We start from the raw sequence: 144,179 nt of genomic DNA on the forward strand, positions 1-144,179 counted from the left end.
AATGAATTTGCTGCTATAATGGCTACTGGAAAGCTGCAGGCAAGCAAGGCAGCTGCACTTGCTACCAGGAGAGTGATGGAAAGATATGGGATGTTGAATGTTGCCACGCCACATAGCTAGGAATTGTCACTGGGATTTTTGGCTATAAGCCTGAGTTACCTTTCAGATCTCTTCTCAAATTCCCCTTCCTTGCCCTTTCTGGTGGATGGAATAGCATTTGAAGTCTAATGGCTTACCAATGATCTCTCATTGTTGTAATTTTACCAAAATTGGAGAATTTATAACAAAATTGTTGCCCTTGTGTGTTCTCAAACTAGGTTGAGAACAGGACCAATCTATATAGATTGTAGTTTTATACTTGATTATTGTTAATATAATTTTAGGTGATTGTAAATTCCCTCAAAAGTTTCCATCTTGCATCCAGGCTCTATGAAACGAAACATTATCTAGATTTCCACATTCTGACCCTGTATCAATCAATGGAAACATGCTTTGTACCAGGACTTGGAGGGTCAGGCTATTCGAAGGCAAGCCATAACCAAAATATAATATATCTTTCTGGTACAAGAAATGCATTATATATATCTGGGGGATGCATCTACATGCTACTTGCGTATGTTGGCATATCCCACACTAGACCAATGCAATGGGTGCATGGGATAGAGTGCCTCACGATTCGTATACAAAGAGGCCCATGTTGTCAACCATCGAACTAGGTCTTCATCACCCACCCACACCCCAATTCTTTTGAACCCTTTTGTCAGCACTTGTTGCAAACCAATAAAAAATCCACTTGTAAATAAATACTTATCTTGTCCTTAAATTTAGAAACCCTGGCTTTACAAGCTAGGTGGTGAATCACCGAAGCCAAAAGACTATCCTGTTTAACCAAATTTACAGAACCAAAGGTTGTAATAAACTTAGATAAATCCATCAATAGAGCAAATAAAATAACTCCCAAGGCCAACAGGTACTATGTTACTAGTCCAACCATTCCACTAGAGATCTTTATAGTTAGTCCAAACTTCTACATCCATACATCTCATTTCTAGTGCAATTGACAATCCTTGTTGCGTCCCCCTTACGTATTTTTATCTGCTCCATACATCTCATTTCTAGGGTCATTTCCACCTCTTCAATCAGAGGAACTTGGAGAAATGGACCTGCCCAGGAAATGGAACAGATAAAGGTCCTCCCCCTTACTTCTGCTTTTTAAGCACATCTTGAAATGCCAAAATCCAGGACTATCAAACAAACTCATTGTCAATTAGTGAAGGAGAAAAGTTCATTGTGGGGGACACAACAGCCATGCCAGACATAGTGGGGTGAAATGACCACCCAACCTCCCAGATGTAAGGGTATTTATGTAATATCCCTTCATATGTTCTAATATAATCCTACTTGTATTAATACTCAGGCTATGAGGGGCAATCTAGTAATTAGCCCATCTAACCTAAAACCTAGTTTCCTATAAATACTAGCTGGAGGCAGCAGTCTGGGTATTCCAAACTAGATACTCAGGGTGTAATGCTTTAAGCAACCTTGTACTTAAACCCTAAACCCTAACAATCTTAAAGCATTAGAATTTTTCGTTTCTCTACGATCAAGATCGGCTTTGGATTTTTTGATTCATAATTTGTTTTTTGAGAGATCGACTTTGTTGATCGTGGGTTCTGCAGAGTTCTGGTTTAGTGATCAACGTTGGTGGTTTTGTTGATTAACAGAGAAAAAAGAGGTACACGACTTTGGTTTTGTCTTCTCTCGTGCGTGAGGGCCACGGTTCTAGTTTTGGAAAAACTACAGAAATATTTTTCTGTGTCAAATAGTTTTTCCAAAAGGTTTCGATTAAATTAATCAAGCATTGATTGATGGACAACATTGATTGTCCATAAAGCAACAAAGGACAAACTTTGCCTTGATTATGTATTTTGATCAAAGTTTGATTTGATTTAAAAAAAAAAAAGGGGAAAACCAAGGGAGCTTGCTGGATTCGGTTTTGTCAGAGAACCTTTTACTAAAGGTTATTTTCTTTTGGTGGTTTGATTACAAATGGTCAAAGCATTGATTTTTCTTTTGTCTTGTCAAATCAAAGAAAGTGGGTTGATTGATTGTCTATTAAAAAAATAAATAAAATAGAAAAGACAGAAGAAGAAGCTTGGCATAAACGATTTTTTTTTTTCGGTCACTACCTACGGGCTGCGACCAGTGCCAGCCGTCACCGAACAACAGTCAGCAACCCGTGCCTTCCAGCACTAGGGTGCACACCACGACTGTCGACGTCGCTGCATCGTCGCCATCCTTTCTTTCATCGTCTAAATCCAGGGTTCTCCATCTCAGGCGTGACTGATCCTTGAGCATTTACTTTTTATTTGAATTTTTCCTTGGGCATATAAACAAATCACTTAACAATGGCAAAACATGCTGTTCCAATTGAGATGATCAAATTGGAAAGTTTTAGTGGCTCTGAGTTCAGTTCTTGGAAAAGGAGGACTCAATTTGGATTGAAATACCTCGATATTTTCTACACTGTAGTAAATATTTTTTTCTGATTGCACAGACCTAACTGAAGCCCAATGGATAAGTGATGAAGACTTTTGAAAAGACTACCTATTGAACTGCCTATCAGATAGGCTGGCAGAGACCTATAGTAAATATGAGACTGCAAAAGAGATTTGGAAAAACTTAGAAGCCCAATTCAAAAAGGAGGAGGACCTATCAAAGACTCACTTGGTTGACAAGTTTATGGATTTCAAGTTTAAAAAAGACAAGGAAATACTTCCTCAAGTAATAGACTTTGAGAATTTGAGAAGAAAACTGAACCAAAAAAATATCCCTGTTGTTGATGCATTCTTAGTGGGTGCAATTATTGTTAAGTTATCCTCTGCCTGGCATTCCTTTAAAATTGAGATGCATAGGAAGAAAACACAAGTGGGGTTGGATGATCTCAAACGGTTCATTAGAATCGAAGATGAGAACAGAGCCAGGAATAACTTGGAGATGGTGAAACAACAACAGACATCTACCAATTTAGTTTCACAACCCAAGAAAAATCCTAGGCAGTCCAAGCCACCTAAGAAAGAACCCCAACAGTTGGAGGCCAAAAAGACTAACTTTAAAAGGAATGACAAGTGCCGCAGCTGTGGAAAGTGGGATCACTATACATCTAAGCGTAGGGGTCCTAAGAAAGGGAACACTGACATACCACAGAAGGAAGTTCACATGTTGGTGGACAAGACTGAGTCTACTAACTTTGTTGCCATGGTTGGCAAGGGTAAGGGGTTGGCCAGTACATCTTTAGATTGGTGGTTAGACTCTGGAGGGACTTGTCATGTTTGCAATAGCAAGAACCTGCTCACTGATGTTGTTCAAGTAGCAGAGACTGTCACTGTTGTAAATGGAGACGTCGTGGAAGTGCTTCAACAAGGGACAGCGAACCTGGTTCTTTCATCAAGTTAAATATTAACTTTGAAAAATGTTAAAATCTTTCCTGATTTTGAAAAGAATTTAATTTCAATTAGAATTTTGCTTGATGCTGGCATGTCTATTACTTTTAGTAGTAGTAGAGTAACACTATCTGTTAACTCTTTTTATTTTGGATGTGCTTAAAATTTGAATGGTATGTTTAGGTTGAGTTTAGCTAATGAGACAATAAACCAGGTTAATCATATTTCACTTGATCTCAAAATACTACACTGTAGGTTAGGATATGTGAACTATAGAAAAATGCTCAAACTAGCTAAAACTCATAATTTACCATTAGATACTTCAATCAGATTTAATAGATGTGAAGTGTGTGTTCAAACCAAAATAACTAGAAAACCTTTCAAACCGGTTTCTAGGAGCACTCAACTTCTTGAACTTATACATTCTGATTTGTGACTTTAAAAACTACACAACTAGAGGAGGTCGGAAGTATTTGATAACTTTTATAGATGATTTTTCTAGAGATTGTCATTTATACCTGTTAAAATATAAAGATGAAGCATTTTAAAATTTTAAAATTTTCAAGAATAGGATAGAAAATCAGTTGAATTTGGAAATTAAAAGATTTAGAAGTGATAGGGGAGGATACTACAAATTGACAGAGTTCAAGGAATTCTGTGCCTCTGTGGGCATAATCCTTGAAACTACTGCTCCTTAATCACCTCAATCATAGCTGAAAGAAAGAACAAGACATTAACAGAGATGTTAAACTCCATGTTATTGACAGTAGGCATGCCCTCTTGCTACTGGGGAGAAGCAGTGTTGACTGCAAATCACATTCTAAATAGACTACCACATTCAAAACTGACTTCTACACCTTATGAACTATGCCATAACCATTCATGTAGATATGACACTCTTAAGATTTGGGGTTGTATAGCTTATGTTAGGATACAAGACCCTAGGAGACCTAAGGTGGGAACTAGAACAAATACTTGTGTATACCTAGGTTGTGCAGAAGATAGTGCTGCAGACCAATTTTTGGATCTATCCACCAATGTGGTGATAGAATCTTTTTTAAAGATAAATTCCTCAGAGATAAAGGCCTGACCTTGCCTGATCTGACTGAAATAGTTATAGAATCACCTTTGGAGTCTGAACCAATTGTTTCTGACACTACTCCCACAATGCTCCCTGAATCAGAATCTAAAAGAGTATCTACTAAAGATAGAGTATCCAAGAATTTTGGTGAGGATTTTGTGACCTACCATCTAGAGACTGATCCATCCACCTATAAGGAAGCGATGAGATCTAGGGACTCACTACTATGGAAAGAAGCCATTGATGAGGAAATGAGCTCTTTAATGCAGAATGAGACCTGACACCTTGTTGATCTGCCTAGAGGGACCACGACAATAGGGTGTAAGTGGGTGTTGAAGAAGAAACTTAATTCGGATGGGTCTATAGACAAGTATAAAGCACGGATAGTAGCTAAGGGCTATACCCAGGTGAGAGGGATAGATTATTTTGACATCTATTCCCCGGTTTGCCATTTGGCAACTTTAAGGATTCTTCTTGCCATAGCATCTATTGAGTACTATGTTGTGCATCAAATTGATGTAAAAACGACTTTCCTAAATGGAGACCTAATAGAAGTAATCTACATGAACCAACCTGAAGGGTTTGTCATGGAAGGTTCTGAAAAAAGAGTTTGCAAATTAAAAATCTCTCTATAGTCTTAAACAAGCACCTATATTGTGGCATGAGAAGTTTAAAAAGACAGTAAAGAGCCTTGGTTTTCAAACCAACTACTTGGATAAGTGCCTTTATTTTTTGTCTGAGTCAAACAAGGTTGCGATTATCTGCTTGTATGTAGACGACATGTTGATTCTAGGTTCTGATCTCTCTGTAGTGAGTGACATTAAAGAAACCTTGTCCAAAGAATTTGACATGAAAGATCTTGGTGTGGTAGACACCATTCTTGGAATGAGAGTAAGCTTCAGTGAGCAAGGGACACCCTTAGTCAGTCTCATTACATTGAGATGCTACTTTCTAGTTGGGGATACAGTGATTGTAAACCGATTGAGACACCCTATGACTATAACAAACGGTTGAAACCTAACACATGTGACACTGTGAATCAGTTAGAATATTCTAAACTGATTGGTAGTCCCATGTATGCAATGAGTTGCACTAGACCAGACATAGCCTGTACGGTAGGCATACTGAGTCGTTTCACTAGTAATCTTGAAAAAGAGCATTGGGATGCCCTAACGAGGCTGATGAGATACCTTAAGGGTACTCTTGGTTATATTCTATGTTATACATGATATCCTCCAACTTTGGAAGGATATTCTGATGCATCTTGGTGTTCAGATTTAGGAGACAGCAGATCCACCAGTGGTTATGTATTTACACTAGAAGGAGCAACTGTAGCATGAAAATCCAAAAGACAGACTGGTATTGCTCTGTCATCTATGAAATCGAAACTTTATGCTATAACTTCTGCAGGAGATGAAGTAGAGTGGATAAATGATCTAATCATGGATATTCCATTGAGGAGTTTCAAGTTAAACTCTATATCTATATTCTGTGATAATCAAGCAACAAAGACGATAGTGAATAACTCACTCTTTAATGGTAAGAGGAGATACATCAGGCTGAAACAGGCCATGCGGAATTATCGAACAGAAAAAAGGGATTATCACTTTGATTGATGTGAGATCGAAGGATAATACGGCAGATGCCCTTATAAAGGGATTGAACAACGATCTAACATTCAAAACTACGGGGGAGATGGGGTTAAAGACCATTTAGTCATGTCTTAACCTAACCCAGTATTATTTTGAATTATTAGAATCTCATATAGTCTTAGTAAGCATTCGGGACAGTTTACATGTTTCAGATAACTTAGTTAAGTAACTAAATATGGGGGTTTGTGAAACCATTCCAAATTTAATGGTGTAACAAATTTTCATGTGAAGTTTTCTTATTTTATTATTCCACAAAATAATATGAAAAATGTCTGATATGTTTCAATGATATTGTGCTAGTCTTTATGTCATTCCAAATTTGATGACATGTTTTTCATAGTATGGTGCACCATTCCAAATTTAATGACCCAACATAAATCTATGACTGATATGACGAACACGGTATTTCAAATGGAAACATGGTATGGTCCTTAGGATAGAGACAATATAGGATCGAGTTCTTGAAAAGAAACTTGATGATGATGCTTATTATTTTTTGATATACCTTCAGCCATATATGAAATGTACTAAGTTCTTATTGTTGAACTAGATACTATTGTGTAAATGATTGAATTCATATTATCTTATGAAATTCATATTTGACAAATTATAGAGAATGACGAAGATGGAAAAGAACGATTGAATCTGGATCTCGATGAGGATCACTTACTTGATGAGTAAAGTGACATGGATTGCAAGGACTGTTCCTTTTGACTACTTCTTTTGGTTTAGCCACTTGCATGTGGAACTTTGGATTTATTGTTGAGTTTGTTTTGACCTAAAACCCTAGTTTTATTTCTTGAAGTTTACTTATTACTTACTTATTTTTTGGATTATTAATATTCAACTTATTCAATGTATATTGATTCAATTACTGATTGAACAATGGTTTCTATATATGTGAGGTGGATATATGTAGAACATAAGAGGAGATTGTAAGGGTATTTATGTAATATCCCTTCATATGTTCTAATATAATTTTACTTGTATTAATACTCAGGCTGTGAGAGGCAATCTAGTAATTAACCCATCTGACTTAAAACCTAATTTCCTATAAAAACTAGTTAGAGGCAGCAGTCTGGGTATTCCAAACTAGATACTCAGAATGTAATATAATAAACAACCTTGTGCTTAAACCCTAAAAAGAAGTTCAATCGATTGGATTAATTTATTATGTGGTACCGAAGTAAACTGTACTTATTTGGTTCTTTTGTTGGACATCTGCCTACAAGTTCCGCTGCCATGCATACTTGTAATACAGACATGTTTTGTTCTTCACCAGCAAGATACGGACACAGAAGCATTGGCGATGCGTAGCCTTGAATTGGGGCGACTCGATCACGCCGATCGAACCCGACCAGTTGACACCCCCACTCCACTTTATATTTTCTAGGGAGTAGAAGACACGCTTTTCATTTCCATCGCTCCATGCGCTCCATTGGGATTCCACAGCTCAATTTCACATCCAACATCATCTGCAAACATATCAAAATTGGAAAAGAGTTCGGAGAATTTTATCGTGGCAGAGGGATGAAACTTTTCGATTCTCACTGTCATCTTCAGGATCCAAGAATATATCACCTGGCTCCCCAAATCATTCGAACTGCTTTCGACTCTGGCGTACTTCACTTCGCTGTCAATGGAGTCTCTGAGGTAACCAAAAAAAAAAACGTTTCTTTGTGGTCATTTCATGCGAAAAAAAGGAGGCTTTTCTTCTTGAAGAGGTAGGATTTCTGCTCCAACTAATCCTTTTTCTCCCTCCTTTCGTTTCTATTATTTTTATTGGTAGAAAGACTGGTCTGTGGTCAAGCAGATGGACGAGCAGTATCACTGCATAGTTCCGTGCTTCGGTCTCCATCCTTGGTGGGTGCGTTATATCACTGTTAACATTTATTTGTTTATTATTGGTAAAGAACCTTGCTTATCTGATCATGACACCTTATCAAAGGAAAATGAACAAAAAGGTAGCTTATGTGAATGTTATTATGTCCGTATGCTAAGGTATGTTGCGGATAGGAGCCCTAATTGGTTGAATTCATTGCGGAATTTCTTTGAGATTACACCCTGGGCCGCAGTTGGTGAGGTCAGTTAATTGTTAGCTTTTCCATTCAATTTTGCATATATTCCACTATTGCAAATGCTTGTTCTGCATTCCAGCTTTTGTCATGTACTGTATTCGATCGTTTTTATTATAATTTTGCTCATGCCCTTTAATCATAGGGCACATTATGAGTTTCTGATATTGATGAGACTGTATTAGATGGTTTTGAAAAATTCTAATCCTTGTTCAATGGATCATGTCAAAGGAATTAGAAAGAGGAAAGTTAGGTTTCATTGGAGAAATAAGTAAGGTCGGAATTTAGTGAAACTTGAGGATAATGCAATAAAGAAGATGAAACTGAAAGAATCTGATTTACTCTGACACCAAGGAGGATGAGTGGGATGGGACGACATAATTTCCTCAGGGAAAATTTGTTCTTGATCGTCTTTCTTCTTTTGCCTTCCGTAGCCTCTGAATCCCCTATCATATAGCTTATGAAATAATAAAAATATAGCTAATAGTGGAATTTTTTTTTGAAGCTCAGACTCACTATACCCTCAGTAACTGCCAAGTTTACAGTTCCACTTTGCAGGCATACTGTCCACACCATCACCTAACCATATCTAAAATTTGAGGTCATTTTAACATGTCCATGTGTTACTATTGAAATTTGAAAAATCCAGTACTTCCAAGAGGGTACATGGACATACATGAGAGGATATACCTAAATTTGGGGTGTATGATTGAATTTGGGTTTGAAATTTGACATGTGGCCATCCACACCATTACCTAGATATCCAACACTTAGAATTGCTGTTTGATCCAAACTTTACTTCAGTCGTTGAGTTTGAATAGGTTTACTTTTTGGTACAAGTCTTTAAATATTCATATAAACCATCATAATATTCAGATTAAAATTGAATGCAAAATTAGGATTTGAGTTACCTTCATGGTTGTGGGGTCGTGTGTCAGTATCAGACTATCAGGTGGGTCGACCATCAGTTCTATCTTCTTCTTCCCTACTCTTTCTTCTATCTCCTTCAATCTCAGGTACAGTCTCACTCTCCTATTTTAGTCTTCTTCCTGCTGGATAAATATTTGGTTCTTTTAATTTTTTTCTACTGCTATTGAGCTATCAGTGCAGTGGGTGATTTGTTCAATCTCTCTCTCTCTCCATTCGCTTTCAAACTTGTGAAGTCTGACCACTGATATCCCTAGGCGACCCAAACTGCAAATCCACAGCCTGTTTATCAATTGGTAGCGAGAGTTTCTAACTGAAATCTATTCTGTTCTCTTTTCTATCGCTTGGGTTTAGTTAGGGAAATTCTATTGATCTTTGGGCCTCTGGTTCGATCGATGGTTGCGTGGGGTTTTGAGGGTTGTGAGATGGGAATCTCACACTGAAATTTCAGTTTGATCTGTGTTGGTTTGAAAGAGAGAGAGAGAGAGAGCTCCATCGTCTGAAACATAGCCAGTTATCGCTGGTTTACAGTTCAAGTCATGAAACTTATTGTGTATAGACCAGACCAAATTGTGATCGAAGGTAACTCTTAAGGTGTAAGGATAACCCTCCAAATCTGGGCTGATTCCAATCAGCAGTTGTAGTGATATGACTCCTTCACGTTGCAGCAGCAGTAACCTTCAGAACAGACCAGCAGATAGCACAGATCAAAGGGGTTTCAGTAGGTTGTTGATCTGAAGTCAGATCTGACCCAAACTCAGGTCGAATGGGCCTCTTTGGTATATGATGTGATTCCAGAACTTGCAGCAATAAAAGTCACTCAGTTGCAGAGGAATCCAGACTTGAACCAGCAGCAGGAATTAGAAACTAACCCAGCCGCAAGGTGTAAATAGTGCTACAAATCAGTAACCAAACTCCAGCAGGCGTGCAGATATTTGGTGGACTCCAAAAGAGACTAGTAGATTCAGTAATGGAGCTCAATTACTTAGTTGAAGGTGAAGGAAACAAAATAGAAAGCAAGGAGGAAGGAGATCAAGTAGAAGAATGGGGGTTGGGGATAGATGGCTATCTCAGCCTGGTTATCTCACCCTTCTCAGACTCTCTCAGGACAATGCATTGCAAAACAGCAACATGACTTCATTCATTAAATCGTTTGGAGGCCTTAAAGGGCTATTATATTATATAGACTCAAGGATTGAGCCCAAAATAGAAACAATGAACATAGAAAGTTTTCTAGAAGAGCTGAGACTCGAGTTACAAGTAATTGAACTTTGCTAAGAAACAAAATTAGAAGGTAAATAAAATAGAAACTCTAACTCAGCTAAGCAACTAAAATAGAAACACACAAATTTAGCTAAGACTAATAAGAACTGAATAACAAAAAAGGAAACAAAATCTTCTAGAAGCATTTTCATACAAGACAGTATGGTCGCGACACTGTTCATGTGAACAGTACCACATGAACAGTAATTTTTTTCCTGAATTTTTATTTTGGTCCCTCTCTCTTCTTCATGCTTCGATCTACATAAAAAATTGCCATTGACCCATTATTTTGAGTTTCTTTCATTCTGGTGGGCCAATAGAGACTTATAATTAGAGTTTTGGAACCCATGGTCGCATCATAGTGACTATTTTCAAACAAAAAAATATTATTTTAATGGAGTCTGAGATGGTTTAATGGATAGTTGCAGGAAAACCAGACAACACAACAGGTTACATAATTGGCATATCCGCATATAGACTGATGTTTTAACTGACAAGAAAAGACAGAATTCAAGAGAACTAAACTAATAAAACTCAGTTATGAAACTTGGGAGCCAACCGATAAGTAACTAATCAGATGCGAAGGTTTCAAGCTTGCTGAAAATTGTCACGAAAACTCGTTACTGCCAGTAAGAGGAGAAAATTAAATAGGAAGAAGAGAATAAAGGGGAAGATCTGACCTGAGATGGAGTAAGATTTGAAGAATTACCAGAGAAAGGTGTATCAGCCAAACCAGCAAAGATGGACTCAAATGAGAGCTACAAGCAACCGTAAAAAAAATTTATTCATTCCAAATCTCAATCTCAATGGAATACTCAGAGAAAAAAATACATTGTTTCGGCGAAATTTCGAGGTTTCGGTTGTCTCGACCTCTCGACCAGGTTGAGACACCGAAACGAGACAAGTTTTTGAACAATGTTTAGAAGTCCGTCAATGGGGATTAGGGGATTCAAAACCTCAATGTTTCTGCATAATTTCATGAAAAACCCATATGTATTACCTGTTTTCTAACTTATGTCTGGTTTTGTTAATTGGATGTTTGTGCACTTGGTTCCATGAGAGCTTTGTCATTTTGAAGCTTTTGACTGCTTCTACTGCTGCTTGGTTTTATTGTTAAATTTATAAGTTGCATGTCATCAAAACCTGTTTGGATGCCCGTCCTGGAAATGAATATCAAAAACCTAATGTATACTATGTCTTCAACTTGCGTTTACCTTGTTCTCCGGGCAGTTTCATAATTTCTATTTAATTAAAATATACTCCTCTTATTGCCAAAAAATTAGTTTTTACCATCTTCATACTGGATTATTCTGAAAAGACAGTCTGCAGCTTAAAGTTTTCCAGTGTTACCATATTTATTCTGTCCATGACGTATGGGCTTACATCTACTTGCATCTGGGAAATTTCAGATTGGTTTGGACAAAGGTTCGCGTGGAAAGGAAATAAATTTTATTGAGCAGGTCTTTTCTACTAATCCAATTCTTCATAATCTCTTATTCATTTGCCGTGTGTGATTTATTATTGCAGTTAGCAAGGTTCTAAATCTTGGTTTTGAGGCTGAAACCACGAAACCGAGATATGGTACTTTCTCTAGGCCAACCTGAAACATTGGTTTCGAGGCCCAAAAATTGTTTTTTTGCCCTGATTTTTACTGTGCTGTCTATTTTTGACATTTTGAACCCAATCCATGCATTAGTTTCGCAAGAAAAACACTCAAAATCGTACTTTAGGTTTTGACCCAAGTTTGATAGTGTATACTATTCTTGGAAATGGTATCGAACCAGAATCATCCCTTATTTATGCCAAATATCATTTAAATAAATGAAATTATAAAAAACAAATATCCCCCATTTGAATCCAATAAAAATAATTAGAATTTCAAATTCCAAGAGGATAAAAAGTCAACCCATAGTTCAAGAACAAAAACTGGATTTTCAGTTTTGCCGCTCTTTTGATTTCTAGTTATGTTTTATCATATTAAGATTTATGGAATTTTTAGATTTGAGAAAAACCTTAGCATTTGAAAGTTGAAAATTTCACCTACCGCCGAAAATCCAGTTTTTGTTCTTGAATTGGGGGGGTTGACTTTTTATCCTCTTGGAATTTGAATTTCTAACTATTTTTATTAGATTCAAATGGGGGGGGGGGAGTGTTTCCGTGTTTGCTTATTTATTTATGAATAATATCTTAAGTATTACTTAAATGATTTTTTGCATAAATAAGGTGGTTCAATCAGGTTCAGGTCGAAACTCTTGGGTTTCGTCAAGTTTCGATGGGGATAGGTGAAATTGTATAGGTGGTTCAGGTCGAAACTTGCATTATTGAAATATGACCGAAATATGTCGAAACCAGGTACAAAATGGAATCACATTAAGGTTTCATCTTGGTTTCTTGCGAAACCAAGATATCTCAATTTCTTGCGAAACCAAGATATCTCAATTTCTTGCGAAACCAAGATATCTCAGTTTCTTGTGAAACCAAGAAATCTTAGTTTCGGCCGAGATTTAAAACCTTGGTTGGTGATGCACTTTATTAGGAGCGATCAAACTTTAGAGTATCGGTATCAGAAATGTAATTTTAAGAGATGTATCGTATCATATCATATCGGAGAGATGCAAGATACACTAAAGATACATGCGAAATACAGTTTAGGATACATGCGAAATACAGTTTTGAAGCTTAAAACACTATAAATATGTAAAATATATCATGTATAAAGAGGAGAAAAAAGTATGATGAGACAAGTGCATTCAATTGATTGATAAAGGATGAAGTTTCTTAATGCAAAAAAAATGTCATTTTCAGTTTGGGGAAGATTTAGGGTTTAGATACACCTCATTGCAAAAAAGAACACCTAGTTTGATGCAATCATTCAGGTTGTTTTTTAGTAACCTAGTGTTCCATTGTAAAAAACACTAAAAATCAATATTTGAGCAAAAAATTCAAAGTTTTGATAGAAAATTGTTCTTGTGCAAATCTGGTTTTGATCCTTAATTGCAGGTTGTTTAATTACCAAATGATGATAAAATCAACACTACTAGAGTGCTTTTTCCAGTAGAAACAAGGAATCAAGTTGATTTTTCCAAAACAAAATTGATTACTTTACAAGAGCTCTTGGTAAGTGTTTTGAGTCATTGATCGAGTAATATAGTGTATAAGAGATGTATCAAGTGTATGGATAAGTATCACGTATCGACCCTATATAGTTGATACTTTTTTAGCTATTGTATCGGTGTCATATCGTATTGGTACCTTAAAAATAAGATACGTATCGGGGGATACGTTAAGTCGTTAAGATACTTAAAACCTTGGATATGACATACCGCCTGCTATGCCTTGTAGGAATACTAGTCCCTGAACCCCCTCCACCTAAAATATATATAAAATTTTAGTAATTAGAACTTCTTATGTTTAGAGTCTTTGTGTGTTCAGGTTCAAGTTTTCCGCCAACAACTGGAGCTTGCCAAAGGGCTGCAGAGACCTGTTTCTGTACATTGTGTTCGTGCCTTTGGTGACCTCCTTGAAATACTGCAGTATGACTTTTCACTTTATCTGTTTTATTATAACTCCTGTCGTGTTAAAATTTTATGCTAATGTGAAGATTATTAAAAGTAATGCAGCGTATGTTGATGAACTTATTTTGAGTCTCCTTAAGCATCCTACGAAGCTTCTGATCACTCCAAAGAATTAGAGCTGTGGGCCAACTCATAGCCAAAAATGTGTGGTCCAATTGTGGGCTTCTATTTCCAACCTTGAGCTTTTATTTTAGTATGTTTCTCGTTTCTTTGTTGTTTGGTAGGAGGGTTAATATGGTCTTTTGCTAATTTGAGGCCATGTGACTTTTAAGCTTATTTGTAAATTCCGTTCGTCCTGGTGGCCAAAATGAAACACCTGATTCGGTGAAGTATTTCATTCTGTTTATTTGTTGTTTTCAGCGGTTTCCACTAGTTTTGGCCATTTCAGTCTGATTTGGTGATTTCGACAAAACCGATTCTCACCTTAAATTTGGAATATTTTGTTAAAAATAAATTCTCAGGTTTACCCCATTCATGACAAATGAGAGATCAGGGCATCATTCTTGTTAAGACATTTTGTCTCATTCTCTTGAGTTCCGATGAACAAGAAAATTGCTACTTCTGTGAGGACCTGCTCTATCTCTGAGATCTGAACATCTGTTATAGGCTTCAAGCACAATCAGCTAAGAAGAAGACAGCGTTCTAACTCCTGGTTCAGCTCCTCTGTTCCAGCCTTCCAAGTAAGTATTTTACAGAGAATCTCTCTCTCTCTCAATATTTCTTATTTGAGCTTAATAATATCAGAAATTAACTACCAGTATCCATACAAGAGGGAGAGAGAAGGAGAGAAGAGCTATTGAGGAAGAAGAGATGACTGCTGAGAAGACTAGCAATCGGTAGTCTCAGCAGTCTCCCCACGAATTGTATTTATAACCAAAAACAGTAGCTACAGCTTAGGAAAGTATCCTAGATAGGATACAATACTACAAAGGATAAAATCCTAGCTAAGATAAGAGAAGGTAGATAAGTCTAACTAGGAAACAATAAAACAAATCTAGCCACTAATACTTATCCACGATAGGGACACTCCCCCTATCGTGGTAGACACACACTTGTACCCTACGGATACAACTTGCACTCTTAAACATGAATTTTTATGTTTGATCTGCTGACCTTTTCCTATTTTAATGATTTGATCCTATCTTGCAGGTCATTTTGGTTCTCATTGAAATTCCTGTTCAAGGTCAATGATGCAATGCTGACCACGAACGAGTGGGCAGTGAGATCCAGTGGGAGATCAGCTTGAGACAGGATTGCAGTAAAAAGGACAAATCAGATTTGAGAGAATTCAAATATCCAAAGATCAAAGAGTCTGATTTGGCTAATAAATAGGTCGAAGGTCATTAATAGGGCAGAACAATTGATCAAAATTTGATTTGGATCTGATGGTTAGATCTAAAATTATGATCTAATCCTGCTAAGAGTGGGATTCTAGTAACAGAATCTTAAAACAGTAAATCGATAGCATATGCTAGAAGAATTAGTTCTGTAGCCACAGATGATCAGAATTGCAACAAGACTCATTAGTAACAATAGAATACCAATCTGAAATTAGATTCCAGACTTCAATTCAAACAGAGAGAATTAAGAAATCAAATTGGAATTAGGATTTCGGATTCCATGAAATCAGTAGAATGGTCTGATTTTGAAAGCAGAAATTAATTAAGATTTAAAATTGAGATCTGAAACAGAATTCGAAAATCAGATTGAAGACTGAGGAGAAATTCAGAATTCCTAATCGAAGAAGGTTTCTTAGAAAACGGTGAAAATATTGGGTTTTGATGACTGATTCTGAAAACAGAGTTCAATAATGATGTACTGCGTACTGCGTTAAAATCTGAAGTTATAGAACAAGAAATACAGCCAACAGGTCAATGATTAATTAATAGATTAGGAAAGTGTGTGCATGATAGAGAGAATATGATCTGACCTGAAAACTGAGAAGAAACAATAAGAAGAAAGAGAAAAGATAGAAAAGGATATGATCAGGAATCATCAGCTGGTCTGCAAGGCTGGCATCATCACCAGTACCCTAACCTTGGAATAACCACCAAGGGTTTCTGAAATCATCACCAGGAAGCCTATTGAATCACTACAATAGGGAGCTTACTGAATCACCACAGAACCAAAGGCAAAAGCCAACTTATGTTCATCAACTTCGTGTTCAGGGCTGAAACCCCGTAAACCTTGTAAAAGACTAAAAACCAAACTCAAACTAAGGTTAAAAATCCTCCAACCAATAGCTTACCTTGGAGGTGTCCTTAACTGACTAAGATACTATAAATTAACAAAGAAAACAATTTGAAACAAGTCTGGACTCATAGAGACCTAATCTAGCCCAACTGAAAACACTTTAATAATAATTAAAAAGAAAAAAATATTATACTCGGAGTGTTGTATGATCAATGTATTCCTTTAAAACTAAGGAAAATTTTATAGGGACAATCATACGACCGGCTGTGATGTATGGTGCAAAATGTTGGGCAGTTGAGAAACATCATGTAGATAAACTCAGTTTAGCAGAGATGAGGATGTTGAGATGGATGTGTGGCAAAACTACGAAGGATAAAGTAATGAATGGTCATATTAGAGCCGATTTGGGAGTAGCTTTGATGCATGATAAGTTACGAGAAAGTCGTTTGAGGTGGCGTGGCCATGTTCTGCGGAGGCCTTTGGATGCTCCAGTACGGAGGAATGATTTGATTCAGATTGAAGGAACTAAAAGATCCAGGGGGACCTAAAATGATCCTAGGAGAAGTGGTGGAGAAAGACATGCATAACTTAGACCTTGTATCAAGTATGACCTTGAATGGAGCTGATTGGAGGGCATGGATCCATGTAGCCGACCTCATTTAGTTGGGATAAAGCTGAGTCGTCGTTGTATGTACTGCCAATACAAAGAAGCTAGGCTATGGAAACTCCGAACCTTAGATGTGGTAGTAGGTGGAGGCCAATCAAGTATGCTCTTGACCTTCTTCCACTACTTTGGATGGCACTACAAACCCAAGAAATATTGCCTTACACTGCATAAATTTGCATTTCTTTAGGTTGACGTAAAGCTTCTTAGCTCTGAGTATTCTTGTAACCTGTCTAAGATGGTCTATGTGCTCCTCAGCATTCTTGCTGTAAATAAGAATGTTGTGAAACACAAGAAATTGACCAATAAAGGTCTTTAGTATCAATACATATCCTAGTATCATTGCCAAGCCCTCCTTTCTTTAAGCCAAAAACCAATAATGGAACCAATCTAGAATGAAATGCAACTTAGGAGTGATTAAACTTGTAAAAAACTCCTTGAAAGCGTATCAAAAGGGAGATCAAGCATCAAACCTGCGGCTCTTAGCAACATGTTCTAGTGATTAAATAAAAATATTTATTACTTATTTATAGTGTATAATGCTTAAAACCACTAGTTTTGCATGTATGCATATTACGCATATCTAATGTCTCTTAGTGTCCCTCCCATGCGTCTCCGAGACGTCTCTTAAAATCACCTTTCTGATATGCAGCCCATTACCAGTGGCAGTATTTCAAACCTTGCTACTGAGGCCTGTTCAATGCCCTTAAACATTGTCTGAATTAAATTCTCCCAGATTGAAGTGTCTCAGAACACTTGGCTGACATCCTCTCTTTTTGTGACAAGATCTGCAGGACCCTTCCCTGCTGGTGTGATTCTCCACTCCTATCTTGGGTCAGCTGAGATGGTTCCTGAATTGGCAAAGCTTGGTGCTTATTTTTCCTTTTCCGGGTATCTTATGTCAATGAAACCACAGAAGGCAAAGAGAATGCTAAAGTCGGTTAGTTAATCTATCCCATTATCAGTGTGAATAATGCATTATGTCACTTGTCCATGTTTTTTCCTACTTTAATAGGAAGACATTCTTATGAGTTTTTTGATTTTGCAGGTACCTACTGAAAGGATTTTATTAGAGTCAGATGCTCCTGATGCACTGCCAAAATCAAATTTGGATTCTCTCTTTTGGGTTCACAGGGATGGCTCTGGTCCGCTTGAGTTGTTGGGTGGTGGAAATTTAGCTTCAGGTGTTGGTGACCCCTCTCATGATTTGCCTCATGCTTCAAGGGATGCATCAGCACTGCCAAAGGAAACACTTAATCACCCAGCTAACATTCACAGCGTGCGTATTCTGTTTTTCTCTTCAATTGGTGCAATTTTTTTTTCCACGAGCTTCACTTCATTCAAAAGTTGATAAGTTTATTGAAGAAGCAAGGAGAAGAGATTATACACACAGTTCCTTGCAAGGTCAAAATAAGGACACAGCCATCTGTCCTACAAAGCTAAAAACCATACAGCCTAGTCTTGACACCCCAAAAAGGAGACACCTCGTACCTGTCCACAAACAACAGCACCTGACAACTTGAGCAAAACAGTCTTGGCAACCGAAGAGCCTGACAAGTCTACCATACCCAACACCAGACGAAGAGAACCAGCCTCACAAGCAACAGACCTACATCAACTGCAAACTCCCCCATACATAATACTGAAAAACTAAACAACTTGGGATTAAGGGCTTTTCTTCTGGGGCATGTTCCTTTCCCCAAATCCTTGGTTTCAAGAGAATAGTCTCTGCCATAATGGTGTTGTACATTGTTGCACCAATTGTAGAACCAATAGTTCTATTTCTCTGCAATATTTCCCAAACCATTTAAAGTATTGCTTATGAATATTCATCCCAAGGAAAAAGTGTAAACAATCCAAAATTCTCCCGCTCTATCGAGGTGTTGACCAGTCATCAGTTGTTGGACCTGACCTTCTCCCACTTCATTATGTTGGATTCCACCATCTTCAACTCTTCTTGTTATCTGATATGTCAGGGTGGTTCGACAAAGTCCAAAGCCTTTAGCCAATTACCAGATGTTAAGACTGTTAAATCTTGGATATTTAAACTACTGCCCAGTTCTTTAAAGGGAACGATAGCCTCATCTCCAGCTTGTATTTTCTTGTCCAAGTCGAAGTAATTGTGATGTCCACATCTCTGTGCTCATTGTATCCAAAGAATTATGAGCACAAAACCAATATTTTGGTTCTTCTTACATTCACAATAGATAGGAAGGTGAAGTTTTCTGTGTTGCTATATGCAACATGTTGATAACACCTGATGGCAGTGATAATTGTAATACATAACTTGCATATTCCATCCAATATGTACAGAAATAATCTCTTATTAAGAAAGTTTTATGAAAATTTGGAGGATCCACACAAAAAATGGAGCAGAAGCAACTGGCTATTACTATTTTTTTTTGCTGATGCCGTATCATCTAGCAGATTGTTCTTAGAAATAATAACACAGCAACTACTTTTTCAGGTACTAAGTTACGTGGCATCCTTGCTTGAGATAGAAGAAGAAGAACTTGCCAAAATAAGCTACAGGAATGCAGTAGGGTTGTTTTCTTATGATGGTTCAAAATTGCTTGGAAAAGGTTAGTTTGTTTTATCTTGTGTGTACTGTGAGGGAAAAATAGGAAAATCTGTACCCGCGGGACTTTTATATGATGTTCGTGCTTTTCATTTCATTGTAAGGTATGTGTGCAGCATGCTAAGAATGTAGGCTTAATCTCCTTGAATGTATTCTTTGTACCTGTTCTCAACTAATCAGCATCATCAGAGAAAGATTCTATACTGTGCACATACTGGCTGAGGGAGATGTAGGTAATGTTTTGGATTGGTCATGCATAGAACTTCAAACTTAAATTCAATCATTTACCCATGCAAGTAAAGACAAATTTACCCATACATATGGTACATGCACCTCAATCATGTTTTTTTAATTTTTTAACTTTTTCGGTTGCTACTTGGCAAAGAATGTTTTGATTGAAACTTGGCATGTTTGGGGTTTATCTGTCAACAAAATTTCAGCCCATACTTTTGTAATGCGGCAAAGGTGTTTGTTAAGGAAAAAGAACTCTAATAAATAATGAATTTAAATATAAGTTTTTGCATCAATGAATTTAAATATAAATTTTCTCTACGATGTCCATTATATTCTAGTCCTCTCCACTTTTCATTTGGGGATTCCATTGTCACACCCTTGCATTAAAAAGCAAGTGGATTGACTGAAATGGCTCTAAAGGATAAAGGATAGAGGAAAAGGAATCTTTGAACCCGTTTGATAACCTTACGAGAAACAGTTTCTGGTGTTTTTCAGTTTTGAGAAACGAAAAAACATTTAAAAATCGTTTGATAACGAAGTGTTTTTTGTGACTGTTTTTGGAAACATAAATCAAAATTTATGTTCCCTGGAAGACTTTTGACAGTTTGTCGTTTCCTAGTTGAAAATTGGAAAAATCTGCCCGATAAAAACTCCTATATTTGTTCAGTATGCTCTTTTGTAAAATTGGAAAAGTGTGCTAAACATATCTTTTTGTTAATTAAAAAAAAAAAAAGGGTTTTACTTGTTTCCAAGAACAGGTTTACCAAGCGGGTCAAAAATGGTTTCTCAGCATAGAAAATGAAAAAACTATTTTGCTGTTTCTCAGCACATAACCAGAACATAAACACCCGTAAGGTTATCAAGCGGGCACTTCACTCCTGGGGAGAAACAGGCCCTTCCTTCTGTACCTATTGGCATTTCCATTTGCGAACCACCATGGGAGGTCCTCGAGAGGAATTTGGATTCCAATGAGGATACCCATAGTTAGAAAAAATGGGAATAACAAAAAAGGGAAACAGACAATGGGTTGCAAGCGGTAAAAAATTACAAACAGAAAGTCAAACAAAATAGTAAAAAAAACAACAAAATGGTAGAAAATGGAAAACATACAGTACGGGTTTTAAACATGTATAATTTAAAAAAATGGAAAAAAAAAAACAACAATGCTATTCTCATATAATTTGAGGAATTTTTATTTGATATAGTTGCTTCTATTATTCAAAACAACTGGAACATCCAAAATCAATCCATATATATTTCACAATCCATTATAAGTTTCAAGACATGTCATCTAATATCATTCAAAACATATCATGCAATATCGATTCCCAATTCATACACCATAATGTTGAAAGTCTTGTTGAGCAATGTGGCTTGGTTATTGTGTTGCTCATTGTTGTCAACACAGCCAATACACTCATAGAGTGATGCATGTTCAGTTGGAGTTGAGAGTCATCGCTTTAGAAACCCTTTTCCGTAGCTGCATACGTTTATAGATTAATTTTAGGGTCCATATTTTGACCTCGAGTTGAATGTGATATCATGAGAAATGTGGTCCTTTGAGTCATCCTTACGTCGGTGAAAGAATCAGGTCAATTGTAGTTTGGGAGAGAAATATATTGTCATTATTCAACAAGTCCACGGTCTTAAACAATGCCAAAAAATGGAAACATGTTTTAAATGTTTATCAAACAGGAATGTTTGCTGTTTATTACTTCAAAACATACGGCAAAACATATTTAAAACGGTAAAAAACAGGAACACATTTTTATGCTAACTAAGAGGACACCTTCTCAGCTTCTCAGAATAGGATGGGGGCTCCAGTGTCGAGGGTTCATTGCTAAGGGATACTAGAAACCATGCACTGTAAAGTATTACTTGGGAAAAAAGTTCTTTTTGCCATATTTCTTGCAATGAAAAACCCTTACCCCCATCTCTCTCTTGTTCTCCACCGGTTACTAGTTCCGTCTCTCTATTTGATTCTACCCATTTACCTACCATAAATCATCCCATCATTGTTTCCAATGCTAGTTTCAACAATGTCTCGGAGGAGGCGGGTAGCATTTGTAGTTATTTATAAAATTCAATTTATATTTATTGATATAGACTACGATATGACAGGAAATGTGAAATTGAGGCACAAGCAAGGGGAGTTCTTCAAGGAACAATGCTATTGAGTAGCAAATCCATAAAAGCATAAACTGAAGTCATAATTTTTGACTGAAATGCTCCCAAAGACTGATGAGTGGAAGCAGCCATTGTTTTATTAAACATTTTAATTAATTTGTAATTAAGCAGCAATCAAGACAAGTTGTAAGCAAAGTTCACTGCCTCCGGGTAGAGAAGTTGAAGCTGGTAGCGTTAAAATACCCTATGGATATTATTTTTTATTTCTTTTCTTAATTGAGTTTAAGAAAATACCTGCACCGAGACAGTCCAACGCAAAAAGACTGGAGCTGCCCTTGGTCCTTTCCGCCTTTCCAGGGGAAAAACGCGAGTCTTTTTGCACTAGGCTGTGTTGGGTGCAGGTACACGCCCAGGCACAGTTAGCATTCTTTCTCATTTTAATTTATTTTTATTTTTATTTAAAAAAATGTCTTCTTCCGCTCCAGCAACAAGCTTTTCAGTGCTTCCATGTGATTCATACGTAAAACCATTCTAGTGACTGTTCCGATAAATGCTTTTAAGTTGTTTCTTTCTTAAAATATTACCGTTTCCCTTTTTAGCCAATAACAACACACACCTAGGATATCATATGCAATGGCAAAGATATGATTCCTCTTCCATATTTACCGTTATCTTCTTGGAAGGAAAAGTGAATTGGAGGGAAGGTGGAAGAACGGAGAAAAGCACAAACCCCAATGAAATTGAAAATGAAAGTATAGTTTCTTAATATATCAGTTGGTCAAAATTGATTATCCCTTCACTCAAAGATGAATCCATTTGATTGAAGAGCCATGGAGGGGGTACCCATGAGAAAAACACAGAAACTCAGAGGGTCACCTCTAGAATGGACAATAGCCTGTAGTCAATGTGAACGCCCACCCTTGCAAACTTTAATGCTAACCAACAAATGTCGAAGCACCAAATCTATATCTATATCAGAATGAAAAGCTTATCCTCCAAAGCAATTTTGGGACACTTTTACATTATGCTCTGAACAGCTGAAGCATCTATTTCAAGTCAGCAATCTTCGTGTTCTAGATCATAGGTCCCATGATGACAAAGTTGGGTTACTCTGGTTGTTCGCTGTAAATATGTAAGTCAAAGCTGATAAAGGGGGCAAGTCAGATTAGGTATTGACATGAGAGATTTTGCAGAAGCTTTTGCTGCTGGGAAAATAAGCACCTTTGTCTAATGACTTTTAGGCAAGTCCATCGGTTAAAGAAAATGGTGAATGATCCATCATGCTTTGATCTTTCAGTTGTCCTCGTCCTCGTCTTCGTCTTCGTCTTCTTCAGGTGCCTCTTTCAGCCACTGCAACAAAGTTCAGCCCACGAATCAAGTAAAAACTATCAAGGGAAAGTAAAAGGAACATGCCACAACTTCTACACAATGAACAAAGTAATGACGCAATAAGAACTTGATGAAGCTATTTGTCATGTATATGCAAAGGTAGAAAGAGGGAACGAACATCTCTTATTTGATATGAATACCATAATCCAAATAGTTGAGACATACAACCTCACAAAACTAAATAGTTGATTTCATCAAGAAACAAGGAAAAGGGGACCAGAAAATCTATTACTAGTTTTTGGCAGTCCACAGGAGCTAAAAGGCTAAACATTTGTGGCGAGTCCTTCATGACTGGAACCAAGGATGTGGATTGACTTGGATGTGAGAGGTTCCATGCTATAACAAAAAACAGACAGTATCTTTTCTATTGCAAGGATCATGGAGGTGATCTGGGGAAGGAAGAGGATGATCCAGAAAAAAAGACATGCTACATGGTTCTAATCAAGATGAGTAAAACCATGAACAAGGACCATTATTGGAGATTCTATTCCTGCAGCTGCTGGCCTGCTGCTAGAAAAGAACCACTGAACCAGAGAACTGGTGATGCCAAGGAAAGTTCAAAATCAACTTGAAGAAGTGCACTTGTATGAATACTATTTTGGGATTTTCAATATCTTGATGAGATGTGGAGGCTAATCCAGGAAAGGTCCAAGCCATACTTGATTCGTCAGTACCCACTAACCTCTGTGAATAATGTTCACTCACTTTTGGCGTGAGATTATTAGAAACTTCTGAATTATATGATGGCTCTAATTACCAGGTAACATATAAAAGGGCAATTTGGTTGGACAGGCAGCAAACAAGGTCTGAAGCTATTAAACTAAGATGATTGAGATACTAATTCCTTGAACCGCCCCCGACTCCAAATAGAGCCTAGAATTCCAGAGAACCAAGGATCTTCACAAAAATTGAAGTTTCAGAATGAGAATTTAGACTTAACCAATAACGCCTTCTAAAGTACATAAAAATTTAGAATTTTTAGGCAATATCCAAATTAACAGAAGTCACATGGTTCAATAACTGACTCATAACCCTCTTCAGAAGTGATGAAAGCAGATACAGAAAAATAGAAGGCAAATTACTAAGATTTTCAAAATTTTGTCATACTATGATATCCAGAATTAAACCCTAGTAAATCACAACCGAAAGGGCCATTGGAGTTTGAATCATTATCCGTAGGAGAAACAACCCTCAAAATACCAAACCATTTAGACAAGTATGATATATCTTGATAGTCAGTGAATAATAGACCAGGTGCTGTCTTAGACCATTAGGTCAGAATATCAACTTAAAACCTAAACAATAACAAATAAGATGTCAACACTAAACCTCCAAACGGTTATGATACTATGAAGTCTGAACAGCAAAAGAAAATGAACGATCAGATTCTCTCCAAGTTTAACAAACACTACCACCAGATTATTTTGTAATACCATGAAGGCATGAAGGCATGAACGACATACTAAAACTCCTAGACATCAGCCAATGAATCAAAGATCAGTTTGGCTGCTCAACAGGCCCATATTTGAAATATATTCCTGCAATAAGAAAACAAAAACAACTCAGCCTTATCCCAACTAAATGGGGTCGGCTACATGGATCCTTGCCCTCCAATCAGCTCTACTCAACGTCATACTTGTTACAAGGCCTATGCTATGCATGTCTTTCCTCACCACTTCTCCTAATGACATTTTAGGTCTGGCCCTGGCTCTTTTAGTTCCTTCAATCTGAATCAAACCACTCTTCCATACTGGAGCATCCACAGGCCTCCATTGAACATAGCCATGCCACCTCAAACGACTTCCTCGTAGCTTATCATGTATCGGAGCTACTCCCAAATCAGCTCTAATGCGATCATTCCTTACTTTATCCTTCTTAATTTTGCCACTCATCAATCTCAACATCCTCATCTCCACTACATTGAGTTTATCTAAATGATGCTTCTTAACTGTCCAACATTCCGCATCATACATTATAGCCGGTCATATAACTGTCCCATTAAGTTTTAAAGGAATACGCTGATCACACAATACTCCGGACACACCTCTCCACTTCATCCATTCAATTTTAATACTTTGTGAAACATCATTCTCTATATCATCTTTATTTATGATTGAGCCCAACAACCTCAGCCTTATCCCAACTTAATGGGTAAAACTGAGGTCTAGACAAAAAAAAAAGGGGGAATGAAGAGATGAAAAAAGAGGGTTGGGAAATGAGAAGAGAAGTGAAAATGGACAATGACAATTGAACAATTGAAAAATGGGAAATAAAAGAAAAGTAAAAGATAAAAGTGACAGATACCTAAAATAACCACTTCGCCGAATTTCCCTCTCATCAATTTTCACCATCTCATTGTCCGCCCTAGTGTAACCCAAGTTACACACCATATACTCTGTCTTCGTCCTACTTATTTTAAAACTTTTTGATTCCAAGGTTGATCTCCTTAATTCCAACTTGGCGTTAATCCCTGCTTTTGTCTCATCGACCAAAGCAATATCATCAACAAAAAACATACACCAAAGAACCTCATCTAGAATGTCTCTAGTTAAGTCATCCATGATAAGTGCAAACAAATACGGGCTTAAAAACATACACCAAAGAACCTCATCTAGAATGTCTCTAGTTAAGTCATCCATGATAAGTGCAAACAAATAAGGGCTTAAAGCTGATCTTTGATGTAACCCAATTGTAATTGGGAATTCACTACCTTACCCCCTCCCCCCCCCCACCCCCCACCCCCACCCCCACCCCAATTCTTACCTGCACCATTATACATTTCTTTAATTATGTCCACATATTTACTTCAAATACTTCTCTTCTCTAGTACTTACCAGATTAACTCTCTAGGGACTGTGTCATAAGCTTATTCTAGGTCAATAAAGACCATATGGAGATCCTTCTTGCAATCTCTAAATCTTTCCATAAGTCTCCTAATTCGGTAAATAGCTTCTGTTGTGGATCTTCTGGCATAAAACCAAATTGGTTCTCTGTAATAGTAGTTTCTTATCTCAGGTGGGTTTCAATAACCCTTTCCCATAAGTTTTATGCTTCTATAGTTAATGTAGCTCCGAATCTCACATTTATTCTTGTAAATCGAAACCACGATGCTTCTCCTCCATTCATCTGGCATTTTCCTTGTGCTCATAATCTTATTAAACAACTTGGATAGCCAAGATAAATCACAGATTCCTAAGCTCTTCCACACTTCTATTGGGATCTCATCTGGGCCTTGTGTCTTGCCTACTTTCATCCTCCTTAAAGCTTTTCTGACTTCAGAAACCCTAATTCTTTGTATATATCTACGAAATATGCCAAGCTCAAACAGCTCCAAAACTCATTCTTTACTCAAATCACCTCCAATTGATGGGGGTGTATTACATATATAAAGGCCTTCTAAAACTCCTAAATTGACCCATAAAGGACTCTTAAATCACTTTAACACACTAAATAAAGTAAACAGACCGAAAAATAAACTATATTTAACTATTAAGTATCCTTATCTAACCCAGATACTTGAGTACTAATCCCATTGCACCGGAACTGCATTATTCCCTTGGTTCAAGAAAATTCATCCTCACGTTTTAAAGTATGGTACAAACAGGAAAGCTTGGAAGAATGTCTCATGCTCCACACCGCTATAAAGAACCAGGTTCAGAAGATGAAGCATTTGTTAGAAGTCATGTCATAGGGGTATTTTAGGAACTAGTCCCATTACTAGTTGCCTTATTATGTAATTATGTTTTTCTTCTTTATTTCCCTTATACCTCCCTAGGGAGGTGGATGTAATTTTCTATTTGTTATGATTGAATTAATATAGGTGTATGGAGAAGCCTCTCCAACACAATCGATTACAACCCAAATATTCTCTTCTCTCTCTTCTCTTGCTATCTTCTTCCTCCTCCAACTTCTTCCTTCTCTCTTCTTACCTCCTAAACCTAAAATCTAACTTGGTATCAGAGCAGGCTCAAGGTTTGAGAGTCGTGTTCAGTCCCTGTTTTCATTCTTTCTCTTCTCTTTGAAATCTTTTGTGTCTAAGGATTCCAAAGAGGAGATTCTTGTGTACAGCTTTGCTTAAAGAGTATGGAATAGGCTCATTCTAGCTTCTTTTGATGATCGAAGAATATACCTGAGCTGTTTTTGAAGCTCTCTTGAAGGTTTAGATCTCACACAGCTGCTGCTACAAGTTCCGCCAGGTTTAGGTTTAGGTTGCAGCTGCTGCTATTCTCGGATTGCTTTTGTGTCTTGGTCAGGCTCATTTGCATCGCCCTAGGACACCTATGAGGATGGCTATGATCTTCCTTGCTGATTGAAGAAGCCATATGAGCAGATTTGCTTCTTGTGTGGGATCCTCTGTTCTGCCCAGGTAAACCCGAGAGTGTTTACCCTTTTTTCTTGCTTTGAGCTATAGTTTGATGCTCTCTTGGTTAAGGGATGCGTATGCACAGCCTTTGTGAGACCTTTCCTCTTGTTTGGAGTTGATACTACTCCTTGCAAGCTTAGTGGTACTATAAGGGACTGATTGCTGGACTGATGTTGGAATGCACTAGAAGTGCTTGATTTAAGTCCTCTTAGAGATTTGCCGCTAGGACTGTTTCGGCAGTGTGCTATCCTAGGCTGCTTATTGGACTTTTTTCTTGTTTGGGTTGAGTGTGTACTCCCCACTTGTCTTTGGTGTTCTTGTTTATTGTCAAATCCCTTCCATCATGCTTGATTTGGATACATCTGTGCTTGGTACTGCTGATTCACACCCCCTCATTGTTGTCCCTCGGTTGGCTTATGAGAGTACTCACCAACAGATTTCTTTTGTGAAGCTTGATGGTACTAATTACCTAGATTGGTCACATTCTGTGAGACTTTCTCTTAGGAGTAAGGGAAAACTTGGATATATCACAGGTGCTATCAAGGCTCCCACAGCTGGTTCACCTACTTTTGATAAATGGGAGACTGAAAATTCTACAGTTATGACATGGTTGATCTTCTCCATGAAGCCCGAGATTGGGAGAAGATTTATAAGGAAGGAAACAGCCAAAGCTATTTGGGATAGTGTCTCTGTGGCCTTTGACAAAGTAGGTGATACTGCCAAGGTCTATCAGCTCCATAAAAAAATTCACTCATTGAAACAAGGTGACAGCACTATTTCTGAGTACTATAGTGCGTTCCTTAATCTTGTGGAGGAGTATGATTACTACAGGGACCTTCATTTGACCAACCCAGAGGATGAAGCAAAAGTGTATCTGACTCTTGAAAAGGAGCGTGTCTTCTCTTTACTTGGTGGTCTGAACCCTAACTATGAGCCAGTTAGACTCCAGCTGTTAGGCCGGTCTCCCCTTCCCTCTCAGTGAAATCTGTAGTTACTTACAGAGTGACGAGACCAGGCGGCTTACTATGGCACCACCACCAGCATCATCTGAGAGGTCAACCCTCAATTCTAGTTCTGTTCGAGACACCCGTGGAGGTGGTAGAGGCCCAGGGCCTAACCGTGAGGAAGCCAGTACTGTGGAGACAGTTGGTGCCAGTGGAGTTGGGCGAGACAGATTTAAATGTGATCATTGTGGACGCACTGGACACACTAAGGATAGGTGTTGGTCTCTCCATGGTCGTCCTCTTGGTATGCGTGGTCATGGTGGCCGTAGAGGGGGAGCTCGAGCTCATTTCGCGGCGACGACTGATGCGGATGCCCCACAGGATGACTCCACCTTCATGGATGCAGTGGTTCGCAGGGTTGTGTCACAGTTGAGCACATCTTCTACATCTAGTATGGCTGGATCCTCATCATCCTCAGCTTTGCGAGTCTCCGCCTCGGCTTCTATCGCCGCCCGATCTTGGGTCGGTGACTCGGGTGCCACAGACCACATGACTGGTACGTCTCATTATTATGATTCCTATACCATTTGCTCTGGTAAGGACAAGGTTAGGGTAGCTCATGGCTCCCTTTCCTCCATATCTGGTAAGGGTAATATCCCAGTAACATCATCCATTTTCCTCTCTTCTGTTCTTCATGTCCCTAACCTTACACTGAATCTTTTATCTGTGAGTCATCTGACTAAATCTCTCAACTGTTGTGTCACATTTTTTCCTTCTCACTATCTTTTTCAGGATTTGGTGACGAAGAGGATTATTGGTAGTGGACGTGAGGAGCAAGACCTCTACTTTTTTGATCCGTTTTTTGTCCACAGCTCATTCCTATGTGTGTGGACGTAATGATAGTAGTTCTGTGGATTCTGTTATGTAATGGCATCGTCGTCTTGGCCATCCATCTTTTGTTGTAATGAGGAAACAATTGCCTCACTTATTTTCTTCTATTGCCTCTTCTCATGTTTTTCAATGTGAACCATGTATGTTTGCCAAACATTGTCGGTCTTCATATCCTTATCATGGTAATAGAACTGTTGCTCCTTTTCATATTGTGCATACTGATGATTGGGGTCCTTCCCCTACTACTTCTTTATTTGGCTTTCGTTACTGTGTCATTTGTTGATGATTTTTCCCGCACCACATGGACTGTACTTTTGAAGCATAAGAGTGATGTTTGTGATGCCTTTCAGAATTTTTACCAAATGATCCTTACTCAATTTGAGACCCGCATCAAAATTGTGCAATCTGATAGAGGGGGAGAATACATGTTTGGTGGCCTTCAAACCTTCTTTACTACTCATGGCATTATCCATTAGCTAGCGTGTGTTGACACGCCCCAACAAAATGGGGTTAATGAGAGGAAAAATCGCCATCTACTGGAGGTCACCCGTAGTCTATTGTTTGGCATGCATGTCCCCAAGACCTTCTGATCCGTAGCTCTTCTCACTGCCTCCTTTCTAATCAATCGTATGCCTACCAAGCTTAATTTCAAATCTCCCATGGACATCTTATCTCCCAAGGCCTCTGCTTTTTCTCTTCCTCCTAGAGTCTTTGGCTGTGTTTGTTATGTGCATGTTAACAAATCTGCCCGTACTAAACTTGACCCCAAAGCTCTTAAGTGTCTTTTCCTTGGGTACTCTTCTACTACCAAGGGGTACAAGTGTTATCATCCTTCTTCCCGCCGATGTATCATTTCCAAGGATGTTACCTTTCTTGAGTCAGTCCCTTTCTTTGTCCCTTCTCAGCATCCTCTTCAGGGGGAGAATTGTGGGAGTGAACAGGCTACTAATGAATTCTTTCTTTCTCCTCTACCTACCTCTCCTTTTATGCTTGACATTGGGAAACACAGGACTGTAGATGTGGTTGAGGTTGATGACCAACCACCAAGGGGGAATACAGATTTGATTGTTGAAAGTGGTTCTGGTAAGGAGAAGGATTACCCTATTACATGACTTCTAACAGCATTCATAGTGTGTACTCGTCATGAAATAAGTGGAGAATAACAAACTCAATAGGTAACACATCCTTCGTTGCAGTAGAGTCTTCTATTACTTTACTCACAACCTCATATTCTTTGCAAGGGGATGGAATAGTTAGGTTTGTATCCATGTCAGGAACAACAATCTTCTTATCTCCTTTTGTCGTTGTTGATCTACTTCAATTATAGTATGGACAACAAGTTATCCTCTCGTGTTGACTCTTTCGATTTTTCTTGTGGCTAGACTATTGGTGTCGCTTCAACCGACTTTTAAGAGATATCATGTTGCAATCTTTTCAAGATAATAGTTTGTTGAAGATGAGAGGACTTTAATGGACGAGAGTTCATTTTGAAGACAGTCTTCTGTTCTTCCATCCATGATTGACCAACTACGATGATATGTTTGGAAGAAGGAAATACATGACAGCACCATTAAAGTATGAAGAAATTAATAATTCAATGAAAAGATCACCATTAGATTCAAGGATGATATCATGCTTCTTAGACAACATCTCTACCATAGACTGCAAAACGAAATTCTCACTTCGTCCATCACCGATAAACAGAGAAGATGTTTTTCCATTGGACAAGCGAACTCTAGTCATGAACATAGAGGCATCCATGGTTAGGTTAGGATCTGATACCAACTTAATGCAGCCAACCAACATAGATTCCAGATTGAGAATCAAATATCAATTCAGCTTGGTCCACAAGTCCAAATCCGAAATATTTTCTATATAAATCAATGCTGAAAGGGCTTGCTTGTTTGTTGATTTCAGCAGCATGCAATACGGAAGAAAGAGAGAATAAAGAAAACAACAGAGAATAGAAAAAATCAGGTTTGGGATACCAATCCCGTATGCCAAGCTCAACAGCTTCAAATCTATTAAATAAAAAAACTCATATCCTTTACTCAAATCATATCCAATCAAAGGAGGTGTAGTACATAAATAAAGACCTTCTAAAATTCCTAAATTGACTCATAAAAGGATTCAAAATCACTCTAATATACTAAATAGAGTGAATACTGAAAATAGTACTATATCTTACTATTAATTATTCTAGTCTATTAACCCAAATAATTAACTACTAATCCTGTGTATCCACTGTGGATCTACATTTGGGCTTGATAATTGAGCCAATTACAAATAAAAACACTTAAACAAAAACCCATAACCAAATACTGTCAAAACAAGCCCTAATGTAGCATTGTAACTGCATTACACAACCACCAGATTATTTTGTTATATCATGAACAACAATACTAAAATGTAGTTCCCTTTGATTTACATGAAGTTTATGCAGGCTCGGTTGTCTGACTTGTTTCACCTAATAAAAACAAAATTTATTTGAAGTTCTACACCAGATTATTTGTAATATCATGAACGACAATACTAAAATGTAGTTCCCTTTGATCTACATGAAGTTTATGCAGGCTCGGTTGTCTGACTTGTTTCACCTAATTAAAAAAAAATTATTTGAAGTTCTACACCAGATCATTTTGTAATATCATGAACGACAATACTAAAATTTAGTTCCCTTCGATCTACATGAAGTTTATACAGGCTCGGTTGTCCGATTTGTTTCACCTAATAAAAAAAAAAAAAATCATTTGAAGTTCCATACCCCAAGACTATCATAGTACTCATTTTCCTATTCATTCCTTACAAGCAAACATAGTTGTCACGGCGCTAGGCAATCCAAGGTGTTCGAGGTCCTCCCTAAGCGCTTAGGCGGCCTAAATCGCGTTCCAGTAGTATTTTTTTAATATATCAGTTATATGTGTGAAATATTCAAAACATACATTTGGTTAATATGTTTTTGGAATTGGAAATTTTCAGGTATACCTAGTCTCACATTTGGTTTATATTGTTCTCAGAAAGAATGATATCAATAACCTGCTCTTGATTTAGAGAAATGTTCTTGTTCTCTAAGAAATTTAATTGATCATATGATTTTATTTTTATGAGACTTTTTGTATTAGGTAGAGCACAAAACCAGCTTTCCAACAAATCTAGGATTGCTTAAATCTGATTTATATTGAAGGAGTTATGTTCCAGTCAAACCTTATTTGGAGTGCGTGAATGCTGTCAAAATCGCTTTGAATGAAAATATTGTTTTAGATATCAAAACAAATGAATATTTTACCGCACTTTCGGTTTTTAGCAATGTTTTAACATATTAAGATTTATGGCATTTTTAGATTTGAGAAAAACCCCAGCATTAGAAAGTTGAAAATTTCACCAACCGCCAAAAATCCAGTTTTTGTTCTTGAACTGGGTGGTTAATTTTTTATCCTTTTGGAATTTGTTTTTTTAAATATTTTTATTGGATTTAAATATGGGGTATTTTCTTATTTATGAATGATATCTCAAGAAAATGAAATAAATATAAAAACATTTACTTTGGCGATGCCTTGACAACTATGCAAGCAAATATTATCAAGAGTTCTACAAACTAGATAGGCGCTATTAGGTATCTTATACTTAACCAACATTTTTTATATCTTCGGAACCTTAGAAACATACGGCAACAAAAATGCAACAACCCAGTGTTCAATTAGTCCAACACATAAATCTGTACCTGGATCAGAAAAGGGGGGGGGGGGGGGGGAATCCCATTGCTTTAAGCTGCAAAATGGTACAAAAAGAGGAAAAAGAAAACTCGACATGTAATAAAATGTTACAACAAACTATCACCCATTTTACCTGAATGAATGCTTCTGACTGCTTAACAAAAATTTTATCAGACTCGTCGGCCCCTTCTTTCTCAGATGCCCACGAAAGAATAGCTTCTTCTTGTAAAATGTCTTTCTCATAGAGGAGATGCAATATCTATATTTTTTTTTATTTTTAAGAAAGAGGATAACAAAAAATAAAGTAAGGAACATCAACATAATCAAATAAGAGGAGGCAAGCAAAACAAACTTCATCATTAATTGGAGAATTCATTGCCTACATACATCTCAATAAAATATAGAAGAACAATTATGTAGTTTTTACTTCATTATATTTGAATTAAATACAACATACTTCTTCGATCAATAACCTAATAATGGCTATTTTTAACAGTCATATTTGATGTAGGTCTGATGTTAGATCAATTGTATGCATCAAAACTTTTTGAATATGAAAGATCTTTTAACCAATCCGCAGCAGTGATAAAAATTCAAAGTTCTTGAAGGGATTGGCCTTGACTAGTACGCATATTTGATAAGGCAATAGAACTAAGGTTTAAGTGATTCTTAAAAAAAAATTAAATACATTTGAAAATTGATCTTCAATTAGTCATTCCCGCAAGGTTCAACTATACGGAGTTGGACTAGGATCTGCCTCCACCAATTCCAATCCATGGGTAGGAATTCTGGAATCGGACGGAAACAGTCGAACCCTAGAAATTAGAACTTAGAACTGGGAAGGATCAAATATTTCCCAAAATCTATGATTATTTGGACTTATTGATTCAATAAACTTGGAGATGTTGCTACAAGAGGTAAGTCTGATTTTCTGTCATTTTACTGACCAAAAGAAGGAAACTAATGTAGCTAAAGGAATACAATGGGCCTGAGTTGTTTTTGGACCAGTTCTTGGGCCAAACAAGATCCAAACTCAGATCATATGGTTTAATTTTTTAGTCCAACTAAGCAGCCAAGTCCTGGGGATTTGTTAGAAGACTATTGACCAATAAATTCCTGAATTTCAGGAGAGAAAATGTTAAACCAAGGCAGTTTGTGTGGGAGATCTTGTGGGGCCCAGTTGTTAGCAGCCACCATATCATGTGGATCAGATTTCTATATTTTAGGATCTTATTTTGTCACATTTTTAGTAATATATTTTAGTTAAGATATTGTAATCATAGATCAGAATCGTCTTGGTCGAAATCTCAAATATTTTGAGTATTTTGGTTGAGTCGAAACGAAACACAAGTTCAAATTGAAAAAAATGCAATATTTCAAAAGTTTCAGTGAAATTTCGGGCATCTTGTTTCGGAATATTCGGTTATTTCGGCATTTTACACCCACAAATGGCCATGCAAAACTCATAGAAAAAATACCATATTTCGACAAAATTTTGGTATTTCGGAACTTTCGGTCAGACAGAAACACTGAAACGAAACGAGATTTTAAACCTTGATTGTAATCAGGTAGGACTCTTTCTATAAAGTCCACCTGTTATTTAGTAGTTTCTATTTTATGATCTTAGGCAAGTATCCTTCCCTTTATCACTTGCTGTACAAGTCCCTTTTATTCCATGTATGGGACATCTTTATTTGTTTCCCTGTCTATTTTATTCCTACAGCACAGTATAAAGTTCTAAGGAGCCATAGAGCACACCCACGATTTGAGATGATCAATGAAGCTGTGGTTTTAATGCCATGTTGCTGTGTAATGCAGTTGAATGAAGTGAGATGCCTTAGCTTAGTGAGAGACTGACCAAAGCCATAGGTGAGAGGCCTTGGTCATATTCCCCCCCTCTTCTTCTCTACCATCTTCTCTTTTGTTTCTAATTTTATTTCAATGCAACTGAGACCCACTGTGAGGTACCAAGACCTACTGTGAAGGTGTTCACGATGCTGTTAGTCTTATTGCATGTCCTCTCAATCATCCTTGACATATTGAAGATTGAATGGAAAATAGGAAATATTGTATCCCGCTGACACTTCTGTTCTGGGTTTTCTTAGCAGCAATTTTCAATGGTGATTTCCAGTACGTCCAACCAGTAGATTGAGTCCAACATTTGGTATATTATTCCCCTACTCCTAAGCTACCTTCGACTATAATTTCTTGGCCATCCAGGGGTTGCAACAGCTTGAGGAATTAAGTTTCTATTCTGAACTTAATGCAAAATCGAACTCAAACCAGGGAAGAACCAGCGGGAGATTAATTTTAGCCAGGATCAACACAACAAAGAACAAATTAAATGACTAAAACTCTCTTTTTTTTAATTGTTGTTTTCAATTACATATGAACGGAGAACATAAAGGAAAAGAAGAAAGGAGAAGAAGATAAAGAAGAGAAAGGGGGGGGGGGGGGTGGTAGGGGAATGGTTCTCTCATCCACAGCTATCCCAGCTCTTGAAACATGGAATTTCTCCCATAACCGATGGCAAGCTTGACCACAAATTCTATTATCCAACTCTGATCCTTCCTTACAATAGGGGGCTTGTTAATAGCTTAGGCAAGCTTACAAAATAGAAGGTAGAAAATAGAAACTTCCTAAAATAAAAACTAACTGAAAACAGAAAGTAGGAAATAGAAACTACTAAACCTAGCAACTAGTGACAATGACAACTTATTGAAAATAGAAACTACTAAGGCTTTATATATCAGCCTTCTAAAACAAAAGGAAAGACACTAAAATAGAAACTAAATAAATTAGAAGTCTTCTAGAAGTCTTCAAACTTGCATTCACTCTCCACCAGCTTGTCCATATCTGCCCCCAAATCACTTTCATGTGAATAGTAACTCAGGTTCTTTTCATGTGAACAATAACTTCTTTTTTTTTTTTTTTTTTTAAATTTCTGTCCTGGTCTCTTATCTTCTTCATGCTTCTCTTTGGGCTGGGGCTGCCTTAGGTGATGCTCCATCGAACCAACAAAAACTTGCCACATCAACAGACCAGGCTGCCTCTCACAGCAGTCGAATCCCACAACTTTTCTGGGCAGGTTTTGGGACTTGTTCCTATGGGTACATATGGACTTGTGATCTACATCAGAACTCCTACTTTCTAATTTTGAATCTCTTTCGTATCTTGTGATCCAGCCGTTAGAATTGGCTGAATCTTTGAAGTGTTAGTCATTCCCAAGTCCCCTACCCCCGACTGGAAGGGTTTCCCCATCTGATTTGGTAAAGTTTCTCTTTTTGGTTCATTGTGTTTTCTCTGTTCTGCCGGCAGTAGAGATCACTCTGCTGTTTTGTTTTCTATGGCTGGGTGTCAAGGACAGTAATGTGTACCAGACCTGTGGCTATCCTAAGTATCAAAAGACCTTGTTATTAACTTGCTGTTGGGTTTGCTACCTACCTTTTTGTTGCTGGAAATAAGTGTCATAATCTACTGTTTTCAGTATTTGGGTAAGTTTTGTCTTGCTTTTCTGGCCTTCCATTGCGGTTATTGTTGTGAAATTGTTTGTTCTGTGATTTCTTTTCCCTTTAAAGGGTATCTCTATAACGTGAGATTCCTATCACGAAGATTGAATTGGTGAAGGCCTGAGACATGGCAGGTGTGTGCAGGAAGCAATCGCAGGTGCACAGGCTAACAAGTGAAAGAAGAGGAGAAGATGGTTATTAGAAACTAGAAACTCCCTCACAGAAGAAAAAATCTCCAAAACACCACCGTTCTTATTTCTATCTGAGGGGAGCAATCTTCAAAACGTACTGATGTTCAAGTTTTTCTGTTCAATGGTATCTAACGGTTGTGATATATTGGATGGGTTGATCATTTTCATCCTAGGGTTCAGAATACGTACTCAGAGCACTCGGCAGCAAGGGAAGGGTTAGTACACATGAATGTAAAGCAAAATAATATACAAAATAACGATAGTACATTGCATGGGAGATGAACTCTAGATATGCAACCAATCCTATTGTGGGTAGGTTATCAGTTGGTTGTTAGTAAATGGCCAAAAATGAAGATAAAAAAAGAATAATGGGTGATTCAAAAGAGGGTTGCAGGAATCGGGATCAAGCTCGGCCGATTCCAACTCGAATCAAAAGATTCACACTATCTGATTCCGATTCTTCTAACCATGATTCCCAGAGTAAGAGTAAATTCATACCGATATATGGTTCCTTGGGTTCATGTGACTTGGGGATAAAACAGAAGTAGGATTTATGAAACTGATAAGATGAAATTAGTAATTTAGAAGTATCAATACAGATTTTAAGTTCAAGAGATAGACCTACGTGAATGAAAAGGTAATTCAAGAATGACGGAATTTTTTAATGAATAAAATTTCAATAAAGCATAATAAATATGGCAACAGAATTACAAGCCTCTAAAGAAAGAAATCAAGGAATCAACTAAGATACAAGCTTGAATCAAAACATACATAAAGAGGCTACAACTTATAATGAATATTCAAGAATCTAGAGAATTAGGTTTATAATTAGAGATTTAAAGTGTGGAAATAATAGAAAGGGTAATCAACTTCTGTAATCTGCAATAAAAACCCAGGATTGCACCAATTATGAACCAAGGAAATAATAGAGAAGAAAACTGTTGAAGAGAACACATAGAACACCCTGACATATAACTAAAAGTTTAGGGGAGACTTTATTCAATTTTGACCGACAGCTAAACACACAACTATTATTAATCTACTTCCTTTCAACCAGAGAATCGGGTTTCTGTTATCACTCTTCCACAGGAGCTCACAAATGGGAACAGATTATACATCATGTATATGCAACCCCTCTCTTACAACTTGATTTAGGGGGAAAGGAAAAATATATATAGAAATAGAAATCACTATAAAATTATTGTTCAGCACATTATAGAAGAAAACTCACACATTATCAAGTATATAGTAATCATTAAGATTTTTGTCAAAGAAATTTTATTTTTAACCCATCAACCCTCTCATTAGGGTGGAATCACTTGGGTCATCATTTTCAAAAACAAAATACATGCCTGTGCAAATAATGGAGAGAATTCTTTCGCATATTCCCCGCACATCTCTTCAAATTTCATTATTATTTCAATCTGCAGCATTCAAACAAACGAGTAATCAGAAGCTCTAAATATGAAAAACTCCCATTCAATTTAAAATCCAATACAAACCTATCACTAGGAAATAGAGTACAGATAGTAGCTGGGCTCAAGAGACCTTTCCTACAAATCATATGTCACAGGAACAGAACTAATCCTTCAATATTTAATATTTTCAAATGGTCTGCTCTTCCTTAGGGTAATAGCAGCCTTTAATGCAGCTCAAAGACCAATAGAACCACCTAGACCTAAAATTTTGTTTTAGGTGACTCTACCACATCTTTATGGATTCCACATGATTTGAAACCCCATGTCTCCCTAGATAAGATAAATTAGATCAGACTAATTCCACCCACTTAAGGCCACGTTTTGGTAGAAGTGAAGGAAAATAAAATTTTCAGTGGTAAAGTGAAGTGAAATAAAAATGAGAAAAAATCATAAGAGAAAAGTTCAAGTAATGTGTTTGGTTGGGAGCAGAGTAGATGCAAAGTATTATGTCAACATGAGGGGCTCCCAACATGAAGATGGTAGGAGGTGAAATTTTTTCAGCAATATATTGATGGAAAAGTGAAACAAAATTTAATTATCATATTAAGTATGTTTTTGAGTTAAACAATTATTCTTGGCAATGGTAAAAAAAAAAAATCCCATTTCTTCTTGGTAACGATTAAAAAAAACTCTATTTTGTCATTGTTTTAGGTTTGGTTACTCCTAACCAAACAAGACCATAGTTCAACCCCCCAACTGCTACCATATTACAAGGTTAAAGGTTAACTGTTAACCTATGGTCCCCAAAACTCATCTGATTTAGATGGCTTCCAATGGAAATGCCAAGATACATGACCAAGATTCTTTTTTTTTTTGCAGGATTAGGTATGGCAAAACGATAGGTCAAACCCAAGACTTACCTCCCTGCCAAACTGGGTTAGAGTTTAGTATGACTCAGGTTAGGTTCAGATTCAGTGATGCAGATTCATCACCGAAATGGACTTATTTCTTTAGAAATAAGTCTAGGGTTGGGTTATATGTATGTTGGGCCTTTGATCCCATGGGTTTTCTATGTAATAGGCCACTTTTATGGGCCTAAAATATGGGTAATTAGGTTGCATACGGGATTAGCTGTTTTAATTCCTTAGTTTTGATTTTTATGTAATTAGAGGTCATGTGATCACTTAAGTGATCATGTGACAACTTAAGTGGTCATGTGATATAAGTTGGGCTGGATTAGGATTCTATAAGTCCAGCCAGGTTTTGAGTCTATTTCTTTTAGTATTTTAGTTTCCTAGTCAGTTTAAGTTACCTAATAGGTCAAGGATTGGATTAGGTCTTTCCTTTTTAGAGTATAAGTCTATTTTTGAGTATTTTATATAAGGTTGTAAAGGGGCAAAGCCTTGAACACGAATTTGATTAATGAAAAAAGCTTTTGCTTGTTGGCTGCCATTGTTGCTGCTCATTGTGAGTGTGCATCCTTGTGGTTCTATCAAGGTGGAAAGGGATTGGTGGAATACAATCGACTCCTTGCGCCGTGACGGTCGAGAGGATCCCAATTCAAAGGTGGTTCTATCCTTCACTTCTGTCTAAGCTGCTGCTAGTAGATTTCTGCTGCAACTTGTTCATTAATTTCTTCTTCTAATCCTCTACTCCCTTCCCCAATTGACTCCCTTTATTTTTGCTTGAATTCCATTAAATCCTAGTTTTCAACTTAGATCCTAAAACCTCAAACCCAAACCCTAACCCTAAAATTCTGAAATTTAAATTTTGATTCAAAACTTATTAAAATCTGTTTTAATAGCTTCCCCTAAGCCTGCCTATTAAAATCAGATATACATTACCCCATTCCCCCATACCTAACCCTAGAATTTAACCTAAAAACCCTAATTCTGCCCAATCAAACCAGCAGCCCGTTTTAGATCCTATTGCTTGGCCTCTAGTGGGATTTTTCTCCTCTCTAGAGCTACATTATTCAGCATGCTAAAAATACCAGGCCCCATCTCTGTTCAGTTGTCAAGTCCACAAGAGAATTGGATACTTGATGGGGCAAAGCAGGATTGGTTGGTTGACCAACAACTAAGGGGGAAGGTTTTGTATTTGATTACCCCCCTCCCTCAGGGGAACCTAACTGAACCAACTCATTGCCATCACCAACCAAGATCACTATCTACAGTATATTGCATTACCTTGCTAGACAATTTTTATTGAGTGTTACTGCTATTGGTTGCTCAAGGATATTAGAAAAGAGAGCTCCAACTTTTTCTTTTTTGGGGTTTCTGTGAAAGACTTGTATTTATTCAAGAGAAAAAATTTATGAGCACGAAGGAATGGGGTGAGGGGACCCCAATTCAAGAAACGTAGGATACAAGTCTTCGAGTAGACTAGTACTCCTTAAAAAATTACAATATCCCAATTTGTCCTCAGAATGGTTCAAGTTACAATCCTTGAAGGTCCAAGAATTTGCATGTCCAAAAAGCTGATAAAAAACTCTTTTAATAATCCCCTGAAAATTCTTGAGAAATGAAAGAATTTACTTAATTTAGTGATGAAAGAGGTAGAGAATATGTTGAGGAGGAAACACAATTTTCCATACTAGGCCCCATACTAGATCTTCTACACACAAAATAATCTGTGAAATCAGAAGTAGTTGAATCTTATGGGCTGGCAAAAGTCAATATTGTAAGGTCCTCTAGTCCCTAGCTATTCAAGGAGGGCTGCTCAAGGTTTGAGATTTCAAATGGTAGTTCATTTCGACTCCTGTGGAAATTGAAATATTTCGTCGAAATGCGGAAAATCTGTCAAAATGGTCAAAATTACCAAATTTTGGGATATGAAAGGAAATAAGGGGAAATAGGTGAAAAAATAAGAATTTTGAAAATGAAACTTTAGGGGATGCTTACAAGCTTAAATACGCATGTACGAAGATTAAATGTCGAAAAAAAAAAAAGGGAACACTCAAAGCGGTAGTTTGGTTTTGCACCCTATTTTGCTTGTGTAAGCATTCAAGCATTGCATTAAAAAAAATGAACCAAAGATGATCAGATTAAGGGACATACCTCTTTCTTGAAGTTTCAATTCATTTACCTCTTTGCAATTTTGTTGTGGGAGCTTAGATGGGTTTAGGAGAAGTTTGAATCCCCAAATATTTGAACAAATTTGAAGCGTTCCAGAAATTTCGACTCATATTGCCACTTTCAGTCGTATCCAATCATTTCGATTTGATATTTGCTGTTTTATATGAAGGAATGTGACTGTCCAATTATTTTGACCAAAATTTTGACATTCGATCATTTTGTTTCACCCATTTCGATGAAATATTGTATTCATTGTATATCATATGTGATTTTGTTTCGAGGGCCATTGAAACAGAAATATTTTGCCAAATTTCAATCATTTCGATTGAAATTTTGAACATGGGACGGCTGACAGAATTATGGGCCAAAATATCTTTACCCTGATAGCTTAAGCCCAACAATTTCCAGCCCCAAAAGAAAATTTTCACTTTGGCATGAACAATGACAGCCTGGAGGAGTTTGCATCCCACCCTACACCTAAGGGGTAAGTTGATAGGGTATCCACAAAATAGGGAACATTTTTTTCTTCCTCACACAGCAGCAGCATGCATTTCTTCATAAGCAAAAAGCTATCAAGATATGTGTACAAAGGAGGAATTAAATAGTCTAAAGGACTGAACTTTTGAACAGATGATTGGCTTTCCTTCTAAACAGAGCTCCAAACTGGGAAGTAATTGAAAAAAAACAAAGACCCTGTGTTATTGAAAACGACACTCAATGACAATATCAGTCTGCTTTAATTCTGGACAAAAACAACAGGTTAAAATGCCGAGGAAAAGATCCAATCACTCAAGCCCCTTACTAGAACAACAAGGCCAGAGACAACAACAAGAGCAAATTATACCCAACATTTTGTTGTTTAGTTCTTTCTGCATGGCCCAGCATAACAAAGCAACTAAAATAAAGAAATAGAATGCTCCAATAAGCAGAAAAAGTAATAGGGATAAGTATCTATTCAATTAGTTTGAAACATCCTCTCACACCTAGGTGAAATAAGAAATGGTAAAACAAAGGCACAAACCTCCTCATCTATGCTCTGCAGATAATGCTTCAAAAGACCATGCCATTTGGTAATTGCACTTGCAGCACTTTTAAATAATTCACCTGAGAGGTAGATTAAAAACAAAGTTACAGCACAGAACTTACGTTTAATGGAAAAGAGTGCTCATATGGATATGTATAAATGCACAATAAAGTGGTATAGAGAATTTATTTTTTCTTTTGTTTCTTAAAAGTTATCACATAGTGGAGTCATTTAAAACAGATCACTCGTTGTACATTAGTTTAAAATTGCTGAAGACCTAAACCATAGTGTCTGTAACATAGGTTGAGACTTGTTAAACAATTCTAAAGTAAAAGCGTCAAGTAAAGGAAAGAGTTGAAGATGAGCTTCAACTCCTGTATATCATCATATTAATGATAAGCTCAGTTCAGTGTTAATGAACAAAGATTGTTCTTCAACACTTTTTTTCAAGCTGGAAGTAAAATCAACAGCTAAAGAAGTGATCTAAAAGTAACATTCATATCCATCCTTAATTAAGCCGAAATTACCAAAATATTTTAGTTAGCAAAAAAATGGAAACCAAAAGACTATTGAAATCTATGAGAGAAATTTAACGAAATTTCAAAATTTCACCGAAATATTTCCATTTCATGATGAGAAAACTAGATGGAAGTTCTAAAACTAGCTATATCATTCATCTGCTTTTAGCATAATTACATCATATGTGCCAAAATTAAAATGATAGTGCCATGTTTACCTGCACATTTGTTTGTCATTATCAATTTAATGTAGTCCTAAGTAGGTAGAAGACCCACTAGGAACCAGTTGTTAGGGAAGTGCACATGGCCCTATACACTCCAAATCATCTCTATGATGACATAGGTATTTTGATGATAACAAATAAGACCATTCTTGGACTAATGCTTATGTTCTAAGTGTTTTAGAGTTAAAGCATAGCACCAAGTGCGGGGGAGCGTATACGAATATACAAGAGCGTACACAAGAAGAATTGTGCTCAAAGTTTGTTTTAGACTTGGAAGCTAAAAACATGTCTCGAAGATTGAAGATTTGAAGACCTTTGTATATATACATTTGTAAATTTTTGAGTCACAATTGATGTAATGCACACACCACGCATGCATCATTTTAGAATGACCTTAGGTGGCTATTTGACCCCTTACGTATGTGACTAATTGGGTTTAAAACCCCCAAACCAAACCCTAATGGACATGGACCATTATTTACACTGAAATTGCCCAATCCGGCATACCGTATTATTAGGAATCTCAGGAAAACAGGTCACAGTAGCTTGGTTAAGCAAGCTGGATGAGGATCCAGCATACCGGATCCTGAGTACCTGCAGTTTGCCCTAATCCGGCATACCGGATTCCCATCCAGCATACCGGATCATTACTGGACTGTTATAAATTGACCGTTACTCCTGTGTTTTAAATGGAAATTAGGTAATCCGGCATACCGGATTTCCATCCAGCATACCGGATTATATATGGCTTGTGGAATCCGTTTCTAATCTAGATTCCAAATTAATTCAAGCCACTTAGCCTATAAATACCCACTTGTTCTTTGCTCTAAATACAACATTGAATCATAATTAAGAGCCTCCAAGAACAAGTCACTCCCAAGTGAGATTACAAACAATCAATTCAAGGAAGATCAATCTCACCTTGCTCCCTTCATTCTCATTAGCATTCAAGCTTCACTGTTTGAAAGGTAGCACAGTTTTCACTAAGGTTTGAGGTAATTCTAGACCCCTTAGTGTTTATTTTCACTTTGCATAAGTTGTCTGAGTCTTCTTGCTCGGAATCAAGAGAAGGTAGAGTCCTCTTGCTCATTAACTCAAGAGTAGCTTTTGAGTCCTCTTGTTCGTTTCTCAAGAGTAGTTGTACGAGTCCTCTTGCTTTTACTCAAGATTCTAATAGTGAAATTCTCTCTAAGTTGAGAGGAGTGGACGTAGGCACGTGTTGGCCGAACCACTATAAATCTTTTGTGTCTCTCTCTTGTTTATTGCTTGTCTTTACACTGGTAGCTTGGTGATTTATTTTTAATTTCCGCATAAGTTTTTAATTTTCCAACCTTCACCTCTGTTCACCCCCCCTCTAGGTGAATTCACACCAGTACTACAGGATCTGTTATGAACAGGCAGTTTGATTGGTGTAAAATATGGAATTAGGTCAAAATTAGGGTTTGGGTTTGAAGGGTTGGTTATGCTAGGAAGGTGTAGGGGAGTCTATCAGTATTGGTCCAGCGATGGTTTGATGGGCGGAAGAGTGAAAACTTAAATGGCAGCAAGTTAGGATTTCGGGTTTTTAAAAAGAGTGAAGTGATGGAATCTAGGGTTTAGAGAGGGAATTAGGACAAGGGCTTCAGGTCGAGTTCTCCAGGTGTAGAAAGGGTCACTCGGCCAAGGTGGGAAGGTCTGATGATGGCTGGAAGTCGCTGGACTGTAATTTAGGGTTTTGGGTTTTAATGAGAATTTGAAGTGATTCTGATGGTGGGTTAAGTCTGTGAGTGATTTAGGTTATGGAAATCCAAAGAAAACAGAAGGGGGAAATTAGAGTTGGGTTGTAGAGTTTAGAAGAAGTATGGGGATGGGGATGCTGTCACACTTACTTGCAGTAGCAGGGAGTAATCGACAGCAGCTTGTAATGGCAGTAGCTTGAATAAAAATTGGATCTTGGAATTTGAACTTGAAACTCGAACTTGAAGAGAACCACTCGGACTTCACACTGTAGCATAGTTGTCACGATGTAGGCGACCCAAGGCCCTGGAGAGGGTAAAAAATTCAAGGCGGCCTCAAGAAGGCGACCAAGGCGCCCAAGTCGACCAAGGCGCCTGGACGCCTATGCACTGCAGAGTGTTGACTGGATCAGACTCCAATCCCAACAATGAACCACCCGGGATTCACACCGCAAGGTGTCGATTGGATCAAACACCAATCCCACCAACTTTGATCACACACAAAGGAAACCTTCAGTAGAAGAACAATGGAGCAGTTTGCAAGAGAGAAATTTCATAAATAGTGAGGTAAAAAGGAGCCCCACGGTTTGCCTTTATTTATAATGGCCAAAGGCATAAATTCCAATGCAGCCTCGGAATAGGAAATGCCTAATCCTTGGTTGAGTCTAAATACAAAACACTCCCTCTCTAAAATTCGTGTAGAGGTCTGGACCCTAAAATAAAACTCAAGTTAAGAAGATCCTATCTTAAAAGAATATTCTAAAATCACTTAAATTGGACCAGTGGTTCAACCGGTTCAATTTATAACACTAAAACATTAAAATATACTAAGTATAGGGCTAATCTCGTATGCAACTTATGTACCCCAAATTTAGGCCCATAAAAGTGGCCTATTACATAGAAAATTCATAGGATCAAAGGCCCAATATGTCTATAACCCAACCCTAGACTTATTTCTAGGTAAATAAGCCCAATTTGGTGATAAACCTGCATCACAATTTATCTACATTTCTTAATGTAAAACTGACAAGAGATGTGGTGAACAACAAAAAAGTGCTCTACCAAATGAAAACTAATAAAGCAAACTCAACAAATGTAAAAAGAAATAAATACTTAGAGAAGACTTACTATTGCTGGCATGAGGAGTTTCTGCAGCCAACTTCATCACAGAGTAAAATATTGCCCCCGCACAATGAGTGGATGACATATTGTATGACAACCTGAACTCATAAAAAAGTAAAATCAATGATAGAAGGCATATACTAGCATTATAGCAATCAGAAAAAATTTGCTAATCTTTAAAATTGTAAAGGTAAATACAAAATTTCCCTAAATAAGTATATATTAAGACATTGATAGCAAGAAAAGAAGAAACCTGAAAATACACTTACTAGCTAGTGTGAGCCAAAAAAAAAGGGGGGAGGGGGCTAAAATAGGACATTTGCTACCTCAATAAAAAAAGGCGTACCAAGTGCACGAGGCTCCCGCCACTGCAGGGTCTAGGGAGGGTCATAAAGTACGCAGCTTTACCCTCGCTTTGCGGAGAAGCTGTTTCCTGACTCAATCCCATGCCGACTAGGTCGCAATGGAGCAACCTTACCATTACGCCGAGGTGGCCTTACCCCCCCTCTTTGCGGCAAGGTTCGAAATCTCAGTTTCAAGGCTGGTTTCTGCCACTCCAATTTATTTCAACTCCTCATCTACCTATTGCTTAAGAACGACTAACCCTGCATTTGGCCCATTTCTGTCCTAATCTCCCTACAACAACAACAACTCAGCCTTATCCAAACTAAATGGGGTTGGCTACATGGATCCTTGCCCTCAATCAGCTTTATTCACAGTCATAATTGATACGAGGACTAAGCTATGCATGTCTTTCCTCACCACTTCTCCTAAGGTCATTTTAGGTCTGCCTCTACCTCTTTTAGTCCCTTCAATCTGAATCAAATCACTCCTCCATACTAGAGTATCCAAAGGCCCTCCATTGAACATGGCCATGCCACCTCAAACGATTTTCTCATAGCTTATCATGTATCGGAGCTACTTCCAAATCAGCTCTAATGTGATCATTCCTTACTTTATCCTTCCAAGTTTTGACACTCATCCATCTCAACATCCTCATCTCTGCTACACTGATCGGATGACTGACCTATAAACTTTTCCTTTAAGTTTTAAAGGTATACGCCAATCATACAATACTCCGGATGCACCTCTCCACTTCATCCATCCTATTTTAATTCTTTGTGAAACTTATCCTCTATATCACCTTCTTTATTTATGATTGAACCCAGACACCAAAAATAATCACTTTGTGGAATCTCCCCTCTCATCAATTTTCACCACCTCCTTATCCGTCCTATTGTAACTAAAGTTACACAACATATACTCAATTTTCGTTCTACTTATCTTTTAACCTGTTGACTTCAATGTTGATCTTCATAATTCCAACTTGGCATTAATCCCAACATTTATCTCATCTACCAAAACAAATCATCAGCAAAAAGCATACACCAAGGCACCATGATGTAACCCAACTATAATTGGGGATTCACTACCTTGTACCCCGACAGTTCTTACACTAATCACCACACCATTATACATACCTTTAACTATATCCACATATGTACTTGAAATACTTCTCTTTTCTAACACTTTCCAAATTAAGTCTGGGGACTCCGTCATAAGCTTTTTCTAAGTCAATAAAAAATCATATGGAGATCCTTCTTGCATTCTCTAAATCTTTTCCATGAGTCTACCAAGTAATTAAATAGCTTATGCTGTTGATCTTTCTAGCATAAAATAAAATTGGTTATCCGTAAAAATAGTTTCATGCCTCAGGCAAGTGTACTCCAATAATTTCATAATATGACTCTTTAGTTATTACAGCTTTGAATATCACATTATCACCTTTATTTTAATAAATTGGAACCACAATGCTTCTTCTCCATTCACCCGACATTTCCTGGTGCTCAAAATCTTAATAAACAACTTGGTTAGCCAAGATAAATCACAGACATAGTTCGAGAACTCGCGAGATCTTACCGAGTTTCTCGGTATTTCGAAAATCCGAGACGAGATGGGGGTCGTCACAAAAGTACAATATCTCGCCGAGATCTCGGTTTGACATAGGAAAATGCCCATCTAGGTCCTTTATATGAGTGCCAGATCTCTGCGTCCGAGATCTCCGATCTCGGCATCCGAGATCTCGATTTGACATAGGAAAATGCCCATGTAGCCATGTAGGTCATTTATATGAGTGCTAGATCTGGAGATCTTGCTGGAAATTCTTGGTATACAGACACCTATCTATGCCAGGAACCAAGACAGACACTTATTTATGCCTAATATCATTTAAGTAAATGTTTTTTGTATTTCATTTACTTAAGATATTATTCATAAATAAGCAAATACCCCCTATTTGAATCCAATAAAAATAGTTAAAAAATCAAATTCCAAAAGGAAAAAAAGTCAACCCCCCAGTTCAAGAACAAAAACTGGATTTTCGGCGGTAGGTGCAATTTTCAACAAGTCCAAGATTACTTAAATCTGATTTATATTGAAGGAGTTATGTACCGGTCAAACTTAATTCGGTGTGCACGAATGCTGTCAAAATCGCTCTGAATGAAAATATATTTTTGGATATCAAAACAAATGAATATTTTACCGCATTTTTGGTTTTTAGCAATGTTTTACCATATTAAGATTTATGGAATTTTTTGATTTGAGAAAAACCCCAGCATTAGAAAGTTGAAAATTGCACCTACCGCCGAAAATCCAGTTTTTGTTCTTGAACTTGGGGGTTGACTTTTTTTCCTTTTGGAATTTTATTTTTTAACTATTTTTATTAGATTCAAATAGGGGGGTATTTGCTTATTTATGAATAATATCTTAAGTAAATGAAATACAAATACAAAAGCATTTACTTAAGTGATATTGCCTTAGTGCCTATGTTACAGGGATTCTGCCATCTTTGGTCATCTGGGAGCTGTAGAAGGAAAGGAACACTAGGAGACATGGGGAGAAGAAGAGGACAGCTAGCAGCATTATAGAATGTATTAAAACCTGGGTGAGGGAGCTTCACTACCCGCCCAAGGTAGGCACTCAAGGTTCTGCCAGAGATGGCCTCCTTTTACAGTGTCTTGGCTTGATGCCACCTGTCCCCAGGCGGAAGCGACCCATTCCGATGTATTGGTGCCCTCCGTTTTTCTCAGTTAAGCTGAATGTGGATGGCGCTTGTCACGAAAACCCAGGCCTGGGAGGTGGGGGAGGGATCATCAAGAACCGACAAGGGGAGGTTCTAACTGCTTTCTCTAACTTTTATGGCCATTGCACTAATTCCATGGCAGAGTTGAGGGCGTTAAGGGACGGGTTAAAGGTGTGCCTGGAGATGGGTCTTTCGGATGTGGTGGTCAATTGTGATTCTGAGGCTACTGTCAAAGTAGTTAATTTGAAGAAGTGAAGTTTGTGGAGAGGATGGTACCTTTTCAAGGAGGTTCAAGACTTAAAGGTTGAAACAAGGGCCTGTGTTTCCTTTGCCTTTCGGGAAAGCAATGGAGCGGCGGACTGGTTGGCCAATCATTCTTGTGATACTGAGGCTTCGACCAGGTTTCAGCCTGGTTACATCCCTTTGGGGCCGCTGAAAGCCATTCTTCGTGAAGACAAGGCTGGATTGCCAGTTCTACGGAGTTAAAGGTCTTCTTCCTTTCTCATGTAGGGGGAGGGTTAGACTTTTCGAGTGGTGAGTACTCTTATTGTCGTGGGCTGGGGTAAGGCGGGATGTCCCCCCCTGTATTCTTTATTATTTTATTTGTTTTAATAAAAGCTTAGGGGCCAGCCCGGGTCCCAGGTAATATTCGGCTTAAAAAAAAAAGTGTGTTTGTCCTGTGTCTGTCCTAATTTCTAGCATAAGTAAGTGTCTATCCTGTTTTCCCACTAGCTGAAACTCCTATTTGGACTTTGTTTTTGCAAAATCTGATAGTGCCATTGTGTTTAAATGGCCTAAAATAGGCTGAATACCAAGTTTCAGACCCAAACTAGGTCTAAAACCCACCGAGATGAGGCTTCGAGTCGAGAAAAAAAAAAGTGCACCAACGCGGCGAGATCTCGCCAAGATCTCGACTCGACTCGGTTTTTCAAGGGTCCGAGTTGGCACCGAGACCAGAGTTTTTGAACCTTGATCACAGATTCCTAAATCCTAAGCTCTTCCATACTTATATTGAGACTCCCCATCTGAACCTGGTGCCTTACCTACTTTCATCCTCATTAAAGCTTCTTGTACTTCAGGCACCCTTATTTTTCGTATATATCTTTAACATGTGGTGTCTGGATGGGTAATGCAACCTTCCAAGACAATATTACTCGAAATGTCTTCATTTAGTGAGTTGTAAAAATAGATTTTCCATCTCTCCTTAATGTCCTCATCCCTTGTTAGAACTTTATCATCTTTACTTTTAATGGTCGAAATCTCCTCTCTTCCTTTCCCTTATTTTGGCACTTCTGACAATATTACTCGAAATGTCTTCACTTGATGCTTATCGCATGGCTAAACTTTTCTTCAAAGAAATAGTGTGCATTCATGGGCTGCCAAGCATTATTGTTTCCGCCAGAGATGTGAAGTTTATGAGCTACTTTTGGAAGACATTGTGGTTGAAGACCAATACCAAGCTGCTATTCTCTACTGCTTTCCACTCACAGACTAATGGGAAGACAAAAATGGAGAACAAAAGTTTAGGGAATTTGTTGAGATGTTTAATCAGAGATGAGAAGACATGGCCATCTATTCTAGACATTGCTGAGTTTGCCTACAACAATTCTATGAACAGAACAACAGGACGTACTCCCTTCGAGATCTTGCTGGGAACTAAGCCAAGGTGCCCTCTTGACCTTGTCCCTCTACCTCCTCAAGCTAGGGTTAGTGTTGAAGCAGATGAATTCTTGCGCCACATCATAGAGTTGCATGCTGATGTTAGAAGAAGAATTGCTCTCAACAATGACATTTACAAGGCCAATGTTGATCGCCATCGACGGTATGTTGAGTTCAAGCCTGGAGACATGGTCATGGTCAGAGTTAATCCAGAGAGACACCAACCGGGTGTCAACAACAAGATTCACCCAAAGAAGATAGGCCCATACAAGGTGTTGAAACGTATTGGACCTAATGCTTATGTGCTTGAGCTGCCTACTGATATGGGCATAAGCAACGTCTTCAATGTGGCTGACTTACATCTTTACATGAGACATCACTCAGATGATTGTGACTCCGAACACATGCTGAGGCTGCCCCAACTCAAACCGCCCACTGAAGACATCATTGAAGAAGTGTTGGACAACATGCATAAGACCACTCGACATGGCAGCGGTTATCATGCTTGCCTTGGCCCCCCACACCAGGACATCACATGGATTCATGCAGATGACTTCAAGAAGCTCGACCCTGAGTTGTATGATCATTATATATCTTTCATCCATTCATCAGAGGCAAATGCTTTCAAGCCGAGGAGCGCTGATGTAGGGTGAATGCTTTAAATCGTTATACTTAGTTTTTTTTACGGGTTTTTATGTTTTTAAATTGAACCGGCCCAACCTGGTTGAACTAGTGGTTCAACTTAAGTCACCCCTTTTTATTTTAAGTAAATTTTTTTGTCCACTTCACATTCCCACGATTTAGAGAGGGATGCGGACTAGTTAAGTCGGCTAGGGGTAATTTAAACTCCTAGGCTGAATAGGTGTAAGGCCCTATGGCCATTATTTAAGCAATAGAAATCGTGGAGCTCTTCATACTCCACTTTTGAAAATTAGAACTGCTCTTACAAGCTGCTGCTTCTCTTCCACTGTGAAGGTGTGCTTTGTGTTTGATCAACGCTGGTGAGATTGGTGTGTGATCCAATCGACACCTTGTCGTGTGAAGCCCGTGTGGTTCATTTAAGGTCTCTTTCATGTTTTCTGTTCAAGCTACTGTTGCTGCCGATTGTTCTATGCTATTGCAAGTAAGTGTGACAGCAACCCCATCCCCATTAATGATCTCATGATCTTCTCCAAGGCGGCCCATTCCTCCATCTCTGCAATCATGGATTCGCTCCATCTCTTTGAGTCCCTCTCTGGCCTCCGTGTCAATCTCCTTAAATCCAAAATCTTCCTCTCGGGTATCTCGGACTCTTCTAAAGAATCCCTCCGCCTCTTAACTGGTTTCTCCATCGGCTCCCTTTCTGTCACCTACCTTGGCCTTCCCCTCATCCCTGCCAGGCTTTTGAGCCATCATTGCACCCCCATGCTTGACAACATTCGCAAGCGTCTCCAGCTTTGGAAAGGCAAGCTTCTTTCTTATGCTGGTAGACTTGAATGTATTTGTTCGGTCCTTCAAGCTACTTACATCATTTGGACTGGCATCTTCTGCATTCCTAAGTCTACCATCAAGGCCATTGAACGCATCTTCTGTGCTTTCCTTTGGAAGGGTAGCGACACTCCCAGATTTCTCCACCCAGTTAGCTGGAATTCTATGTGTCTCCCCAAATCTGAAGGTGGCCTTGGCATCCGCCGCATCCGTGACTCTAACACGGCGGGCATCCTTAAGCTTCTCTGGAGAATCTCTTCCCACCAGGATTCTATCTGGGTTTCTTGGGTCCATTCCCATCTCCTTAAATCTGACTCCATCTGGACTGTCCCCACTCATGCTGACTCCTTCTGGATTTGGCGCAAGATCCTCTCCCTCCGCCCTCTGGCTCTCCGTGGTATCTCCTCCTCCATTGCTGTTGGCAATTCCACCTCTCTCTGGCTTGACCCTTGGCACCCTTTAGGCATCCACTACAATCTTCTTGGTCCTAGAGCCATTTACTCCTCTGGCCTCCCCAAGGCCGCCCCGGTCTCCTCCCTCATCTCATCTGGCTCTTGGACCCCCCACCCCTCCCTCGACCCAGATATTCTCTCCCAAATCTGGCCAACCCTTCCCCCACTAATGCCAAACCCCTCCCCCCGCACTGATAAGATCATCTGGCTTCCCTCCCCCTCCGGTAAATTCTCCTCATCTTCTGCTTGGAATTTCTCCAAAGACCCTAGTCCCTTGGTTCCCTGGCACAACCTAGTCTGGTTCAAGGGCCACATTCCCCACCACAGCCTTATTGTTTGGAGAGCCCTCCGACTTTGCCTGCCTACCGAAGCCTTCCTTATCCACCGCACCATCCCAGCCTCCCCCTCTTGTAACCTTTGTTGGACCGGCCGTGAAGATATCCCTCATCTCTTCTTTGCCTGCCCCTTTACCTCCTTCATTTGGAAAAAAGCATTAGCCTCCATTTGGCCGCGTAGCAGAAGGATCAGAAGATTTGACCGCAAATGGCTTTGGCTTCTCCAAACCTTCTCTGGGAACTCCACTTGTGACACTATTGGAAAGCTGGTCTTCAGCGCCGCTGTTCACCATATCTGGATGGAAAGGAATCTCAGGAGATGGACTTCCAACTCTAGATCTTTTGATGTGATTTGGAAAGCCATCTCCTTCGATGTGTCCTCCAAGCTTAGCTATATCCGACAGAGGCCCTCCTCGGACAGCCCTAGAAATAGGCACATTTTGACTAGTTGGGGCCTTGATATTGCCCTTTTGCGGTCCTCCTCTGCGTAGGCTGGAGGATCGCCCCCCCTCCCCCTTTTTCCTTCTATCTTTCTTTCTCCCCTCCCCCCCATTTTTCTCCCTCTTGTACATTGGTTCCCGGGTTCTTTCTTTCCTGCCCCCCCCTTGGGGCTCGGTAATATAATTATTTACCAAAAATAAACCCCATCCCCATACTTCTTCTAACCTTCCACAGCCCAACCCTAACATTCCCCCCTCTAGTTTTTTACTTTTCTCTTCACTCTAAGTTCTGTCCAGACCCCTTCCTCCATAAAAAATTCACCAAATTTAAACAACAGCACCCCCAGCCTAGTCCTTACACACATCCACACCTCTGCCCCCTTTCATTCATCTAAACCTGATGGAGAATACAGGAGGGATTCTTGCAGGATCGATTCTGGAGGACAACCAGATTAAGATCAGGTTTTGTAGGACCAAAGAGAGATAGAAGGGTTGCAAGCTAGGGAAGATGAAACGTCACCAAGCCACGGTTTGCATTTAAGGTGGTTTGATGGAAGGTTGAAGATAATGGAGATGATGGTGCGATGAAGTTGAAATTAAGAGAAACAAGATTAACCGAAAATAAAAGATAGTTTTGGCAGCTAGAGATCCACTAGAGCCCACCTTAGGACTCCACCTAGGTCCACCAAAAGAGATCCACTTTTGGATGTATTTGCTGAGATCCACAGCCGCTTGAGACCCACAAGTAAAATTCTCAAAGAGAGTTGTTTTTTTTTTCAATTCATGGTTGATAAGAAAGGTCCCACAATTTTACTTATATAGCCAAGACTTGGAGGCTAATGCCTTCTGGAACTTACAAAAAAATATTAAAGAAACCTTTGGAATTCCAAGACAAGGAAATTTCCAACAAGTCAAAATGATAAAAACTAAACAAAACATTAAAGACTAACACTAGACTCTAGACTAATACTTAGGAAAATGAGAAGACTTAACTAACAACCTAAGAATAAGAAAAGACTCATAATTATGCCTTAGAATACAAAAAGTCAAAACACTAGAAACTAGGAAAATTAAAGAGACATTCTACTGGCTTCCTAGCAAGGCCACTAGGTGCACAGCACCAGAAATTGTAGGGCCAGAATTGCGCTGATCAGCCAAGGCCGAAAATGATGGGCTTGGCTTGGAAGTCTTGGACTTGGGCTTGGGCCTAATGCCCTGCATCAAAACCCTAGATTCCCTCATTCCCCCATTAAACCCCAAAACCCAACTTTCTGTCCAGATATTTCAAACCATCAAAACCTATTCAGACCTTGGCCGAGTGCTCCTCTCCTCCCTTGGAAAACTTGATCCAAAGCTCCCTACCAAATTCCACAATTAAACCCTAAAATCCTTCATTTTTCACTTTTCAAAAACCCTATACCCTAACCTGCTGCCATTCTAGTTTATACACTTCCGCTCATAAAACCATCTCAGGACCTTCACTGATAGACTCCCCTACACCTGCTTAGCATTACCAACACCTCAAACCCTAACCCTAATTTTGGCCTAAAACCATTTTCTACCCCAATCAGATTTACTGGTTCATAGCAGATCCCGTTGAACTGGCTCCTAGTTGGTCTCCAACCAACCTAGGACTACATTAGTAGTCATCTCGTTCCACATTGTATTACTGTCTCCATCAAAGTTCCACCTTCCTTGTTTGACAAATTTATTAGTAAACGATTTCAAGTTTTCTCCTTTTAAGCTCCACCTCCTTATCCTAGGGTAAATAATTAGTAATCTCACCTTTCTTATGATTCGGCATTATGAGACACATATCCATGACGACTAATCTATGTTGTATGGTTAGGCTCTCCCTTGATGTAACCTTACAATCTTTACATAACAGCCTATCGGTCCTTCTAGTTAAAAAGAAACCTATGGGGCTTCTATGATAACCACTTTTGAAGGTAACTAAATGATCCTCTCTCTTTTCGAAGTATGTGTTTACTATAGATAGATCATAAGCCATAGAAAAATCTAAACTGAAGTCCCCTCCTTATTCCTCTCTCCAAAACCATATCCTCCAGGTACTCTTTCAAAGCCTCTACAATCACTTTCAACATGTCCCCCCATAATAATCTTTCCTCCTTGACTAAAACCTTGAACTAATCCATCCATGTGTTCCCAAAATGGTATCTTAATATTTTCATCCAATCCTACTATGGATGCGTAAGCGCAAATTATATCGACAACCTCTTTCTCCAACACAAGCTTGATGGATATAATCCTATCACCATATCTTTTAACATCTACAACGTCATTTTTTACATCTTTATCCACTACTATGCCCACTCCATTTCTACTACTTTTATCACCTGTACACCCAAGTTTATAGTCATCGAACTCCTTAGCTGTTTTTTACTCTTCCACCTAGTCTCTTGAATACAAGCTATGTTAATCCTTCATCTTGCAAATCCATATATTTCTAGAAATAAAATTTACATAAACAGGGTACATAGAGCACAGACTCAGGCCGAAAACAAATGTAGGGTCACATGGTCAACAGGCAATACATATCATAATACTTCAGAGATTTTCACATCCAGGAGACCATAAGAACTTATTCATAAATGTTAATCCTCTGATACACAATAGCCAATAAATATTGTACTGAACCAACTAATAGAAGGGTTAAAAAAAATGCAGAACTTACCGAAGCGAATTCACTTCTAGGATAACATGGTCCTGTTCCACTCCTTCATGAACAGCCCTAAGAAAAGTGGCTTCAACCTGCAAATTATGAAATTCAAAATTGAGGTTAGGTAGATAACATAAGGAATGCCTATCGGTATTTTATTCCCACATAAATCACCTCTTTCTCAAAGTAGGCAGAATCGTCTTTAAAATCTTCATTATCATCATCTTCAGAAATAGTACCATCAGAATCACATATTAGCTCTCCAGAAGGTGGAAGATTACTGCCATCTTGAATAGATAAATCTAGTTCTTCATGAGTAGCACGTGCCAACTCTGAAAGCTTATCGGCAGGAATGGGCGCAATTGAATGCCTCCATTCTTCTTCATGGCCTCCCTCACAAAGTGACCAAATATAACCAGCTCCTGAAATCCCAACCTGAGAAATAATACTTTAAAAGTGCATGACCAATTGAATGGAAAGAATAAGACTCCTAATCTATTCCTAGCCTAAGGAAATAAAAGATGAAAGTTCAATGGTTTGCTGACTCAAGCCAACAGTAATAGTCAAGTTTTGCACATTAGATTGCAAAAACAGACAAAAATTGAATAAGTAAAAACAACATGCATCTTAAGGGCCTCCAGAAGGATCGGCATTGCAATGCAATATCCTTCTGAAATGCAAACCATTTACTACATCCTGATGTAGATCACAATTCCATATGTACCCGCAGGAACAAGCCCCAAAACCAGCCCAGCAAGGTTGTGGATTCGACTGCTGTGAGAGGTAGCATGGTCTGATGATGTGGCAAGTTTTTTGTTGGTTTGATGGAGTGTCACCTAAAGCAGCCCAAACTACTTCCAAAAAAAAAAGGTTACTTTTCACATGAACAATACCCGAACTACTGTTCACGTGAACAGTGTTATGGGTCCATAAGCCTTGAATCGAGAAGGAAGTCCAAGCAAATGATTAAGATTCATTGGGCCCCACTGAAGATAGTAAGACAAAACAGATTTTATTGCTGCCTAATAGTTTCTATTTTAGTGTCCTTCCTTTTGTTTTAGAAGGCTGATATATGAAGCCTTAGTAGTTTCTAATTCTAGTTAATTTCTATTTTCAATTAGTTGCCATTGTCACTAGTAGCTAGGTTTAGTAGTTTCTATTTCCTACTTTCTATTTTTAGTTAGTTTCTATTTTAGGAAGTTTCTATTTTCTACCTTATATTTTGTAAGCTTGCCTAAGCTATTAATAGGCCCCCTATTGTAAGGAAGGATCAGATTTGGAGAAAAGATTTTTCAGGCCCTGTTGACATCGGTTATGGGAGAAATTCCATGTTTCAACAGCTGGGATAGCTGTGGGTGAGAGACCCAGGCTGAGAGAGCCATTCCCCTACCCCCTACTCTTCTATATCCCTTTCTTCTTCTTATCCTTTTATGTTCTTCATATGTAACAGAAAAGTAGCAATTATAAAAAAGAGTTGCAGTTTTTAATTTGTTCTTTTCATTGTATCGATCCTGGCTGCAATCAATCTCCCGCTGGTTTCCCTGCTTCGAGGTCGACTTCTGCATTACATCTAATAGGCCCTTCAGAAGGAACCCACCAAGGTTCCATACATCTAACAGTACTTTAAAGCTTTTTCCTGACCATGGTTCAAGATTTCGGTAGAAACCACCAAAATCTTGTGAAATATTTCGGTTTCAAAGATCGAAACGAATTGGTATGTAGGCAGAAAAAGCTGTTGGGGACCACATCAACGCATCTACAGAGAGACTCAGTTCGATCATGCTGCACAGAATGCCAACAATAGTGCATGTGTCCCCTCCCATTCAGGCTACTCGAGAGGCCCACGTCTCCGATTCAGACTAGATATGGAGGATGACTCAGCAGGATTACCATTTCGGTTGAAATTTCAGTTCCGTTCAAAATTTTCAAATTGTTTCTGCGAAACGATAGCTTCACGTATAATAAATGCAAGGTTTCGACCAAAATGGGTCAAAATTTCAATCCATTTCATGAAGTTCGACAATTTTGACCGTGAGGGAAATGGCTAGAGAAACCTAGCATTCAAGGTTTTTTGGCTAAATCAGCTCCATTTTTGGTAGAAAAAGGTGTTTGGGACTACATCAACGCATCTACAGAGAGACTCAGTTTGATCATGCTGCACAGAATGCCAACAATAGTGCTTGTGTCCTCTCTCATTCAGGCTACTCGAGAGTCCCACTCCTCCGATTCAGACTAGATGCGGAGGATGATAAATGGAGATAAAATGTTACAAGCGAGCTTGTTTGGCACACTTGGAGGCTTAAGCATGGAGGAGTAATGTAGTCCTAGGAACCAAACCAGGATCTGTTATCCAAAGGGTGACTCAATTTAGGGTTTAAAACTATGAAAAGGCTAATTTAGGTTTAGGGTTTTATGGGATTTAGGGTATGGAAGTTAGGGTTAATGTTAGGTTTTTAATTTACTAAGATCAGTGATCTAATAAACTGAAATTAGCAAACCAGTAAGGTGTGGACAGAATCGGCAGCAAGTAATGGGGAAATAAAGGGAAAACTAGGGTTAGGGTTAAGAAGAGGAGTTAATTTGCTGATTCTAGTGAAGTATTAAGTTGAATTCAGCAAACCAAACAAGTTAGGACAGAATCGGCAGCAAGGTTTTCGAAAAAAAGGATAAAACTAGGGTTAGGGTATAGAAGGGGAAAATAGGGTTAATGGGGTTTGGCTGGGCAGAATTGGCCCATCTTTGAATAGAGTTACCTATTGGGGCTGTTGATCACTCGGCCAAAGTTTGGGAGAATTCCCACGGTTGGAAGTGGCTAAACTGAATGGAGATCTTCAAAACAGAAGGAAGGAGATCTAGGGTTGTGAAATAAACATACTGGTTGATGAAGAATGCCTTGATATCAGATTGTTTGATAGTAGAATGACAATGGAGATGTAACGAAGAACCAAAGGATCCACACCGGGGATTCCCACTGCAAGGTGTCAATTGGATCAAACATTGATTCCTTCAAACGATCCACCCGGGCTTCCCACCGCAAGATGTCAATCGGATCAAACACCGATTTCTTCAGCCTTGATCAAACACAAGACAAATCTTCAATGAAGAATAAGAGAAGAGCAGCAAAAAGCTTTCCATTAATCAAAATTCGTCTCCAATGCTTGCCCCCCTTACAACCTTATATAAAAGACTTAAAAATAGACTCTTGCATTAAAAAGGAAAGGCCTAACCCAATCCTTAACCTATTAGGTAACCTAAACTGACTAGGAAACTGAAATATTGAAGGAAATAGACTCCATAGTTGTCACGTCGTCATGGTGATCCAAGTCGGTGGAGAGGTGTCTAATCGATATATCGACATGTCGCCTGCCATGGCGATCATCTCGACCATGTTTTTATTTTTTATTTTCTCTATTTTTATTGTCATTTAGTATATACCCTATAACATAAAAAATCGACAGGAAAGTGTACTACTAATCTACTATGGTTTAATTCATGAAAGTGTAACATGAAAAAATTACCAATACCCCTCCCCCTCTCTGTCTCTCGACACTCTCCCTCTGTCTCTGTGTGTGTGTGTGTGTGTGGCTGTGTGCAAGAGAAGAAGAAAGAAAGAAAAAAAAAAAAAAACTGCTGTTGGTGACTTGGTGTTGCTTTAGTGCTTTACGAAACAAAAAAATACAACAGTCGTGCGTATTTGGCTGTGTCACTGCCACATGAAAAAACCCCCTCTGTGACTGAATATTATCTATAAAACAAAAAAAGGAGAAGAGGAGTCGCCGGAAGTGAAGAAGACGAAGAAGTGAGAAGAAGAACTGAAAAAGCAATGGGAGGAGAAGAAGAACTGAAGGAGTGAGAAACCCTCTCTGTCTCTCGCAGTCTCGTTGGAGTCACGACTGTGCGTGAATGAGTGAGAAGAAGAACTAAAGAAGAAGAAGAACTGAAGGAGAGAGTTGCCGGAGGACTGGGAGGAGAAGAAGAAGAAAAAGAAGAAGAACCACCAAATAAAATAAAAAAAACAATTACAGTAATTACTTACCAGCTTGAAGAGGTTGCCAGAGCCGGGAGCACTCGCTGGAGCCGAGGAAGGAGGCCAACAGCCGTTCGAAGTAGTGAAGAACTGCGTCTCTCTATCTCACGACTCTCTCCTTTGTTCTCTTGTTCGATTTCTATTTCTCCCAAGAGACGAGAGTTAGGGTATAATAATGGGGAACAGAATAGGAGAGAGAACGAGGTTGGTGACATGGAAGAAGAAGATAAGACAATCCTAGAGAGAGAGGGGAGATCTGAGAAGAAATCAGAGGGGGGGGAAGAAGAAACAGTGAGAAGAAGAAGGGGGGGTGTGCACACGCACAAACTCATGTTTTTTTTTCAATTCATTCTTGCATATCTCTAATGATGAAGAATTACATCATATATAAAGAGAAATAGAAGACACCCAAAATTAAAGACTCCGAATTACTTACTAAAACTAGGCTAACTAAAAACCCAATAAAACTCAAATTGGAAATTTCCCTGTGTCTAATAACTACCTTAAAATAAAAGATTACATAATAATTTCCCAAATAAAATAAACTTCCTAAAATCCGACTAGATCCAAACACTCATACTGGACCCGATTCAACTGGGTTTGGGTCGGTCCAATGCAGTACACCAGTTGGGTTGGCCCGGTCCAAGATTGTCCTGCATCATATAGTGTATTGTTTTAAGTTTTTTTTTTTAAACTTTTTTTTTATGTTAATGTGTATTGCAGGTGTAACTTTTTAAGTTACACCTCCAATCCACATTAAGATAAAAGCATTATCTTTTAAAAGGTTAAAAAGTTAATAATCATTAAAAACTTAAGTTTTATACACTAGAACATGAATATCGGCCGATATGGCCATATATCATGGTATGGCGTCCATGTCGGAGCCATGGCGACACCATGGAGGCCATATCGGTCGATATTCTTACATATCCTATGTCATTGGTCGATATGCCCATTATTCCAGCGATATGACGCCATGACAACTATGATAAACTCAAAACATGGCCGGACTTATAGAGTCCTAATTCAGCGCAACTTACATTGCTTAAAAGCAAATAAAATAAAACTACTAAAATCACTTAAATTGAACCACTAGTTGGACCAGCTTGGACCCGGTTCAATTTAAAAATAGAAGACTTCAAAATAAAACCAAGTATGGGAACTAAACCCATAGTTTAGGCCCATAAAAGTGGCCTATTACATTGAAAACCCATGGGATCAAAGGCCAAACATGTATATAACCCAACCCTAGACTAATTCCCATTAAAATAAGCCTCTTTTGGGGATGTATCTGCATCAAGGAGAGTAGTGGATACGGTGGGCATGGACAGACAAGACGGTGGCGTGACCAACTGTCTCTTCCACAGCGAGCTCTAGTGCAAAGTATGGTGTGTAGACCACTATACCTCATCATCATTCCCCAATCCCCGCTGTGTATGACTGTATGAGGGTCAGCCACAGGGTGGGTCGTCTTTTATGATAACATCTTTTCATACCCAGCCCCCAAGTAACCATATCAGCCGGTCCACCAAGCAAATACAATGGGTCCACATTTGCATCATCTTCTCGACCCGGTGATCTATATCCTATGTTGGATTACCTAAAGTATGTTGATGATGACACATGCCAGGCTATTGTGTTCAACTTAGAGTGTTTCTTCAGGCATACCATGACATGGTCATCTTTTGTGATACAATCGAAGGAACGGTTTCACCAATGGAAGCAATCATCTAGAGGTTTTGAGGTTCCTCAGAACCCTATGCAGTACGGACAGAGTTGTAGGAATGGTTTCGTAGGGTGAATAGTTCGAGAACTCGCAAGATCTCGCTCAAGATCTCGGTTTTTCAGGAAGTCGAGACGAGTTGTTATACGATTTCTCAAAGTGCAATTTCTCGGTTGATATCAAGACATCTCGACCCAATCTCCTTTATATGAGTGCCAGATCTCGAGTTCTGGGCGAGATCTCGGTGGGAAATCTTGGTATACTTGGAAATCTTGGTATGCAGACACCTATCTGTTGGTATACATACACTTATTTATGCAAGCAATCAGGATAGAAACTTATTTATGCCTAATATCATTTAAGTAAATGCTTTTGTATTTGTATTTCATTTACTTAAGATATTATTCACAAATAAGCAAAGACACCCCTATTTGAATCCAATAAAAATAGTTAAAAAATAAAATTCCAAAAGGAAAAAAAATCAACCCCCCAGTACAAGAACAAAAACTAGATTTTTGACGGTAGGTGCAATTTTCAACTTTTTAATGCTGGGGGTTTTTCTCAAATCTAAAAATTCCATAAATCTTAATATGGTAAAACATTGCTAAAACCAAAAGTGCGATAAAATATTCATTTGTTTTGATGTCCAAAAAAATATTTTCATTCAGAGCGATTTTGACAACATTCGCGCACACCAAATTAAGTTTGACTAGTGCATAACTTCTTCAATATAAATCAGATTTAAGCAATCTTGGACTTGTTGGAAAGCTTAAAGTGTGTTTGTCTTGTGTCTATCCTGGTTTCTAGCATAAGTAAGTGTATGTTCTGCTTTCCCTCTAAGTGAAACTCCTATTTGGAATTTGTTTTTGCAAAATCTGATAGTGCCATTGTGTTTAAATGGCCTAAAATAGGCTGAATACCAAGTTTCAAACCCAAACTAGGTCTAAAACCCACCGAGTTGAGGCTTCAAGTCGAAGAAAAAAAATATACCAACTCGGTGAGATCTCGACTCGACTCAGTTTTTCCAAGGGTCGAGTTGGTACCGAGTTCCGAGTTTTAGTACGTTGGTAGGGTCGGGGTGTCAATAGTTGTACTTGACTACTTGTAAGTGAACTATTAAATGGTTTTTCTTCATTCGTAATACATATTTTAGTTGTTGTAATTGAATTTTGTATGTTCTAGTACTAAATTATATGTAGAATATGCTAAATTAGAAAAAAGTATACAGCAGGGTCTGTGTACACTAGCAACCTAGGTTCCTAACCAACCTACCATTTTGGGTGTGTTTTTCACAATATAAATGTCCCAAAATGTTTAGAGATGCTTAATTAGAGTTTCCCTAAAGTTTCAGGCCAAAATATGGCCATTTGACCACCGAAATGGTCGAATGAATTGTGCAGCCAAAAGGGGACTGAAATCTGACCAAAACGTGAAATATTTTAGATCTTGAACTATCCTCCAGACTCCCTGATCACAGCATCAGTTTCTGATGGTAAAACAAAGATTAAAAAAAAATCTGCTACCCAGACAAGAGAATAATATTGAGGGGTATTTCCACATCCTAGATAGCCATCTTCCAATTAGATCTGGCTCTGTTCCAGACAGGGAAACGGAGTTGCTATGAAAACAGTGACCCAAAAGCAAGTCTACCCACCTTAGCCCCCTAAAATCAACTCATTGAATATACAAAGGGTGAATAGCTACTGGACAATATCATGACAGCTATACACACTAGAATCATGCCCTTGAGTAATGCAGAACTTTAAAATGTTATATGTTTAAGGTATCCTTTTCCTTCTAAAAAGAAAACGGAAAATTTCTATGCGAAACTTTGCAATTTGGCCTCATACCCCTTCGGTATGAAGATCATTGGACCAATATTTTCAGGCATAGGGAAATTAGGACAGAGCTGCAATAACTATGTAGGCATAAAACTAATGTGTCATACTATGAAATTATGAGAGAGGGTTATTGAAACCAACCTGAGAAAATAAACTACTATTACGGAGAAGCAATTTGGTTTTATGCCAAGAAAATCCACAATAGAAGCTATGTACTTACTCAGGACACTCATGGAATGATTTAGAGATTGCAAAAAGGATCTCCATATGGTCTTTATTGACCTAGAAAAAGCTTATGACAGAATCCCTAGAGAGTTAATCTGGCAAGTACCAGAGAAGAGAAGTGTTTCAAGTAAAAATGTGGACATAATTAAAGATATGTATGATGGCATGGTCAGTTGTGTATGAACTGTGGGGGGTCAAGGAAGTGAATTCCCAATTACGATTGGGTTACATCAAGGATCAGCTTTAAGCCCTTATTTGTTTTCGCTTATAATGGATGATTTAATCATAAACATTCATGATGAGGTTCCTTGGTGTATTCTTTTTGTTGATGTTATCGTTTTGGTGGATGAGACAAAAGCATGGATTAACGCCAAGTTGGAGTTATGGAGATCCACCTTGGAATCAGAAGGTTTTAAGATAAGTTTGAACGAAAACGGAGTATATGAAGTGTAATTTTAGTTACACTAGGACGGATAATGAGGTGGTGAAAATTGATGGGAGGGAGATTCCGCAAAGTGATTATTTTAGGTATCTAGGCTCAATCATAAATAACGAAGGTGATATAGAAGATGATTTTTCACAAAGAATTAAAATAGGATGGATGAAGTGGAGAGATGTGTCTGCAGTGTTATGTGATCGACGTATTCCTTTAAAAGTTAAAGGAAAATTTTATAGGACAATCATACGACCAACTATGATGCATGGTTCCAAATGTTGGGCAGTTGATAAGCATCATGTAGATAAACTCGGTGTATTAGAGATCATAGTTCAAAATCTCGCGAAATCTCGATCGAGATTTCGAAATTTCGGATTTTTCGAGCTACTTGAAACGAAATGCTACTTCGAATCGAAAAAATACAATATCTCGAGCGAAATTCTCGAAATTTCGTGATATCTCGAGAGATTTCAAATTTTTCGTCAAACCCCTTTACATAAAAGACCACATTTCGTCAATCTCGGTCGAAACGAGACTTAAAAACAGCTCTGGTTTTTTGGTTTTTGCTTGGTTTTTGCTCATTTCTTCTCCATTCTTCCACTTCCCATTTGAATCCTTGCCGCATCTACGCCAGAACCACTTGGAGAACACTAGATTCAAACTTCTTAGCACATCTGTGAAGCCTTTCCACTATTCCAGGTAAAACCATATTCTCAAAATTGGTTTTTTTTAGGGAAATGCATGATCAATGTGTTTGTTTGTGATGAAATAAATATATGTTAGACACCGGAAGCCGATCTACAACTTCACGGTGTCGAAAACACCATTTTGGGTGACTATTCTTGCAATTAGAACATTTAAATGTGTTTATATAGCCTAAAATAGGGTTTCCATGAAGTTTCAGGCCTCAACTTGGCCTAAAACCCACCGAAATGACCTACCGAAACATACCAGAAAAATACAATATTTCGACCGAAATATCGGAAATTTCGAATATTTCGGATATTTCGGTCAGCCCGAAATACCAAAACGAAACGAGTTCTCAAACAATGGTAGAGATGAGAATGTTGAGATGGATGTGTGGAAAAACTAGGAAGGATAAAATAAGGAATGATCATATTAGAGCTGATTTGGGAGTAGCTCCAATACATGATAAGAAATGAGAAAGTCATTTGAGGTGGCATGGCCATGTTCTACAAAGGCCTTTTAATGGTCCAGTATGGAGGACCGATTTGATTCAGATTGAAGGGACTCAAAGAGCCAGGGGCAGACCTAAAATAAACCTAGGAGAAGTGGTGAGGAAAGACATGCATATTTTAGGCTTTCTATCAACTATGACTACGAAAAAAAGCTTATTGGAGGGCAAGGATCCATGTAGCCAACCCATTTAGTTGGGATAAGGCTGAGTTGTTGTTGTAAGGAGATTAAGACAGAAATGTGCCAAATGCAGGAGGAGCAGTTCTGAAACAATAGGAAGACAAGGAATTGAAATAAATTGGAGTGGCAGAACTTGCAGAAAAAAGCTTCTCTAGAAGCATTTGCTGCCTGAGTGTGGATGTCTGTCTTTCATGCTTTTTTCCATATTTCTTAGCTGTTTTTTTTTTTTTGTTTTTGTAGGCAGTAGGCCGAGGGAAGTAGTGATACTGATTAATCACATAAATAGGCTTATTTAGGTCCCCTCCAACACCTTGGTTGCACCTTGTGTCTAGGCCCCCTCCAACACCTTGGATTGCCTAGATGCTGTGACAACTATGCTTTGATCCAATGGATTTTATTGTATTCGACCACTTTAATGGGTCTAAATTATACTTAAGTAGGAAACCAGGATTACTTTATTACATTAGTCTGAGTTGTTTTATTTCATTAAGTAATTTTTATTTACTCGGTCGTTAAGGATTGGATAGAGTTTTGAATGAATAGAATTCCAATTCCAACATTGGATAGAATTTTAATCATATGGGATTCTTATTATCTGGTTATTAAAGATAGAGTTTTGTTCTTATGGGCACAAGTGTTTCCTACGTTTAGTCTACTTTCCTTTCTATTTGTAAGCACACTTTTGGTTTTTATATATTGATGTATAGGCCTAAAGCCTCCATATGTTTTGAGTTAATGAAGTTTGGCTTGTTTCCTTTCAAGTTCTGTGGTGATTCAGATCATTGGTACTGTGGGGATTCAGTTCCAACTCCCTATTGTGGTGATTCATAAGGTTTATTGGTGGTGATTCCAAGGTCATACAGTTCCTTCTTATTCATATTTCTTTATTTTCCATCATTGTTTCAGGTTAATACATTCAAATTCCAATATTGTATAATTCATTCCCACTTGCTGAATTTCTGTTGCTACTGTTTTCCACCAGAGATATCAGATCTAATCCCTATTTCAGCAACCGGGTTATCCCATAAACAAACACAAGTACTTAGTCCTATCCATCATTGGGTTAATTCCTATTGACTTACTTGCTGGAATATTCAAGTTACACCCTTGATCTGAGATATCGTACTACTTAATTCTTGAATCTGATCTGTTGATATTCCTGAATATTATTTGCTGCTTGGATTAGTCTGGTTATACCTTACTGCTGCTCCGAGATCAGTCCATCTTAACCGATATCAGATCTCAATTCTTGAGAGTTCTCCTCAAGCGGGGACTCTTCTGTACCTTGGAATCTGATCGTTGGATTGATCCCATCTTTTGATATTATGTTCTCCTAATAGGACAGTAATCCATTACATTCTGGTGCACATCTGATATTCTGATCTTGGGCTCTATTCCTTCACTGTGATCTGTTTTTCAAAGGATTCTGAATTGCTAAGCCCTAGGTTATTTAGAAACCCATCAAGTAGGGTGTGGTTGATGTAGGACACTTCTTGTTCTAGAGGTAGGAAGTGGTGGTGTCTAGGGCTGCTGTTTGTCTCTAGCCTTTACTTTCCTTTTGGGATTCTCATCTCTGATCCCTTTTGTATCTCATTTGCTCTAACAAACTCTCTTTTGTGCCAATAACAATAAAGGGAAAAATAACTTTTACAATTCATTAAATTATAAAGAAAAAATTGTATCAATTAATATAAGATTTGAAAGAATACTACAATATTGCAACACATGAAGAAAACATTATGTCCGAAAAAGTATAGATAGATAATTTAGAGACATTTAAAACAAAAAAAAAGCCAGCTAACCTCAGGTGGGTCAGATGAATTGGGTATCGACTCCCCTTTAGCAACATCTAGTGGGTCATTGATTGCTGCACATTTGGAAACAAATAATAAAACATGTCATTATATAAAATATAAATCAACCAATATCTATCAATTATTCCATATCTCTATGTACTCATCTATATATAACAAATCATAAATCCATACAAACAACAAAAGGGAGTTTAACATTTATCCTTTATATGGATAAATAACACGATATAATTGAGACCAAAAGAGGTACTTAGTAGTACATAGAATACAAACTACATAAGAAACACAACACAAACATCCCTCAGCCCCATCCAAGTTCAAGAGAAACTAGCTACATGCCACAATGAATAAATTCCCCAAAACAGATTCATAGCTTAACTACCTCTTGCTTAGACAAATCATCTGCCACCCCACTTGCACTTCTTGGCTGCCAATAAAACTCAAAGCCCTACTACTTATTATCCCTCTAGATGCTCTAAAAGGATGCAACCAATAAGGTTCTCCAAATCCTTTTCCCTTTATTGACAAAGGTGCCAATCTTTCCAGCTCCATTTAAGATAGTTATAGATTTACACATAACCCAACCCAGGTCAACTCCTGAAACAGAACAGACAATTCTTCAAAATCTAATAATTGAAACAGGATACAGGTTAGACACGTTTTCCACATCATCCAAGCAGAAATGGCAAGCTGATGCAGGCAATGTTTGACATTTTCGTCGAAACCACCAATATCCTGGGAATTATTTCAGTTCGACTTTGGTCGAAACATAATGGCATGCAACTCAGCAGGTATTCAATATTTCGACCGAAACTTTCTGGTTTCGGGTTTTGGTTTCGTACTGACCGAAACACTACATTGCTTCTACATAAAATCCAAATTCCGATCAAAATGGATCGTTGTTTTGACCCATATCGGTGGTTTTTGCAAGTTTGAAAGTGCTAGAAACCCCCCCCCCCCCTTTTTTTGTGGGTTCTTTGGCCAAATTGCCTACAAATCTTGGCATACTTGTCAAAGCTTCATCTAGGTGTTGCCTAGGCGTCTAGGCAGTTTTTGAGGAGCCTAGGCAGCCATCACCTTATTGGTTTCACAAAAGGCGCCCACCTAGGTGTGCTGGAAGTCACCTAGGAGACGCCTTAGGTCACCTTTTAACATAGGCGGTTGCCTTTGTTTTATTTTATGTTTTTAACTTAAAAGTATATAATTTTTTTTATTGTATTCTTAGTGTTTTAATTTGTTTGTGTACAGGATTAAATACTTGGCACTACACAGGATCAGAGTCTAAATACTCATAAACCATAAACAACTCTCATAAATCTGTCTGTCTCACATTGAAACCCAAATTCTGCAATCGAAAGGGTGTTTGAGGCTTCGACTTTAAACTTCAATGGGTGTTCGCGGGGGTTGAGGCTTCAACTTCAACAGCTGTTCGAGGCTTCAAGCTTCTGACTTGGGGTTCAAGACTTCGAGCTTCACCTTCAAGGAGACGGTGAGATGAAGGCAACAATTGCATCTCCGGATTTGACAGGTAAATTTTTGGGTGCGAGTGTTCTTTCTTTTCAGCTCTTCTTCACGCCTTGTGCTTTTGTTTTTTTCCCCCTCATCTTCGGTCTTCTCCTTCTTCTTTATTGCAATCCCTTTTTTTTTCAACCTGATTAATTGATTTCTTTGGTCTCGTCATCCTTTTTCTTCTTCACCAGCTGATTAATTGAGTTCTTCGGTGTCCACCTCTGCCTCCTCCTTCCTCCTGTCACACAATCGATTTTTTTGTACCTCATTAATTGAGTATGGATTTTTTTTAACTGATTATCTCTCTTCTTCTTTCTTCTTCGGTTGTTCCTGTGACTTCACTGAATCTTTAATTTTTTCATTCCTATGTAACTGCGTAGTGGGTATTTTTTTTATTCCTCTGCTTCCTCTTTAACCAAGAAAATCCTAAATTCAAATGGTTAATGGTGTGTACTGTACTACTTTGTTTCTGTTCTGATATTCAGGCTTAATGGTTAATGGTGTTGGTGTACTTTTGTTGGTTGATGGTACTGTATCTCTCTTAAATAGTTAATGGTTAACGGTACTGTTGGTTAATGGCGTGTTTCTGTTCTGTATTATTGTTGGTTAATGGTGTGTTTCTGTTCTGTTTTTTTTGTTGGTTAATGGTGTGTACTGTGTATTGTGTTTCTGTTCTGAACTTCTGATATTCTGGCTTAAGTGCTTAAGCATAAATGGTTAATGGTGTATTTCTGCAAGCCTACAACATGAACACTGGACAATGACCGGAGTGTGCACTATGTTCAAGTTAACAGTCCTTTTTTTTCCAACATATTTTTTCTACAGATTTCAAAGTCCCTTTTTTTCATATATTTATAATTCTGTTTTGTATATATGCTATGATGCTCTTAGTTTATTGATTTGTTTTTCTGATAAATATGACAATATGCTACATTGCTTCTTTATATCCTGTACCTTGTTCATTATGTTTTGGTTTTATCAGATTAGGTCATTGCTAATCAAGGATTTAAGTATCGCACCGTATCGCCCCGCCAAGGCCAATACATATTGGTATCGCAGGGTATCGATACGATACAATGAGATACGTCTCTTTTTCTTTTCTTTTTTTGAAAATAATGGTATCGATCAGTATCTTATTGTATAGGCCGATACGGTGCGATACAATACGATTGATACATACCGATACTCTCGATAGGATTTATTTAGGGGTTGAAAAAAAAATTAAAAGTATCGGTACGTATCGCATTGTATCATCCGATACGGCGCGATATGCACATTAAAAGGCACATTTGACTTTAGAATCGTGATTCCAGAAACCAAAAAGCATCAATAGCACCAGGAGGGGCAAGTTTTCACCCAAAACTTCAATTTTTTTACATCATCTTTCAAATTGCACTTTGGTTGAATCAAGGAAATAAACTGCACTTTGGTTGAATCAAGGAAACAAACTGCAATATTGCTTATTTATATTGCTTTTTGCTCTAAAAGTGTATTTCTATGTGTATCTGAGGCGTGTGATATGTATCTCCCATACGATACATCTCTTAAAATCACCACACCGATACGATATGCGATACCGATACTTTAAACCTCGTTGCTAATTGCAAGCATGATTATACCATATTGCATTGATATGGTTCTTTATCTAACAAATAAGTAAAAATTATATAGTTTCTAATATTCTATTTGGGCATTTGGCTATTTGTCATACTAGTAGTAGTATCTGTAATGGATACATTTAAAAAAAAAAAACTAGAACGCCTTGGTTGCCTAGGCGCCGCCTTATCGCCTAAGTGCTTAAGAAGGCCTACAACACCTTGGGTCCCCTAGCGCCTTGACAACTACATATCTTGGTGGAACAACATGTTGGAGACTACTATAACACATCTACAATGATTGATTTGGTGCATTTGAGCAAGATTTGTTGAAGATTCGAACTTTGAGGAATACCTTTTGTTGTAATATGGGGTTCAAGGGTATAATTGTCCATAGGGTTTTATCTTGTGTTGCCATAGGGGCGTTAATGTCATTGTACTCCATATCTCATTATTATAAATAAAGAGTGGTCAGTGTCTCTCTGACACAAGTCACAATTTTCCAGCTATAATGGTACCAGAGCTCTAGGAGAAAAAACATCGACCAAGGGATTCTTGCCGCTGCCATCTCTCTCTCTCCCTCTTTCTTTTTCCTCGTTTTTCATGAGCACCGCCACCACCTGCGCCTCTCTCTCTCAGGTTTCTTTCTAGCGCCACTGAGAGAGAGTTTCCGCCTCCTCACTTTTCTGCCACCCTCGGTGGTGTTTCTCCACCGCCGAGGGCCCTTTTTTTGCTCCCTTTATTTGATCTGCCTTTTCTCATGCATTAAAAAGGGCAGAACTTATTTTCATGGAAGTTTTTTTAGATCCTTGAGATCTAATTTTTTTTTTCCTGGATCTGTGAGTTCTTATTCCTCTTTTGGGACGATGTCAGATTCTTCCTTAGCCACCTCTGGAATCGAAGGGCAAGTTCGCACTCTTGATGGCTTCCCTACATTCCCTGTTTGCATCATTCGCTTGGATGGTAGCGACTTTCTTATGTGGTCTAGGTCTTGTTATCTCAATATGGATTCCCGTGAATATTTGGGTTATCTCATTGGTGCAAAAGAGAAACCCCCCACTCCAGGTCCTGAACAAGATAAATAGAGTTCTTCTAATTCCCTAGTGATGTCGTATCTTCTCTCAAGCATGACGCCTCAACTTGCTCGTGGTTATCTTCTATTAGATACAGCTACAAAAATTTGGAAGACCGCTCAAGAGACTTATTCCCAAGTGGGGAACGATGCCCAGGTCTTTGATTTACGTAGCAAAAAGAACTCAGTTTGTCCCAATACTACTCTGAGTTACGTAGCTAGTGGCAGGAATTGGATTTTTATGACACTTTCCAGGCCTCTACCCCTGAAGATGCAATCAAGTTCCAGAAACGTGAAGATAAATTTAGGGTGTATGATTTTCTTGTTGGCCTCAATATGGAGTATGATCAACTCTGTGCACAGGTTCCCACTCTGTTACAGGCCTATTCCTTGATCCAACTTGAGGATATTCTCCGTACTGCCATGCTGCCTCCTCCTTCCCTTGACCGATCAGCACTTATATTTGCCCCTCCTAGGCAATCCAAAGGTGGTTCCTCTCGCCCCAGTGATCGTTCTGATTGTAAACCTCTTAAATGTGAATATTGCGGGAAAGACACACCAAGGAATTTTGTGGGAAGCTTCATGAGCACCCGTCTGCTTCTTCCACCAAAGGTCATGGTCGTGGGAAACCTTCTGCAAATCATACTGAGACCACCACAGTTGATCCTCCAGCTGGTGTTGCACCTTCCACTTCTCAGGATGAACTTACCAAGCTTCTCCGTCATTTGGTAACCAAGCTGGACTCTACCGATCCTGCCAGTTTTGCTGCCGCTTCCTCTTCCACCTTGTTCCTTCAAATTCTGCCAATCCAGGTATTTCTTTTGCTGGTATTTGTGCATCCACTATTTCCCAATCATGGATTTTTTACTTTGGTGGTTCAGACCATATGACCGGTAAGACCAATTTTTTCCCCCAAATATTCCCCTTGATCTGGTAAGGATAAGGTGTGCATTGCTGATGGTTCTCTTTCATCAATTTCTGGAAAGGGATCCATCACATGCTCTCCTACTCCGACCCTAAACTCGGTTTTGCATGTTCCAAATTTTACTACCAATCTCCTTTCCATTAGTCGTTTCACTTTCGGCCTTAATTGTAAAGTGACTTTTTTCCCTTCTCATTGTCTCTTTCAGAATCTGGTAACGGGGGAAACTATTGGCTCTGGTACAGCGTACAGTGGTTCTCTATTTGCTTGATGTTGCTGCCCCTTCTCTCTCCATGCTCATCCTACTGTTGCTGATCCTGCTGTTCCTCCTGACTTACTACTTTGGTATAGACGTTTAGGACACCCTCCTATGGGCACTTTAGTTAAAGCTTTTCCTAATTTATTTTCTAAATGCACTCCAAAGGATGTGTTTTGTGATGCTTGCATTTTAGCCAAGCAAACACATTTTTATTCCAGTTCAAATTCTCGAAGTACTTCTCCTTTTATGTTAATTCATTCTAATGTGTGGGGCCCTGCCCGATGTTCTTCAATCTCTGGTTACAAGTGGTTTGTCTCTTTTATCGATTGTCATACTCGGTGCACTTGGCTTTATTTATTACACTATAAAAGTGATGTTTTCATTGTTTTCAATTAGTTTCATAATTTTGTGCGTACTCAGTTTAATGCCCAAATTAAAATTCTCCATAGTGACAATGGTAAAGAGTACACCGATGGGGCATTTCAGGCATCTTGCATCTCATGGCATCCTCCATCAGACCAGTTGTGTTGATACACCGGCGCAGAATGGAGTGGTTGAACATAAGAACAGGCATTTACTTGAAGCGGCTCGTGCATTGATGTTTGAAATGAATGTTCCTCCACATTTTTTGAGTGAGGCTCTTTTAACCGCTGCATACTTGATCAACCGCATGCCTACCCGTGTGCTTAACTTTAGCTCGCCCGCTAAGGTTCTCCAAGGAAACAATTCCTTCACCGTTCCACCAAAGGTGTTTAGTTGTGTGTGTTATGCTCGAAATCACCAACATCCTAGGATTGAAGTGCATTTTTGTTGGTTATTCTCCTACCCAGAAGGGGTATCAATGTTATCATCCTCCCACTCATTGGATGCTGGTTACTATGGATGTGGTGTTTAATGAAGCTGTCCCATATATTCCTCCAGCCTCTCATCATGGGGATGATTTGGTTGGTGCCGAGATGCCTGATATGCTTGATATGCCTATTCCCATACCACCACCTAGTGATGACCTTAGTCCCTTTGTCCAAGGGGAGACAACACCACCAACTGTTATTCTTCCACCATCCAAACCTCCTATTGTTCACACATATCATCGTCAAGGTCAAAGAGACACCATTGTAGCTGCTCCAGAGCCGCCGGCTCCCCCCACATTGGATCCAAGTATTTCTTCTTCACCTTTACCTATTGTTTCTGACCCTTCTTTGGATTTACCTATGGCTCATCGTAAAGGAGTTAAAACTTGTACACAACGTCCTATCTCCCAGGTTGTTTCGTATGAGTCTCTTTCTCCTTCATACCGTACCTTTGTTTCCTCTTTGTCCTCTGTTTCTCTTCCCAAAAATGGCAGGAAGCTCTTTGTGATCCAAAGTGGAAAGCAGCCATGTTGGAAGAAATCCATGCTCTAGAGAAAAATGGTAATTGGAATCTGGTCCTTCTCCCTCCCCAGAAGAAAACAGTTAGCTATAGGTGGGTGTTTGCTGTTAAACAGAATTCAGATGGAACTATTGATAGGTACAAGGCCGGCTGGTTGCTAGAGGGTTCTCACAAACCTATGGTCTTGCCTACCAATAAACGTTTGCCCTGGTTGCAAAAATGAACACAATACGTGTTATCTTGTCCTGTACAGCTAACCTTGGCTGGGAGTTGCAACAATTAGATGTAAAAAATGTTTTTTTACATGGAGAATTAAAGGAAGAAGTTTATCTTTGATATCCCTCCAGGTTTTGCCACTCAGGAGACCCATGGGAAACTATGCAAGCTGAAGCATGCATTATACGATTTAAACCAGTCCCCACGGGCTTGGTTCGGTAGATTTCATGGTGCAATGGTCTCATTTGGCTACACTCAAAGCAATGTTGACCATATTCATTTTATCAAGAGAACTGGAACCAAGATTGCTATTCTTATCGTCTATGTAGATGATATTATGGTTACGAGCAGCGACAAGGAGGAGATATCTCGCCTAAAGGATTATCTTGGGAAGAAATTTGAAGTCAAGGACCTTGCCCTATTATAGTACTTTCTTGGAATTGCAGTTGCCCGCTCTACCAAGGGTGTATTTCTTTCTCAAAGAAAATACACCTTGGATTTATTATCTGAGACAGGCATGTTGGGCTGCAAACCATCAGATACCCCTCTTGAGGCCAATGTTCATCTTTCCAGCAAAGTAGGTGATCCTGTTGATAAAGGACAGTACCAAAGGTTAGTGGGCAAGCTAATCTATCTTTCCCATACACGACTGGATATAGATTTGCAGTTAGCTTGGACAGCCAGTACATGCATGACCTTTATTCTTCCCATTGGGATGCTGTGATCCGGATTTTGCGATACTTGAAAGCTGCCCCAAGCAAAGGTGTTTTATTTTTCGATTCTGACTAGGCCAATTCCCCTAACGATCGACAATCCACTTCTGGTTACTGTACCTTTGTTGGGGGTAACCTGGTCACTTGGCAAAGCAAGAAGCAATCGGTTGTTGCCTGATTGAGTGCTGAAGCTGAGTTTCGTGCCATGTCCCATGGCATTTGTGAATTAATGTGGCTCCAAGGGCTGTGGAAGGACTTGGGTCTACCTACATCTTGACCTACAATGCTTTACTGTGACAAGAAGTCTGCGATCAATATTGCCCATAATCCAGTGCAGCACGACAGAATCAAGCATGTGGAAATTGATCGCCATTTCATTAAATAAAAGCTCGAACAGGGTCTAATTTGTACTCCTTTTGTCAAGTTTGGAGATCAGTTAGCTGATGTTTTCACCAAGAGTCTTAGGAGTAAATTTTTTGGTCCTCTTGTATGCAAGTTGGGCATGTGTGATATTCATGCGCCAACTTGAGGGGGAGTGTTGTAATATGGGGTTCAAGGGTATAATTGTCCATAGGGTTTTATCTTGTGTTTCCCTAGGGGCTTTAATGTTATTGTACTGCATATCTCATTATTATAAATAAAGAGTGGTCTGTCTCTTTCTAACACAAGTCACAATTTCCCAGCCATCATCCTTTTATCCTAAAGTTAATTTTTGCAAAAAAATAGGGTAAATATTTAGTGGTTGGACTTCCACTTTATATGTTAGATATTGTGGATAGTATCTCATTTCTAGATCCCCAGCAACCATATCAGTCCAGTCCACCAAGCAGCAACAGCTAATCCACATTTGCATCATCTTCCTGACCTGGTGATCTATATCTGAGGTTGGGGCACCTAGAGCATGTTAATGATGAGACCTATCAGGCTGTTGTGATGAACTTTGACCGTTTCTTCACAAGAAGCATGAAATGGCCTTCTTTTGTGATAGTCGGAGAAACAGTTTCATCGGCAGAAGCAATCTTCCTCAGCTTTCAAGCCCGTCTAGAACTCTATGCGGTACTGACATAGAGTTGGAGGAACGGTTTCATAGGGGTCTTTAGAGTTTCACCTTGGTTGATGGCTGTACACTTATAGTTCTGACACTTGCACACTTGTATGTGTACTTGTAAGTTGCCACACTTCAACATTAATAATATTAAATGGCTTTTCTTCATTTTTAATGCATATTTTAATTGTTTAATTGAAATTTTATGTGTTACAGTACTAAATTATGTGTAGCATAGGCTATATTTGGGAAAATATACAGCAAGATACGCCGTATATTACCAATCTAAGGTACAAAACCAAACTAGCATTTTGGGCGAGTATTTTAACAATCTAAAGGTTCCATTATGTTTAGGGATGCTTAATTAGGGTCTCCTGAAGTTTCGGCCCAAAATATGACCATTTGACCACTGAAATGGTCAAAGGAACCACCAACGGAAACAAATAGCATTTCAACCAGGTTTCAGTCGAAATCCATAATATTTCGGTTTGGACCAAGGTTTCTTCTCAAACCTTGGATGCAGGTCGGAAAATAGAAAAACAGCAGAAATCCATGGATTAGAAAGATGTGATGCAGGAAGGTCAAAGCAACCTAATCAACCTGAGGGTAACAGCTCCATCAGAAAAGGGATTCAAAAACATGAATTATTGATGGGAGCTGACATGCGCATCAAGGGGCAAATATCAAGAACTAACTGTAATTAATTCAGGTTGGACTGAATCTTTAACCATGGTGATGCAGAAGGAGAAGAAGGATCTTCGGGTGGTGAGCTTACCTTGCTTATATCTTAAAGCTATATCCAAGATCTGTTCCAGGCAGCAGAAAATCTTCTTCAGTACCTTTAGCAATCAACAGAGAAGGAGAGGAAGCAAGGTATCGCACAAAGAGAAATATGGAGGAGAAAGAAGGGGAGCCAAGGGGCTGAACAAGGAAGTAGCAGATTGCTATCCAAGAAGAATTTTCATATCGATAGAAGAGAAGATTAGCAGTATCAATCTGCTAGGGTGAGAAAAATAGGATGAAAGGAAACCGTGAGGTAGGGAAGAAAGAGGAGAGAGAAGAGATCACAAGGGGAGAGAATCGCTCTCAATTTCAAAATTTCCCAAATCTATTCCATTATCAAAACTATGGAGAGGTGAGTTGGTTATATACTTACATTGCTATTTTAAAAAACATAGAGATAAAATCTCCTAAATTGACTCCACTAATGACACTTAACCTTCCTAAACTAACTTAAACGCTATCTTAAAAGGACTCTTCTAGATTGAACTAACTTGGCTACTTAATAGCACATGGGACCACACAATCTTATCCATGTACTTAATCATGTGTGCCCTTTTAAATCCCAATTTTTGGACTTATAAAAGAGGCTCATTACATTATTAAACACAAAAGTAACAAGCCCAAGGCCCCATAGAACCCAGCTATGGGCCCAAATAAAGTATTCCAAGGCCCAATTGACCCGATTGGACACCCTTAACTGCATCTCATGGGGGGCAAAAAACCATTGGTCTAGGAGGACCTGTTGAGACTTGCAATTAATTAAACACAGAATAAAGCTTGATATGGCCAGAAGGTGAATCTAGTCTGCAGAACAGGTTTGATATTAGCAGAATAAGAATCTTAAAGAGGCAAAACAATATGTGCCAGGACCTGAGATTAAGAAAAACAAGAGTAGCCAGAGTCTGAAATCGGGCTGACAGAATTAAAAGGAGATGATTTAACAGAAAAGAATAAAAAAAGCAAAGCAGACAAATCAGATTCACGGTCACAAAACAAAAGAGGGGAATAGAAGATCCGAACTATTGATTTGAAATCCATGAACCTTCAACCTGAAAACAAATAAGTAACAACAAGTACAGAAGAAGAAGAAGAGATGGAATTGTTAGGAGAAAGGGATGGAGAGAGAGAGCGAGCAAATAAAAGAGGAAAGAAGCCAGTCTCCATACAGGTTACATAGGCACAGCCACCACAATATGTTCCATTATCCAAAAGCCCACCAAAAATGTAGGGATTACAGTCCCATACAGAAGACTAAAAGTTCTCTATCCTTCCTAAATTAACTAAATTTAAGAATCGAAATAAAAGTAGTAAACAAACTCAATAACTGCCAAACGATAGAGCAAACCCAATTTAAAGAAAATTCTAGACTGTGGACTTTGACTACCAGCACTGGGTTCACTAATTAAAGATTCATTCAAAAAAAAACAAAAAAGAATTATATAGACTCCTTTATAAAAAATGACATATAGCCCGGCCGACAATTTAATAGACTGTAATTGAAGATCAGGCCACACAAATTGCAGCAGGATGCTCCCGCATCAAGAAGGCTGCCCTGGAAATTACATTTCTTCAAATTGAGATTTAACAGTCAATCCTGTATTGGTATTGCTCCAAACTCTACCTTCTTGCAGATTTCTGTGACAGAGCATGAAACATTTCTAATATGAACAAAAGTTCTCCACTCATGGCTGAAATTCCAACCTTCAACTAGAAACAGTCACTGTTTTCTATATCATCGTCCATAAGAATCTTGGAGACTCACTAGACAGCTAGTTTGATATACAGCATGCAGAGAACGAGAATTTAAAAGTAAAATAAAATGAAATGAAATCCATAGATTAAAAACTGGTAAATTGGGAGCAATTGCAATCATATTGGAGCAATTACAGTCTATAGAAACAGAAAAACTAAACAAGAAAATGGGGATGTCATATGTAGCAATAGCACTCTACATGGACTATCTACAGCACCACTGCTACTGTCAGCATACTCGAGCTCCTCATCGCTGTCTTGGTTTATTGGTTGGGGAAGCAAAGACACCTTAGAGTAAGCAGGAACAACAAATTGTTGTCCAACTACAACCTGGATCACAAGAAACGTTTAGAGACATCGTTATGGAACTTAAAGTTAGAGAAAAGAGGATTCAAAAACATTAATATCTGACCATATCTTTGAACTTCGCCTCTTATATGAGTAAATTCCAGTCATATGAAATTTTTAAAAAAAATTCATCACATGTATCAATTGAAATATATGAGCACTTCACTATGAAACAGAAAAAAAAAAATAGGTGAGTGAACATAGAAATGTTTCAACTATATAATTTTCATATCTTAGGATTAAAAATTAATCATTTTTCACAATCACAGCCCACCATTGGAGTTGCCTCAGTAATTAAGAGACAGTCCAGCATTCATTGGTCCAACGATGCTTCTCAATGGAAATGCGAGATCCTATTCAACCACTCGTTACAAATGGCTACATTAATGCTAGAAGGGTTTGGCAATTGTGCACCAAAGCTATCTGTTGACCATTATGGCATGAAAGGAACAATAAAGATCTTTGAAAACCATCCAAAGGGCATCCATATTGTGGCTACAAAGGAGAAGGATTTGCTCATTTTTTTGAGCTGCTCAATGTAAAGAGTTCAAAGAAGCATAGTTATCAAGGCAGCAAGACGACCAAGGTGTTGGAGAGGGTCCAAAAGCAAGGTGACACAAACAAGGCGGCAAGGGGCCAGCCTAGGCACCCAAGGCGACGCCTTGATAACTATGATTGGTGCAGTACTGGCCCAGGTTAAGACGATTTTCTGGTAAATCAAGGGGTGATTGCTTGGTCGCCATATATATTACAGCAGCCTACAACTGAAATAAGAAAAAAAATTTAAGAAGAGACTATGGGGGAGAATAGTTAGGAAGGAGAGTGAATCAATGGAGAGAGAGAGAGAGAGCAGAGAGAAACACGGCTGTCCACAAAGGAAGAAGACAGCCACCACTGTAAGAGAGGTCAATCAGACTTGCGGGAAGGGGATAAACATAGCCTTCTCTCATCCAATCTTCCACTGACATAAAAACTCTTCTTTCGTTCCAACTCAATTTTAGGGGAGGGGGTATTACATGTATTTATAAACTTCGAAGATCCAAAAATAGAATTGCCTAGAAAGAACAAAAAACTCTAGGATTCTAGAAAAATTTAAACTTCTAACAAAGAGATAAGAAATAATAAAATTTCTTAAACTAAACTACTTAGCCTCCATGACTACTGAAAGATGTATCTAGAAAAGCATCCCACGCACTAAAATACTAAGTTAAAAAACTAATTTTCGTGTATTCCTTGGACCCTAGTTTTGGGCTTTATAATTCAGCCTGTAACGCTTAAAAGCATAACGACAGGCCCGAATCCTGCTAAAAAATAGCCGTTGCTTTTTAACTTCTGTTTACATTAACGATCCCCTACCATTGATTCTGATATCATCTTATCTGAATTCTAAATAGCCATTGTTTTTTGACTTGTGGGCCTGGGACATCTTCGGATTGTGCTCATAAAGTGCTAGTGCAAGCTTGGGTAACGAGACCCAGTGCTCTGAACTGATTTACAGAGCCTGGCTCAATGTAAACTCCTCAGATCCATTGCTTTGCACCAAGGATATCTGCTACCGACTGTGGCAGTCCACTTGAGTACATCACATTGATGTTTGACTGTTTTAGATATATTCTTCCGGTCTTAAGTGGGGCCACTTTGATGCTACTGGGGTTTGATATATCCCTACATTTCTTAAACATGGCTAAATAAAATCCATAAATTGCAAATTGAAAGGCTTGCTGGGGAAGGCGTATATAATTAAGATTAAAACCTGAATAGAAAACCCTCCAATAAATAAGAAGTCATATGAGGGAACCAAGAGAACAATGGGAACTAAAATCATGAGGGAACCAAGAGAACAATGGGAACTAAAATCATATGAGGGAACCATAGTTTTCAAGGCAGCAAGGCGACCCAAGGTGGTTGAGGGGTGTCTAAGCGCTTAGGCAACAAGGCGCCCAAGTGTTATTTTTTTATTTCCCCTCTTTTCTAACATTATTTAGTATGCTACAATATGTACTTTATACCATCAAAAATCAACATTAAACCATATCAAGTCATCAAAAATCAACATTAAGTTACATCAAGTCATCAAAAATCAATATTAAGCTACATCAAGTCATCAAAAATCAACATCGAAATAGAAGACAACAGAACTGAAGAAGCAAGCTAATGGAAATTTGAAACAATCAAAAACATACAGATGGTTTTTATGTTCTTGGAATTGATCATTTTCAGGTATATCTAGTCTAACTGTTCTTAGAAAATATGATCTTATCAACAAGTAATTAACCTACTCTCGATTTAGAGAAATGTTCTTGTTCTCTAAGAAATTTGATTAACCAAATGCTTTTATTTTTACATGAGATTTTTTGTATTAGGTAGAGCACAAAACCAGCTTTCCAACAAATTCAAGATTGCTTAAATCTGATTTATATTGAAGGAGTTATGTTCCCGTCAAACCTTATTTGGTGTGCGTGAATGCTGTCAAAATCGCTCTGAATGAAAATAATTTTTTAGATATCAAAACAAATGAATATTTTACCGCACTTTTGGTTTTTAACAATGTTTTACCACATTAAGATTTATGGAATTTTTAGATTTGAGAAAAACACCAGCATTAGAAAGTTGAAAATTTCACCTACCGCCGAAAATCTAGTTTTGGCTCTTGAACTAGAGGGTTGACTTTTTATCCTTTTGGAATTTAAAATTTTTAACTATTTTTATTGGATTCAAATAGGGGGTATTTGCTTATTTATGAATAATAGCTTAAGTAAATGAAATAACAAATATAAAAACATTTACTTAATTGATATTGGCATAAATGAGTGCCAGAACCTGGTTAAATGCCAATTAAACCAGTGCAAGGCACCCTCCAATAAGGCGGCAGCAGCCTAGGCACCTAGAAATCCTCCTGGACGAGGCGACGCCTTGACAACTATGGAGGGAACCAAGAGAACAATGGGAACTAAAATCATATGAGGGAACCAAGACAACAATGGGAACTCAAATGAGGGAACAATTTTCTTGGTTGAAGTAACAAATAAAAACCCACAAATTTGTAACCTGTTGAAGCAGAGCAATAATCTGGATGTAATAATCTTCAAGAAATTGTAACAATTTGTTGAAAAGAAATCCCAAAAGCTTGTAGCACTCTTGAACTCGATTTGACTGAAACTAGGGTTTAAAATCAAGAACCGATAGAAGGGGATGGGGAAAGGTGGGGTTGGCTATCTCAACCTGGGCATCTCACCCATCCTATCTCAGGATTTTCACAAAGGCTAAAGCCAATATTTCATTAATCAAATTCGTGTATAATGCTGCCCTCCCTTACAAACTTACATAGAAGACTCAAAAATAGACTTAGACATTAAAAAAGTAAGGCCTAACCCTATCCTTAACTAATAAGGTAACCTAAATTGACTAGGAAAGTGAAATAATAAAGAAAACAGACTCAAAATAGGACTCTAACTAAACTAATGATGCAAATCCCGTTTTCCTACTTTCTACTCATATTTTAAGCTCATTAAATTGGCCAATTACAAAGTAAACCCATGGGATCAATGTAACATCCCGCTAGCAGGTCATGAATAATTAATTGGATTACTTGTTAATATTCTAGTGCCTATTGAATTATTTTATTTTATGATGAATAGTGCAAGCACGAGGTGGTATGCTTATGTTAATCTTAGTAATTAAATATTGATTAGTATTTGATTAACTAAGTTAATCCTATTATTAGGGGGATTAATGAGGGATTAGAGGTGGTTTAGCATGATTGGACCATGTGTCCTACTAAAGGGCTGCCACCTGATACATAGAGACGATGAGATGGTTGCATGGTTAGTAGCCCCATGGCATAGAGGTGAGGTGTTACCAAGGGTCAGCCACTTTGTTTGACTAAGCCTAAATAGCAACATAGTCTCATATGGAGCTGCCACCTTGTGTATGCCTAAGTAGGTGGTGGCTTTCTAAGGCCAGCCACATGGCCCTAAGGATAGGTGGCATTAATACTTCAGCCACATAGGTGTTGAGGTGTCTCATGCTGGGATATTAGGGGACTAATGATGGTTTGACTAACCTAAATGAAGATTTAGGATTTAATAGCTATTAGAGTTAGTTGATGTAATTAATGAGATTATTAGTGATTAAGAAATTATATATAAGGGTATGACTAAATGAAAGAAAGAGATTAGATACTCAATACATCAGAACAGAATTCTGGAGTTGAGAGAAAAAAAAAAAAAAAAAAAAAAAGCAGAAGAAAAAGGGGAAAGAAAGGAGGGAATTAATCTGGAATCGACTGTTGGACATGGAGTTGCAGAAATGAACTGTTGATGTTCTTGTTATTGCTGAATCACAATTTTCAAAAGGGAAATAGTGGGTGAAGGAAAGTACCATTGAATAGTGAAGGAAAAGATTTGGTTCCCTATGATTTAGAACTGTTTTAGACGTGATGTCTTGAGCAATGAGTTATGAAGATGAGCATTAGAGATTTTGGAATTCCAATTTGAAAGGACATGGAGAAAAATTGAAGAAGAGAAACACAACAACTCAAGGGCAGAGCCAATTCTGAACTGGGAAGAAGAAGAAGAAGAAGAAAAGGATGGATTGTAGTTGTTGCGGAGCTTGGGGATATGTGTGGGTTGAGTTGATGAACTAGGACGCTAGGAAGGCAGTTGTGGCTGTGAGTGTTGGGTTCTATACTAGGAAGAAAGAGGAAGAAGAAGCTGTTAGCTGAACATCAGTTTGGAACTCTGTTTGAAGGGGATTCGATTGTACCAAAATACTTATAAGTCTAAAGACGAAGTGCATCAAGAGGAGTAAGGGAGAAAAGTGAAGGATTCATATAAGTAATGTTATATGTGTTTTTATTGTAGATTGGATATTATTAAGAGATATGTGACTGATTCATTATGTATTGTTATATGTTTATATCATTGATTGGATATGTATATGAGTATTGTGAGGGACCCATATGTATATGGTTGTATATATTTGTAAATTGGTATGACTGGTCACTGCTTATTTACATAGCTATACATGTATGAGTAAAATGATGTGAGGCGGATATCTAAGTACTGCTTTATAATTGAATGAAAGAGCTATGAAGGATTGTATGTATGTAGATGCATATGGATGTGAGGGAATCATGGATAATGTATCTGTGTGATTGATGTCCTGTTTAGTGACGCAGATGTAAAGTACATGTATATGTCAGTTGTTGATGATGCCTACGTGAGTGTTGTATTGATGTGTTCTTTGGATGTCATGCATTGATGAGCTTGTAGATAATGTTATATGTTTATGTTGATGTTCTAGTATGAGAATGATATGTGATGCAATGTATGGAATGAAGAGATGATAATGATGTATATGTATGTAACGACATGACGATGATGATGATGATATATAAGCATGAAATGAGATGATGTCAAAAGGAAAGAGAAAGATAGAGAATGAAATGAAAGTTAATGCAATAACAATACTCTGTGTCTACCATCCCTTTCCAGTAGGAGGTAATGTATTGGACAAGGTATAATGTAATGGTAATTCTAGAGCATGGCATACGGGTCATGTGGTCTCGTGCAGACCATTATACGATGGTAATTCTAGAGCATGTTCCTCCTGGACATGTGGTCTAGTGCAGACCATTATTTGATGGTAATTTTAGAGCATGTTCCTCCTGGACATGTGGTCTAGTGCAGACCATTATTTGATGGTGGACATGTGGTCTAGTGCAGACCATTATACGATGGTAATTCTAGAGCATGTTCCTCCTGAACATGTGGTCTAGTGCAAACCAAATAATTCTTTAGCATGTTCCTTATGGGACATGTGGTCTAGTGCAAAATGTTATACGTTGGTAATTCTAGAGCGTGATCCTTTTGGACATGTGGTCTAGTGCAAACCAAATAATTCTAGAGCATGTTCCTCACGGGCATGTGGTCTAGTTAGATTGTTAGAAAAGTTAATAATAGAGTATGTCCTCATGGTCATGTTGCCTATCCAAGATGATGCGAGGCCTAGTTTACCTCAACATTTATGCGCACATTCGGTAGTACACTATTTACTTGACTTAATCCAACAGTAAACCTGTGTTCTTATTAAATGTATATACACATGCACACTGATATGAAAGCACATGAACACTTGAATGTATTGTAACATGATTTCCTCATTGGGTTGTTGGCTCATCCCTATTATAAATATTCTTTTCAGATGATGAGTACAGAGAAGAGGTGTGTACAGCTCAAGACTCCTTGAATTGTGAGTGTACAGGTTACACCAACCTAGGGAACAGGATTGAGAGAAGTGCTTGTGAACAGTATGAGTTATGATGTGAGAAAGACAAAGAACATGTTTTGCAATAAGGTTTAAATTCACATAGCTTTGTAATACTTATTCAATTGTCACCAGTGTTATATATATGTTATGTATCAGTCTTAATCCCAACTCCAGTAGTGTTAAGTCTTCCGCTGTTTATGTATGAATTCTATGGGAGTTGGGTTATTTATACAAATGTGAAAGGTGATTTCTGATCAACGCCCTTGAGGGCAGACTTTTTACCGTGTTTGAGTTTGGGGTTGTTACAATCAAAATCCCAATACATATATGGCCCAACACAAAGCTTTTTTTTCAATAAAATAAACCTTTTAGTTGACTTATCTACATCAGTATAAATATGGATTTCTGGAGTGATTCTATCCTCCTACGGTACGGTTCCTTCATTTCCAGCACTCTGTATTTCGTGGCAGGGGAAGGATGTCTGTCAACAGCTGGGATTGGTGAAGATGCAGATGTTTGTTACTTGTAGCAATGTGAATGGTGAAAAGCCTCTGTTGGAATAAGCTTAATTGTAATAAGATTAATCTCCTAATCCAAATAGAACTCTTGGTAGTAATCCTAATCACGTTAGGAATCTAACAAAGGTCTCCTAATCATATTAGGGAAGCCACCAATCAAAACCTCGATTATGACGCTTGGCATCTAGGGTTTCGGTGGCTGCATCAATCATCCACATATGTCAGATCCTGAGTGAGATATTTCACTATAATGGGTAAGACCCTCTTTCCCCTAAAAGTTCTCCCTCCTCCCCTCAATATCCACAACACACCAGAGGAAACACCCCCACTGGCAGCTGGTGGTGGTAATTCAGTTGTGAGACAATGTCATCTCCCTACTCCCCTTAGTCCTTGCACCAAAAGAAAAAGAAAAAGAAAAATTGGCATTAGAGCTAATTTCAGAAACTTTAAGTTTCAAAGTATTTGACAAGATTTTTTTTTTCATCACACAACCGAATCATCAATTTTACAGTATGTAAATGTTACATCTCAAACATTGCTTATAATTTCTCTAACATCCACAAATGTTGTGCCAGACATGCACTCATGTACACCGTCAAATATCGCATGGTCATTATGTGGCTTACTTAAACCTAATACGATGCTTTAAAATGTTCCAACTTCAAAGATTCTTTCCGACCCTTATATTTTACTTGGATTTTTTTTCCTTTGCACTTGCTTTACAAGCATACACCCAATTAAATGCATGAATGAGCAGCCCTCAGTCTGACTTACCATTAACATCCTATTAGCATAAACTAAATAATATACGAAGGAAAGAAGACAGAGAACAGTTTTCCATAATCAAAGCATCAGACATCCCAAAAGTCATACTCATGACTCCTTTCACTCTTGAATATGAACCTTAGTCAATAAAGCCCCAACCAATCCTAGAACAAGTCTGGGGGATGAGTTGTGGGTAACCAGTTCAACAGATTTAGTCAAATGGGGAGACTACCATGACAACATTTATGAGTCTCAGAAAAACCTGTAATAGCTCAATTGGCCAGTTCAAAAAATAAGATCAAGTTGTCAGACAAAACCATGCGTCAGAAACCAGTATTTTGGCTCATTTTTACAAATATTGGTTCCAAATGACCCAATAAACCAATCTGTTAAAGAAGCCAGTCAACTAGTAGAGCTGGGTCCGCTAAGTCAAGACTATGACTAGTACTTGGAATGTTCTACTTGGGAGCCACTTACAAAGTAGAATGGAATGCAACACTAAACGTTTTTAATGAAGACAACAGTAGTACTATTGATTAAAAAGGAAACGCCTACCCAATCCTTAACCTATTAGGTAACTTAAACTGACTAAGTAACAGAAATAGACTCAATACAGAGTCCTAATCCAGCCCCACTAAACACTTAAAAAAAAACTACTAAAATCACTTAAATTGAATTGGTTGAACCGGTTCAATTTATAAACAAAACACCAAAATAAAACTATGGAACTAAAACAACTAATCCCGCATGCAACCTAATTACCCATATTTTAGGCCCACAAAAGTGGCCTATTACATAGAAAACTCATGGGATCAAAGGCCCAACATTATATACCCCAACTTAAGGCTTATTTCCAATAAAATAAACCCTCTAGGTAACTTATCTGCATCATCAAGACTATGACTAGTACTCGAAATGTTCTACTTTGGAGCCATTTACAATATAGCCATCTCACTGTTGCCAGATTTGATGTGTTGCTCTATCCAGGACCATTGTCCACCGATCATAGATATAAAGAATTGATGAATGTCAAAGAAACTGAATATCAAATGTACATTGTTGAAAATAAGTCTGACAGAATCATGGGAAGAAAGAGCAAAGAGCTAATTAATTTCCAGAGATTAGCATAGTTATATGTACCTTGAATGATAAAATAACCCCAGGTTCCAGAACTGCCCCTGACTTAATTACCACTCCATCACAAACGATTGCATGCCTTAGTTTACAATCATCCTCAATCGTGACATTGTTCCAAATATAGGAACCTTCAATTGAAACATTTGATCCAATAGTGCAACCTTCGCCAATTACTGAATTGGAGAGTTTAGAGTTGTCCCCGATTTTAGTGCCCTTTCCAACCAATGTAAAAGGACCAATTTGTGCAGAACGTGATTGTGATATCTCTGAAAAATATAAGTTTATCAAACCCCAGTTAACATGAAATGTTAAAAAGAAATGAAACCAACAACGTAATGAAAAACTATATAGAAATTTTATATAAAAGCATGCTTGTAATCATGAAAGTAGATGATAATGAAACATAACCTAACATGAAATGTTCAACAGACAACAAAATCAAATAAATGACAGTCCCAACCTTATCAACACATCAATAGCAATAACTACCTGGCCTATGTTGAATTTCAATCCTAAACTCTTGTTTTATGGAGTTGATTCCTGATGGCATCTCGTAGGCTGACTGGAAGGAAAAGAAAAGACGTGTTTTTTATGTCAATGTTTGTAATTGGGCTCATATGATATCTGTAATGAGAAGACTTGTCATTAAGTAACCTGAAGCTATAAAGGAATTTCATGATGTGGAAGGTTCTACAGGGGGCTTTCAACGTCTACAAATCATTCCAGCAAGATCTTCGTGAGAAGTAAGTCCATTTTGGTAGATATGTATGGCAGACAACCTGATCTTGAACTTAAGACTATGTGTGCTATATCTAGCAATCTTGGACAGTTATTTTGAATCTTTTGATGAGCTGTCATGCAACGCTCTCCATAAAAATATACAGCTGTAACTGTACAGTTCTCCTCTTTTTATTAAATAAAGTTTCCTTTCCCCATAAAAGGGGAGAAAAGAAAAAAGTCTCAATCCATCAATTGATGGAGATCTTAATCCATATCAACATTCAACATTTCAACCATTATAAATTACTAGAGCTGGAATTGGAATATATTCTTATTGAGTAAGACGTAGGAAAATTGGGCAGGTTCCATGTTGAATTAAAAAACTCAACTCTTGCTCTGCCGTGATGCAAGTTGAAAATGGATTAAGGCTCTAACTGCATTACAAAATTACACTGGTTAAATTAACGTGCTTATTATCATACATTGGGCAAAATAAAACACAAGTAACCATATCTTCCCTTACTACCTTGACCCACATTCTTCTCAGCCTCCACCTTGCCCTTGAATCGCAAATCCGAGACACAAAACATAGGGTTTAAACTAGGCTGAAATTATTCAACTGGTACCAACCCAGAACTTGACACAATAGGGATTAGCCAACCAAATTCCTCTGCAAAGGAACGGGTCGGCATGTTGGGTCAAGAATAGTCACCTTAGGTGTAAGAACTTTTTATATTCGGATAAAGAAGTTTCTCACAAAACCACATAGTGAACAAAAGAAAATTTTATCCCAAAGAGCCTCAAATCTTTTTGGCATTTGGACATAAAATCCAAATATGGACAAGATAAAAATGCATGGGGACACTTTGATTGCTAATGGCCACACTTAGGTTTTCTTCAAAAATAATTATTATAAGGGTGGGATATTGTTAGAAGAATATTGTAAGGGTAGAATAGTCAATGTAATGGGAATAAGCAAATATGTGCATGTTATGCTGTATAAGGGCATTGATTTAATTTCTCCATTTAAGTCAATGTTAGTGAATATAGGGGAGAGGGATCGATAGTCCTCTCCCAACTCTAACTGCAACCTCTCTTCTTCCTCTTTTTCTTCTTCTTCATCATTTCTCTCCTCTCCTTATCTCTTCTCTCCTTACCTTCCATTGTTATTACACTACTTACAGGTATCGGACTGATATGACATAGGCAAGAAAGAGAGGAGGCAGAATCTAGGAGGATACATGGTGGCAAAGAATGCCTTCTATGAACTTGTTCCCCAGACTATTCGTTATCCTCGCCCATAATCAATCTTGTGGTTTCTTGTATTAAGTTTCAGGGTGACATTAGCTGGGATCTCTTTTTTAGGAGGGGTTTTAAAGGGGTTGAATTGGGAATGGCCTAAAATTTAATTGAATTGCTTCAAAAAAGGTGTTATGAATCTTTATTTAATGAACTGTAGAATATTCCCTATCCTGATGACTTGGAAAATCCAAGATGCCCTTTCCTAATAAGGTGCTTTGGAAGTCCAAAGTACCTCCACAATGCACAACATCAGCCAGGAAATAGGTCATAAATGAGTGCTAACAGGTGATTTGCATCAAAAGAAATGGTCAAGGTGACTTCTTTCACCTAATGTCTATTTGATGGGCAAAGAGGATGGTGAATCAGTTGACCATTTGTTTTTTGTTTTGTCCCTTTGCAAGAGTTTGGTGCCATTTATCGATTATCTTCCAGATGACTTGAGCATTCTCTAAGGATGTTATGGAACTCAGTTGGTTTTTGCATGCAGCTCCAATTATCCAGGGGGGAACGATTGAAAGAGTTTTTTGTGTTCTATTATGATTCTTATAAGAGGAAAGAAATGCCAAATTGTATGACAATCAATCAAGTGACGATTAAGTGCTAACTAATAAAATCATATCTAAGATGAAATGCATTCGCTCGGTCCTCCAATCTTCCTACATCTATTGGAGTGGCATCTTCGGCCTTCCTAAAGCCACCATCAAAGCTATGGAATCCCTCTTCTGTGCCTTCCTCTGGAAAGGAAAGGAAACCCCCCACTTCCTCCACCCCACTAGTTGGAAATCCATTTGCTGTCCCAAATCTAAAGGAGGGCTTGGAATCCTTCGTATCCGTGACTCTAACACTGCGGGTATTTTGAAGTTGATTTGGAAAATCTCTTCCAAGCATGATTCCATTTGGGTTAATTGGGTCTACTCCCACCTCCTCAAAAAGGATTCCATCTGGACTACCTCCATCCCATCCGACTCCTCCTGGGTCTGGCGCAAGATCCTCCTTCTCCGCCCTCTGGCCTTTACTCCTCCTCTGTCTCTGATGGATCCTCAATCTCCCTCTGGCACCCTAATGGTGTCCTCTTTAACGTCCTTGGTGCAATAGCGATCTACACCTCCGGCATTCCCAAATCCGCCCCTCTCTGTCATCATTGCCCATGGCAGTATGGCACTTGGACCCCCCCTCCCCCTTCCCCCCCACCTTCTCCTATTTCTGGAACTCCCTCCCCCCCATCCCCACCCCCCCTCCCCTACCCAAGCGGACAAGACCATCTGGCTTCCCACCACTAATGGTCTCTTCTCTTTCAGCTCAACCTGGAACCTAGCCAGAACCCCTGCCCCTAATGTCATTTGGCACAAACTCATCTGGTTCAAAGGCCACATCCCTAGACACAGCTTCCTTGCCTGGAAAACCCTCAGACATTGCCTTCCCACCCAAGCTTTCCTTCTTCACCGGAGAATCCCTGTCTCCCCCTCTTGCATCTTTTGCTGGACCGGCCATGAAGACATTGACCACCTATTTTTTGACTGCCCCTTCTCTTCTACCATCTGGAAAAAAGCCCTTTCTTTCATTTGGCCTCGCAACAGGAGACCCCTCCCCTTTGCTAGAGAGTGGCTATGGCTGGATATGAGTTTTCCTGGGCAATCCTTGTGCGATACGATTGGCAAGCTTGTCTTTAGCGCGACCCTTTACCACATTTGGATGGAAAGGAACCTCAGGAGATGGACCTCCAATTCTCGTTCGTTCGACTTGATTTGGAAAGCCATCTTTTTTGACGTCTCCACCAAGCTTGGTGTTTTGCCTTTGAAGGTCATTCCGGACACCCCAAGGAACAGGCATATTGTTGTATCCTGGGGTTTAGATAGCTCCTTATTGAGAACCCATTAGTTGGTTCGTGCCCCCCCCCCCCCCTTCTCCTTTTGTATATTCCCCCCGCCCCCTTCTTTCCTTCTCTCTTTGGTAATACATTTTTTATTCACCAAAAAAATATATATATTATATCTAAGATGACCCACAGGTAAAAATTTATTAAGAGGCATACCGGATGTGTTTATGTATAGAGTTCAGATCTCTTTGATTTCTTCTACAGCAGTGAGAATGGATGTGGTTTTTTTCTGGCAACCTTTGGGGCATTAGTGGAGTATTTAAAGGTCAGGATGAGAAATTGTTGGTGATTATTCAGGTCAAATTGAGGAAGGAAACTCACTAGAGTAAAAGTGTTCTCTCTTCTACTAGGGCAACTTTCCTTGGAGAGGGGATATGATCACGTATTCTGGAAGGGATTTCAGCCAATGCTGTTAATTGGATGAGGTGTGATGATTCAGGGCCAAGGAGATTTTAACATAAGATTGAATTCATTTGAACTCTTGTAACCCAGCAAAATTGCTCAGTGACTCAGTCACTTGGATGCCAAGATTGGTGGTTCAAGAAACTGATGATTCGGCTACATAATGGGTGGTTAGATGGTTACACCTATATCGTGTTTTCAGAATAGCCACCTGCTGCAGATTGTAACATTATCAGCATTAATGTTTGATAGTCACCATTCCCCTATTCTTTGGGTATATCACTACTCTTCATATCAATAAATAAATTGGCACTCAATTAAAAATAAATGTAATATACTTCGTGATAAACAGTGCATCAATTCGGTTTAAGTTAATTACATCAACGGAAAATTCGATTGAGAATGCTCAAAGAATAATGATATCTGGTCATGTTTCATGGATACAATTTTATGCTTCACCAATGAACACTAATCTACAATTTTCTGGTTAGAAAAGTCAGCTGGAAAAGCATTTTGAGTAAATTTGGTCAGCATGGCACCATTTACTAAAATTAACATTCAAAAGTATAAGTATAAATATGGAAATAAAGAAACAGAAGGTTAGTAAGAAGAGATGGCCAAGCTTTTCACTCCAACCTTTCATATCCACCTCTTAGCTCTGCTTTTGATCTCAGCAGCACAGATGATGGTGCACAAGGTGAATGCCGATCGTATGTGTTACCAGATTTTGGGAGATTGTGACAGTAAGTGTGATGCAAGATGCAAGGCAGCCTTCAGACCTGGGGCACCGAGTAAATGTTTGTCACCCCCTTCACAAAAACCCATCTGTATTTGTGGGTACCCTTGTCCATCCCCTACTACAGTCTTTTAACTAGCTGAATATGTAATTCCAACTCATTCCAACTTTGGATTAAGATATTAATAAAGGGATTTTTTTATTGGAAAAAAAAAAAACAAAAAAGAAACAGAAGGTTAGTTGAAGAGTAATCAAGATCTTCTCCATGAATTTGGGCAAACATTGGAACGTATTTGGTGGACTGGGCTTTAGCTGAAAAGGAATTTAGAGGTTGTGGGAAACTAGGGGTACTTTAGTCCCAGATACTATTGTGCTTGGATGCAATTTTCCATATGAGTTTAAGAATCTCAGCCATGTTGACTTCTTTGATTCTTTTTAACCCAAGTCCCCCTTCTGTTTTGGGCAGGCAAACTAAGGACCAGCTGATAGGGCGGAGGAATCCAGATGATTCAGTACCTTTCCAAAGATAGCCACACATGAGAGCTTCAATAGCCTTGATGATGGAATGGAGAAGAGCGAAGGTGCTGGACCAATAGATGTAGGAGGATTGCATGACTGAAGGGATCAGCTCAAGGTGGCCAGCATTGGAGAGAAGTTTTCCTTTCCAAAGCTGGAGCTTTTTGCGAAGGAGCTTGAGAATTGGGGTGCAGTGGTGAGCCCAGAGCCTGGCAGGGATAAGGGGGAGACCCAAGTATTTCACAGGAAGCTGCCCAAGAGGGAACCCAGTTTCTCTTGTAAAAGGAACTTATTTTGTTCCACAATACCAGCCACAAACAGAAGGAACTTTTGCAGGTTAATCTTGAGGCCGACATACTTTCAAAAAGAGATAGACAGCCCATAGTAGTCTCAATCGAGCCCAAGTCAGCTTTGGAAAATATCATGAGATCATCGGCAAAGGCAAGGTGGGTGATCTTGAGATGCTTGCATTTGGACATGGGGGAAATAAGCCGCTGAACAGTTTTGCATTGGATCTCTCTTGATAGCACTTCCAGAGCGAGGGTGAAGATGAAAGGGGACAAGGGGCAACCTTGCCTGACCCAACAGTAGAAGGGAAGAACCCAGCCGGGCTTCCGTTGACCAGCACCGAGAAATTAGGAGTAGAGATACAATGGTAAACCCAGTTAACAAATATTGGAGGGAACCCCATCATGTTCATGACCTTGATAATATAATCCCATTTAAGAGACTAAGAGAGTCGAAGGCTTTGTGCAAGCATAGTTCAAAATCTAGCGAAATCTCGATCGAGATTTCAAGAATTTCGACCCCCTCGAAACGAAATGACCCCTCGAATCAAAAAAATACTAAATTTCGATCGAAATTCTCAAGATTTCGAAAATCTCGAGAAAATGCTTTATATAAAATACCATGTTTCGATAGTCTCGGTCGAAATTTCGACCGAGACTGAGAAACAGAGCATTTTTCCTCTTTTGCTTGGTTTTTTAAGGTTTTTGCTTATTTCTTCTTCAATCTTCCACTTCCCACTTGAATCCTTGCCACATCTACGCCGGAATCACTTGGAGAACAAACTTCTTAGCACATCTGTGAAGCCTTTCCACTATTTCAGGTAAAACCATATTCTCAAAATTGATTTTTTTTAGGGAAATGCTTGATCAACATGTTTGTTTGTGATGAAATAAATATATGTTAGACACCGGAAGCCGATCTACGACTTCACGGTGTCGAAATTTTTTTTTGGTATATATATTATTTATTTATTTTTCTACTTAAAAAATTGGATTTATTTACAACAAAAATCAAAAAATAATAGGGGTTATGTATATTGTATGGTGATGAATTAAATATATGTTAGACACCATTGGCCGATCTATGGCCTCATGGTGTCAAAAATATTTTTCTGCCAATAATTAATTATTTTAATTTTTGAAAATTATAAAAAAATATTAAAAAAATTCAAAAAAATAGCAAAAAATAAGAAATAATATGAGGTTTTTGTTTTAAAATTACTGAAAAATATAAAAGTAAATTGTACATACTTCTTATTTGCTGCCCATTTACATATCTTTTCGATTTTGTTGTGCTAGGCCAATATTTATTTGAAAAATATTTTTAAAAATTGTTTTTAAATATGAGAAAAATATGAGGGTTAGGGGAAAAATACTAAATAGTTATATACTTATATACTTGTGTTAGTGCTCTTAAATCTTAATTCTTAAACATTTAAAATTTTAAACTAAAAGAATTGATGTGCTTCAGTGATTAATGAATTGTCTTTTATTCATGCAACAGTAAACTAGTCTGATTATGACGAACCATGATAAACGACAGAGCCAGAGGCAAGAGGGGCAGAGGCAGCCGGCCCAGACCCAGGAGGAGGGGAGCACACCCAGGCGCACTAGGGGTGACATTGCATGGTTGCATGGCACTCCAATTGATGGGGATAAAAGAAAATCCCAATGCAACTATTGTCACATGCAGTTTTTGGGAGGTAGTGCCACTAAACTCAAACAACATCTAGCTGGGAATTCTCCTGAAGTGGTCGCATGTCATATGGTCCCTGTGGAGGTATCTAGGGCTGCCATTGATTACATGAAGGGAGGGAGTAAGAGGAAGGCTCAGAGGGAGAAGGCAAAAGTAGATCTTGAGGAAGCAGTGAGGTGTACAGCAGGAGGCCAATCAAGCCATCGTGATGATGATGATGATGGCAGTGATGATGTCTATGTTCCTGATGATATAGAGACTGAGCAAGAGGCTAGGGATTGGAGACAAGCACAAATGATGAGCAGAGCCAGTTATCATGAGGATCAGGAGAGAGTCGAGAGACAGAGAGTAGGTGGTAGTAGAGGAGCTAGTACCTCTAGAGCTGGTGCTAATGGTAGTGGAGGAGCAGGTACAAGTGGAGGAGGTGGGTTGCCTAATCCCTTTAGGAGATCACAGAGTACGAGGGCAGCTCCCCCTCCGCCTCCACCACCACAAGATGACCCAGCACTTCACCAAGCACCTGGTGTTTATAGAAAGAAAGGCAACAAACAACCAAAAATCAAGGGAGCATGGAAAAATCTGAAGGGGATGGTGAAGGAATCTATAGCTAAGTGGATGTTATACCATACCATCCCAGCAAACACAGCCCAAGGCCCCTTTTATCAGACTATGATAGATTCCATTGCTGAGGCTGGCCCAGGGTATAAGGGGCCCACCCCATATGAGATTATGAATGTGTATTTGCCCCAACAGAAGAGAGAGCTTGAAGACTACATCAATGAAATGAGGGGGCTGTGGGAGAATTATGGGGTGACCATAATGTGTGATGGTTGGACTGGTCCTGCAAGAAAGTCCATCATCAACTTTATGGTGTATTGTGATGGGAGGACAATCTTTCTGAAGTCTGTTGATGCATCCAAGGAGAAAAATGATGCAAAGTATATCTACAAATCGCTGAAGGAAGTGGTAGAAGATGTAGGAGTGGGGAACGTTGTCCAAATTGTAACGGACAACGGAAGCAACTACAAGAGTGTCGGTGAGAGGTTGATGCAAAACAATAAGTACCGGTTGTTTTGGACTCCATGTGCTGCCCATTGTATAGACCTCATGTTGAAGGACATGGGAAAGATCAAATTGGTACAACATGTCGTGGAAAAGGCAAGGCAAATGACCAACTTTGTCTACAACCATGGGTTTGCACTAAACCTCTTGAGGGAGAAGTGTGGGGGTGACTTAGTGAGGCCAGGCATAACTAGATTCCCCACCAACTACATTGCACTCAAGAGTATAGAAACCAAGAAGTCTGGACTGAGATCAATGTTTGCTTCTGAAGACTGGTTCAACTGGAATGGGTCCAATACCCATGGTGGTAGGGAAGCACAAGCTACAATTTCATCAGATGACTTTTGGTCTAAGTTGCATAAAGTGGTACAACTTCTGGACCCAGTGGTCAAGGTTTTGCATATAGTTGATTCTGCTATCAAGGGACCAACCATGCCACATCTATATGCTGCCATAGACTTGATGAATGAAGGTGTTTACAATGCAAATTCACGAGGTAGCAAACACTTCCTCAAAATTATCAAGGAGCGCTGGGAAAATCAACTTATGCATCCACTGCATAAGGTTGGTGAGTATACACTCTTTGTTTTTTATGCAATTACATCTTTTAAAGTTAATTTGAAGGATATATTATTAACTAGTCAATATGTAATGTCAATTTCAGCATATTATTTGAACCCCAAGTACCAATACAGTCATAGGGTTGGGTTGAATAATAGTCTTATTGACGCAGTCAAAGAAGTAGTTGCCAAGTTGGAGCCGAATAGTAAATTACAGGCAATATGCAACAATGAGGTGAGTCTTATAAGTTATAATTCATTTGGAATTATTCAATTCAATACTAAATAGTAACGAGTCATTACTAATTTTAAATATTTTCCAAATGATTATAGTTGAAGACTTTTAGGGATGCATTGGGAAGTTTTGGAACCGAAGCTGCACAGCAAGGCCGGACACACGGTGATGCCGGTACTCATTAGTCATTACTTCATTAGTCATTACTCAATTCAATATCTTATTCTTTTGAAATGAAGGTGACACGTGTCTTTTGTTGTAATGCAGCTGAATGGTGGGTGTTGTATGGGGGTTCGGCAAACAATTTAAGAACAATAGCAATCAAGGTTCTCTCCCAGACATGTTCAACATCTGGCTGTGAACGGAATTGGAGTACATTTTCTCTCATCCACTCCAAGAGGAGAAATAGATTGGGTTCTGAACATCTCTCTGACTTAGTGTATGTGCATTATAATTTGAGGTTGAAGATGCAACACATACACATGGGACAAGAGGGTATCAGGGAAAATATCGATCTCGCCGACATTTTCCAGGTGGAGTCAGATGATGAAGATCCTATTGTTGATTGGGTGAGGGATAGAGGTGAGCCAGTGTTAGATCAGCCTGGAGGTAGACCTGACCCCATGATAGCTAAACACATAGAAGCTGATGTGGATGACTTCATGGCTGCAGAGGGTGAGGTACATGCACGGGACGCGTCACCCATACCGTTCCAGTCTACTGGTGGTGTTGATGAGGAGGATGAAGATTGGTCTATGTCATCTGGTGGAGATGGTGGTGGTGGAGATGGTGATGGTGGAGATGGTGGTGGTGGTCCTGGTGGAGATGGTGATGATGGAGGTGATGATGAAGGTAATGATGGACGTGATGATGATGGTGATGGTGGTCAAGCATATGAGGGAACTCGAGTCCCGTTTGTGGTACAAGAGCAGCAAGAGGCAATCTGTGCCCCCACCGGCCCCACACCAGCCACAGAGCCCACATCGTCCACCTCGACCTACTCGAGAAAGCAGTGTGGCCAGTCCCGTCCTGGTGGTGGTGGTAGTGGTACTAGTAGGCAGGCTGAGCTTATGGACATTGATGCCTTATCTGGCTCTGTTGGTGGACTGAGTATTGGCGATAGAGGCAGTAGATCGAGTGGGCATTTCCGTGCCCCATCTTTTCATGTAGACAGCAGTCCATCTCCAGCACAATCAGAGCATGGTTCATCTCATTCACATCTATGTGGCGAAGGGCATTCTGGGTAGTACCCTTAGGGGCAGCAGCCTATATCTTCTCCATCCATTCCCAGTTTTGAGTATGACTCCCACTCACAAGGATATAGTGGATCGTCTTTTGTGCATGACTTCTTTTCCTACACTGGCTACCCAACCCACCAGCCGCAGCCGTACAACCCGTACATGCTCCCAGAGCCGTCATATGACTCATATCATAGTGGATCAGTGGGTAGTACTTCTTCACAGTTTGGTGACCTATATCCTAGGATAGGTTACCTTCAGCATGTTGATGATGCAGTTTACATGGCCACTGTGGATGACTACACTCGCTTCTTCTCCCAGACTATGACGTGGCATGCATTTGTCCTACAGTCGGAGAGCAATACACGTCGGCTCCAGCGGACCATGAGTGGGGTTGATCCTGGACGGCGGAGTAGTTATTATTAGCAAATTTGTAAACATTTGAGATGAATGATGACTAGTTGACTACTTGACTTGTAGCCTTGTAGGGGACAATTGGGGATATTGACATATTGTGATTTGGAATGTTTGATATCATCTTCTTAAATCTTAACTCTTAAGTTGTTATTTATTAACTTGTTATTGACTTGATGTCTTATGTACTTAATATTATGATTTATGACTTAACTTATGAGTCATTATGTTTCCAACTTAGTTCCAAGTCAATTTACTTGTTTAATGTACAATGTGTATGTGTAAATGTGTAATTAACTAAGTTATACACTTATACATTAGGGTTCGACCGTACGTTGCCAATCAGTGGTGCACATCCAAAACACCATTTTGGGTGACTATTTTTGCAATTTGAACATTTAAATGTGTTTATATAGCCTAAAATAGGGTTTCCATGAAGTTTCAGGCCTTAACTTGGCCTAAAACCCACCGAAATGACCTATCGAAACATACCAGAAAAAATCCAATATTTCGGTCAGCTCGAAATACCGAAACGAAACGAGTTCTCGAACTATGTGTGCAAGTCAATCTTCAAAAGGGTAGCAGAGGGGTGATTCTTGCGATCAAATCCACGAACAAGCTCATTACAGGGAAGAATGTTGTCTGAGATGCTTCTACCGGCAATAAAAGCTGATTGATTGGAGCTGACAAGAGAATCAATGACCAGGTTGATCCTGTTAGCAAGAACCTTGGCATAAACTTGTAGAGCAAGTTGCATAAGGCAATGGGCCTAAAATCAGACATTGTGGAGGCCCCTTCTTTTTTAGGGATGAGACAGAGGAAAGTCTGATTGATGCCTTTGACTTGGAAAGGGTTAAAGAAGAAGCTCTGAACAGTTTTGACAGGATCGCCTTTTATAATGTCCCAACAGGAGGAAAAGAAGCCCATGCTGAACCCATCTGGACCCGGAGCTTTGTTTTCCTTGTGAGAACGGACAGCAGCCACAATCTCTTCTTCTAATGGAATCTTTCGAAGAGCATCTAAGCAGGAGGAATCAATAAATTTGTTGAGAAGACCATTAGGGATGGGAGCAGCAGGAGTTCGGGATTGGGGCCAAAATTGCTGCTTGAAGAACCTGACTGCCTCAGATTTAATGCCTTCAACTGAGTTAATGAGACTACCATCGGGGGTGCTGAGCTGCATAATAGCATTGGCATTGTGCCAAGCTTTTAAGGATCTGTGGAAGTACGCAGTGTTGGAATCTCCAAGGTTCAGCCATTTCTCACGGGCTTTCTGCCTAAGGAAGCTTTCTTCTTGAGCAATGAGGGAGGAGACGAGAAAAGCTGTTTGCTTCTCTTCTTCAGCAAGGGCAATATTGAGAGGGTCCGATTGAAGTCTGATTTGGATGCCCGAAAGGTTTGACCTGCAATCAGAAACCACACAGGATACATTGCCAAAATGATCTTTATTACAGGCTTTCAGGGCCTCTTTGACATTCCTGATCTTTTTTGCAAAGGCTAGGAGAGGAGAGGAGAGGAGAAAGAGTGAACTGGCTTGTCCCAAGCAGACTGGACAAGAGGGAGGAAAGAGGTGTGGGATGTCCACATGTCAAAAAATTTAAAAGGTCTGGAGCCAAAAGATATATGAGGTTGGATGAGAACTGAAATGGAGCTGTGGTCGGAGATACCTTGGGTATGGAAGGTGGCATGCGAAGCAGAGAAAGCAGAAAGCCAAGATTCATTTACCATGAATCTGTCCAGTTTACAAGTGATCCTTGCAGACCCATTTCTCCGATTGTGCCAAGTGTAAGTCAGGCCAGTCCATCGAAGATCAGCTACACTGATGTCTTCCAAGCAGCCATTGAATGCATCAACAGCAAAAGTAGCAATCTCATCTTCCCCCTGTTTCTCAAGACTAGAGCGGACGACATTGAAGTCTCCCCCAATGCCCCAAGGGTTGGGACCCACTTGATCCACAAGAAGGCGAAGGTCACTCCAAAGAATAGTGCGCTCCGAGGCATGGTTAGAGGCGTAAATGGCTGTGAAGAAGCAGATGTGATTGCTAAGAAGGTCAAAGAATTGGAGGTGAAGGAATTGAAAGGAAGAGGCAAGGAGATTGACTTACAAAATGGTAGGATTCCAAAAAACAGAGGAGACCATTGTCGTGGTGATGGTAATTGGATAAGAAGGACCAGGAGGGGGCTAAAGAAGAAGCAATACGATGGGAATTGGGTTCTTTAACCCTGGTTTCAATGAGGCAGCAGAATGCAGATTTGAGAGACTTGATAAGAGATTTAACTTCCGATTGTTTGGCTGAAAAGTTCAGCCCACGGGAGTTCCAAAGGAAATGGATCATTGGAAAGGGTTGGGGGAAGGCAACAATGCCCTAGAGGGGCTGTGAGAGAGGAAGCGATGGATCGTTGCATGAGGTCTGGGCGATTTGTGGTACCTGTAATAGGAGTGCCGAACAGAGGAAATACTAAGCCCATTCGAGGTCAGGGGGGCGGGTGAGGAAGAAGAAGAGATATGGGTCGGGTTAAAAGGTGAAGGATCCGAGCCAGGTTGGGGAGAAGTTGGGTTAGCGACAGAGGAAAGCCCAGGCCCCTATAAAGGGGGGAGACCCAGAAAGGGAAATGAAAGCTGATGGTGCGTTTAAGTGGGAAGAGGGGGAAAGAGGGGTGCTGGGTCCCACAAGAGAGGAGGGAATAGATAGCAAGGGGGGCAAAGGGTTAGGGGCAGATGACAAGGGTGACACAATACCAGAAGTGGTAGTCGCGGCAGAGTGCAAGGGTACAGAGACCGACAGGGAAGAGAAGGCTTTCTCGCGCAATGATTCAGAGACCGACAGGGTGCCAATCGGGGGAGGCAGGGAAGAGGAAGCTTGCGGGAGAAAGGTTGCAGGGTTCAAGGAAGTAGGGGTGCAGACCAGAGAGGCAGAAAGGCAAGGAAGGGCAGATTGAGATGTCGCAAAAGTCAAAGATTCACCGCCAGAAGTCTGCAGCAGTTCAGGTTGGTTTGGACCGATGGCCAGAAGGTGGGGACGGACTGGTGGATCGATGGAGCAACTGATTGGAGAACCAGAGGCTGGAAGCAAACGGGAACCATGACGGCGACAATTACGACAACAAGCACGGCCACGTCTGGGGAAGCTAAGAGTAGCAGAAGATTCAAGTTGAAGGAGAGGTGGAGGAGGGTGTTTGAGGGGGTTATCTGACCCAAGAAAAGTCGAAGGATGAGAAGTAGGGAGGATAGGTGCAGAAGGGGTTTTGGCTGAGGAAGGAGTAACACACTTTGCCGAGTCATGGCCAAACACTTTGCAAACCAGGCATTGACAAGGCAGCCATTCATACGAGACCTTCTAGTAAAATGAAAAGCCCTTGTCATCAGTAACCAGTATGGAGCTTGGTGGAGTTTCCTCAGCAGATATTTCAACACAGATTCTAGCAACCGCAAGTCGGTCTTGCCTTTTGATTCTTCCATCAGAGTACAGTGGAGTTCCCACGACAGAGCCAACGATGTGGAGTCCTTCTTCCCCCCAAAAGTGTAAGGGCAAGCCAGAAAGGGTTATCCAAAGAGGAATGGTGTTGAGGTCGACTCTTTGAAGTTGCAGATGTCTGTCCCAATGGCGGAGAAAGATGGGTTTGCGTCCAACTTGCCAGGGACCACCTTCAAGAACACGCAGCTTGTCATCTTCATCGGAGAACTTGAAGATGAAGAAACCATTGTCTAAAAGGTAAGTGTACACCGAACCATTGAGTTTCCATTGTTTAGAAAGGGACTGCTTGACAATGGCACAGGGGAGTGACTGCCAACAGAGTGACCAACCAGAGCAGAGTGTCATTTTGAAGCTTCCTTGTCCAACAGATTGTCAGTGTAGAAGGCATGTTTAGTAGAGTCTGAAACCGTCGGAGGAACGAAGTGCAGTGAGAGGCCATCTCAAGAGGGAGGGGTTTGCTGAAAAAGAGAGTTCCAGGGCATACCTAAGGACGGGGAGATGGGAGGGACAGAGGAAGGGGATGTCATGGTGAGGGACACCTACCTACCGGCGCCGGCAGGAGCTGGAAGGAAGACGGAGCAGGGGGAAGCTTTAGGTCATCGGAGCTTCAGCTAGTTCTCACATATTCAACACTGCATCAGACCAAGGAAATCTTACTTCATGTCCACATGGTGCAGCTTGACTGCAGGTGATTTCCTCAGCCAGCTGTCCTCTTAAATTGTGTTTGGTACTTTAGTACTTTAGTTCTGGTTTTTTTGGGGTTTTCTGCTATTATTTATATCTTCAGTCCTAGTATGTCAGTCTGTAGCAAGTAAGGGGTTAGGAGTAATTTCATATACTCCTAACCAACTTACCTTTTATTAGTCAGGCTCTATATTATAAAATTAGAAGGCTGCCTGCGATAGAACTATTCTAATCTATCGCAGGCTGCTCTTCCCTTGCTTGCTGCATCTCTCTTCTTCTCTCTTCGTCTATTATTGGTTTGATCAGTCAGATTCCGGTTTGCAACAGAGGTGTTAGCAGATCATCACTTGACTGCGGCTGGTTTTGTTTACTTTAGAAATAATGAGTCTTTTCATTTTATAGCTTTTTACCATAAAAGTGCAAACGAAACATCGAGGTACAGCCACAAAATCGTCTCATTTCAGTTTGGATGTACTTATCAAACATATACTTTTGGAAATGAAAAAGGTAATTTTTTGTTGCCAAGGCTTTGTTTGCTTCCAAGTAAAAAATATGCAAAAAGAAAACTTTGAAGTAAAAATCCTAAATTTCTGTAATGACTTTAAAAGCAAAATTTCCTTTTACATGACTTGAATGTAAGCTAATCAAAAAATAAATAAATATACCCACCTACTTTGCTGAGTATAATTTTGAAAAACACCAAAAGTCCATGACAACTGGATAAATAATAAAAGCTATGTTTCATCCTTACCAGATGCTCTGTACATCCCCCGTCTTTCTAATTTAGTTGGCTGATTTCCAGAAAAATGAACATCTGGCACCAAAGGGTACGTCCACCTCTGGATTATATCCTTACTGATGGTGTCATAGCTTCTGAAATTGTCTACTCTAGCTGCATAGCTTGAGTTGATTTCATGAGTAAAGATTTTGTAACCCATTATCTGAAACAATGAACCAAAAACAGAACAAGATTTCCAAATAACATTAACAGGAAACGCATTCACAACGAAGCTAAAAAAAAAATATGCTAAGGATTATTAAGACTAGACAATAAAATTTGAGTTCTGTAAAATAAGGGGTAAAATAGGCATTTTAGAGAACACCAAAACATAAGAATACATATCTCTGTATATGTTTATGTATGAGTATCGAGAAAATGACTGACTACCCATTAAGACATTAACATCAAAAAACTGTATAATGCTTTTACAGGAAAACATACAAATTGCAACTGCTGGTTATGCAGCTGTATAAGCTTAGTAGTACATTGGGGATTAGCAACTCAAAAAAGCTCCAGAAAAGATTAAAAGCTTCAAGGCCAGTAGGCTTGTTCAAGCCAGTTACATCAAAGGCATAAAATTCTAATAGAATTCTTGAAATTTAGGGATTCTGTTAAGCATTGAAGAGTGACCAGAACAAATAGGGAAAGAGATAGAGAAGAAAAAGAAAGAAACTAATGTAGTCCTAGATAGACAAAGGATCTACTAGGAGCCAAGTAACCAGGACCTTTCAAACAGCTGGCCGATTGGACAGGTTTGAGGATTTAGGTCAAGTTTAGGGTTAGGTTTAGGGCAATGGGGGTAAGTCTTATATGGTAATGCTAGAAAGGTGTAGGGGAAGCTAACAATGAAGGTTTAATGACATTTGAGTGAAAATTTAAAAATTAGAAAATTAGGGTTTCGGGTTTTGGGTTTTGGGGAAGATGAGGGTGATGAATTTTAGGGATGAGCTTTAGGTCGAGTACTAGGGACAGTGAGGGTGATGCAGGTTCATCATAGAAATTGGCTTATTTCTTTAGAAATAGGCCTAGGGTTGGGTTACATACATGTTGGGCCTTTGATCCCATGAGTTTCTAATGTAATAGGCCACTTTTATAGGCCTAAAATATGGGTAAATAGGTTGCATACGGGATTAGCTCCCATATTTAGTTTTATTTCCATACTTAGCTTTTTATTTGGTGTTTTAAATTGAACCGGTTTTAAATTGAACCGGTTCAACCAATGGTTCAATTTAAGTGATTTTATTAGTTTTTCTTTTAGTTGTTTAGTTGGGTTGGATTAAGACTCTATTTTGAGTCTATTTCAGTTTCTTAGTCAGTTTAAGTTACCTAATAGGTTAGGGATAGGGTTAGGCCTTTCCTTTTTAGTGTCTAAATCTATTTTTGAGTCTTCTATATAAGTTTGTAAGGGAGGCCAGCATTGAATATGAATTTGATTAATAAAAAATATTGTTTTGCTGCTCTTTGCTGCTGCTGCTTCTCTCTTCAGAGATTGTCTTGTGTGTCATATCAAGACCCCCCCTTGTGAGTAATATCAAGGTTGAAGGACTGGAATCCCCAGTGACTCCTTGCATCTTGTAGATCGGGAGGTCCTCTCTCAGCTTTTCTTCAATCTGCTACTGTTGGAGATCAGTGTTAATTCAAGTAAGTAGTTTTATAATTCTGCAATTTCATTCTTCTTCTTAATCCTCCACTTAACCCTAATTCTGCCCTAATTAGCCTAAGCTGTCCCAATCGGCGAGCCTTGTTTGGTGATCCTATTACCCTGGTTCCTAGTGGGACTACTCTTACCTAGGACTACACTAGAGGGGATGGCTCGAGTATAATTTGAAAGAGTTTTGAAGGCTGGATTGGTCTAGGTAGGTTTTTTGGGTTTTGGGTTTTAGTGGAGGTTGAGGGGGATTAGGGTTTAAGTGTTAGGATGGATCTGAAATTAAGGTCGACTGGAGGGGATGGTCTAATGGAGCTGTGGTTAAAATTTGGACGAAATTGGATGGTGGGATTGGGCTGGACAGGATGTAGATGACCTAGGGTTTTGGTGGATCGATTGAGATAGATCATAGATGGGGTTTAGGTTAGAGGATTAGAAGAAGGTCAATTGCTGAAACAGTAAAATACTTACTGGAATTGCAGATCTTCAATGGCAGCAGCTTTGAAGAGAGAAAAGGGAGCCTCCCGATCTACAAGATGCAAGGAGTCGATTGGAGATCCACCAATCCCTTCACCTTGATAGAGTCCACAAGGCAGCAGCAACAAAGGCAGCAAAGCAGAAAGCTATTTTTGAAAATCTGAACTGTGGGGGAGACTCCCACGTTTAACTTTATTTATAATATGAAGGCCAATGGCCAAACACCTAATCAGCTTAGGAATTTGAATCCTAAAGCTGAAATCCTATTACAAAAAGACTTCACTCCCCTTCATAAATCGTGAAGGGGGTGGGACAACTTAATTAAAAGCTAATAACTTAAAATATTCCCTAACAACCAATACGATTAAATCCCCTAACAACCAATAGGATTAATCCTTTAACAACCAATAGAATTAGATCACTTAAATTGGACCATGGTCTGAACCGGTTCAATTTAAGTTTACAAAATTAGACTAAGTATGAAGAAAATAAACAAAGTATGGAAATAAAACTAAGGCTCCAACAATCGGCCCTACTCCAGGCTATTTCTTCTTCTTGTGGATGCTTGGAACTGCATCAAAGACACACATCCACACTAGTTTTGAGAAGATTAGGAATGAGGTAGAGGATGAATACTTAATTAGGGAAGATGAGAACAAAATAGTGAAAATATAGGAAGAGAGTGGAAAGACAAACTAGGAATTTATTAGGCAAGAAATCTGAACATAATCTGAACGAAATCCCTTTGTTTGCAATATAAACATAAACTATAAAAGAAGAGAGGGAGGGGGGAACTTTAATGCCTTCCTACGGCTTTCCACTTATCAAAACATGCAAAATTATAAAAGCACCCTAAAAGACCTCAAAAATACCATCATTATAAATAGCTTTGTCATTCACAACCTTAAAAAAATAAAAAAGTTAGAAGAAAGGACAAGAGGCTCCTGGGTCTTATTAATACATATCAAGGTTATTAAATTAAAAAACTTGACTTTATAATTGCTAACAGATTAAAGCAAAACGATAATTATGTGTATCGTGTACTAACATGCAGACACTTCTTTATGAAAGAACTTTAAAACAAACAAACCCTACATCATCAACAAGAAGTCCTTTGACAAAATGACGCCGAAGATGTTGATAGTCGAAATTGTCGGTGAAAAGACTAAGAACTTCCGCGGAGCAGATATCAATGTAGCAATCCTGTAAAAAGTATATTTAACCAGTCCTTAATAATTATTCAGTATCATTCAAACCATTGACATAAAAACCACAAGGTTGAAAAGAAAATAAAATCTATTATTGCAAATAATTAAACCAGTCAGAACTCAAGCCGTAACTGGGTCAATTCTACCCCATAATGCATTGATATGGGGCATTTTTTAGCAGGAATTTTTTTATTCAAGGTTCAGGAAGGATTTTCTATGTAACTTATTCATAAGAGAAGCAACAGTTACCAAAAAATTATTCAATGTGCTGCCAAAGAAAGTAATTCCATCTAATCACACAGTCATGATATCAATGCAGGTCAGGTTGGGATTTAGGATCTTCAATATATAGGGTAGAAGGAGCCGCCGCTTCGTGCATTGGTAAGCTTGGACAACCAGCACCAAGATGTGGGTTCGAGTTTCAGGGCAGATGGTTAGGACTTAGTACCAACCCCACTCTGCCTGTCCCAGGACCCAGCAAAAGCAGGACTTGGATGTTATTAATTTTCTCTTGAAATCAGTTCTGTGTTTCACTGCAGTTCTGGATAATTCTGGATTTCTGAAACCAATCGTCTAAGGCTTCTAGGAGCCCATCAGTAAGCCAATCCAACACCCAGGATGAATGACTTTCATTTTCTAGCATGGCAAGAACAGTCCTCAGAACATCTCAAGATCCAAAGGGCTATGTCCTCCATATGGTGTGTCTAGATGATACTTTGTGTTCATATGCAACTTTTTGGTTGTAATAGTGCATGTATCGTTTTCCTTTTTTATAAAATCTTTTTCTGCTTTGCCTATCCATAAAGGGGGGAGAGGAAAGGGAATAGTCCTCAAGATTAAAGCCCACTATAAGTGGAAGAAGCTTATCCATGTACCATTTTCTAGATTTCCCATGGACATATGGTCTCTGGATATTTTCTTACGACTTAAAATGCCCAGCTAACTATTTTGCCCTCTTGTAGTTCTCTATAGAATCTTCAATGCTAAGATCCCTCCAAACCCTCATTTTTCGAGATCCTACATCAATGCAATGAATTTTGGAACAAGTCCATTTGGAAATGTTGCCTTTTGTAAATTACACAAAATTTCTTCCTTTGGGAAAATTGTAAAACCTCAAAACACACACAATGGCTAAATTTTTATGAAAAGATGTACCTAATATTTATAAAAACAGGAAGGTATAAGGATCTTGTTAGGCCATGATTCTTGTTCGGCTTAGCTAGGTGGTTCCTTTGGCATTACACTAGGGCATTGGCATGTCTCTAATTTCTCATATTGTAATCTTTCCTTATTTTATATCATTGTCCCAAAAGGTTTTAAAATAATAAAATAAAAAAAAGTAGACATAAATCAGAAATAACATTTTTACATCACAAAATATAAAAACAGAGCATATCACATTATCTTCCCTATTCGTTTCCCACTGACAGTTGTATCAAGTATCAATAGTAAAAGAAAACAACTGATTTAAGGAACTAGTCACTATTCTTGAACATCAACATTCAGAAAAGGCATATGCATTTTCTTCAGGTGCCCATTAGTACACAGTTAAGAATGTGTTATTAACAGAACACAAACATAAAAGAAATAATTGCAAGTTAGTGCATATATAAATAGAGAAGGGAAAATACCTGTCTGTCATTGTGCAGAGAAACCGCAGGATTATCAACTAACATCATCTTATCCAGAGTAATGGTTCCCTTCAAGTGGTCTGCCTTATCCTCATAATACAGAAGCTGCTTTGTAACGGGATCAATTGCCATAAACAGCTCATCATTACCAAGTCGAGTTTGTTGAGTCAACGGAGAAGGCTTTGACTGTTTGATGACCATGGTCATTACAGAATTAGTATCTTTTTTCCTTCTTTCCTTATGTTCTTTAAGTGCCTGGGTAAGGGACATGTTGCTCACAGTATCCCCACTTATAAGTATGAAATCCCCATGTATCTTCAGAGGCAAAACAGGAGAGGGTCAGATAGTCACATAGAATACAGAAGGTTCTCTGAGTTTTAGAAGCATAATAAAAATCATTTTCTTGAAGTGTCTCCAACATTAAAAAGGTTTTAAGAAATCCATTCTTCTCAGAAGGCCCCTTCAATTCTTTGCCAAAGTTCCAAAATATGTCAAGAAATACATTTCAACCAAATGTACATTATGTTTGTATCTCCCAAGAAGAAATATGACATGTATGCATGCACTTTGAAAAGCTTATATATCATCATCCTCATCTAAACCTGCTGAGCCAACAGCCAGAAGGTTAAAATGAGATGATTGGTCATCTGACAGGCGTTATACCTGACCATGCAATGAATGGCTTGTTTTGCAAGCAGTGGCTAGTGGCCAGAGTAGTTAACAATAACATGCAGCTACCATCTAGGCAGGTAAAGATGCAGTTATAGAAAGGTTAGCACACCCTAAATGTGAATGTCTGTAAAAACAAAATGTATTCTATGCAAAGTGAAAGTAGGAAAACAGAACTGATACTTTTTAAATTTAGTGCATAACAAAACATATTGTAAGCAAAAGCCCAAAAATATGGTAAAGAGAGGTACACTCAAATGAATTAAAAGCCTAAAAGCATGAAGTATTAAACTACCCCTGGAGGATCAAATTGAAATCTTAAGAAACAAAATACTATGAGACATGCAACAGAAAATGATAGCATACCACATTCCGCTCATAAATCAACCGCAGCGCATCTCCAGCACTAATAGAATCATGGGACTCTATTGTTGTGACTGAAAAATTTGGTTGGTTAAGCCACTGTGAATTCTCCAAGTAACCAATCACTTGCTTGGAATGTGCACAACAGAAGACGTAAACTTCTTCCACCCCGGCAGACTCAAGCCATGCTAAGGAGTACTCAATCATGGGAACATTGACCAGTGGTAAGAGAACCTGCAACAATCAAAACACAAATCTGAGAATTAGCAACAAGTTTACATTTTTCAAATGTCAAATTCCAACCAATACATTGAACAGTTTCGAAAATCAACTTTTTATATATATTTATATATGTATGCATAATTAAATTCACACATAACTTTCTTTAGTTCGCTGATTTTGTTGGGGCCCTTCCCCTCTTTTGCTTGTCCTGGCGTTTTTGGTAGGGCTTTGTTTTTGGCTTGTGCTGGTTTGTTCCCTCTTCCCCCCCCCCCCCCTTTTCTCTTCTTTGGTAATGAAATTTTTAGTCATCCAATAAAAAAAAAAAACCAAATTCACACATAAAATTACAAGGCAGTATCATGGTTGCAGTGAAAAATAAATCAGTAATGGAACATACCTTAGGACGCTCAAGTGTAATTGGGCGGAACTTTTGAGCAAAGCTATCAGCCAAGAGGACAGCCTGCAATGGAATGTGGGCCAGCTCCTCGGCATCTTCTGTAACCCTAGCAGCCCCTTTCTTCTGTACCATTTTCTTCTGATGTGTTTCTGAAGCATAAAAAGACTCTAATTATAGTAATTAGTTAAGAACACAAAGTTTGATGGAGGTACTCCAAGACATTCTGTTTTGCTTGCATCCAGTGAGAAAGAGAGTGGGAGACAGCCATGCAATTTGAATGGGAATCATAGTAACATTTGTGTTCTGCATAAATCTTTTGTATTCAGAATTTTTTTTTTTTTTTTTTTTTTTTTTTGGGGGGGGGGGGGAGGGGTGGGTGTGCTTCTGTAGGGAAGAAACGCATTTGGTAACGCTGAGTAAAAATGATTTAAAAAAAGAAAACGAAAAAGGTGATTGAGAGGGCATAATAAAAGACGTACTTCTGGCACTTCTACAAAATACTGTTAAACCAACCATGCTCTCTGTGTGATCTAAGTAGAGTAACCGAAGTGCATTGCAAAATTTGTCACATCATCTATACTGGCCATGTGGCAAGTTCATAACATTTAATATTACAAAAATGCCATTCATAACCAATACTTATTTTTCTCGTACATATTGAATTAACTATGTTGCTGTCCACATGATCTAAGTAGGACTTTTAAGTGCACCACAAAATTTCAGTTAAGCCAACTAACATGGCAAGAAAATCTTATTTTACAAGATAATTTACTTTTTCCACATTTTTCATGGAAACAGATAGACACACCAAATGGTGCACAATGATGTTAATTTGACTGCATCAGATAAACTTTCAACACATTCCACAACACATCATTCCTTAGATCACTGAAACCTAAAGATATTAAAGTCCACAAAGATGAACTTCGAAAGTTGCAATCCCCACTTTGATCAATAGTAAGAAAAGAAAAAAGTTTCAAAGATGTTCCTCTCAAAGACAATGTCAAAAAGATATTCCCTTTTTCCAAGTTACAATGGAAAATTAAGATTTACTCTTGAATCAATGCTGCAGCTCAAGTGATTAGCTAAGATTTGGAATGTTTGGACTTCTTACTTGGTGATTCTGGACACAATCAATTACTTGATCAGTTCAGGAATCAGGAATTTTCAATCTAAACACAAGAAAAAAAAAAAGGGGTAGGTCTGAAGGTTAGCTTGACAAACCTACCTAGGAAATGATCAAATTGTTAGTAATGCAGATCCCATCCCTTGGAAAAAGAATTTTCGGATTTGGGTTTGGTACAGTTTTTTGGGTCAAGTTGAACCCGTGGCTCATTAAGTTAGGCACAAATTTAAGTCCCCAATGGGTTATATGGGTCATGGACTATGTAATTTTGAGTTTTCTATTGTAACGGGCCCATTCTATTAGCCCAAATATTAGGGATTTAACGCCTACACGGGATTAAGTAGTTAGTTTCTATTTTCTTAGTTCCTAATTCCATGTAATGAGCTACTTAGTGATTAAGTTAAGATAAATATTAAGCAGAAATTTCTAGTTTTGTTACTTTCTATTTTGCATGCAATAGCAATTTATCCTCAAGAAGGATTCCATCCTAGAAGAGATCAGTTTTCGTCAAACCTTGGGCCAGCACTGTCTCACCTCACGCTTCCTACCCAGGAGTCATTTCGGCTCTGTGCGCTCGACCACTGCGCTCCTTTCTCTAATTCTATGAGGTTTGCCCTCCCGGCTCACATTAAGGCACATACGGGATTAAGTAGTTAGTTTTCTATTTTCTTAGTTCCTAATTCCATGTAATGAGTTACTTAGTGGTAAGTGGAAGTCTCTAATTTTGCATGCAATAGCAATTCATCCTCAAAAAGATTCCATCCTAATTTCTATTGTATTTGCTTTTTATTTTCCTTGTAATAGCTAAGGATCCTTTCGAGAATGATTCCTTTAGTGTTTCCTTGGCGGCCAAGTAGCAAGGAGAGTTTCTATCTGTAATCAGTTCATTGGTTATTATAAATAAAGAGCAAAGGGCACACTAAACCACAGATTTGATGTTTGAAAAAACTGTTCTCTATGTGAGTGTGTGCACTGTGGTCAATAGGTGGAGAAACCTATTGGTCATATCTTCTTCTTCTTTTCTTCCTATTCTCTTTTATATTTTCTCTGTCATTCATTGTTCCAACAATATTTCAGCAACTAGAATTCTTCCCGTGGCCATCTTCTAAGTGATTTTTAATATTCTTCTTTGTGTTTATTTGTGTCCTAACACTGTTATTAAGTTTCCTTATATTCTGTTAGTTTTTTCCAGCACTGTTTTGTGTCTGTGACCTACTGTTGGACAGCAACATAGTCTAACCTTCATTCAACAGATTCTAAGAATTTTACCAGCAATTTGGAATGAGATTAAACTATGTTACTCATCCACCCCTACTCCATTCGACCTAAACATGGTGTTCACCAGATGACTGGTTCATGAGTTATGTTAGTTTTTCTGACCATAGTTGTCAAGGCGCTAGGCGGCACAAGTCGTTGGAGGGCCTTTTTAAGTGCTTAGGCAATAAGGCAGCGCCTAGGAAACCAAGGCGTTCTAGTATTCCTTTTTTATGTATCCATTATATTTACTAATACTGAGGGCAAACCTAGGCGCAACAGTAAGGTTGCCCCATTGTAACCTAGTGGCCGTGGGTTCGAGTAGGGAAACAGACTCTCTGCGATAAGGCTGTGTACATTATAACCCTCCCCAGACCCGGCAGTGGCGGGAGCCTGGTGCACTGGGTGCGCCCGTTATATTTATTACTACTAGTATAACAAATAGCCAAAGGCCCAAATAGCATATTAGAAATTATATAGTTCTACTTATATGCTACATAAAGAATCATATCAATGCAATAAGGAATAATCACGCTAGCAATTAGCAGTGACATAATCTGCGAAAACCAACACATATAATGAACAAAGTATATAGGATATAAAGAAGCAATGAAGCATATTGTTATATTTATCAGAAAAACAAATCAAAAACCTAATTCTTAGCATATAACTACGAAACAGAATGATAAATACAAAAAAAGGGACTGTTAAATTGGGAATAGTGCACACTCTGGTCACTGTTCAGTGTTCCTGTTGCAGGCTTGCAGCAATACACCATCAACCCTTTATGCTCAAGCCATAGACACTTAAGCTTGAATATCAGAACAAAAACACAGTACACAGTACACACCATTAACCAATAAAAATACATAACAGAAACACACCATTAAGCAAAAATAAACCAACATCATTAACCATTAAGCCTGAATATGAGAACAGAAACACAATAGTACAGTACACACCATTAACCATTTGCCTTTAGGCTTTGCTTGGTAAAAGAAGAAGAAGCAAAGTAATTAAAGAAAACACCCCTACCTCAGTTACAAATGAATGGGAAAAAAAAAGGAGGGGGAAACAGTGAAGTCACGGGAAGAACCGAAGAAGAAAAATACATAAGAATAAGGAGGACAAGAACGAGAGAGATAGAATCAGAGAAAAAAATCCATCCCCGATTAATCAGGTATAAAAACAACTGTGCGACGGGGAGGAAGAGGGATGAGGAGACCCAAGAAATCGATTGATCAGGTTGGGGAAAAAAGAGACTGCGATTAAGAAGGAAACCGAAGAAGAGGGGGGGGGTAACCAAAAACTTACCTGTCAAAGCCGGAGATGCAGTCGCTGCCTTTGTCTCACCGTCTCCTTGAAGTTGAAGCCTGTCGAACACACGAATTGCAGGGTTTGGGTTTCAATGTATGTGAGAGAGACAGTGAGTTGTGATTGCAGGGTTTGGGTTTCAATGTGCGAGAGACGGTTTTTTTTGCTAGAATCAGAGACAGTTGTGAATTTACCCCCAAAAAAAACACACACACACACACAGAGTTGTGATTTTACCAGAAAAAACAAAAAAGGAAATTACTGACCCCTATACTTTGCCCTAATTATACATTCCTCCCCTTAGCTTTGCCCACTTACATACTATTCCCCTATAGTTTTCGTAATATTTCTTTTAATTCCTAAACTAACGATCTTCTGGTCTCCCCCAAACCTCTTTCCTTTTGTAGCCCCCACCCATTAAGGTTACTCGCTCTTCATATTTTTACCTGCCTTTTCTGCTTCTCTATGTTTCCTTTTGGGCACCGGGCTAGCTAGGTGACATTTCGGCTTCAGGGTCAGTTAGACAAGACGTGCCATTAATGCTACTCTTTTTGCACCTCCCTCTCTTCCCCTCCCTCTTCATCTACTCCCTTCTTTATATTTCTTTTCCTCTCCTTTTTCCTTTTTGTTTCTACCCCGTTGGCCTCTGGTCTTTTTCTCCTCTGCACTCTCCCTTGTCTGGCTTCTTCTGGTTCCTTCGGTGTGGAGGGCTTCCTCGCTGACGTTGTTGCTATCTGGGGTGTTGACTATTGGGGCTTGCTTCCTTTTTTCGACTCTCTATCTCTCCCCTTTGTCTTGTTCGGTTGTTTGTTGTCTGGGCATTTTTGGTTTGTCCCTCTGCTCTGTCGGTGCAACTTTTGGGGTGATCTTTGCTCTGTATCTTTTGGTTGTTCTCTGTTGCAATGTCTCAGCTTCGCTCCTCACGCCGGCGCTTGTCCTCTTCTTCTTCCCACAGAGGAAAAGCCCACGCTGGTTTGGAGGGTGGGTTCACACCGCACGATTCCCCTTCCTCTGTTTGGCATATACCTAGGCCCTCTACCACTCGATCCTCTACCCCTAAACCTTTCCTTGCCTCTAGGGTGTTGTATGGCTTTACTTTGGGGTACCCGCGTCCATCCCAGGATACCCTATGCTCCAACGCCTCCAAGTTGGTGGATATTTGGGAAAGTATGGGTGTTGTTTACCTTTGTTGTTACGAAAAGGGTGGTTTTAAGGTGGAGTTTGGTTCCAGTGAGGAGCGTGACAAGGTATGGGCTCTTGGGCCTTGGTGGTGTGGCCGTTCTCTAGTCAATCTGGTGGAGCACGCTCTGGATGATGCTAAGTTTGAGTATGAAAGGAAGTTCCTTCCCATATGGGTTCATCTCTGTAAGGTCCCTCCTGAAGTTTTCTCTTTCGATGTTGTTAAGCATGCAGTGTCTTGTGTCGGTAAGCCGTTGGACCTCCATGTTCAATATCCTGATGGGTCTATCCCTATTATGCGGGCGAAGGTCCTTTTCAAGTTGAAGCAGCAAGTCTGTCTGCAGACCACTATCAGGGATGTGGATGGAGCCTCCCTTCCCTTTCAACTTAAGTACGAGGCTTTTAAGATTTGCTTTCGTTGTGGATGTTTCTTCCACGTGGTTGACTGCTGCTCCTTTGTGAAGCCTTTTGGACGTGGTACTCCGTGGGGCAATTTCGACTTAGCCCTCACCACTCCTTTATTCATCAACTCTGTTATTGCTCACCCCTCCTTGGTGATGGACATTTCCATGATGGAACTCGACCTCACCTCCTCGGATGAACTAGTGCTGCCTTCTGTGAGTTCTGAAGGTTCAGTCTCGATGGACATTGACGGGCACCCCCCATCCCTGGGTTTGGGTCTGAGTCTGAGATGCTAGCTTCCCCCTCAGTGGTGCTCCCTCCTTACCCTGTGGTTTCTATAGTTGAGGAGGCCTCTCCCCTCTGCACCCCTTCTGTACATGCGATTTCTTGTGCTGAGGCTCCCCCGGCAAAGATCCCTAGCCCACAAACTAGTGAGGATTCTTTCCTGTCTTCTCTGTTTATTGACTTTAAACCCCCACTGCTCTTTGGTGATGTTTTTGGGAACCTGATTCATTCAAAGTCCTCGCCTTCCCTTGACCCCCCTGTTGCACCGATACCTCCCCCTTCTCTCGGTTCTGTTTTAGTAGTTGCACCATTTGCTCCTAGTTTTGAGTTCCGTTCGCAGGCCTCTCCCTTTGTTGGCCCCCTAAAAAAATGTTTTCCTAGGTTCCTTTACCCCTTCCCCGTTGCGTAAGGAAAGGAAGCATTATGAACCTGCTATTCCCCCATCGCTGGCTTCTGCTTTTCTCTCCTTTCGGCAATCCCTGGAATCCTCCCTAGCTGTCGCCCCGGACCCTAATGCCTTGTTGGGCTGATTCGACAGTGGCTTTTGGACAAGCAGTCTCCCTCTTCTTCCCTGGTAGCAAAATCTTCTGATGGCACGTCTCTGACAACTGAGCATGGTGAAGCCCTGGGATCACTACCCTCTAGCTCGGTAACTTTCTTCCTTGATAACTCTGAGTTTTTCAATTTCTGTATTGTGTTTGTAACTCTGCTCTTTTGCTCTGCTGTTTCCCTTTCTGTTTTAAATCATCACTAATGTCGTCGTTCTTTTATACCTCATCATTTTCAGTTTCTGTAAGGTGTCGTTGGGTGATGTGTTTTTGGACCCGTTGTCTTCTCTGGGGCATTATGTTGTTGTTTGCATGGAATGTTAAGGGCGTTAACAACGCCTTCTCTAAACATTGTGTTACTTTACATGCCAAAAAAATAAGGACGGATCTTCTATTTTTATGTGAAATGAAATGCTCTGGCCACTGTGGGTTAAAAATCCCTGTGTTGACTAGTGATTATTCTCTTGTGGCTTTCTCGGATAGCCACTGTTTCCAAAGGAAAAGGTGGTCTTTGCCTCTTTGTGAAGCAGGGTTTGGTTGTTGTTGATTCTATTTCTGATCCCCTCTTCTTGGGATGCCGAATCCGGGATTTTAATTTGGGTGATTTCTGGTGCTTCTTCATCTACGCCCCTCCCATACACATCTAAGAGCCAAATTCTGGACATCTTTGTCGCAAACTCTTGCTACTATCTCTAGCCCATTTTGCATTATTGGGGACCCGAATGAACTCCTCTCAGCTGAGGATAAATTTGGGGGCACCCCATTCCACCATTCGGTATCTTCGTCTGCTTTCTCTAATCTCATTAGTTCTTTTGGTTTGGAGGAAGTTAGGTTGCAAGGATCACCCTATACTTGGCCAAATCACCATAAACCCCCTACCATTATTAAGGAATGCATGGACCGTGCCTTCTACTCACCTAGTTGGTTTTTGTGGTTTCCCCCTTCTTCTCTTTCTAAGCTTGCCTCTATTGGTTTTGACCATAACCCAATCGTTCTTAACACCAACCCTTCTAGACCTTTTAAAAAAGTGTTCCATTTTCAAATGGCCTGGACCTCTCATCCTCATTTTTCCACCTTTTGTAGCACATTCTGGGATTCTCCCTCGCTGGACTCTTTCCCGTGTCGGCTTACTTCTTTCTCTAATCTTCTTAAGGGGTGGAATAAAACGATGTATAGTAAAATAGAAGGAATTAAACAGCAGTTGGTTTCTCAATATGGTATTTTAGAAGATTCAGCTTTGCGTCACACAAATGATTTGCAGACTTGCTCCAACAAACTAAGGTGGGTGCTGGAGGGCGACGAGTGGTTCTGGTTCCAGAAATCTAGACATAATTATATTACTTCTGGAGACAGGAACACAACAATTTTTTATTCTATGGTGAAGCATCATCAACGTAAACGGAGGATTGACTTCCTTTTTCTTGATAATGGTGACAAAATCACTAACCCTAGCTCTATTGCTCTTGCTTTTGCTGACTATATGAGTTAGTTATTTACCTCTTCTAACCCTCTGGATACTTATTTTGTTGAATGTCTTTTCCCCCCTGTTTTGTCCGACTCCTTTGCTACTTCCCTTTGTATTCCCCCTTCCTTGGAAGAGATTAAGGATACTGTTTTCTCTCTGGGCCTTTACAAGGCTCCAGGAATTGATGGTTTCCAAGCTTGTTTTTTCCAAAAATGCTAGGATTATATTGAGGGTAGCTTGGTCGACTTTATTACTTCTTGCTTTACTAATGGTTCTATTCCGGTGGGGATTAATCACACCCTTATTTGTTTAGTCCCTAAGTGTGACTCGGCCTGTAGGGTGCAGGATTTCAGACCTATTAGCTTATGTAATGTAGTTTACAAAATCATTGCCAAAATCCTGGCCAATATGCTTAAGGGTTTTTTACCTTCCTTTATCTCTCCCTTTCAGGGGGCTTTTGTGAAGGGTAGACAAATCACTGACAATATTGTGATGGTTCATGAAGTCTTCCATTTTCTTAAACATAAACGGAAGGGTGGGGTAGGGTTTGTTGCCATTAAAATTGATATGTCCAAAGCTTTCGACAAAATTGAATGGTCCTTTCTTACTACTATCTTCAAATTTTTGGGTTTTGGGTCTAAGTGGTGCAGCTTCATTCTTAATTTGATGTCTTCTGGAACTTTTTCGATCAAATTTAATGGGAGCCTTTTTGGGCATTTTACCGGTACTAGAAGGATTTGCCAGGGATGGCCTCTTAGTCCCTATCTCTTCATCACAGGTATGGAAGCTTTATCTCGACTTCTTTCTACTTATAGAGAGCTCAATTTGTTCGAGAGTGTGAAAGTTGCTAGGGATGCACCGAAAATTACACATCTTCTTTTTGCTGATGATATATTTATATTATGTAGAGCCAACCCTGATGATCTGTTTACTATTAAGGCTGTTTTAGATTTGTTTTCTGATCTTTCTGGGCAAAAGATCAACTTATTCTCTAAAAGTGGGATTTGTTTCAATAGCAATGTTTCCGATTGTGACAAAAATCGTTTAAGCTCTTTGCTTGGGAATTCTGAGATGAAGGCTGAGGCTCTGTACCTCGGTACCAAATTATTTCAATCTAATTCTAAGGTTAAGCACTTGGCACCTTTGGTTAATCGAATGTGCAATAGACTCTCTCTTTGGAAAGCTAATCTTCTTTCCTTTGCAGGTCGCAGTGTTCTCATCAAGTCCGTTCTTAATTCTATGCCTTCATTTCTTATAAGTTGCTTTTCTTTTCCTTTATCTGTTTGTAAACAGCTTGATTCTATATGCTATAATTTTTGGTGTGGTGGGTCCAATTTGTGTAAAAAGAAATCTTTTATTTCTTGGAAAGGGCTTTGTCTTCCTGTGACTGGTGGGGGCCTGGGGTTTCGACCCTTTGCTACCCAAAATAAGGCCCTTCTTCTCAAGCTTAGTTGGAGACTCTTGACGGAACCCAGGTCCTTATGGGCCAAGGTTCTTAAAGCTAAATATTTCCCTCACACATCCCTCCTTGATCCTAGAACGTCTACTAAAAAAGGATCATGGATTTGGAACAGCATTGCTAAGACTCTTGCATCCCTACGAACCATCTGTTTTAGGAAGATTGGGAATGGTATGGATACCTTTTTTTGGACGGACCCTTGGATCCCATCTCTTCCTTCCTTTTCTCTGAAGCCTGATGCTTCTTCGAGGGTTTTCCCTGAAGAATCAACATGTTTATTTCTAATAATAGTTGGAATTTAGACCTGTTGGGTGCTTCGGCCCCTAGTTACTTGGCGCATATCCGTCTCGTTCCTTGCTCTGAGTCCCCTGACTCTTGGTGGTGCACACTCTCCAGAGACCGATGCTTTCATACAAAAAAACGTATCTTTTTCTCTCTAACACCGTTCGTTATGACTTGTCTTTATCCGCTTGGTGGAAATTTTTTTGGCATCTTAATATCCATAAGAAATTTAAAAATGTTTTTCTGGCGTGTATTAAATGCAGGGATTCCGGTTAAGGATTCTATTTCGAATTGGACTCCGGTCGATCCAACTTGTGCTTTTTGTGGCACTTGTAATGAGACCCTCTGGCACTTATTGCTTTATTGTGATTGGGTCAAACATATCTAGGCAGCGGGTCCTTTGGGTCTCAGGACAGAACTCATCTCTTCCCCATCTCTGCGACAATTCTGTATTTCTACTTTTCTCAACTGCAAGCTTGATAAGCATTCTCTTGTTTGGTTTTTTTTCAGTTTTTATTATTACATGTTATTTTATCTGGCTTTCCAGGAACAATTTAATATTCTGTTTTGTGAAACCCAACCCTCTATCTGTTTTAAAGAGGATTGAACTTTGGTTGAAAGATCTCTCTATCTCCCCCCCTCAACTACTCCCTTTACTGTATTATTTAATAATCAAGACCTGTTTGTGCATACTCTACCTCTTTTACCTACTTTAGATTTTCTTGTTTTGGTTTGCGCCGGGCTTGATCCATCGGACATAAGTTGTTCTGGATGGACCCTTGGATTCCTGTTAGAAGGGAAATTCATTTTGTTAAATGCAAGAAGAATTAAGAGTCAACATGAGTTGGAACCTGAATTGCTAGCCATCCTCACTGGTTTTGATTTGGCTAATTCGAGAGGTTTGAAGTTGAAAGAAGTTTGGTGCTTTAATAAGGTACTACCTGGACGTCTTCCAACTCCATCCCTTTCCCCCTGGCCATTAGAAGTTTTGGACTATTTTTTGAAGATTCTGGATTGCTCCTCTAACATTGTGTTTAAGTCTCCACGAGACCCTTCTATCCCGTCTTGGCTTAAGTCTCTAGCTCGGATGACCTTTTTTAGAAAGGATACTTGGTTAGATGATAGTTGTACATCTCTTTAATTAGTAATATAATTTTCTTTTCTTTCATCAAAAAAAAAAAAAAAAAAAAACCTCATCTTCCACCTCTATATATACCTTGATATCGCTGGGCCATGAAACCCATTTCCTCGAAATTCTTTGGCCTTCAAATCTGTTAGGACATGGATCCCTCGAAGTTCGTCCACCAGCAACACCCTCAACCGCCACCCCAACAGACCCACCAAGTGGCGCCACCTTCACTGGCGGATCTCAACTTCACCGCTGCTCTGGCAGCGGCCATATCCTCTATCATGGACGGGCAACAAAGCAATATCAACAACAATGACAACAGTAACAATAACACTATCAGTATCAGTTGCAGCACCCCTACCACCAACAGCAATAGCAATAGCAATAAACTCACCAATTCTAAATTTTGCAGGGAATTAATATTGTCCCTTTTTTTAAATTTTTTTTTTTTTAGGGTTTCTTCATTTTCGGTGGCAAGAGAAAGGAAGAGATTATACAGGTTTTTTGGGGTTGGTGTGGAAGATTAAAACACGATTTCATTCTTACTGTCATTTCAAATTGAATAATTTTGTTCAAATTAGCTGTCTATGAATACAGAAGAATTGCATATTAGCTTGCTTCTTGGACTTATTGGTCCATATATTTGTCTTTTATCTCTTAACTTGGTTTTAATCTATTCCGTAGCATGACACAAATCGAGTGACAAAAAATACAGGAATCATTCTTGGTTCTTTATCTTTTCCTTTTTTCTAGAAGTGATAGGAATAGTTTGTCACGAAAATGGAGGATTAGATGAGATAGAAGAGTCTGCTACGTTTTGACCAGGCAATGTTCGTTTCCCCTAAATACTCTTAAAATAAAAAACACACATATATCAAGACACCAGGAAACAATCACAGACTGGTCTACTTTCACAACTTCAGAGTATCCCAATAGCAATTGGACGAGAAAAGAGCAAGTAACTTGAACATCATTCCCAAAGTTAGAACATTTCATTCACATCGTAACCCCTACCCCCCTCATATGATCATGCATGAAAATCTCCCCTAATATGTTTTCTAGAAATCCAAACATTCGCCAAGGTATTCTTAGAATCAAACCATCAATCCTAACCATGTGAACATGGGAGTGATTCATCCCCAACCGTTTCACTAATTACTAGAAGAACCCATTCAACACTTCAATGAAAAACATGAGAACCATCATTTTAAAGAACAATGGGGCTAACTTTACACCTTACCATTTAAGAATAAGAGAAAATGTTCTCTGTGGAGGTGGGGAGGGGGGGGGGCAAGTCACGCCCAGATACAGTGGGGACCGAAATGATCAAAATGATCGGCCCGCCCCCCATGAAAGGCAGAATTTTTGTCTCCAAAATGCCAATGTATGTGTTCTCTCATTGACTGTCATGCGCGCATGGCCCCCACTCTCCCTCAAAGAGAACGCTCTCCCCAAAAATAATTTGAAAAGTTCCTTTTGCATTACATTATACATGTTAAAATCAGAAGCACTAAATTCAACATGCATACATTTGTTCCCAGTAGCCTGAGATACCATTAAACACATAAATATAAATCATGTGGTTCACCAAAACACAAAGAGACAATGGGGAATTGCAGAGCTCGGGTAGGGTGGGGAGTTGGAGAGGACTGGGACGGGGTAGAGTTGCTGGGGAGGTGGGCAAAGTTTTACGAATCGGTGAATCGACTGACATTGATCCCGGCCAATTTCCATCGTTCCTAATTGTTATTGTCTGAATCGGCGATTCCTAGTCATTTTCATTTGTAATCCACCTTAAATTGGACCCATTCATGGGCCGATTCCAGATTCCTTTGCTGATTCTATTTTCACCATAAATTAGTGTAGATCCAATTGGATCAGACTCAGACTGATTCGGATCCGATTCAGATTGAAAACGACTCTAAAGTCTGATAACTGCACTAAAGATTATGTCCCGCACACAAGGATAGGGAAGGAGAGAGATTGGGAATCTTGTGCGGGAATGGAAAAAAAAAAGGCGGGAAGGAAGGAGTAAAATGATTTCTGGCAACGGTATTATATATAATGCCATAAATGATACTTTGACGACGGTATTATTTTTACTGTTGCATCATGATTTCCCTGTGCCTAAAGTTCATCGAGACCTATCAAATTAAAATATTTTGCTGTATGCTGAATGTGAAGTTTGTCTCTGACTTGGGAATTGCTAAGCCCTGATTTGGTGTGATTTCTATTTCAATTTTGGATTGATTTCATGAAATAGCCAACAAATAGATTTTAGGTCAAAAAATTGAAATCGTTTTGGCTATATAAATATGAATTATTTCAAGAATAAAAAAATCCATTTGGAAGTTCAATTTATGAGATTATATTCTCTATATTTCTTTGTAAAGGGCAGTGGTGGTGGTGGAATAGTGGTGGCAATGGTGGTGGCGATGGCGATAGTGGCGAGACAATTAGGAGAAAAAGAAAGGTGGTGTTTTATTTTTAACATGGAAGTACTAATTTGCCCATCAAATTTGCCATGTGCTCATTAAAGAGCAAGAATGAAATCAAATGAAATAGAAATTTTGAAATAGCTCCTCAGTTATTTCAGAATAAGGTGCAAAAACCAAACCTAACAATTTTTGAAATAGAAATCATACCAAATCAAGCCTAAGCTTTTAAATACAAATTCATCCAATGACAAAGTTCTTGTTGGCACCTGTGGATAAATAGCTCCATATAATTTCCAATAAAGCTTCCTTCTTGTTAACTTTTGAATTCCCATTCCTCTCTTCTAATTTCTGAAAGAGCCTTTTTTTTTCCCCCATATTGTTTGACTTCTCAACCATTTTGCATAGTTGTATTCTGATATATTTATACATCCACTCCAATTATCTTCTTCTCATCTACAATGAGAGTTTCTCTATTTTTATTCCACTCTGGTTGTTTTCTTGTTCTCTGGCCATCTCCCTCCTCTCTAGCAAATCATCTTATCCTCCTGCTACCTTAAACCTTTAAGGTTAAATTGTGAAACAGAGTCATAGAGATCATGGGAAAATGCAGAGATATCTTGATGGAGGTGTCTTACATTGCAAAAACAAAACATACAAATATAAATACAAACAGCAGTAATATATTATCATTTTACTTCATCTTAAAGCTAATGTGCCGATAGAGTACTCCCACTGGTTCAATTCATGCATGCACATTTTGCATGATGTAATTTCAAGGTAATATTGGAGTGTTCAACAGATGCGCTCCTGGGTTGGAATCGAAACCAAGTCTTTTCAAATTCATCCACTTTTCACAAAATTTGGAATGGACATGAAATGGCCAGAGAAGTGAACCTCACTTGAAGTCCTACTTCCGATGTATAGCTCTGAACCTCACTTAATCACTCAATGTTACCTTACCTTTCAGCAAAAATATGATTCTTACACTGAAAGAGAAATATAAGAGGTTTGTAGAAGAAAGGATCCATGGAAGAGAAAAAGAATTTTGATATACTCATCATTATCATAGAATAGGACGGATATATTACAATGAAGCACCTCTTCCATTGCTGCTTTTTCTGTTGTTTGCCCTTGAATTTGATCCCCACTCCATTGCTTCTGCTACAGCTCGTTGACGTTCTTCTGCACTTACTTCATCCTGATGATCTCCATCCTCACTTGACACTTTCTTCTCAGAAGCTGAATCTGGAACAGCAAGTAGTGGAGGTAGCCCTTCTTCAGGAGACAGTGATAGGAAACTAAGAGCAGTGACAACATCGCTCATCAAGGGGCGGACTGACGCTTCCTCCTGAAGACACATGGCAGCGACTGCAACTGCTTGATTTAAACCTCTGACTGGGAAGTCCCCTTGAAGAAGTGGATCAGCCATCTCTGGGAACCTTTTGGGATCCTTGAATATGGGTTGTGCCTGTTCAAAGTGATATAGTATTCACCGAGGGGAATCAATAGAATGGATTGGAGTTGTAATGTAAAGGTGAAATTATCTATGCTCTGTTCTCATCCAAAGTTCTGATGTATTAGGAAATTAAAGAAACCATATAAAGTGAATGAATGAATCAGTAAATGTTAAAAACAAAAGAATATCCACTTTTGAAAATTATTTCCCTTATGTTGGAGAAAGGAATCTGACAGAGAAAGAAGCATGAGGTACATTAAGCAGCAAGTCATGACTCAACACAACAAAATAATTTCCAAAGTAACGAATTTTGAGCACAGACATAGGTGTGAGACTCCATAGATGCTTTAGATAGCTAATTAAGCTGAAAGAATAGCAGCCTTGGAAACCTGATTTTTCAAAATCATCTAAGATATTAATAAATAACGATGATTTAGACTACATTAGCTGTAGCTTAGTAATACAATTAACAGGGAAAAAGAAATAATGTGCAATCACATGCACACACATATAGATGTGTCAAAGACTTCATATTGTGTCTTGGGGACAGAATTTGTAGTTGCATTTCAGGCTAATGGTTTTTTAAGTTTAATTTTTTGAGATTTTTTGGGTAGTGGCATGTAACTTACTTTGAAGGACAAGGGAAACAGCTTCCCCAAAATCCACCTGATTTTCAACCAAGATTTCCATAAGGTTATCTCAGTTGTGAGAACTAAAACGTATGTCAAACCATTCAATGCCAAACCAGGATCGAAAACTTAACGCCCATGACTAGTCAAATATAAAGGCAACAGCAAAAGGAAATTCAAGAGTACACCCCCTATCCACTTCCAACAGCAAATTAATCCCTTGGAATAAACCACTTGCCCAGATATGCTTAGCTTAGACCTTGTATCAAGTATGGTGTCGAATAGAACTCATTGGAGGGCAAGGATCCATGTAGCTGACTCCATTAAGTTGGGATAAGGCTGTGGTTGTTGTTGTTTATAGGGTCCAGAATGAATTTTCCCATCTCCTAGAGAACTGGCCTATGATTTCAATCCCATCATTTCGAACTCGGTGAAGGGGCCCGTTACAAGTTTTAATCATCAAAAAATTAAATTTTAACTGACAAAGAAAGGAACTAAAGAGCAAGAACGAAAATTACCCAAGCAACTAGGTTTTGCTCCTCTGTTGGTCTTGTGGTGTCAATGGCTCTTCGTCCAGTTATTAGCTCCAGTAAAACAACTCCAAAACTATACACATCTGACTTCAAAGTCAGCTGACCTGTTCTTGCATACTCTGGGGCGCAGTAACCATATGTCCCCATCACCCGTGATGATACATGTGTCTTATCTCCAACAGGTCCAAGCTTGGCAAGACCAAAATCGGAGAGTTTTGGATTGAATTCTTCATCCAGCAAGATGTTGGATGATTTCAGATCTCGATATATAACAGGGGGGTTGGCCTTATCGTGCAAATATTCCAAACCCTTAGCAGCCCCTGAAGCTATTTTCATTCTAGTAAACCAGGGTAGTGGCTTTTGGTCTGGCGGGAGATCTGCATTGCAAAAGTGGTGAACAATGCATTTAGGCAGCTTTCTTTGACTGATAGATACTGTAAGATGACACATGGCCAGACTGTTCTGAACCATGTGAGGTGATTAAAATCTGAAGGTCAATTGCAGAGTAGGAATCTGACTAAAAAGTATGCGATAATTACAAGGAATGTGCAGTATATTATTTGAAAATCAACAATAATTTAAAAAGTTTCTTCTAAACTCAAAAGATATGGGAGAAACAAGAGGAGCATACCAAGTAGGTGATCTTCAAGAGATCCCAATGCCATAAACTCATACACCAAGAGCCTCTGATCTCCGTCAGCACAATAACCAATCAGATTGACCAGATTTTGATGGTGGAGGAGACTCAGCATCAAAACCTCAACAAGAAACTCTCTGTTTCCCTGTAATCCATTTCTGTCCAGTTGCTTCACGGCCACAAGCTGATCACAATAAAATGGTGATTAATATTTTGACAGATGTGTGTGTGTGTGTGTGTGTGAGAGAGAGAGAGAGAGAGAGAGAGAGAGAGAGTTATGAGCACTAATTTACCTGGCCAGTATTCTCAAGTTTCCCCCTGTAGACTCTTCCAAATCCACCTTCACCCACTAAACATTCCTGCCGGAAATTCTTTGTTGCTGTGGCCAACTCACGAAAAGTAAAAGTTTGTGCTGCAATGTTACCGTTACCATTAGCAGCTTCCTTTTTGTTTGTTGTTTCAGCTTGGGTCTTTGTTTTATCCTCTGCGCAAGAAACCATATTGCACTAAGTATCATAGAACAACAAAGGCAGCACTGAACATTTTCTTAAATCAGGGCCAATACGTTTTTTCTGATTTTTATTCAGCTTCATTTTTTGTTCAGTTTGTATTCACACCCTTAATGTTCGGAACACAGGTGGAGTTTTCTGAGTTATAATTTTATTTTTCTGGCCATTCATTCAACAACAAAAACTAATACTAAGAAAAGGAATCTCATCTTCAGCAGTCAACAGTTATTGTTAAAATTAGCAGATCATTCTAACTGATCCATTTAATATAAAGTTATGGTAATGTTTAGGAACTCCTACATGTTTTGAGTTAATTTTCTTCACATATTAACTTAAATATTCCAATTGTCTCCACAGACACAATTAAATAGCAGCCAACAGCCATGAGTGGTCCCAGCTCAGAATGAGAAGGATTGTTCTCAAGAACTTGGGAACATCAAATTGTGGACCCATGCATTGGCAAAACTCTAGGCACTTGAAAGAAAAATCAGATATAGCATGTTTATTAAAAATAAAAATCATGAGAAAAAATTGATTTAGAAAATGTGAATGTAGATCTAGTTGCTCAAATTCCTTCTGTATAGCTATGTAATGACACTGTTCTCCATGAGCTTCAGAAATGGAATGACTTCATCTCACATTTTCAAGCTGTAGATTGCAATTTGTTATTCAGGTAATGATGATATTCTCTTGAATGTATCATCTGCATCTAATTTGCATCATTCATCTCACATTTTCAATCTGTAGCTCATTATTTCTGATTCAGGTATTGATGACATTGTCTTGAATGTATTATCTGCATCTAATTTGCATGGTGCAAAGAACTTTTTCCAATGTATTCCACAGTTCTAAAGTTAATTTCATAACTTTAGCTCATAACCATTTTCCTGCACTACTAGGACTTTTAAGTGGTAGGGAACACATAAACGATCCATTTAATATGAAATAATACATTACAGATTTCTGAGACACTACTTAATCCACAAGTTCTGCAATGGGTTCAGCTTCCTGTATCTGGCATTTCAAATCCAAGCATACAATGTTGGTCATCCTGTAACGATACACTTTTTCCGAGACTTTGATCCATACATGATAAAAGGAATCCAGATACACGTACCGGTATGAAAGCAGTGAAGCATACCAAGAGCAAATTTTTGCCATGCATTATAGGCATGCACATCTTTCAAGGTTGGTGTCAGGTAGCTAAGAATGTAGAATTTGTCCCAACTCCTACAGAGTACATTTTAAGAATATCTTGCAATGAGATCCATTCTACATTAGGTCATATTAGTCAGTCCATGAATCAGGGTTTTCAATTTGATCTTTAAACTGGTCTTGGGGATTAAGATGGCCCATGAAATGAAAGAAGGTTTTCTGGTGTCTTGACAGGTTGATTTACTCAGAAATATTGAATAATGCACATGCACTACTTCTCTCAAATTTTACTCTTATTCAGCCAGCTACATGCATCTGACACAACTAAATGTTGCTATGGATCTCCTTAATATACATAATGAATGGTGATAGGGAGAGTGCAGAAATTATAATCCAAAGAGATTTGAAAATGATGAACAGACGTGTAAAAAGAAAATCATTTCAATATAAATGAAGAATTTTCTCTGGAAATATATATATTAAAAAAAAAACAGCTCCTCCAACGATCAAATATCATAAGAATAAATGACATCAAGTCGTTCACATATCATGAGGATCTAGTGTTACAAAAATTAAGGACTAGTTATTTACACAAAAGTTCAAACAGTTGCAGTGCAGAGGAAGGTTAAGAACACTTTACCCTGTAATGCCGGCGATACAGAAGCTTGTTCTTTATGAGACACGGTTCTCTGAATCTTACTGTTGGATCTTATCTTCTTGGATCCTTTCTTTTCATTGGATGAAAAACACGGAAAGCAACTCATGTTTTGATCTTTAGGAGTAGTGAATTAAGAGACCCAGAAATTGTTCCAAAATTCTCAAAAGCAGCCTCTTTGTCCCAGAACAAAGACTGCTCCAAAAGCCAGAACAGATAACCTTCAAAAAGCTTATCTGAACCGTTCAATTTTTTTCAAAGCGTAACATACAAGAATGTCAAGGTCCTGTTCTGGGCAGGGCTTCACTTGTGTTAAAATGAAATCATGGGGACCTCTGAAGCTCTAACAGGGCAATGTTTCATCGACAACAAAAGCAAAAACCACCAGAAAACCCAGAAGCCGAAACCACCCCAGAGAGCTCGTAAACTAAATTCTGAATCAAAGAAACGACGAAAGAGAGAGAGAGAGAGAACCCAGAAGCGGAGGTGCCCCAGACACAAATAGAGACAAAGACTTCTAACTATCCGAAAAGGGAAGTCAGGAAAAGAACGAAGAAGGAAATGGGAGGGTTTTCCTTGAAGAACTCGTCCGGATAACAAGGGTGAGAGGACAGGAGCCATTTTGAAGCTGTCTCAAGAAAGACGTGCGATCCAATTTTGCGGGGTTTGGCGGGGAATCCTTGGGTTTCCAGGCTATATTGCCGTTGGAGATATTGGTTAAACGCGGAAATCATTTAAATTAAAGAGCTAATAAGAAAGAGAGAGAAAACCTTTGACCGAGTGAATTGAGGAGAAGATGTAACATTGGTTTTGGTCGCCACGATTTCATTTTTGTTTTTCTTCGTTAAATTTGTTAGGGAAATCTCGACATGGCATCGCTGTTGCACAGCAAAGATATTGCTGAGTAAACGGAGATAGTGTAACCGTAACTTAAATATTTAAATTTGAGCGCAGAAGCTCCATGGGCGCATTTTAGCCAAATCAGTGGAGGAACAGCAGAAAACGCAATTAATTAAGAAACTCAAATATGTGGGTGGAGTTCCCGAGAAAAAAATCCTCTATAGTGTCCTAATTTTCCGGTGCTTGAGAGTTCGACATATGGAAGTTGTAAAATTCAACGGTGTCGAGCTTAAGAAGAAAGGGCAAAAAACCTGTCTTACATCATGCTCGCACCATTGGATGAAGCTTCTTTCACATGTTAAGTTCTCAGGCCCGCATAGCCGTGCACTACTAGAAGCCCACATTGAGAAGGATTTTAATCCCACAACCCACATTTCCCACAAATGGGTATCTATGGGATTGAAGACAAATAATTGGTGAAGTGGGCCCACCATAAAATGGGTCTCCACCTGATAGATTGTCCACAAGAAGAATCAGTATTTCTTAGTTTACGTGGATAATGAAGAGATTGATTGTGTGTTTAGGCATCCTTCAATTAATTTAGAATTTTTTTTTGGTCGAAGGTGATTTTAGCATTAACCAATAGCATTTATGTTGCCCTAAGAATAAAAATAAAATAAAAAATGTGGTCCTGTTCACTATATGTGAACCACATTTCACCTATGGGCCCTAGGGACCAGCCTAACAAGCTTGATTGGCATAGCACTACCCCCTAATTATATAGTTTTAGCAAGAATGGAGTTACACAGGTCGTCTCAAGTAATGCATGGAGAGAGAGAGAGAGAGAGGCCAAATAGTGGTCATCTCCCCTCCCTCCATCTCTTTTTATAGATTAGGTTGCCCACAAATTGTGGATTACTTTGTCTGGGTATGTTAGGGTTTCATAATTCCTTGGGTATTCTGAATTTTAATATTTTCTTATTTGACTAAGCTGTTCAATGACAAACATTTTTATTTGCTACAAAAGAGGGAAGAGACCTATTCCAAAAAAAAAAAAAAAAAAAAAAAAAAAGAAGAAGAAGAAAGATGTAGAATCCCATTGAGTATCTTACTTGATCCAAAGATCTTGTAATATCCATTAATCTAATTAATAATTATAATGATATATATGTATATAATAATAATAATAATAATAATAATTTAAAACTATTAACTCTCCAAAATAGTAGGTATGTATTATGGATATTCGAAAATCCTAATTTGATCCGTATCTATATTCATTTAGGGGCATCTGCATTCGTTTAAAGATATTCGGAAAAAAATTTATTTGGTCCGAGTAGATATCCATCTAATAATAAAAAATTAAATCTAATGATCTTGAGGGTTTTTGAAGATTCAACAAGTTCTAAGGAACAAGGAAATGGGAATCATAAGGCTAAGAGACATGGATTGAGAGTGAATCGTATTTGTCGAGGGAGGAGGGTCTGGGTTACACAAGTCAGGGATGTAAATGGATAGTCGAAAATCCGAATTCGATTAGCATCTGTCTCCGTTTAGGGATATCTGTATTCGATCATGAAATATTCGGATCCGATCACATCTAATTCATATATGATCCGTACTCGATCTGTTTACATCTCTACAAAATAGTATATATTCACAAGTTAATCCAATTAGTTACATATTAGTCTCTCCAAAGAATGTTACTTGGTCGTGTGACTCATGCGCCCAAACACAGGGTCACACAAAATTACCGCCCAGTCCCTCTTGAACTAAAAAATCCCAATCATGTTGATGCCCCTGTGTGCGATCTCATTGACCCCACGCTAGTGCAAGGGCTATACGACCAAGCTACAATCTCTTACCCATAATTTTATTGCCAAACCCTAATCCGTCAAACATGCTAGTATAGAGATTCAATGCCAGTGATTGGACCAAAACATTTTTTCAAAATACATTTAATAAATAATATTATTTTTTCCAAAATAGTTTGTAAACACATTACAAAACCTTTGTTTCTGACCTGCCCCTGCCCTTGCCCCTGCCTCGGCCCCTTCCCTAGGTTATTTTTTCATGTTTACTGATTGTGCTTGGGCGGCTCGACGACGTTTTGGTGGAAGAGATGTTGTTATATGTGACCATAGAGGGTTTTTTTTTGTTGTGGCTATTTGCCGCCATGGACATAACTTCTCATCTTTTGTGTTTGAAGTTAAAGCGGTGTGCGATGGTTTGCTCCTCGGAGAGTTGTTGTCTTTTTCGACTACCAAGCTCTTGTTACGGGTTTGAATCAGTTTACTCCTACATTGGACTGGGCCTCATGTCTTCTTCTTGAGAACATATTTTCTTTTGATCATGTTTCTTTTCGTTTTATTCCTCGAAAATGTAACTCTGTTGCTGACCTGTTAGCATCCAGAGCTTGTTCTATGGTTTTAGCTCAAGTTTGGTTGTTAGTTCCACCTCCTTTTCCCTATAATTTTGTTCCTCCTTCCCAATAGTGGTTTTCCCATCAGGGTGTTAGTTCCACCTCCTTTTGTCTGTAATAAAACCTCTCAGGTCAAGGGACCAATTGGGTTCTACTAACAAGAATCTTGTTCTTCATCAACTAGCAATGACACATGTAAGACTCTCTTGTGATCCTTTACTATGCACACAGTGTATGTGCACTTACACTTGTGTCTTAGAATCACCATTCCAAATAACACATAGCCTAATGACCATTTGAACAAGATGTCCAGTCTTATCCTTAGTCGAGTATGAAATTTAGGTGATAACCTAAGGACAACCATAGCCTGTTAATAATCATGCATAATTAATTAATTTAATATCAAATAAAATTAGGGTTTGATAGACACATTTCCAACAATCTCCCACTTGTACATCAAAGCCAAATTCTCATGTTCTTTACACCCATTTCTCAACATGTTTCTCAAACACAATAGGCGAACCCTTTGGCATAGAATCAACTAAATTCTCTATAGAGTCAACCTTCACGACGGCTACATCTCCTAGATGAATGATCTCCCTAATGAGATGGTACTTCCACTCCACATGCTTATTCCTCTGATGTGTTATGGGCCCCTTAACTTGGGCAATTTCTCCTCTGTTATCACAATATAATGACATGGGATGCATGACTAGCTCAGGAACAACTCTCAGATTAGACAAGAAATTCTTTAGACAAACTCCTTCTTTGGCTGTTTCTTCAACTGCAGTATTCAGCCTCTATTATGGAGACAACAATCAACTTTTGTTTGGCACTCTTCCAGATTATTTCTCTACCACACAACACGAAGACCATTCTGGGCATGGACGTTCTATCATATTTTTTAGTCTGAAAATTTGAGTATGTGAAAACCATGACTAACAACTGGTCAGAACCATAGACCAGGAAGTAATCATTGGTCCACCTTAAATACTTGAAGATATTCTTTTGGAGGCTTTCTGTCATCTTTGTTAGTCTGAAAGACTGAGTCTGTGAAAACCCATGACTAATAACTGGTCAAACTATAGACTAGGAAATAATCCTTGGTCGTCCTCAAATACTTGAGGATATTCTTGGAGACTTTCTATTATCTTTGTTAGTTTGAAAGGTTGAGTCTGTGAAACCCATGACTGACAGCTTGTCAGAACTATAGACCAGGAAGTAATCATTGATCCTCCTAAAATATTTGAGGATATTTTTGACAACAATTTAGTACTCCTGCTTAGGGTTAGGCTGATATCGGCTCTCTATCCTTGCTGTATAGGAAATATCCAACCTAGTACATCACATTACATAGATGAGACTTCCCACTGCTGAAGCATAGTTCGTTTCATAATCTCAATGTCCTCTAGAGTCCGAGGGCATTGAGATTTGGAGAGTGTAATTCAATGACTGAAAGGACCACTTTTCTTCTTGGAATTACCTGTACTGAATCTAGCCAGAATTTTGTTTATGCAAGTGGATTGCGATAAACCCAACATCCTTCTCTTGTGATCTCTCACAAGTTTTATGCCAATGATGTAACTAGCTTCACCAAGATCTTTCATTGAGAATGTCGTAGACAACCACATTTCCACATATGAAAGCATGCCCACATCATTTTCAATGAACAATATATATAGGACCAAAAAGCAAATGACATTCGCATTAAATTTCTTGTAAATAAATGGTTGATCAATGTTTTGCTCAAACCCAAACGATTTGACTGTTTGGTCAAAACAGATGTTTCAATTTCTAGAAGCCAGCTTGATACCATTGATGGATCTTAATAATTTACACACTTTGGTTTCTTCTCCTGGAGAAGAAAAACCCTCCGACTGATGCGTTATATTCATCAAAATATTCATTGAAGAAGACTTGTAAATCCATCTATCAGATCTCATAATCGTAGTGTAAAACAATTGACAATAAAATCTGAATAGATTTGATCATCGTCACTGGTGAAAAGGTCTCATAATAATCCACCCCTTCCTTCTGGGTGTAATATTTAGCAACCCGTCTCACTTTGATTTCCCATGCTACTATACTGCTATCACATGTTTAGTACAATGCCACACTTATACAGGGGGATGATTCCACACTAATGCTATTGGATCTTCAATTATTTCTTTTGCATGTCATCAACGTTCCATTGTTTTCAAGATTATCTTAGAAGGAAGAGAAGTACAGTAAGCACGATGCATGTAACCAGGAAAGAAGAAGAAAATTGCGTTAGTTAACAAAAGAAATGGAACCACACACATGCATCAATTATCTACAACACTGATGTACATTGTCACTATCCTAATTGGCTATTCAACTGAACCAACAATTTACATCAAATAGAATCTAATCACAGGTAAGAGATTTTCTTCAAGGAAATCTATGGGGCCTGTTGCCATAGTGTATTCTCTGAATATATATGGCTTATAAACTGCAACCATAAACTTCCTAGGATTCAGTCACAGGATCATGCAGAACCAAGCTGTACATGGATTTGGCTACCCCCAGGCTCACCAGGAACGGTACCTTCTCTCCTCCATTTCTCTCTAACTTTGTATGATTCATCCCACAAACCCGCTGCGGCATAAACATTAGAAAGTGTAATGTAGGTTGAAGAAACTTGTTGTTTCTTCTCTAGCATCTTCTCAGCCACCCTGCTCCCCATTTCCACATCTCCATGCAACCTGCAAGCCCCCAGAAATGCACCCCAGATTGTTTCACTAGATGAATCATCACTAATGTCTTCATCCTCAATTTCCTCCAACAAACTCCTAGCTTCAGTGAGCCTTCCAGCTCTTCCCAACAAATCAATCACACAAGTATAATGATCAGCTCTTGGGAGGATCCCATATTTTTCCCTCATTAGTTTGAAGTATCTCATCCCTTCCTCAACAAAACCACAATGGCTGCATGCCGTCAAAACTGAAACAAATGTGACTTCATTCGGTTTCACACCTGTTTCCAACATTTGCTGGAAAATCTCAAGGGCCTGAGAACCAATACCATGAATGGCATAGCCAGTTATTATCGATGTCCATGTGATTACATTCTTTTCCAACATCCGGTCAAATACTCTTTGTGCATAGTTCAAACTACCAGACTTCGAGTACATGTTGATCAGAGCTGTCCCAACAACCACATTGTTGATATCAATATTGACTCGGGACCGAATCAATTTTACATGTATTTGTTTTCCCAGCCCCAATGCTGACAAGAGAGTACATGCTTCAAGAGCTGTGGCAAAAGTGAAGCAGTTACCTTCTATCATAAGTCCATCTTCATTGTTGTACATCTTAGTTAATAGAGTTAGTCCTTGATGAGGCAACCCATGCTGCACATATCCTGAAATCATTGTTGTCCATGAAATTAGATCTCTCTCAGGCATTTCTCCAAAACACCCCCTAGCATCTTCTAGCAAACCAGCATTTATATAACCTGTGATCATTGCATTCCAATGAGAAATATGCTGGGCAGGGTGAAACCAATAAAAAACTTGTCGAGCTTCTCTGACACTTGAGCACTTGCAGTACATGTCAATTAAAGCACTTCCAACAATGGCAACATCTTCCTCATCTGAAACCCAATTCGGGTGGGAACCAATGAAAGTAATGACAAGACCATGCACCTGCTTTCCAACTCTAAGCAACGAGAGATTTGCGCATGCAGTGAGGACGGAGACAACCACACTATGATCAGTTGCCGCAATTTCAATGAAATTACTGTCCTGAACAGCTTGCATTATTGCTTCATAGTATCTGCAATTGAAGACATATCCTTTGATCATTATAAGCCTTGAAATTACATTTTCTTCTATTCCACTTAGAGCCTTCTTAGAGCAAGAGATCTCACCACATCGAAAGTACATATTACAGAGTGTATCAGCGCATTCTGACTCAAAACCAACAGTAAGAAGATAACCATGAACTTGCATGCCAAAATCCAAATCATTAATTCCCGCACAAGCTGCCAATGCTGTCGACACTGCAAACTCATCCGGTATTTGGCATTCCAGACATTTCATCTGATAGAACAAATGCAAACCAAGACCTTCCATTCCATTTTGAACATAGCCCGCAATCATAGCATTCCAAGAGATTGAATTTCTTTGCGGCATTTCGTCGAATAATTTAAGAGAGCACTCGATAACGCCACATTTCGCATACATATCCAAGAAAGACGTTTCAACGACGACATTAGGTAGAAACCCCGATTTTATCACACGGGCATGAACGGATTTGCCCAATTGGAGGTAGTGCCCAGCAGAAGACCCACATGCTCGAGCGACGAGGGAATAGACGAAATGATTGGATTGATTTGGAGAGAATTGAAAGTTCATTTGAGAGAAGAGTTGGAGAGCTTTGTGGGGATTGCCAGCTCGAGTGTAGGCAGAAATAATGGAGGTCCATAGCACAATATCTTTGGAAGGAACCTGGTCGAACAACTGGTGGGCGTGTGATAATGCGTTCGGAGATTGACAAGAAGCGTACGCGTTGAGAAGCCGGGTTGCAACTATCGGGTTCGTTTCAAGGCCGAGCTTGATGAACCGGCTGTGAGAATTCATTCATGCTCTCTCTCTCTAACGTTTCTCACTAATTCAATGTATTCACATTCAGAGAAACAGCAATCAATGCGATTTGGTGATGGGAATTAGGAACCGTTGATCTTTGACTTCTTTGTAAAGGCATCGGAATTAAAGGTTTTTTAAGTGGTTTTAGCACAAATATTTCCTGCAAATGTAATTTGTTTAGTGACAAAATAAAACTTTGAAAAATCCAGCCTATGGAAGAGTGCGTAGTAGTGATCATGGTTTGAGGGATTGGTGGAATCGCCCGATCTATATTGATATTGGTGGTCCCCAATCCCGATCTAAGAGTGATCACGTAGTGGATCGATACAAGCCAAATGTAAGAAGGTAAAAATATAGCCTATTTTTTAAATGGAAACCAGGGGTAAATCTGTCTGATCTAAACCAGTACTGTATTTGATACCGATTCCTAAAACCATGGTAGTGATTGGAGTACCATATCTGTAGACATACACAAGGAGTTATTTAGAAGGAGAGGGTTTTGCTGCTAGGCTACGTGGCCCGTATGCCAACACAGTGACCAATGGAAACATGCACACGAGCATCAAGGGGAGGGGCAGGTGGTCATTTCACTGCCCCATGTGAAAAGGGCATAGAGGGTGCTGTCGGGCAACATTCAATATTTATTCATTCAAATGTGTAGAGCAGGTGGAATCAGACTTACAAAGTCCTGAATCCGCTAGGTGGAAGTTGGCCAAACTATCCTACATGTCTCGGATAGGGCCTTTCGGGGCAAAGAATCAACTAAACTGTTACAAACTCTAGGAATGTCTTAAAGATGCAAGTCTGAAAGTGGGTTACAAGATAATTAACCAATATCATTTAAAATAGGCTGAGTGATGGATGGAGCCAAGATCTTGTTGGTGCTAAGCAAAGAGACCATATCCATGTTTTTTTTTTTTTAGTTTGGAGACAGGAGGGGTATCCGACTTTAGGCCGACTAAATCTCCCCTAGGCTCGTACATATCCATGTTGTTTGATTCCAAGTAGACCACTGCGGATTGCCATGCCTTCTCCAATCTGGATGTTTGCAAGTATTACTGGTTGGGTGATTGTTGAGTAGAATTTCCCTTCCACTATAATAAAAAGGGCTTATAATTGAGGTTTTTCCTACAGTAAAAGGTCCAAAAATCTACAACAATAGCCTATAGCTACGGATTACCTGCGGTTTCTATCTGTAACTACAAGTGTGTTTTATTGTAGTGTTCACACGAAAAAGAGAGCCTAGACCTCCAATTGTTAGGCTCCTACCTAGCGCTGCAACACAATTGAGTTTCATGTAACCTCTTGGAGGGGTTTTCCATGAGTGCTCAAGAATACTGCCAACCGTTTGGTTTGCTTGATTATGAGTTCAAAATGGAATTGCGGTCTGAATAAATTCAGATGTAGCTTTAATATCACACGCCCACTTATTAAAATGATTAGTTATTCTATGGAGTTTTTCCAGCACTTTTATTTCCCCACCATTTTTCACGAACTATTTGCTAGCACTCCAAGGAGCAACACACGGAGATGGTTCTCCCTCCAATTCGCTGCCCGCTCCAATTCCTCACATAGGCTAGGAGCCGAAATGACCACCCTAATCCCTGCCTGAACACACTGCCCAAGATGGGGTAGGTGGTCATTTCCGCTCTTATGTAAGGAATTGGAGGAAACTAGAGCGTGTAAGGGTATTTATGTAATATCCCTTTATATGTTCTCATATAATCCTACTTGTATTAATGCCCAGGCTGTGAGGGGCAATCTAGTAATTAGCCCATCTGACCTAAACCCTAGTTTTTCTATATATACTAGCTGGAGGCAGCAGTCTGGGTATTCCAAACTAGATACTCAGGGTGTAATGCTTTAAGCAACCTTGTGCTTAAAACCCTAACCCTAACAATCTTAAAGCATTATGATTTTTATTTCTCTGTGATCTAGATCGACTTTGGATTTCGGATCAACATTCGGCTTTGGTGATTGATCGTTTTTATTTTTGAGAGATCAACGTTAGTACATCTCACTTTTGGTTTGTTGATCGATTTGCGTGATCGGCTTCGGCTTTGATTTATCATTCACAAGTGACAGATGATCGATTTGGTCTCAGATTCATTGTTATGATCGTGCATTTGATCATGCGGGTTTGATCGATTTGTGTTTTCTTAGCCTGTGCTTTGAAAATCGGACCTGCAGAAGGTAATAAGAGTTTTGTATTCTCAAAACTTTTGATCGATTGATTTTATTTTAATAAAAAAAAAAAAAAACCAAAAAGGTGGGAAAGCATTAATTGCTCTGGAAAGAGTTTTGTCATTATTCAAAGTTCATTAATTTCATTCACAGTCCACTTCTCTCCTTGATTTGATTAATTATTAAAAAAAAAAAAAAAAAAGGAAAGGAGAAAGGGACAAAAGGAGACTTTGGATGAATGTTTCCGAATGCTTTTCACAAAGCACTGATTGTTTAAAAAAAAAAAAAAAGGAGCCAAGAAGGGAAAGTGCAATTCTTTGACTTCGGTTATCACAATCGTACAAAGGGAGAGTACAGTTTTTTGCTTCGGTTATTATAACCGTACGGCATCATCAGTGATCAACACTTGTATCGACCAACATTAGTGTGCACGTTGTGAGCGTCGACACCACTGCAACTCCGCAATCTTTTTCTCCGTCATCTAAATCCAGGGTTCTCCATCTCAGGTGTGACTGTTCCTTGAGCATTTATTTATTTTTATTTTATTTATTTGAACTTTTGTTTGGGCATATAAACAAATCACTTAATATGGAGAAACACGCTGTTCCAATTGAGATGATCAAATTGGAAAGTTTTAGTGGCTCTGAGTTCAGTTCTTGGAAAAGGAAGACTCAGTTTGGACTGAAGTACCTTAATATTTTCTACACTGTAGTAAATACTTTTTCGATTGTACGGACCTATGAAGCCCAATGGATAAGTGATGAGGACTTTTGCAAATACTACCTATTGAACTCTGTCGGATAGGTGGCAGAGACCTATAGTAAATATGAGTCTGCAAAAGAGATTTGGGAAAACCTAGAAGCCCAATTCAAAAAGGAGGAGGACCTATCAAAAACTCACTTGGTTGACAAGTTTATGGACTTCAAGTTTCAAGAAGATAAGGAGATACTTCCACAAGTAACAGACTTTGAGAACTTGAGAACAAAATTGAACCAAGAAAACATCCCCGTTGTTGATGCATTCTTAGTGGGTGCAATTATCTTTAAGTTACCCTCTACCTGGCATTCCTTTAAAACTGAGATGCACAGAAAGAAAACACAAGTGGGGCTGGATGATCTCAAACGGTTCATTAGAATCGAAGATGAGAACAGAGCCAGGAATAACTTGGAGATGGTGAAACAACAACAGGCATCTGCCAATTTGGTTTCACAACCCAAGAAATATCCTAGGCAGTCCAAGCCACCTAAGAAAGAACCCCAACAGTTGGAGGCCAAAAGCCTAATTTTAAAAAGAGGGGCAAGTGCCAATCGTGGAAAGTGGGGTCACTATGCATCCGAGTGTAGGGGTCCTAAGAAAGGGAGCACGACACACCACGGAAGGAAGTTCATATCTTGGTGGACAAGATCGAGCCTACTAACTTTGTTGCCATGATTGGCAAGGGTAAGGGGTTGGCAGATACATCTTGATTGGTGGTTAGACTCGGAGCGACTTGTCATGTTTGCAATAGCAAGGACCTGCTCACCGATGTTGTTCAAGTAGCGAGACATCCTTGTTGCAAATGGAGCGTCGTGGAAGTGGCTCAACAAGGGACAAGAACCTGGTTCTCTCATCGGTAAAATATTAACTTTGAAAAATGTTAAAATCTTTCCTGGTTTTGAAAAGAATTTAATTTCCATTGGAATTTTGCTTGATGCTGGTATGTCTATTACTTTTAGTAGTGGTAGAGTAACATTGTCTGTTAACTCCTTTTATTTTGGATGTGCTTATAATTTGAATGGTATGTTTAGGTTGAGTTTAGCTAATGAGACAATAAACCAGGTTAACCATAATTTACTTGATCCCAAAATACTACATTGTAGGTTAGGACATGTGAACTATAGGAAAATGCTCAAACTAGCTAAAACTCATAATTTACCATTAGACACTTCAATTAGATTTAACAGGATGTGAAGTGTGTGCTCAAACTAAAATAACTAGAAAACCGTTGGACCGATTTCTAGGAGCACTCAACTTCTTGAACTTATACATTCGACATTTGTGACTTTAAAAGCTACACAACTAGAGGAGGTCGGAAGTATTTGATAACATTTATAGACGATTTTTCTAGATATTGTCATTTATACGTTAAAATCTAAAGATGAAGCTTTTGAAAAATTTAAAATTTTCAAGAATAGGGTAGAAAATCAGTTGAACTTGAAAATTAAAAGATTTAGAAGTGATAGGGAGGAGAATACAAATTGTGAGTTCAAGGAATTCTATGCCTCTGGGCATAATCCTTGAAACTCTCGCTCCTTACTCACCTCAATCAAATGGCATAGTGAAAGAAAGAACGGACGTTAACAGAGATGTTAAACTCCATGTTATTGACATGGTATGCCCTCTTGCTATTGGGGAGAAGCAGTGTTGATCGCAAATCACATTCTAAATAGACTACCACATTCAAAACCGACTTCTACACCTTATGAACTATGGCATAATCATCCCTGTAGATATGACACTCTTAAGGTTTGGGGCTGTGTAGCTTATGTTAGGATACAAGACCCTAGGAGACCTAAGGTGGGAACTAGAACAAACACTTGTGTATATCTTGGTTGTGCAGAAGACAGGTCTTTGCAGACCGGTTTTTGGATCTATCAACCAATGTGGTGATAGAATCTAGGGATGCTATATTCTTTGAGGATAAATTCCTTAGAGATAAAGGCCTAACCTTGCCTGGTTTGGTAAGTGGTTCGAGAATCACCTTTGGAATCGAACCAATTGTTTCGACACTACTCCCACAATGCTCCTTGAATCGGAATCTAGAAGAGTATCTACTAGAGATCGAGTACCCAAGAATTTTGGTGAGGATTTTGTGACCTACCATTTAGAGGCTGATCCATCCACCTATAAGGAAGCGATGAGATCTAGGGACTCCCTGTTATGGAAAGAAGCCATTGATGAGGAGATGAGCTCTTTAATGCAGAATGAGATCTGGCACCTTGTTGATCTGCCTAGAGGGGCCAAGACAATAGGGTGTAAGTGGGTACTGAAGAAGAAACTTAATCCGGATGGGTCTATAGCCAGGTATAAAGCACAATTAGTAGCTAAGGGCTATAAACAGGTGAGAGGGATAGATTATTTTGACATCTACTCTCCGGTCTGTCATTTGGCAACAATAAGGATTCTTCTTGCCATAGCATCTATTGAGCACTATGTTGTGCATCAAATGGATGTAAAAACGACTTTCCTTAATGGAGATCTAACAGAAGAAATCTACATGAACCAACCTGAAGGGTTTGTCATGGAAGGTTCTGAAAAAAGAGTTTGTAAATTAAACAAATCTCTCTATGGTCTTAAACAAGCACCTAAATTGTGGCATGAGAAGTTTGACAAGACAGTAAAGAGCCTTGGTTTTCAAACCAGCAACTCGGATAAGTGCCTTTATTTTTTATCTGAGTCAAACAAGGTCGCGATTATTTGCTTGTATGTAGACGACATGTTGATTCTAGGTTCTGATCTCTCTGTAGTGAGTGACATTAAAGAAACCTTGTCCAAAGAATTTGACATGAAAGATCTTGGTGTGGTAGACACCATTCTTGGGATGAGAGTAAGCTTCAGTGAGCAAGGGATCACCCTTAGTCAGACTCATTACATTGAGAAGCTACTTTCTAGTTGGGGATACAGTGATTGTAAACCGATTGAGACACCCTATGACTATAACAAACGGTTGAAACCTAACACAGGTGACACCATGAATCAGTTAGATTATTCTAAACTGATTGGTAGTCTCATGTATGCAATGAGTTGCACTAGGCCAGACATAGCCTTTACGGTAGGCATGCTGAGTCGTTTCACTAGTAATCCTGGAAAAGAGCATTGGGATGCCCTATCGAGGCTGATGAGATACCTTAAGGGTACTCAAGGTTATGCTTTATGTCATAATGGACATCCTCCAACTTTGGAAGGATATTCTGATGCATCTTGGTGCTCAGATTTGGGAGACAGCAGATCCACCAGTGGTTATGTATTTACACTAGGAGGAGCAGCTGTAGCATGGAAATCCAAAAGACAGACTAGTATTGCTCTGTCATCTATGGAATCGAAACTTTATGCTCTAGCTTACGGGAGATGAAGCGAGTGGATAAAGGATCGATCATGGATATTCCATTGAGGAGTTTTAAGTTAAACTCTATATCTATATTCTGTGATAATCAAGCAACCAAGACGATTTGAATAACTCACTCTTTAATGGTAAGAGGAGACACATCAGGCTGAAACAGGCTATGCTGAATTATAGAACAGAACAAGGGATTATCACTTTGATTGATGTGAGATCGAAGGATAATACGGCAGATGCCCTTACAAAGGGATTGAACAAAGATCGAACATTCAAAACTACAGGGGAGATGGGGTTAAAGATCATTTAGTCAGGTCTTAACCTAACCCAATATTATTTTGAATTATTCGAATCTCATCTAGCCTTGGTAAGCATTCGGGACAGTTTACATGTTTCAGATAACTTAGTTAGGTTACTAAGTATGGGGGTTTGTGAAACCATTCCAAACTTGATGGTGTAGCAAATTTTCATGTGAAGTCTCCTTACTTTGTTATTCCACAAAGGAATATGAAAAATGTCTGATATGTTTCAATGATATTGTGCTAGTCTTTATGTCATTCCAAATTTGATGACATGTCTTTCATAGTATGGTGTACCATTCCAAATTTGATGATACAACATAAATCTATGACTGATATGACGAATACAGTATTCCAAATGGAAACATGGTATGGTCCGTATGATAGAGACTATATAGGATCGAGTTCTTGTAAAGAAACTTGATGATGATGCTTATTGTTTTTTGATTTACCTTCAGCCATATATGAAATGTACTAAGTTCTTATTGTTGAACTAGATACTATTGTGCAAATGATTGAATTCATAATATCTTATGAAATTCATATTTGACAAATTACAGAGAATGGCGAAGATGGAGGAGAACGGTTGAATCTGGATCTCGATGAGGATGACTTACTTGATGAGTAAAGTCACATGGATTGCAAGGACTTTTTCTTTTGATTATTTCTTTTGGTTTAGCCACTTGCATGTGGAACTTCGGATTTATTGTTGGGTTTAGTTTTGATCTAAAACCCTAGTTTTATTTCTTGAAGTCTACTTATTTCTTATTTGATTTATTGGATTATTGATATTCAATTTATATTGATTCAATTATTGATTGAACAATGGTTCCTATACATGTGTAATGGATATATGTAGAACATAGGAGGAGATTGTAAGGGTATTTATGTAATATCCCTTTATATGTTCTCATATAATCCTACTTGTATTAA

The 144,179-nt window shown here is 38.9% G+C and overlaps 4 protein-coding genes and 1 long non-coding RNA gene across 6 annotated transcripts; 2 read left to right on the forward strand and 3 right to left on the reverse strand.

Moving 5' to 3' along the window:
* Window positions 1-7,605: 7,605 nt before the first annotated feature.
* LOC122667222 (uncharacterized metal-dependent hydrolase YabD) lies at window positions 7,606-34,327 on the forward strand. The gene is made up of 9 exons (XM_043863468.1): window positions 7,606-7,829; window positions 7,966-8,039; window positions 8,178-8,259; window positions 11,851-11,901; window positions 13,874-13,974; window positions 17,660-17,813; window positions 17,922-18,152; window positions 19,341-19,513; window positions 34,320-34,327. Exons 1-8 carry the CDS (start codon window positions 7,707-7,709, stop codon window positions 19,458-19,460), a joined length of 936 nt encoding a protein of 311 aa, XP_043719403.1. The 5' UTR covers window positions 7,606-7,706; the 3' UTR covers window positions 19,461-19,513; window positions 34,320-34,327.
* LOC122667221 (translation initiation factor eIF-2B subunit epsilon) lies at window positions 23,097-110,488 on the reverse strand. The gene is made up of 15 exons (XM_043863467.1): window positions 110,342-110,488; window positions 109,726-109,956; window positions 108,691-109,005; window positions 106,947-107,054; window positions 103,697-103,886; window positions 87,747-88,009; window positions 78,906-79,035; window positions 67,457-67,521; window positions 56,200-56,460; window positions 56,041-56,117; window positions 45,917-46,008; window positions 42,329-42,411; window positions 38,165-38,236; window positions 33,246-33,371; window positions 23,097-23,162 (listed from the first exon to the last, which is right to left on the reverse strand). Exons 1-15 carry the CDS (start codon window positions 110,471-110,473, stop codon window positions 23,106-23,108), a joined length of 2,202 nt encoding a protein of 733 aa, XP_043719402.1. The 5' UTR covers window positions 110,474-110,488; the 3' UTR covers window positions 23,097-23,105.
* LOC122667224 lies at window positions 86,869-87,691 on the forward strand. Its single transcript, XR_006333777.1, has 2 exons — window positions 86,869-87,015; window positions 87,503-87,691. It is a non-coding gene; the product is annotated as an uncharacterized LOC122667224 (long non-coding RNA).
* Window positions 110,489-124,047: 13,559 nt separating the features above from the next.
* On the reverse strand, window positions 124,048-126,992 carry LOC122666896 (probable serine/threonine-protein kinase PBL26). Of its 2 annotated transcripts, none has more exons than XM_043862997.1 (4): window positions 126,771-126,992; window positions 126,472-126,661; window positions 125,826-126,217; window positions 124,048-124,690 (listed from the first exon to the last, which is right to left on the reverse strand). In XM_043862997.1, exons 1-4 carry the CDS (start codon window positions 126,975-126,977, stop codon window positions 124,307-124,309), a joined length of 1,173 nt encoding a protein of 390 aa, XP_043718932.1. In that variant the 5' UTR covers window positions 126,978-126,992; the 3' UTR covers window positions 124,048-124,306. The 2 variants fall into 2 exon arrangements, with proteins under 2 accessions (XP_043718932.1, XP_043718933.1); XM_043862998.1 differs by having other exon boundaries at window positions 126,472-126,622; window positions 126,771-126,972.
* Window positions 126,993-134,567: 7,575 nt separating this feature from the next.
* On the reverse strand, window positions 134,568-136,661 carry LOC122668375 (putative pentatricopeptide repeat-containing protein At2g01510). Its single transcript, XM_043864954.1, has one exon. The coding sequence runs from the start codon at window positions 136,659-136,661 to the stop codon at window positions 134,568-134,570; it is 2,094 nt and encodes a 697-aa protein (XP_043720889.1).
* Between the last annotated feature and the right edge of the window lie 7,518 nt (window positions 136,662-144,179).

The sequence above is a fragment of the Telopea speciosissima genome, chromosome 7 (assembly GCF_018873765.1).
Source record: "Telopea speciosissima isolate NSW1024214 ecotype Mountain lineage chromosome 7, Tspe_v1, whole genome shotgun sequence".
Classification (NCBI taxonomy): Eukaryota; Viridiplantae; Streptophyta; class Magnoliopsida; order Proteales; family Proteaceae; genus Telopea; species Telopea speciosissima.

What these genes read in the sequence shown, in the direction of transcription:
- LOC122667222 (XM_043863468.1), top strand. Translation starts at nt 7,707, where the DNA reads ATGAAACTTTTCGATTCTCACTGTCATCTTCAGGATCCAAGAATATAT. An exon ending in CTGTCAATGGAGTCTCTGAG is followed by an intron (nt 7,830 to 7,965) that starts GTAACCAAAAAA and finishes TTTTATTGGTAG; the next exon opens with AAAGACTGGTCTGTGGTCAA. An exon ending in AAATAAATTTTATTGAGCAG is followed by an intron (nt 11,902 to 13,873) that starts GTCTTTTCTACT and finishes TTGTGTGTTCAG; the next exon opens with GTTCAAGTTTTCCGCCAACA.
- LOC122668375 (XM_043864954.1), bottom strand. Translation starts at nt 136,661, where the DNA reads ATGAATTCTCACAGCCGGTTCATCAAGCTCGGCCTTGAAACGAACCCG.
- LOC122666896 (XM_043862997.1), bottom strand. Translation starts at nt 126,977, where the DNA reads ATGGTTTCTTGCGCAGAGGATAAAACAAAGACCCAAGCTGAAACAACA. An exon ending in AACTTGAGAATACTGGCCAG is followed by an intron (nt 126,662 to 126,770) that starts GTAAATTAGTGC and finishes TATTGTGATCAG; the next exon opens with CTTGTGGCCGTGAAGCAACT. An exon ending in TCTTGAAGATCACCTACTTG is followed by an intron (nt 126,218 to 126,471) that starts GTATGCTCCTCT and finishes TTTGCAATGCAG; the next exon opens with ATCTCCCGCCAGACCAAAAG.
- LOC122667221 (XM_043863467.1), bottom strand. Translation starts at nt 110,473, where the DNA reads ATGGTACAGAAGAAAGGGGCTGCTAGGGTTACAGAAGATGCCGAGGAG. An exon ending in TGGTGCTGTAGATAGTCCAT is followed by an intron (nt 67,522 to 78,905) that starts GTAGAGTGCTAT and finishes CCAAATGTGCAG; the next exon opens with CAATCAATGACCCACTAGAT. An exon ending in TCTCTCCATTATTTGCACAG is followed by an intron (nt 33,372 to 38,164) that starts GCATGTATTTTG and finishes AAAAAAATATAG; the next exon opens with ATATTGCATCTCCTCTATGA.